The sequence below is a fragment of the Mya arenaria genome, chromosome 13 (genome assembly GCF_026914265.1).
Source record: "Mya arenaria isolate MELC-2E11 chromosome 13, ASM2691426v1".
NCBI lineage: Eukaryota > Metazoa > Mollusca > Bivalvia > Myida > Myidae > Mya > Mya arenaria.
The window spans coordinates 19,250,442-19,394,620 of record NC_069134.1 but is presented as its reverse complement, the minus strand read 5'-3'; the positions used below and the strand labels follow the sequence as shown (position 1 = coordinate 19,394,620).

Genomic DNA, 144,179 nt, shown 5'->3' with positions numbered 1-144,179 from the left:
AAATATCTAAGCTCTAGTCCAAGTAAGTTCAAAGGAGAAGATTTTTGAAGTTTTCACTATAAACATATAGAGAAAACCCATGACCCCCCTGGGGCGGGGCCAATTTTGACCCAAAGGCCATAATATGAACAATCTTGGTCGAGGACCATTTGGTGATCCTACCTACCATATATCAACGGCCTAAGCCTTGTGGTTTGGGAGAAGAAGATTTTTAAAGTTTTTCCTTTTGGTTGCCATGGCAACCAGAGTTCTGCATGGAATTGAATTCTTTGAACAACTTTGATAGAAGACCACCCAAGGAACATCCCTATGAAGTTTTATTAATATTGGCCCAGCTTTTAAGGAGGAGATGTCTTTTAAGTAAATTGTTGACGCACGACGGACGCCGGACAAAAGGCGATCACAAAAGCTCACCTTGTCACAATGTGACAGGTGAGCTAAAAAAAATAAAAAAAATATCTTTTTATTTTTGATTGGGATTTTTTCCTGAAGAAAAGAATTGGAAAAAATATCTTATATTTTGCTTTGGGAATGGGTCCAATAGTTGGACCCGTGGGTACTATAGAAAAAGCCCTGAGACCACAAACTAAACAAAAATGCGCCCAGGCCAGGAGTTAGTACACAATTGCTTCTTATAATTCCTTTCCATCTGATATAAACTTCAAATAATGTTTAAATGAAATAGCATAGGCTTAAAGGGACTATACACCAGATTTGCACCCAAAAAATTTTCTGTAAGGAATCTCAGGACAACTATTTCATCAAACGTTGTATAGCCCTTTTAAAGGCTACTGGTAATCAAAAGTAGGCATTACTCATGAAACAGTACTCACGATCGACAGTATGCCAGACGTAAAATGAAATGAGAGATATGATCCAACTGGGCCAAGTTGTCTCCATCCTCTTTTTGTGACTTATGACTCTGAAAATAGAATACAATCACTAAATTCTATAAATAAAATTTAGTTACATAATATTGATTTTACTTCATAACAATTGCAAAACAAGTTATTGCAATATTATATCAATCACCCCGATTCTCATTGGCACAATGTTTTTTGAGAGTAAGATGTGTAGGGGAAACATGAAGTACCTGAATAACAAGAGTGTCACAGAGACTATTTAGGTTAAGGATAGCAAAGTTTTGGAAAAACATGCATGGATCGCTGTAAAATTAAATTACATGCAAAACCTTATTAATAACCAGTCAAAAAAAAGCAAAATATTATTCTTCTAATAGTTCAGCTAAAAACTATTATTTATTTTGGTTATGAAATAAAATGCACTTGGGTTGGAAAATGTACCCAGTGTTTTACCTGGACAATAAAATAACACTACCTTAGTGAGACTTGCAAATCTAGTTGTTCTTAGTTGTTGCCACATAAACTTGTCATAATCTTCATGTGTCTTCAAATGTTTCTCGCCTGCAGTTTCTACAGCCTTTAAAACTGAAAACAAAGATAATATACTTTTTTATATAAATTCCAGAGATGTAATGAGTAATTAAGGCCGGTAGCACCATTGATAGGCCTCCTGACTTACAAGCAGGATCACCGAAGTCTGTGGATTTCCTACTAATTACTTTTCTAAGACAAGTTTTCAGAACATTTCAGTAACTTAAGTTCCATGAAAGGCTGATCAGCTAATGTCCATCAGGATGCTAATAGTTGACAGTCTGGAGGCAGAGAATAAAAGCAGCATTATGCAAACAGATGTCATGTTATTGAATCAATAGCGTAACTGGACAGGTATATTTGCTAAACTTTAGAAATTAACCAGGGCTTTCCCCATTCTTCAGCACAGGCTGAATATTGGCTACTTTCCAATTCAAAAAAGTAAACTTCTCTCCAATTTTTAGATTGGTTTACTTTAAGCTTAAAAAGATTTCTTATTTTATTCTAAATCATGGAATCGCTGTTTGAGCTGATGTTGTAGTTGTGTTCTTTAATTAAATTTTCCATTAGTTTAAAAACTGGAAAAACTTAAATGCAGAGAAATTCAACATTCAACATTTGTACAAAGAGAGGGTTTGGCAAATGAAAGTGATTACCCCGGCTATCCCCAGACCGGGGGGGGGGGGGGGGGGGGGGGGGGGGGGGGGGGATTAACATAACTGGGTTTTCCCATGCCGGTACAAATAAGAGGTGAATTTCGAGCTATTGAAATTCATGTAACAGTCCAATGACTCTATTGTTTCCAAAGTAACGTGTGTATATTACAACGCTTTAATTTTGTTTGTACCGGAGGATTAGGGTGGGAAAACCAGAATATCTGTAATTCCGGGCTTAAACTATTGACTGGTGCATTACACACATCCTTTTCATAGTGAAAGTATGCCTTACTTATTATGAATTCCCCAAATCATGAAATACATGACCAAGCAACAAACACGAGATATTTAACCCATGACCTTAATTATGACCTTGGCATTTAACCCTCGTACATGATGATGAGTGATGTCATGGTAAACATTGTGCCAAATAACTTAATAAAAATCCCTCAATTCTTACACTGTATAAGTTACAGCTCAGATCAAATTTTAACCAATTACGTATCTGAAAGTGTGATCTTGATCTTACACAAACTACAAATAATGGCTCTTGCAGGCAACACCTTGTCTCTTCATGGTAAACATTAATTAGTGCTAAAACATTTCAAAATCTTTTGCATGACTATGTAACAGCCTGGAAAATCCAATTTTAGACAAATTAACCTAGTATTGCATTGTCTAGACATGGTGAACAATTGTGCCAAGTTATTTTTAAATCCCCCAATGCATGCAGTTAGTCTGAACACGCATAAAAAACAATGATATATTGAAGTTTGACCTTGACCTTTGACATGGATTTTGTAACGCACAACTAATTCATGGAAAAAAAATGTGCCAAGTTGTTTAATCCCTCTATACATGGCAATGTTACAGCTCAAACAAAAAATTCAACACATTTTGCAAATGAACCTTAAGTGTGACCTTTGCTGTACAGACCTGGATCATGTACATGACACTATGTCTACAAAAATTGAGGTCATAAGACCATCATTGATAAAATGTATATACAGTAGTCCAAATAATTGTACATTGACAGATTTTTTTTTACCTATTTTTGATATGGCAAATCCTTCATTTAGTTAGGGATTGAAAAATCCTGTATAACACGTTATTATTTAAGACTAGTATACACAGCAGACGAAACAACCAGTGATTTATTAAGGATGTTATGTGGCAAAGATAGTTGTTTCCTATGCCAATTAATTTGGCATTAGTAACACTACATTGTTTGCAGAGTTAACATTTGTTTGTAGTGAATTTATCTGCTTTTAAGACATTTTTCGAGAGTTTGAAAGCATCTTCTGTAATAATTAGTTCGTAGTTAAAGTGAAATCATAGCCTTGCAGATACCCGCAAATCTTATGATATCCAGGTAAAAAGAAAGATGGCCATGGATCAGTGTTGGCGATTTTAGGCACTATGACGAAATGTCATGACTAGGTTCCCAAAAATTCTTGAATGCAAAATTAGCAATTGACTTATTAACAATTTAATGGATGAGGTATCACATTTTCAAATTTAAACGTATTTTCTTAAGCATACACGTTGGAGCAAAAACATGAACCTAAAATGCCTAGATATAGGCATGCAAGTTGACTGGAAATTGACAAACGAAATATCACATTCACTTTACTTTATGTGTCACCTTTTAATCTTTCAACAGCAAACTCTTCAAATTCGTATAAAGATATCGTGTCAGTGGGTGGTACTTTATATAGCTGTAGGCCAGCGCGGCATGTCTCTGTCAAACCGTTAACTCCAAGATTTCTTTGTCTTCTTTTGACATTTCGCTTGAAATCCATTTTCCCGCTATCTTTGTTTTGATTCTACCTACAACCGTCCTACACGATTTCCGCAATGTAGGAAACGGGAACCATTAAGCGGGAAAATAATTCAGCAAAAGAAATTTTAATGAAAAGAAAAAATCGTTGGGTTCATACATCACTCAGACGTATGATTCACTAAAAGAAGTAAAAGAAAGCGTCTGGAGAAGGATGATGAATAACTGTCAGATGATCAAAACAATAAACAAAAATAAATAGTCTTCTGTCACTTAAATAAACAATGTCAGTACATATTCCAAGCTCTGTTTTGGCTGCAGGATGGATCCCTTTTGTGGTTGTTATTGTGGTGAGTCAGAGTGGTATTGTTTGGTGTTTAGTTTTCGGTTGTCCAGTTGCAGTGAGCCCAGTGATATAAAACAGGGCTTTTTCTGCAAATTTAGGAAAACCTCCGTCTCCTTGGCCTAGCGATTAAGGCGTCGTACCGGTTCAACACAGGAAAGTTGTATCCTGCGTATCGGTATTTTACACCATGCACGTTAAAGAACCAAGAGGTCTCTTCGCAAAGAGCTAGGGTATCGCACCAGGCTCTCTTGTATCTCACTCTGTTTCTTCAAGTCTTCCAATGTCTGGATTTGACTGCGAATTGCTGTCACTTCTGTCATTTATGGCATTTGAAAACAATTTAAGTCGTGATGGTGTCACGGCGGGGTCAAGCTATAATGCAGCCAATGGGCGCAGGCAGACCTTGATAAACTCAAATAAAACAACACGGTTTGGGTGCATGTGAGATTGGTTTGTGGTCAATACACGCTGCTGGACCACATCATTTCTTACCGGTGCACCTGTTTCATCCACAGCATTAGACCACACTCTCATGTAACATTCACAGTGGCTCAAGTTTTGGAAATTAAATGTTATCATTGACAATGAACGTGTTTCGCCCATGCTTAAAGTCATTCATCATCTTTTATTCTTCAAAATAATCATTAATCATGGAATTCGAAACTGTGAAGAAACAAGCCATTTCAAGAGTAGTGTGAATATTGTAGATTGTTTGAACACTGAATGCGGCACAAAAAAATTAATGCACACAACATTGAGGTATTTACTTATCCTGAAATGATTTATAAATCTTCAACATTGCACAACAATTTTTAACTTCTTTTCATCTAATCCATCAGTATGCGAATAAATATGTTCACCATGCTGAGGAAAAATAGCACAGAAATGACTTCCATAACTCTTCAACTGTTTATTTATTTGTCACCCGATGGACCCACACATTCGCTGTTTTATTTATATGTGTATAAGTTGAATATTTAAACTGGAAAAGATAGTTTTGAAGTATAATTTGCCATTAAAATAACTTAGATATCTTTGTTAAGCAGAGCATACAAATATACTGTATACATGTAACATGTCATTTCACTTATGACTTACCTTTGTTTGTCTAATAACTATAAGTAGCAGTTGGAGGAATATCTGCATATATGTACTTGTATGCTAATAAATAATAGTTTTTCTTTTCTTAATTAAAAAATGAATTTACATTTTCCTGTACTTATCTGTGCATGTGCACTCCCTTGAAAAATCCAGCGGATGTAAAATATGATTTTGTAATAAAGTGATCACCTCTTGGTATTTAATGAAAATTATTTTTTACCTATTGGAAAGTGTTGGTACTTAAAGATATGTTTCATGCACATGATTGATAATAACAATGTGTTTGATATGTAACTTCTACAATTTGGCAAATCGTGATTGTCCAAGAACTACTCACCTACTGGTAACCTTAAAAATGAGATTATCTTCCTGAAACTAATGATGAATTATGAGGAAGAAAGACATAATAAGCAATTTATAAAACTAAGGCGAAGAAGAGTTGTACACTTGTCAAGGTTAAGCTATAATTATTGCTCTATGTTCCGTACTGCCATTGAAAACTTTTGGTTTTAGTTGCGCTGATGTATTTCAAACAGAAACATGCCTTGAATTACATGTTTGTACAACAGCTTCTATTTCTTACAGGCCATACTGGTGTTTTCCATTGTGTACATCCTATATTACACAAATCGTCGGGAACGTGAATGGTCGAGCGCCATCAGTGCCATTGTCTCCCTCAGCATCACGTTAATGACAATTGCTCTCATTCCTGTTGATGTGTTCCTTGTGTCATTCATGAAAAATGGAAATGGAACTTTCAAGGTGTGGCAGAATGTACAAATAAAGTATTTATGATTATTTTCATAATGATTTTCATTTCCATTTTTATGAAAGAGTTTGTGTCTTTTAAAATCAGTTTAAAGTCTGTGTTCCAAGTCTTTACATATTTGATTAATGGTAAAGATACAGAGGTAAAATTATTGAAAGCTATGAGTTTTAACTTCCAGGTTGTTTCAATTTTATGTTCATGTAAATGTTAATTTTAAGTTCTGATTTAAGTCATTACAAAATAATTATACTTGCAGGATTGGGCCCAGGACAATGACACCAGAATCTCCCTGGAAAATTCTGTGTTGTATGGGTACTACAGTAAGTAATTCAGTAAGAAGAAGCTTCCATTAAGTATAAGCTGGAATTTGCGAAAAGTTGAGAGGGTTTTGAGCTTTATCTTCGAAAATAACTTGAGGTATTGTCATAGCCTCGGTGTTGTTGTCGTCAATTTACACCTTTTTTAACCTTGGCCATTACTCAAAAACGATCAAGGTATTCATATAAAATTTGGTATGCATGTTGCCAGAGACAATATAACAAGGCCCATAACTCTGGATTTAATACTCTTGTCAAAGTTACGTCACTTGTTTGACAAAGGAGAAAAAAAGACGAGCATTTTTGTTTGATCTGCACTTCTGTTTCTGTATTTGTTTTAGTCTATGGCTTAGGAAATGAATTGACCTGCAGAGACAATGCTGTTATAGTAATGTACTTTAAGTTTATTTACTTTCATACAAAAGAAAATGTTCAATAAGTATCAATATGTCATGGTATTCTTGCAGCGATGTATGGGATGATCACATTCTGCATGTTCATCCTACTGCCCTTCATGTACTTCTTCTATGAGGAGAGAGAGGAGGAGGCCACATGCAAATCTGTAAGTTTAATCTTTGGTTTAATGGCAGGTACTTGTATGCTGGTCAGGAACTTGTATTTAGTTCAGGTACATGTTTGTAAGAAAAGCCATGTATGTGTAAGTCAGGTAGTTACTTTTATGTAAGCTATGTACATGTTTGTAATTAAAGTCCTTGTAAGTAAGGTGTTTGTATGTTAAAAAGGTCTTGTATGTAACCCAGGTACTTTTATATAAGCTAGGTACTTGTATATAAGCTAGATACTTGTATGTAAGCTAGATACTTGAAGGTAAGCTGGATACTTGTATATAAGCTAGATACTTGTATATAAGCTAGATACTTGTATGTAAGCTAGATACTGGTATGTAAGCTAAATACTTGTATGTAAGCTAGATACTTGTATGTAAGCTGGATACTTGAAGGTAAGCTGGATACTTAAATGTCAGCCAGGTTCTTGTGTGTAAGTCAGGTTCTTGTATGTAAGGTCAGTAGTTGTATATATATATATATGTAAGGTTTTTGTATGTCAGACAGGTACTTGTTTCTAATAAGGTTAAGTTATATAAGCTAGGTACTTGTATGTAAGCTGGGTACTTGTATATAAGCTAGATAATTGTATTTATGCTGGGTACTTGTATGTAAGCTAGATACTTGTATGAAAGACAAGTTCTTGTATGTAGTCAGATGGACACATAAAATGATAAATTTCTGACAAATTTGCAAAAAGATATGAAATTATTTTCTAATTAATTGGCCAAATAATATAGTGCTGATCCCTATTATTGTTTTTCAGAGATGTTGTGGAGCACTGAAATACTCCATTGTCTTTTTCATCCTCATGTTTGTCCTGCTGTTAGTTGGGTAAGTTTTTTTGTTTAGTATGATATATTCAAAATATTTAATCGGAATTTAAAAATACTGAAATGTCGACTCAAAACATGTTTGTTTCAGCTTAGAAGGCTGCCAAGTTTCAACATAATGTAAAAATGGTAAAATGTACAAAAAAATGGTATCATTAACCGTTATATATTTTCAGTGCACTGCTGCATACAAAGCAAGTGGACAATCCAGGCAATAAAACCCAATCAGATATTGACAGGCTCATGTCCCTCTTTGACATGGAAAGCAATTGTAAGTTAGTGCAAAAATTTAAACCCCTGTCTGCTTCAAGTTAAATGGATTGGTGATCTTACCACATCAAATTTGTTACAGCACTTTCATTTTTAAAAAATAGTGCACTCAAACTGTTTTCTTTTATTTTTATTCTCACATAAGCTTTCTTTAATATCAAAAACTCAAACTTTTCTAACATTTGGATTCAAGTGAGAACCATGTTCCTGTTACTTTCCTGTCATGGTTTTGTAAACACATGGGTTGAATTGAAATTAATAAGTTTGTTTTAAAAAACCCACATCCATTAGCTATGAAGTACAAAATTGCTGAATTTCACAATACGAGTATATTAAGATGTAGCTTGTATAAAAGGGTATTCCTATTATAGGGGTTGAGAGGAGTCTGTCCCTGGCATTAAGTGTGCTAAGCCTGATCGGAATGTTGGCTGTCATCTTTTATACGGTAACGCATTGTACATTCTTGTAATAACTGCCATATGATATTTTTAACTTGGTGCCCTTTTATTATTTCTGCAACAATGTTGTATACACAGTATCAAAAGTTTAAATATGTCCCTTTACTTCTTTAAGAATATTTTGGACTTTTCTTGTAATTCCTTATATTATTACTGTCTGATTCAGATTTTTATATCAAATTACTCACACATGGTCATTATATTTACCAGTTATTTTAAATGAATGACTTAAAGTTTAAAACTGCACTCTCACAGATATACCATTTTTACAATATTTTTATTTCTTGTCTTGGAAAGAGCTAATTTTTGCATAAATTGCTGCTAACCAATAATTTAAGATTGCTGACAAAAAATCAGATTGTAGATTTTCATATTTCCGTTCGCAAATTAATGTTTTTATGGCTTTAACCATTACTAACGGTTTAAGAAAAGTGCATAAAACATCATTTTTTGAACTTAAATATAAAAGTATACAATCTTATTTTTTGTCAGCAGTCTTATATAACTGGTTTCCATGGATTTTCACAAAATTGGCTCATTCCAAGACAAAAAATAAAAAAGTTCTCAAAACATTCAATCTGTGAGAGTGCAGCTTTAAAGCTGCAGAAATCATTTTGTTTTGTGTGATCAAATGATCTAGAAAAAAAAATCCATAAGAAGTTAAGGACTTATGAAAAATGTTAAAGAGGACAACTTATGAATGGCAATGTACCTTTCAAGATGGTCTAGTGGTATAGATGTCCCTCTCTTACTCAAGAGATGAGGGTTGGATCCCCACCAGGGGTACTTTCTCACGGCCTTTCGAAGTGGACACCAGAACTGGTTTCTACCCAGGAAACAGACTTGAGAGTATTTTCTATTAGCTATCAGCTTTTGTCCCAAACGAGCAAAATGGAATTAGTATAAACTAAGTACATTGTATGCCATAATCAATGTTGATCTTTCACATGTCTTTATTTCATGAACAGTCGTATGGGATGGCCTCTCTTCCCATTGGTCTGATCAAAGGCCATCGCAATGTAAGGAAAGAGAGACTGGGTGTGCAGGACAGAAGGGCCAACACACGAGACAGAATGCAGGCCATTAGGAATAAGGTGACTTGTCACTCAAATATTTGCAGTAAGAAGCATGTTAGCTTTCTCTTGATAGAAAGATAAAATGTAATCTGGCTAAAGCATTTGAAAAAACATAGGCTGCGTTGTTATCCTCTGCATCATTGACATACCTCGATAAAAAATTACTTGTGGAACAACTTGCTGTAGGGTCTTTTAACTTGCGAAACAGAGATTGAAGTGAATTCCCTTTTAATTCTTATCATTCTTACATTATTCCTTGTAAATCACAGTACCTCGGTGGCAAGCGTGTATCGCGTCGGGATGCTTCACGATTGGCAGAACTGGAGGAGTCTGAGGTCCTGATGGAGCGTCAGGACCGGCACCTGGAGGCTCGTGACACCTGTTGCCAGCGCTTGTTCCTTGTGCTTCGACCCTTCGCTGTAATGTTTGGCATTCTTCTCATACTTGTGGCTACAACGGTCTTCCTATCACTCCTCCTTACTAAGTGAGTTCAGACTATTCATTTTTAGTATAACAAAAGACAGTTCCTCATTTTTTAAGGAGTTTGTTTTACATGAAAAGAAGGGTCATTTCAAAGTCTCATAAATAAATGATTAGTCTTGATATTTTCCTTCCCTTAGTCTATTGTATAGATTTTTTTTTCAACTTGTATGAACTGCAAGAGGTTATTATGTCATTGTTATAATGTCATTATTGCACTCTGCTTGGATAGGGGCATCATTATTTAACCATATATAGTGGTTACGGTAAATAAAGTAGCAGAATTGACTCTTCTTTTTAAAAGACATATCTCACTTTTCTTAAATTTTCTTAGTAAAGATCATATGGTATAGAATACTTCACTGTATAAATACCGGAGGGATTGCTTGCAAATCTGTGAAATTGGCTTAATTCTTGCAAATTTTCAGCATCGACAAGACATTGGCTAATGGTCTAGGCCCCAAGAGTGGCTACGCCCTGAAGAAGCCCACACTGCCCAATGTTGTGGACATTGTTCTTGTGTTTTGTCAGCAGGTAGGTGTTCTTTCATTATGAATGATATTTTGGTTGAGCAGTAAAGTTTTTATTCCATGTAATAAAGTCAATTGTTTTTTATTGAATTGCTTTGAAACTTTTCAGAATACTCTTATTCATGTTGTCTTGAATAATTCTGAATATGGGTCACCTCTGGTAAAAAAAAATAGGTCACTTGGTCAAATCTTCAAAGTTCAACCATTTTATCCTATTTTTGACATTTGGTCAAAATATTTGAATCCAAGACAAAAATAATCTATAGTTCTGCTCTATACAGTACAATAAATGGTTGTAAAAGAAATGTTTGATTACTGTTATATATCCTATTGATAATACGCCATTGTCAAAATGAAAAATCTGACCATAATGCAGCATACGGCATTGCTTCTTGTATATACATTTTCGGGAAATGCTAAACCGTATGAAATTGGAAATATATAGATGTCATCTTTGCTATTATATTAAACGTTATGTTTTCTATGAATTTAAGTGTTTGCCATAATCCTTGCAAATATCTGTGCCAATTATCGCCAAATTTGAAATCATTGGTAAATAGATTGTGGTGTTGTTGTAATTTAAGGTGAACTTTTTGTATTCCCAGGTGTTCCCGCTGGACTACATTGTGTTTGGACTACTGGCCTTGTACCTAGTGTTCAGCTCCATGACAGGCATCAGGGATCTTGGCATCTGGTTCTTCTGTCTCAGGGTCAGTGTTTACACTCTGGGGCTGACTGTTACCCTAGTTAAGATAAGGGTACTGGGTATTCACTGCATATTTAACTGAATATTTCCCTAAAGTACATCTAAATGTCAAGACAACAATTGAATGGAAACATTGATTTTTTAATCTGACTTTATAAAAAGGGTAAGAGTGGTCTTGTTGTATAGGTCTCATCAATTCACCTAAGAGGTAGTTGGCTGGATCCCAACCAGGGGAACGTTCTCTTCACCTCTCAAGAAGGGAACCAGTACTTGTGTCTACACAGGAAATGGGCTCCAGAGTAATTTATATCAGCTTACATCTGTCTTCGCAATTGAGCGTAGATAAAAGAGAATTAACTGATCAGATTTTATCCAGATGTACAAGATGCGGCCCCGCAGGACCCCACCCCAAGGCATCCTGATGATGTGCTTCATTCTGATGCTCACCCTGCTGGGTATCAACATTCTCTTGTATGAACTCACACCCCAGTACACTTCCTTCGGCAACCAGCACTACTGGACAGTAAGTAGTTCATTTCTCTTACAAGCCACACTTTTGAGGAGGAAGTAGCTCATTTCTTTGCCAAGAAGCACTACTGGACAATAAGTATCTCATTTCCATGGCATCCAACACTATTTGACAGTAAACAGCCATTTCTTTGGCAACCAGCACTACTTGAAGGTTAATAGCTCATTTTGTTGGCAACCAGCGCTATGGGACAGAAAGTATCTTAATTCTACGGAAACCAGCACTGCATTATGGTAAGCAGATCATTCCTTTGACAACCAGCACTACTTGACAGTGTCTTATTTTTAGGCAACCAGTACCACTGACTATTATTTAGATAATTTCTTTGAAAACCAGCACAACTGAGCAGTAGACAACTTATTTTGCAACGAGCATTCCTGGATGGTATAAAGCTGATTATTTCTTTGGCAAGTAACACTACTGGATGGTAAATAGCTCATTTCTTTGGCAGTGAGCACTACTGGACAGTAACTTGAACAGTAAGAAGCTGATATCTTTGCCATTTACCATAACTTGACAGTAAATAGCTCATGATTTTCTCTAGGTGTTTTGGCAACCAGTACTTCTGAACAGTAGGGTTCTTATTGTTTTGGAAAAATGTTTATACATGTATGTTTTTTTCTGGAACAGTACTCCTGTCAAGCTTAAATTCTTACTTTCACAATTTTGTTTTCATGTTCATTAGCAAAATATCACTATTTATCCTATCACTTGCATACAAATCAATCCAATAACAACGTGCCGTTTAAACTTTGCTTTATTTTGCTAATAGATAACATGATGTTTATCTACAGTCACTTGGTCATGTGACCTTGAAAAGGATTTGTTTTCTATTTTGAAATGTCACAGACTTTTATCAATAGTCAGACAACAACCGATCTCAACAATCACTCGCCCAGTAGGGAAAATCAGTTTTCCGCCTTTTCTTTAAAGGAACTTGTCAATTCAAAGGTACTTCAATGTTTTTTTATAAACAAAGTAACATTTGATAAATAGAAAACTAGGTTTGTGCCGTGGATGGAGAAAATTTATCAGCCTTGGCCATGGAATTTATCATGTTCTCCTTTGGGTCACCCGATTAATTCCTCCGCCTTATCAGATAAACTTTACCCTAACCACGGCACTAACCTAATATTCTCTATTCCTTGTTTTCAGAGACATAAGCTAGTAATATAAACAATTTATTTCAGACTGCTGCTGGTACCAACACATCATCGCTGGTCAGATGCAGCTATGATAGTACAGACAACCGCATGAAAGGTCTGTTGCTACGTTAGTTTCGTTTGCAAGGATGGATTAGTTGGTAGGGTAGTTTATCCAGCTTCTTGCTTTATAGCAAAATGATATCTAAAAGTGTGTATGATTTTGATAATTTTTGCAATAATTAACAATTTAAAATAAAACAACTGCATAAATAGTTCCATTGTAGTGGTATTTTATATAGCTGTTCTGAATGTTATTCAGACGAGTGTGTGGCCACAAGGATGTCCATGTTACTGACTCGCATATTCTACAACATGTGGTTCTTCGGGGCTGCCTACTACTGGAGTACCTGGCTCTTCCTGTTGGTAAGTCCGGCCACACTAGTGTGCAAGCAGGAGTCTTGGTGAAGATTTATTTTGCAGGGACTCAGTACATACATATTTATCTCTTTTCCACAATAATTAAAACTATTCTCTTGTATAAAGAGAATGATGGGCACGATTTGTAAAGGTCATCACAGGTGCACTTTTATTCAATGGTATTTAGAAACAAAATCAGTAGTTTAAAATAATTTTGTACATTTGCAACTGTATAATGTTTTTTTCTTATGTTGTTAAAATGAATTGTTACATACTGCAACTATGAAACTATGAGTATTTTCAATACCTTGTTACAGTGTATCCTGATTGGTTTTCTTGTGGCCATCTGTCGGAAGTCTCGTTCTGCCATTGATGGCGAGGTAGATGCAGATGACATCGTTGACAGTGATGATGAAGAACTGTTATCTGGCTAAACATTACATGCCGGGGAGATAATGGCTTTTACACTATATCATGACAAGGGAAAGAACACTGCTCTATTATAAAGGCTTAATATATACTCATAGAGTGAATGATTACATTTTTGTTTTATCATTATAATGGTATTTGAACGTGAAAGACATAAAAGTTGTAAAAGATTATATGGACAGTTTGATGGTTTAAAGGGACTAGACACCAGATGATACAATTGCAAGAGAAAATGAAAATAGTCTAAAACAAGCATAAATTGATATCATTGTGTACCATTCATTGAATCTATTTATTGGTGTATCACATTGCTTATGACAGATGTATCACAGTTTTTGCGTATTTTTCTAATTTGAGATTTACTGGTTATGTCTATCACGTAAATCCCAGTAAATTAAAAAATAAAAGTCAAACACAACCAGTTTGTGAACAACATTGACTTACGTACAAGTGCAATAAAGCCTATTCATGCCAAGTGGCTCATGAAAGCAAACGATACTCTACAAAAAAAGTCATGCAAAACCAGAAATGATTAAATCATCTTTTGAAAAGTGCGGAATTTAAAATTTTGATCAATATTTTGCATATTGCATTTATAAAACATGTTTGTTTACATAATGTAAGTAATATAATTAGTTTCTTTATAGAATTTATTTGTATTTTGTAAACTTCTGATAGTGTGGATATATATGTTGGTCAACATATTCGTGAGTTTTGTCAATTCGCGAAATTCGCAAACATTTCCGTGTCATAAACTTAACCACTTATACAGTAGCGTCGGTATACTAACTTGAACTAATAACATGACTTTCACATGCTTAATATACACTATAAACTGGGAAACCATTATGCACTAATTTTAAACGGGTAAACTCAGCTAACCAAATTTTATTTTAATGCTGTAAAATGATGTATTTTTGTCATCATACTACCGTATTATATCATGTATAGGACGCTAGCATAGATAGGACGCAGGCAAAAAAATAGTTGAGAAAACGGGTAAAACCCCTTAATATATAAGATAGGACGCAGCGGAAAAATGTTAAAATCGGAGACGAAAAATTGAGGTTGGTAAAGTATTTATAACATATATTGAAGTAAAAAACAAACAAAAAATTGTATATTAGGCATATTTCGATAACTGTCTTGTGTATTTCGATAATTATCGTCGTATTTTGGTAATTTAGCGTACATAACAAAGATATATGTCTTGACATTTTGAGAACATTCACGCATATTATAAGACTTATACAAATGCCGTAATAGTCCCGACTGAGAGTCAACCGTTGCAACCGTTGCAATAGTCCCGACATGCCTTCTGAATGACAGTCAACCGTTGCAACCGTTGCAATCGCAACAAAACTGTATTGTCAAAACTGAGGATTGTTTTGATAAGGCTTGTCGCTGCGCGGATTAAAGCATGTATGCATAATTAATGCGTGTCGGTAATTAGTCTTGCCAGCGGAAGGCACGTCAGGTAAAGTGCGAACAAACAACCATTTTTCTAATGACAGACAGCGGGTGTTTTTCACACCTTCGCACATTTGAAAAGATTTGATATTGACAATAATGCTACTTTGCGTTATGCACATTCCTTCATTAATTTTTTAAAACAGTAACATACAACAAAATGTTTTGTAAAATATCGAAACATTAAAATCATGAACAACGATTAATTGATATTTACCTCCTTTCCCGATTTTCCGTTGCCGTTATAACTCAATCCAGTTAAAATGCTGACTCACATCGGGTTTTTGTGAGTAGCGTCCCTTTTATAAAAAAGTAAACACTCGTATTTTTTTTTCAATTTATTTCTCAATAAATCATTTTAAAGTAAACATTCAATATATTTCTGCGTGTGTTAACTTGCGTGATTTTACATATGTCAGTTGTTCTCTTCGGTGACGCAGTACAGATACTTACTATTACCGCGTTCTTCCCCGGTCCAATATTTTCGACCCGAAATGGACTTGGAAAAAACAGATGCAATTCTAATAGCATAGAAAGGACGCAGGCACTTTTTAAGACGAGAATTGGGGGTAAAAAAGTGCGTCCTATGCATGATATAATACGGTAGCTCAAATTGACAGTTCTAGGCTTGTTTGAAGGAAGTACTGTATTTGCTGATTTTGGGACCAGGTGTCTAGTCCCTTTAAAGTGAACAGGGTCTATCTGCTTCTTTATTAGACGTCACTTACAACCATTTCGCTCTTACCTCTCAAATTGAACATATTGTTGATTGTTTTGATTTTCATTCATTGATAGCTCACTTGATTTTACAACACGGTTAATAACTGTGTGGTCATTTTGCGCATTCATGTTGATGATGTACCTGTGCTAATTTGCAGAGTTTATAGAACAATGTTGGTTGGAATTTGAAGTCATGATTTAATTAATGTTACATGTATAATGTGTGAATTTACAGTTATATTATACAAACCTAGTTGTGAGATACGGGGCTGATTATTCTGAACTTTGTTAACATAAACATTGTTTACCTTCGAAACTTAACTACTATGGAAGTTTCGTGCACATCTGTGTAATATGCATTACTTTTTACAAATGTTGAGACAACTGTTTCATCTGTGCTTGTTTGTATTTTTAAATATATCTGCACATCAAGTAGGTCGCCTTGAAATATAACCAATGTTGCCATTAATAGTGTTGTATTTTTTGTTCTGAACAATCAGCTTGTTGTGTGTAATGCAAGGTTGGTCATTTTATCTTTTACATAGTTGTCAAGTAAAATGATTGTGCAATTATTGTATATTTTGTGATATGACTTTGCCTATGTTTTTGTACCTATGTTTAATATGAAATTTTGTGGTCTGAACCTAACAGTGATAGCTTTAAGCAAAAACAGATCAAAAGATGTTCTACTTTTAAGTTAAAGATTTAGTTAACAACCATAACATAGTTTTCTATAATTAAGTTGATAATTTTAATTCCTTGACATCTTATATGAGAAAAATTGTGACTTGGTATTAATGATAATGTAAAATATGACATGACGTGAAATATGACTTGTGAAATATGACTTGTAAAATATAACTTGTGAAATATGACATGTAAAGTATGACATGTGAAATATGACATGTAAAATATGACATGTGAAATATGACTTGTAAAATATGACTTGTAAAATATGACATGTAAAATATGACCTGTGAAATATGACTTGTGAAATATGACAATGTGACAATAACTCAGTTTAAGTACAATCTTGAAGAAAAAGACTCCCTCTTATTTTTGATTGCCAGAATACAGATTTAGATTGTGCTTCATGTTTTACTATGTTAATTTCTAATAAATTGTTTTTTGTTTTATTGGCTTGTTGTTATACTAAGATTAGAGGTGAATTGTAATGTATTTGATACATACATATAGGCCTCTGTCCCCAATTTCTAAAACAGTCCCTTTAATAAGGGTCAACATTGGTGCACTTATTTTGTATTTAGACATTTAATGAAAATTAGGTTTGACATAATCTCCATGAATTATTTTGTGTTTTGTAAAATCTAGTTATCATAATTATTATGTAAACTTCAGGGATGCCTGGTGTTCCCATATTATTTTGATATGATTTGAAAGGATTTCATGTGATGTAAAATAAAATGTAAAAGTTAATCCAAACAAAACAGAATCCATTAGATGTCATTATTGGGGTACTAACGGAGTTGGGCTGGTTAAAGTGTGTGGAGTCATTACTGATATTTACACAAACAGTTTATTATTTCTTTCCAGAATTGTTAGGCTAATACTTCATTTCATTTAAGAAAACCTTACAGTTGTTCTTTCTCACTCATTTTGTTAAAAGAACGACCCGACTTGAACCGGAAACATATGACGTCATAATAACGCTTGAGAAAATTAATGATTTCACAGTTGATACTCTAAACCACTGTTTAAATTAAAATTGACACAGTAATGACAACAATTATCATTTTGAAGTTGATGACAACTTTTACATTGAAACAAACAATAACAATATTATCAATTTTCCATTTATACGCGTTGATTCAAGATCCAAACATATTGGAAGATGTTGGAAAATATTGGCAATTGCCAAAATGTCGTTCATTTAAGGATTGGAAGTGGAGATGTAAATATTTTCACTTAAAATAAAGAACAAAAATACATACTACAATAACTTGAAAATGTGTGATTGGTCATTTTCTTTACATTATTATAGGAATTTGGGAGGCAATACCTTTTTAAAAATGTAATCAATAATCCAAATTTAACAGTATTGCCAATAAAGTAAAATAAAATGCCGTGCTTATTTCTCAGGGCTTCTAAAAACCGACAATTTGCCGGCCTGGACCGATTTTCACTTTTCCAGACCAAGTCAATAATATATGGTATTCAAATATGTCACACTCAAACTATTTAAAGAAATTGAGGAAGAATTTCAAGAAGAATCGGTCCTTTTCTTGGCCAATATAATTGTCATGATTTTTTTTAAGTCTAGGCATGATAGCAGATTTTCATATTTATGTTCAAAATTTATGGTCTATGCCGAAAAATTCACCTTTTTTAATGCATTTGTAATGCTTTTAGCCATAAAACATTAAATTAGAATGTAAATATGAAGTCTTTGTCAGCAGGCTTACATCACTGGTTTCCATACAAATATGCAAAAATTGGCTCATTCCAAGGTAAACAATAATAAAAAGTTGTCAAAACAGTCAACCTGTGAGAGTGCAGCTTTAAAACTGGTACTCCTATATTACATTTGGTTAAAGAAGAAAACCGAAAATCATCGGAAAAAAGGTCTAAAATCTGGAATTGATAAGAAACTGAACAGCAACATTATCCGACTCCCTTGGTTACCGTAAACTGTTGTTGTAACTAAGCTCATTTCATGTTTTGCAAGTGTATAATGACCTTAGAATATTTGATAAGCTTCTACCAGACAGATTTTCCATATAGAGATTTGTTTAAATAATTCAAATGACTTGTCTTGTTTTGTTCCTGTGCACCATATTTCTCCTTCGGGTTAAGCATACTCAGTTGTGACTTATTTATTCAGTAATCATTCAGAGGTTATTCTGTTCCATTAAAGGCTCCCTCTGGTGGTAGTGTCATCAGTTAGTATGGTTTTGGGATTATAAATAAACAATGATATCATTCTTTTCAAGCCTGCTTACAGTGAGCAAGACATAGTTGTCACAATGGCGATTCTGTGTATGTGTGCATGTGTCCAGACTGAACTTTGTCCGTGCTTTATCTTGACCACCATGCATAATATGATTTTCAAAAGAAATTGCCATGAAGGTTTACCATGATGAAGTCGCATGTCACACACAAGACCCAGGTCTGTATCTCAGAGATCGAGTTCATACTTAGAGGTCAAAGGTTGAAATGATCCTTGCCCGGTTCGTATCTTGACCATGTATTTTTGCATAGATTTTGAAAATCTTGCTATGGAGATTCACCATGCTGAGGAGTAGTTTTGCAGGTACCTATATTGTTCAACTCCATGTTATTCGGTGTTGCAATTGCATGGAAGAGCATTATGTCTGTGTCAAAGGCTCTTTCAACGGGGTCGACATATCGTCATTTGGCATCTAGTTATCACTGTAATCCTTGATATCATATTTATAATCATTGATTGTAAAATTAAAACACTTCTAAAGAGAATTAAATACACTATGAACTCTCTTTTGTAAAACTATTCGGGTAAGGCTACTCTGTTAACCATTATAATGGTTTTACACCTGAAAAATAAAGAATGAATTGCAATGAACATCAAACTGACAAAATGGCCCTTTAACATGTTGTAAGACATTTCTGGGTTATTGGTATGTTGTGTCCTTGTCAGGTTGTTTCCTTATTCTGCTGGTTACAGTTATTCTGTCTTACTTGCTACTGGGTAGGCAGTCCTTAAATAATAGTTGGTGTTTATACGATCACGTCTGCAGGCAGGGTTCAGAAGTTTGAATTTAGAAGACCAAACTAAATGCTATTTTTCTTAGTTTTGAACGTGAATCTTTCTGGCAATACCATTGGCACACGCATGAGCTAATAAAACATTTTGTTGTTGCTTTTGATAATTGTTTTTACACATTAGTGAGGAGCTCCAAAAGTATATGAATTTTGTACAGATAAAGAACTTTTAAAAAATACTTTGGTTCCTTTTTAACTGGAAACTTTGTTTATTATATGTTTTACTGTACACGCTTTTTTGTTTTGATCATTAAAGTGAAAAGAGTTAAACATAATAATGTTTTAATTTAATAAAAAATGTTTTTGCATCTATCAAGTGCAAACCAATGTTGTGCCCTTTTAATCATTAATAAATACTTTTTATCACAGCTTGTTTTGTATTTTATTGCATTAATGTGTATTTTTTTTTACTTACCTTGATATTAATTTTAAAAAAATTGACACTGAATTGGCTCAAACAATGTATTTGCCTTTTGGATTGTTATAGCTCAACTATTTAAGAAACATAACACACCACTAAGGGTAATGATTGGCCAGTCAGTCACTGAGGGTGTATATGGACAGAGGCGTAAGCCGACTGGCCGGTCCTTATAATGCCATATGGCCCAAAGTCGTGTGTTATATTCCTTGTATTACCTGTATATTGAACATTTTATATAACCATTCAATATTTCTAAAAAGCTTTTGATGCTTGTTTTTTAAACAAAGCAATTAATGTTTACTTGTGACAATTTTTTGCCGTTGTGAAAATTCCAAGTCATACTCACCATTTTTGTGTCGCCTGAAAAGACGACATATAGGGGTTACTTTTGTTGGCGGTGGCGGCGTCGGCGGCGACGGCGTCGGCGTCCCATTTTTCGCTTGTCTGGGGTATATCTTCTAAACTATTAGTGGTATCAACTTGAAATTTCATATGTAGATAGATCTAATTGAGGGCAAGTGCAGTGCACAAAAACCGTAACTCTTGCATCTATATGTTTAGAGTTATTGCCCTTTGTTAATTTTCATGCTTAAAGTTTTGTCTGGGGCATATCTTGTAGAATATAAGAGTTATCAACTTGAAACTTCATATGTAGATAGATCTCATGGAGGGCAAGTGCAGTGCACAATAACAGTAACTCTTGCTTTCTTAGTTTTAAAGTTATTCCCCTTTGTTAATTTTCATACTTAAAGTTTTGTCCGGGGCATATCTTGAAGAATATTAGAGGTATCAACTTGAAACTTCATAGCTAGATAGATCTCATTGAGGGCAAGTGCAGTGCATAATAACAGTAACTCTTTCTTTCTTAGTTTTAAAGTTATTGCCCTTTGTTAATTTTCTTGCTTACGTTTTGTCCGTGGCATATCTCGTAAACTATAGGAGGTATCAACCTGAAACTTATTCCGTAGGTATATCTGATTGAGGGAAAGTGCAGTGCACAATAACAGTAACTCTTGCATCTATATGTTTAGAGTTATTGGCCTTTGTTAATTTTCATGCTTAAAGTTTTGTCCGGGGCATATCTTGAAGAATATAAGAGGTATCAACTTGAAACTTCATAGCTAGATAGATCTCATTGAAGGCAAGTGCAGTGCACAAGAACCGTAACTCTTGCTGCCATATTTTTAGAGTTATTGCCCTTTGTTAATTTTCATGCTTAGGTTTTGTCCGTGGCATATCTCGTAAACTATAGAAGGTATCAACCTGAAACTTATTCCGTAGGTATATCTGATTGAGGGAAAGTGCAGTGCACAAAAACCGTAACTCTTGCATCTATATGTTTAGAGTTATTGCCCTTTGTTAATTTTCAAGCTTAAATTTTGTCCGGGGCATTTCTCGACTAAAAGAGTTATCAACTTGAAACTTTATAGATGGATAGATCTTATTGAAGGGGATCGCAGTTGACTTCAGTATTTATTGTGCTCATTTTTGCTTATAAAACCAATTGCTTGCTCCTGGCTTAACGTTGTTACCTTCACTTCAAATGCCACCTACACTTGAAAGTTAAATGGCAACATCATTGTCTATAAATGAATAAAAGGCCAATCTAACAGCTATAATGTAGACAGTAAATAATTCGTCAGGCGACACATCCGACTCGCGGAGTTCTAGTTAGGACATCAGCGGCCATTTAATATGACCAGCCAAAATATAAAATGGACCGCTGACCATAAAACTAATAATACACTAATAATACACTAATATACGGACCAATCAACTTTATATATACAAATAAGGGACACATTTGTGTAAGGTATCATTTTTCCATAGATAAGGCAAGGCCAAATTGAATTGGGTAGGTTTTTAACCAGAATGAGAAAAAACACTTACAAAAATCTTAATTAAGTAAAAAAATATGATTTTTCAGAGCTAAATAATTTGAACAACAATGAACCAAGACAATGACAGTGTATGGTGTACCTTTAAATGTATATGATGCTTTCTTTGTGAAATCTCCTATTATGGGAGTTTGTTATAGAAGTCATTAAGACTTGTGTTTCAATGGCCCTGTGTTTTATACTGCCAGGTAGGCAAGTCTTGAGATTGGAAAATGATGCTTAACATAGAATCAATATGGTTTGGCCTAATGTTAAACTAAAGTTGAGCAATGTTCAATCAGTGCTGAACGGTGTGTACTGCAGATATTAAGTGCAGAACTATAGTTGCAAGTACTGCAGGGTGCATCGTCTAGCCAATACTGTGTCAGTGGAGTGCAGCAGAGTGCATGGTAAGACCACAATCACAGACATCTGGGCCAGCCTGGTGCAGCATGACACAATTATAAGCCCCATTTCTAGATCATCTGACTTTATGTTGACAAGTTGATACAGATAAATGGCAGAATAATTGGAACAGTTTTCCTGCTTTTCAAGGGGCAAAATGGAGTGTGATTTAGTTAATGCTGTTTGCCTTTTTATACAATGCCATCAAAGAGTCCTTTTGCGCTCTATTTTCCATTGAAACCAAAGCTAAACTTTGATTACCTTTTTATTATGTTATAAGTAAGGAATTTATACTGATAAGTCTGGCCAATGTAAAAAAAACAATGTTGGATTTTCAAAAAGGAGGAATTTGGAATTCAGTTTGGTCGTTAAAAACAGTCTAAAGAAGACAAACATATTACGACCCAGTCTTAGGGTGGATCCATGGGCGTAATCTTATCACAAGTGTTGGCGAGGGGGGGGGGGGGCATTTGATGATTTCAATTTCAAGGGGTTGGGGGGGGGGGGGGCGAGGTGCCAGGTGCCCTGGATCCACTAGTGCAGACTGTGCTCATACTTCTTTAGATAAGTTTACACAAATTTTAACATAAGGTTAGTCTCTATGCATGTATGAAGAATTTTTTTTTTTGGTTTTATTGGAAATAATGAGAGTGGGAAGGGACTTTTAGACAGCAGTGTATGGTAAGTCACTTTATTCATTGACTTAATTCAGTTAACATGGAGTTTAAATATAAGCTAGTGCAAACTGAGTCATGCAGTGCAGCTGTTACTTGAGTTCACTGATTGTCTGGGTTCGAAAAAGCATTTTCATTGTGACCTTGTTTTCATTGTGGCCTTACTGTTGTTTAAAGGAATGAATTGTGGGATTGATGTCATTATCAGGTTATGAATGCATTTGGGCTAGTTAAAGTGTTCATTCTTTCTTTTGAGAACAGTTAACAAAATACTTCATTTCATTTAAGAAAACCTTACACTAATTCTTTCTCACCCATTCTGTAAATAGACCGACCCGACCCTAACCAGAAACTGCTTTTGTATTATGTCACAATAATGCAGGATACAAATTATTCCCTTCAAATCACTTTTAAACATAAAATTGTAAAGCTAATGACAACATTACATTTAACATATCATGAATTAATACTTTCAAACATGTTGATTTAAACTATTGCCTGCTGGCACAAAACAAATAATAATCAAAGTGCTGAAAGCACTGACGGACTAGGGCTTCATTCAGGGGAATGTTGACAACCATGTTCTAAGCATTGAAAAAATCAGCTCACATCACAAGGGGTCATTGTTTAATGGGCTAGCTTAAACTTTAGACTAAAACTGCTTGCAAGCTCCAAAGGAAATTTGAAAAATATAGTTAAGTGTGTGTAGAGTGAGGGGGTGGTGGTGGGGGGGGGGGGCTAAATACTTTGTATCGAAAAGAAAATATCACGGAAACATGCAAATTATGTCGAAAAAAAAGAACAGGGACCAACTTCGGAATACCAACATTGTATACAAAGGATAACAATACTTTTTTTTTAAAACCAACTTTCCTGGTTGTTTTCTACTTAGAACGCACGCTTTATTCGCTTTACGTATGAATTCACAAGACATTTCGAATGCGCGACGGGCACCGCGGTTAGCTGATACTGGTTTCTTTTCGGATAAAAGAGAAAGAGGGTACCAGTCTATCAATACAGAGCATTGAACAGAAAAAAATTGATGCGTACTTTTCCAATATGTTCATATTCTTATTGCATATAATCTGACCGTATGCAAGAACATTCATGTGGTTAACCCGATTAACTCACTCGCTACGTATGAATTTCTTGTGCTTCATTAAAAGAACATACAGTTAGCTTGAATTGTTAGGAGAACTATTTGCATTGGATGTTTTCATTGTAATCAGTTCTGGTACTACTTTGATTATTCAAATTCACTAACGGCAATCCAATCAAAATACAGCGTATGAATACATTACGTCAGTGAACCCCCAGATGCGGCTTGAGAATGCAGATAGCGCGGTTATGGCTATGAACTAGGCCACAAGTGCCCTAGTCCAAAAATATAAACACTTTTCAATTTCCAAAGGTGTTGTGTTCATCTGAAAATATTTGCAATTGCCAACAGGCAGATCATTTAAGGAAGTCGAGATTTTAATATGTGGCCTTGGTATCGTTGTTGCCTTGGTGTCATTGTGGCCTTGGTCTCATTGTTGCCTTGGTGTCATTGTGGCCTTGGTCTCATTGTCGCCTTGGTGTTGTTAGGGCCTTAGTACCATTGTGGCCTTGGGTGTTGTAATGGCCGTGATGTCATTGTGGCCTTGGTGCCATTGTGGCCTTGGTGTTGTAAGGGCCTTAGTACCGTTGTGGCCTTGGTGTTGTAATGGCCTTGATGTCATTGTGGCCTTGGTGTTGTAAGGGCCTTAGTACCGTTGTGGCCTTGGTGTTGTAATGGCCTTGGTGTTGTAATGGCCTTGATGTCATTGTGGCCTTGGTCTCATTGTTGCCTTGGTGTCATTGTGGCCTTGGTCTCATTGTCGCCTTGGTGTTGTTAGGGCCTTAGTACCATTGTGGCCTTGGGTGTTGTAATGGCCTTGATGTCATTGTGGCCTTGGTGCCATTGTGGCCTTGGTGTTGTAAGGGCCTTAGTACCGTTGTCGGCTTGGTGTTGTAATGGCCTTGATGTCATTGTGGCCTTGGTGTTGTAAGGGCCTTAGTACCGTTGTGGCCTTGGTGTTGTAATGGCCTTGGTGTTGTAATGGCCTTGATGTCATTGTGGCCTTGGTGTCATTGTGGCCTTGGTGTCATTATGGCCATGGTGTCATTGTGGCCTTGGTGTTGTAAGGGCCTTGGTGTCATTGTGGCCTTGGTGTTGTAAGGGCCTTAGTGTCTTTGTGGCCTTGGTGTTGTAAGGGCCTTAGTACCATTGTGGCCTTGGTGTCATTGTGGCCTCGGTGTTGTAATGGCCTTGGTGTCATTGTGGTCTTGGTGTTGTAAGGGCCTTGGTACCATTGTGGCCTAAGTGTTTTAATGACCTTAGTGTCCTTGTGGCCTTGATGTTGTACTAACCTTAGTGTCATTGTGGCCTTGGTTTTGTTATGGCTTAAGAGTCCTTGTGGCCTAGGAGTTGTAGTGGCATTAGTGCCATAGTGGCCTTGGAGTTGTAATTGCCTTGGAGTTGTAATGGCCTTGTTGGCATTGTTCCCTTGGTGTTGTAATGGCCTTGATGACATTGGTGTTGTTATGGCCTAAGTGTCATTGTGGCATTGGTGTCGTAATGTCTCTGCTGGCATTGCTGCCTTAATGTTGTAATGGCCTTCATGTCATTGGTGTTGAAATGGCCTTAGGGTCACTGTTGCCTTGGTGTCATAATGGCCTTGTTGCCTTGGTGTTGTAATGGCCTTCATGACATTGGTGTTGTTATGGCCTTAGTGCCATTGTGGCATGGGTGTCGTACTGGCCTTGTTGCCTTAGTGTTGTAATGGTCACAGTGCCATTGTGGCATTGGTGTCGTAATGGCCTTGTTGCCTTGGTGTTGTAATGGCCACAGTGCCATTGGTGTCGTAATTGCCTTGTTGCCTTGGTGTTGTAATGGCCACAGTGCCATTGTGGCATTGGTGTTGTAATGGCCTTGATGCCTTGGTGTTGTATTGGCCTTAGTGCCATTGTGGCATTGGTGTCATAATGGCCTTGTTGACTTGGTGTTGTTACGGCCTTAGTGCCATTGTGGCAGTGGTGTCATAATGGCCTTGTTGCCTTGGTGTTGTTATGGCCTTCATGACATTGGTGTTGTTATGGCCTTAGTGTCATTGGTTTGGTAATGTCTCTGTTGGCATTGCTGCCTTGATGTTGTAATGGCTTAAGAGCCATTGTGGCCTTGGCATTGTAATGGCCTTGTTCAATCGGTGTTGTAATGGCCTTGTTGCCTTGGTGTTGTTATGGCCTTGTTGCCTTGGTGTTGTAATGACTTTGTTGCCTTGGTGTTGTATTGGCCTTGTTACCTTGGTGTTGTAATGGCCTTGTTCAATTGGTGTTGTTATGGCATGTTCAATTAGTGTTGTAATGGCCTTGTTGCCTTGGTGCTGTTATGGCCTTGTTGCCATGGTGTTGTAATGGCCTTGTTCAATTGGTATTGTAATGGCCTTGTTGCCTTGGTGTTGTTATGGCCTTGTTGCCTTGGTGTTGTAATGGCCTTGTTGCCTTGGTGTTGTATATGCCTTGTTGCCTTGGTGTTGTAATGGCCTTGTTGCCTTGATGTTGTAATGGCCTTGTTGCCTTGGTGTTGTATTGGCCTTGTTACCTTGGTGTCGGTATGGCCTTAGTGTCTTTGGTGTCATAATTGCCTTGTTGCCTTGGTGTTGTTATGGCCTTAGTGTCATTGGTGTCATAATTGCCTTGTTGACTTGGTGTTGTTATGGCCTTAGTGTCATTGGTGTCATAATTGCCTTGTTGCCTTGGTGTTGTTATGGCCTTCATGGCATTGGTGTTGTTATGGCTTTAGTGCCATTGTGGCATTGGTGTTGTAATGTCCCTGCTGGCATTGCTGCCTTGATGTTGTAATGGCATAAGAGCCATTGTGGCCTTGGCATTGTAATGGCCTTAGTGTCATTGTGGCCTTGATGTTGTAATTGCCTTGTTGCCTTGGTGTTGTAATGGTCTTCATGTCATTGGTGTTGTAATGGCCTAAAGGTCATTGTGGCCATGGTGTTGTAATGGCCTTGTTGCCTTGGTGTTGTAATGCCCTTAGTGTCATTGTGGCCTTGGTGTTGTAATGGCCGTGGTGTGTTTGTGGTCTTGGCATTGTTATGGCCTTGTTGCCTTGGTGTTGTAATGGCCTTCATGTCTTTGGTGTTGAAATGGCCATGTTGTCATCGTGGACTCGGTGGTGTTATGCTTTGATGGATGTTGCCTTGGTGTTGTAATGGCCTTGATGTCATTTGTGTTGTAATGACCTTGGTGTTGTTATGGTCTTCATGTCATTATGGCCTTGGTGTCGTATTGGCCTTGATGGCATTGTTGCCTTGGTGTTGTAATGGCCTTTGTGTCGTTGTTACCTTGATGTTGTAATGACCTTGGTGTTGTTATGGCTTTCATGTCCTTGTGGCTTTGGTGTCATATTGGCCTTGATGGCATAATTGCCTTGGTGTTGTAATGGCCTTCTTGTGGTTGTTGCCTGATGTCCTAATGACCTTGGTGTTGTTATGGCCTTCATGTTGTTGTGGCCTTGGTGTCATATTGGCCTTGATGGCATTGGTGTTGTAATGGCCTTCATGTCATTGTGGCCTTGGTGTTGTATTGGCCTTGATGTCATTGGTGTCTTAATGGCCTTGGTGTTGTTATGGCCTTCATGTCGTCGCGGCCTTGGTGTTGTATTGGCCTTGATGGCATTGTTGCCTTGGTGTTGTAATGGCCTTGATGTCATTAATTGTCATTAATGTTGTAATGGCCTTTTTGTCATTGTTGCCTTGGTGTCGTAATTGCCTTCATGTCATTTTTGTGGTTATGGCATTAGAGTCCTTGTGGCTTTGGTGTTGAGTCACAGTTCAACTTGAAATAGTTTTGCTTAGTTTTAGGTACTTTTTAATTTTTCAACTAGGTGTTTAACTATTTAAAATACTTTATAGGCCCATTATGTTTAAGTGCTCTTATTTTTTTGTATGTACATCCAAAGCCTTCTCTTAACCCTTTTCACATTTTCTAACCCCTAAAATGATAAAATAAAAAATGCATTTATTGCAATTACAAAACCGAATATAATCTAAATTAATTGCACACAACATCATTACAAAATTAGCATATCATGTGACTTTCTTAACACGAAAAGTTCTATGTAGCTTTATATTCTAATGGTTTCCATTTTTTAACTAGGAAGTGTTGGGTTAAAAAAAAATAAACAAGATAATCATACTTTCATTGTTTTGTTTCATAAAATATTTTATTTGAAAGCTAAATTATACTTAACTGAAAAAAGGGAGGTAACAAAACAATTAGTATTGACACATTGAATCTGCAATTTTTCACTTAACAACATTGATAATTTTTCATTCGTAAATGCTTGCTTTACATTTATTTCAGAAACAGGATATTAATTATTTGCATGTGAAATTTCCTTTGAAATTTCTCCAGTCTAATCCGGCAACTACTCAGGTACTGTTTGCAAAGCACCATTCTCGGCCATCTTTTCTACCTAATTAGCAAATAGTGAGTCAGTGGAACTCATTGATTTTCCCATACATTTCTTTTTATATAGTTCTTATTATTTTTATAATAAAGCATGGTGTGGATCTCAGGATTTTATCAAACATTATCTGAGACTCTATAACAGTTATATACTCACTTATTTTTTATCTAATTATTTAATCCTAAGTGGCACTAGGCCTTTAAAATAAGTACTAGAAAAAGAGAATAAAACACTTTTCTATACTTTATTTTACCTCAAAAAAAGTTTTAACAAAAATTATAAATAAAATCTTGGCTTGTTGCAAACAAGTACATACTGTAAATGTTCTATTAGACGTGCGAAGCGCATGTCTTTTTAGGAATAATAACCAGGTTCCCAAATTTCCCCCATTCAGCAAACTTCTTAAAATATGTCAAATTGGATAATAGAAATATGTACAATAACAGGGTCTTATATATATAAACTACCAACTACGCTTGTCACAACTTCTCATCATGGTAGGCAGAGTTGGTGTGTAAATCAATAATATGTTCCACTGAACACATGATGCTCTGTTATTATTTGTTGTGTGTGACCTAAATTATACAATAGTGTATGTATTTATATGAACGACATCAGCAGTTTGAGCAGGTGCACAATTTATAATTTGGCTAATTTTATGCTTTTCATTGAACGAGTTGATTTTTTAGGTTTGAGGTTAGCTCAAATGGCATGTAAAGTCCTCCTGCTCGTCTACTAGGGCATGCATGTCAAAAAGGACATTTACAGTATGTTTCATCATAAAAGAACATATGAACTGACAATGGTACTACAAAGTTAAAATATCATACAGTCCTATAACATCACCAGTCTGTCATAGAAAATATTAGCTATGTGGTAAAAAGCATATTTCATTGTGTAAATATTACATGTAGTTTATAAATGAAAGACAAGTCGAAACCACCTTTATGATACACACTTTATGCTATAGAGGTGATCTCTAGTCAACTGCAATGTTTCAGCTACCATAATCTGCAAATCAATGAATTATTTAATCAGCAACAAGTCTCATAGGTCTAAGAGAAGTGAACTGTTAATTCAGAGTCATTAAACATACAATAAGAAGATTTTGTCAATAACACACAGATCAATAACAAGTTAAAACATTTGGTACATTTAAGTGACACAATTTCAGGAAATGTCCAATACATAATATAATAATGGTAGATTTTATCACTTCAAAATAAATAAACTCACATGACTTGGTGAAAGAATAACATGTATCTGTGTACATCCACTACATTTTAGCTCATTTATGTGATTGTCTTTATACATATGATGATATATGTATGCCATTTACTCTATACATTTATGTATGCCATTTACTCAATACATACACATATGCCATCGACTCTAAACATGCAGGTATGTCATCAACTCTATACATGTACGTATGCCATTTATATGCGAGTATGACATCAACTTTATACACGTACGTTCAGTGGTCGAAATTAGCACAAGCCCACAAGCCCTGCACTGGTAAAATGCTTTCCAGGCTTGCCCAGATTCTTGATTTTATATAGCAGGGCTTTTTCATGAATTTGATATTAAACATTAACATAAGTATTCGGGCTTGTTCATCCAATAGTCTCATTTCGATTATTGTACATTTGCCATATATATGCGAGTTTGTCATCAACTCTATACACGTACGTATGCCATATATATGCAATTATGTCATCAACTCTATACACGTACGTATGCCATATATATGCAATTATGTCATCAACTCTATACACGTACGTATGCCATATATATGGGAGTATGTCATCAACTCTACACACGTATGTATGCCATATATATGCGAGTATGTCATCAACTCTATACACGTATGTATGCCATATATATGCGAGTATGTCATCAACTCTATACATGTATGTATGCCATATACATGCAGGTATGTCATCAACTCTATACACATACGTATGCCATATACATGCAGGTATGTCATCAACTCTGTACATGTATGTATGCCATCAAGCCTAAACATGCCTGTTTGTCATATACTCTATGTATGTACACATGTCATTGCCTCTATGCATGTAACTATGCCTTAAACTCTATACATGTATTTATGCCATCAACTCTACATGCTGGCACATAATCTATGGCATTGCTGGCACACAAACAATGGCAAAGTCTTCATAGATTTTAACAGTAAAATATATTTATGAATTACCAATTCGTGTCAGACTTTGTTGAAACAGTTGATGAACATAGTAGCAGATCATAATGTTTATTTTAAATTGAAAAAAAATGATGTCGCTGTATTTACAACAGATTTGATGTAGTTCTTAACCAATAAAAGCAGTGTTAGGTATATGGGAAATGTGTCAAATACCTAAACATTCCACAATTTCCATGTAACTTCATGTATATATTAAAGTTTTATTTCAATATGTTGTTTGAATGATGTGATATGAAAACATTCGAAGACTATATTTTCATGGATCAACAACATATAAAATGAACTGGACACTGGGTGGTAAATTAATTTAAGTTAAATATATTTCTAGTGCTACAACACGAGTTTCGAGTTCTTACTCAATCTTGGCCTTCAGACTCACACATGATAGAAGTTGCAGTGTATTGATTCAGCACAGTTATATGTTTTAACTGGATGCAGTTAAACTTAGCCTGATTTATACACGATACTCGTATCAAATAAGCCCACATTTTGTGAGGATATCTTATTTCACAAATACTGAGTGGTTCAAAGATTATTGCACGTTCTCAACTGAGTTCGAAGCCAGCCCCAGACTCTATGGCGTAGAGAAGTTTGTCTCTGAGCGAGGCAAAGTCTTTGAACTCTGGAAGCTTGAGAAGATTCATACAGGTGCTTGCAGTGGGCAGTCGGCCAGGCTCGTTCCCACCATAGTGGATACACAGGGCAGGGTAAAGGTCCTGTAATACACAGAGAAGGTAATATGTCATGTATTACACAGAGCAGGGTGTAAGTTTTGTTATACACAGAGCAGTTTGTAGTTCCTGTAATACATAGAGCCTGTAATAGGTATTGTATTAGGTATCAAATATAAGTGTGTTTTTTTACATATAATATAGATTTTGATAAAAAAAAATACTTGCTTAAGTTAGAAAGTGTTTCTCAAATATCCTGAATAGCTTAAGTTTCCATGTTTACTAAAACCGCTATAGAACAATGGCTACTTATAGAAATAAATCACAAAGCAACTGAACTTTATTCTAGGACTGTCTTTACAATTACCCACATGCCTGCAGCCAGGGACAAGCAAAATTGATAATAATATAGGCAGAAGAAGCATTTTCAAAAATATGTTGACAATTTTGCATTTTTTAATTTCAATAATTATGTGATTCCTTGAATTTGCTTGGTACTGTAGATTGTTATAATTTCGCAAGGGCTTTCTGGGTCTCCTTCACTTAAAATAGGGTCTGATATTGAAAAAGATATTTTTGTATGAAATAAGACCAAAATGCACGTTGCGTATTCTAAACCCCCCAAAATAGGGAAAATACAAAAATATCAAGTAAAAGGGTCACAAAATAACAGCAATCTTCAGTTTGTATGCATACATCAACATTGAAAATAACCAATACAACTTTCTTTCCCTTTCAATTTACATGATAATAAATGAGACTTGACACTTTTCTAAATACCTTGAATCCCAGCAGGGGTGGTCTTGAACAACTGGTAACAAACTTGAGCAGCTGTCTTTTCTGCTCATCTGTGAAGTTTTCCACTATCTCCCAGAACATTTTAATCATTGGGTGGTCATCTGCATATCCCCCACTATAGTTTGTGTGCTGTCGGAGGTCGGCAATATTTATGGGGACCGCTGCCCCAGATATGAGCACCTGCAGTTCCTGTTGGTCAAACATTCGCAGCCACTCAAGGTTTATAAGGTCAGACAGACCGTTTCGAAATGCTGTACAGTGGTGGCGGATCTGCAATATACATTACAAAAAGGTCAATCTAAACACTTGAACACAATAAACTGAACGCCATTCATCAGATTTATCTAAAAACATCGTTGAAAAACAAATAATAACGTGGTAAGCAGCCTTAAAAACCTTTTTCCATAATTTAGAGGTGGAATCAAATTATCAATGTTAACTAAATAAAGCAATTTCTTGTCAGTTAGATATAATGGAATTATTCCAGTGTGCATGGAGAAACAATTCTCACACAACTCAAACCAGGGATAATCATTTAAAAACCTTTTCCTCCAAATTCTTCCCTGCCTTTGAACTTGCCTTTGAAAAAAAAAAAAGCCTTAATTTTCACATAATTGTCCTAATGCATGGGTACATGTACCCAAACAGATTTATTTTAATTAGCTTCTTGCACACGAATATATTTGCTTCAAAAAATAGTTGGACTGTTAAGACTATTGCACCAAATGTTAAGTCTTACCTGTTTGTTAAGTTTGTAGTCTGCCATAAGATGAATGTACTCTATTCTGTTACTGGCCGTCACAGGGATGTTCTTCCCACCTGGTTTCAACTCCTCTATCTGCAGAAAAGTACAAATGGCTGGAGGACATCGGATAATTTAACGGGGAAAATGATAATCATGACAATCTGATGAGAGGTAAAAATACATTTTGACACTCGTGTATAGTTTAAATTGATCTATTTTATAACGATTATGAAACAAGTTTATATTATTATTATAATATTTAAAAACGTTATATTAAATGAACTCAGTGTCACAATGTAATGCCTGAGTGTGATTTTGGTTTTGGTTAGAGTACCCACAGGAAACCCTTTTGTCTGGCTTGAGTGTCCACAAACTCAACTCACATGCACCCTGGCTGCAAATCGAACCTGGGACACCTTGGTCAGAAGCAAGTGGACTAACAGCTTTCAATTGTGTTCACTTAACAAATGATGAATCTTCAACTTGTTATCATATTATTTGACTTAGTTGCAATGATACACAAAAGTAAATGAAACTGAACAAAACAACAACACCAAATCTTGTTTATGAAATTTAGGCAGAAAAGCGTTATGAAGTGTAACAGGCACTAAAATATAAAACAGTTTACCTTAGTTTCCCCAAACTGGTTATCCACCACACTGAAATCAAGTCCGAGCTCCCCAACATCTCCATCATAATGTTTGAGGAAGAGCAGGTTCCTGTACATCTCCGGGTCGAGGGAGGCCAGGTGGTGAATATCAAGGTCACCGCTGTGTCGAGACAGGATCTTTGACAGGAAGAATGAGGCAAACGGCAGCTCTACCAACATGTTCTCATACAAAGCCTGGAATAAGAAAACGGTGAGAGTTGGGTTGAATACAGTTTATTCTTAACAATTTCCACTTACCTTTTTTTAATAATTTAGCAGAAAATATAAAATTTAATAATACACATTGCTTTCCTTCCGGCAAACAAAATTTCAAATAGCAACTTTATAACAACTAGCATATTTCTTATGTTAAATTCTAATGTTCATGTCTCCAAATAGTCATCAACTTTGTTGAAAGATTAATTTTCTAGATAATACAGAATTTTAATACTTCTCTTAACTATACCTGACAACAACAGTATCATATACAGTGTAAGCAGGGTCATTACCTTCCCCAACATTCTCCCAAGGAAATAGTAATGTTTGGTGAAGTCTTCCATTAGAAACTTGGACTGTGGGTTTGGGTAGAGCAGCCGGTCTGTTGTCTGACTGAAGAACCCCCTGTTAGGATCAAACCCTGTCTTGAGCAGAACATTCAGGAATTCCCGAAAAATTCCACCACCATCAATACCAGCCTCATCTAGGCCAGCAGCATTGACTAGCTGGACTCGCATTTTCAGCTTTAAGTTAGGCTCTACAATATTGCAGATATAATGTTATTGAAAAATAATTACCAAAGATTTTGTGAAATAAATGGATTGGTACAATTATTTGCATCACACTAAAATCATTATTTACAAATAACATTCACTTTGAAGTTTTCTAAATGTCTTCAAATATTGGAGCACCTTATCTAATCTATATCTATGCATGTACACTTACATTTACATCAATAAGTATACATGTATAGGAACAAATATAAAAGCCACACATATATATAGCCAATAATGTACAGTCAAGATTACCATTTTCTGGAGAGAGTTTGTCGAAGGCATCCTCGTAGATGTAGTTACGCCGGATGTTAACAGTGACACTGTTTGCCGACATGAAGTGGTCCATCTCCCCCTGGTAATCCGCCCTGTCTGCATTTATCAACTTCTGTAGGATCTAGAGGAGGAGAGTTTTGAGATGACTTATTTTCCTTTTTTCGGAAAATGGCGACTATTGCGGGCTACGACTTATTCAGATCACTTCAAATGTTTATTACAACTTGAGTCTTTAATAGGTTGAAAAGCAATCAAGTAATGAGTATATATGACTGTCTTCACTACTTACTCCTTTGCCAAATCTTTTCTTTCTATGACTGAAAATTAAATCAATCATCTATACTTTAACATAATCTTTCACTTCCATAACAAAACAGCTGGCTACAAAATCTCCACGTACCTTCACCCTCTCATGAAAGGACACAACAAAGGGAAGCTCAGTGAGAATGACCAGGTTTTTAACATCCTTGTTGGAGAGAGGGGGGCCTCCATCATCTTCATTAACCTGGGACAGGGACTGCATCGTGCGGAAAGGACGGTGCGTGAACACTGAAGCTTGTGATCTGTATAGCTGTGATGACTGGAAAAGGGATTGCACATGATTGAAACAAAATAATCATATAATAAACTAAAGGGTGAATAGTCACCTTTTGCATTGCAAAGTAACTAACTATAAAAAAATTAAATAGTAAAGTCATATTGCTTTCGGCAAAAAATCTGGTTTGAATGAGGAAGTAAGAAAGAACAGAAATGCTCCGTACCCCATCAGCATGTATCTTGACTCTGTCTGACAGCCAGAGGTCCTTGGGGCAGAAAGAACGTCGGGCATCTCTTGTGTAAACTTGCCGAACCAGACCTGCAGTTACCTGTAACAGCGGGTAAAAGTCTTTATGCAACTGTTTATACAACTCATTTTAAATCATAAATATACTTCTGTTCAATTTAAAAAAAAAAACGATTTTGAAATTGATAAAAGTTTAATTGGTACTACAGTTTTTTGTTGATATTTGAATCGGTTATATTTTAAGACATTATTATAGCATAATAATATCAATTACCTTAAACAGGTAGCCCCACTGTTTCGTCAGTTTACTGATTTCTTTCGCATTGCTTTTTCTCATGGGCACCCCGACCCGGTTGAGTGCGACCCTGTAGTCGTCATTTATGGTTGGCTTTGCGTCGGGATGGGCCAGCTCAATGATGCCCAGACACACATCACGAAGGGCAATCACCATCTGTATCAACTCCAGAAGGTTGAATGGCATACTGGAGGCATTTCCTGAAAATTATTAGGAATTCAGTGTATGAAGTAAAAAACTTTTTAAGCCCAGTTAAGGCCCTTCCATAACAGTTTTGTTTTACTAAAAAAGGTGACAAAACTTACAGAAATAAACAAGATATGGAAAATTCAAATGTAATTAAATAACTGTTCCTTTGTTATTGATGATTAACCATTTTGTCCAAGTTCTACAGATACTGATTTGATTCATAATACTTTTAATAAACCAGAAAATTCTGTACCTGTATCATCCCCATAAAAGTCAGCATCATGTAGCGTGTGTAGGGAGTGACTGAACATGGAACAGAAAGTGGACAACAGTGGCACAATCCGACCCATCTCTCGCTCTGACATTGTCAACCCTCGACTCAACATCATAATCAGGGATGTTTCTGTTCTGAAATGGGATAAAACCAGAATGGTTGAAACCTTAATGCTTAGGTCACAAGTAAAATTATCTACAAAATCATGTATTTTTAGCAGGACAAATTCTATATATTTTTGCAAGAAACAACTTTGATAAATAGCTTAACTCTTGACTCTTGCTATATTCAAATATTGGTTCTGTCAAATCAGACATTTTTCGACATTGAATGAGTATATAGAATGGCAATCTACAGTTTTACCAAAGCTGAATAAGCATAATAAACTTCTTTGTCTTCAAAAGTTTATTCACTAAAAAATAACAAATATTAATCCCGATATCAATGTAAGTTTACAACACTGACCTTGTAGCAGTAACCATGGTTTGGCCGACACAGCACTGCCAGAGATTCTTGATAAACTGTGGGTTGTAGGCCAGGCTGTACAGTAACCTATTGAACAATATAAACCAATGGTTAAATCAGAATTAGAAACAGAATGAACTCTATAGACTGCTTCTACAATAAATATAAAATTCACTTTGAGGAATAAGACAAGAATGCTTAGAAACTTGGAAGTAATAACTAAATTTTCCTCGTTTCTGACTTTTTATTTGATACAATCATCTAGCAAAAATTTGCAGCCATTATGTAAATTTGATTCCATAAAAGAAATAAAACTCCCTGTAAAAAAATATACCTTCGTCTGTGTATAGAGTATCTGTGATGTGCCATGAGAGTGTGACAAATGACCGCAACTGCATACAGCAGCTGGGCGTCCCCACGACCCACCAGCCCGACAATGTGGGTCACATGACTTGGAGAGTCAAGTGCTGAGAGACAGTCCTCACGTAGCTCAGCTAGGCCGCCTGCCCCGGAGGCCTGAAACAAATGGACACAATTTTAAATCAATTCCTTATACAAGTATTTCTATGTATTTTTCGACAAAAATCTCACGACATATTTGTATATGAAGGAAATTCAAGTATATCTAAAAAGATATATATGTATGCACATGTGCAGTAAATATGATATAAAATGGAAAGTCTGTAAAATAGTGCTCTCAACTTACTCTTCCAACGAAATCAAGACATGCAAACACTATACTGTTTTTCTTTTTAATTGATCAACAGACATAATCAGCATGCATCTTATCTGGTGTCAACAGACTTTAGTACTATATATCAGGGTAGAGAACTCTTGTCCATTGCCAACAACACCATCAAGGCTTTGACATACATAGTGTGAAACAGCTTCTTTTACTTTAAAAAACCCCAGACAAGACTTTTGATTGATAATCTGCTGCTTACATAATCCTCGACTTCCATATCCTCCTCGGAGTCAGAGTCCCCATCATCATCTGGGTCATTAGCAGAAGGCAGGGAAGGCAGGAGGTACTGCAGAACCTCCACATACTCTGACACCTTTGCCTGGGATAATGACTCTGTGAGAGAAACAGCATTGATTGGTTTCAGTTGACTCCGGAGCCATTCAGAAGTTATTAGTATACATGTACATTGAACTTGTAAACAGAAAGGGCTCATCACAAGTTAGTTTTGAACTTAAAAATTGTTAAAAATTGAATTACAACTGTCTTTCACTAAGCCATTGAATATATGGTATATTTTTTTCACATTATCCAGGTAGCTGTTTTAAACAATCTTAACATATAAACGCACTTAACCAACATTGTTTTTCAGTCCAAAAGAAAGTCTTATGGCAGCAAGTATAAGAAAAGTCATTTACCTATTTGTTTTGCCCCCAGAGTAACAAATGCTCCAAGCAACCATGGTGTCAGATCCACCCTTATCGTTCTCCTATCCAATGTTCGTCCATATCCCTTGTTTTTACCTTCACCGATCCCACTCTCCCGACACTGTACGACCAAGGTGGTAATAAGATCAACAAACGGGAATGGGTATTTCCCATAGGCCATTGCGGGAATCAGGAACTGGGAAATCTGCTCTGAGTATGCGGGACAGAGCAAGGACTTGCAAACACTCCCCAACACCTGGTTGCTAAAAAGTGATAAATTTCACAGTATAGTTTAATATAGTATATTTAAACATGTCCTACGATTGGCAAATAATGATTCAACTAGATCAGTGCAAAAATATCTATATTTATTAAAGGTAAGATTGTCCATAAAGATTATATAATAAAAAAATATGCTTTTGAATACAGTCACAATATATATAACCTAGAAATGTAAAAGCACAAAAAAATATTAACTATCCAATTGTCTGTGGTCGTTTAATATGGACCACTCTTGTGGACACAAAGAATTGAACAATGTTTTGCTAACAAGGCTCAGCAAATCTGATCAAGTATAAACTCACACACACAGGCATTGGGGGTAGTGTGGCTTCTCATCCAGTTAATATCATGGTTTTGAAAACCTTATGATATAAACTAACCTGAATAAAGTATCTTTACAAGCCTCTGCAAATCTGATAGGAGTCAGGATAAGCTCAAAGATGCTGGCCGCCACAGGGGTGGGGGGAGTGTGGCTCTTCTCCAGGCTAGCAGGAACCTTCCGCTCTAACAGACACCGCATACACTCAAAGTAGTCTGAAATAAGAAACCTTCAACATCAGCTTGGCACTTAAAATTATATCTGCCCATGCAGAAGAATTGCTCTTACATGTCCTTCTTACAATAATAATTGTATATACTATTTGTTAACCGATTCAAATATTCAAACCACTTTGTATAGTATCTGCAAACTTCAGTAAAGAGACATGTAATCAGTAACCTATTATTACTACTTAATTTTACTTGAAGTACAATACCATTTCTACTATTTTAAACCAGCCAGGCTACAAAGCACCTACCATTTTCGATGAGCCATCTCCATACAGACTTGAGGTAGTTAGTATCAGCGATGGATGTGGAGGAGGTGAACACTTCCAGCATTCTCATCGGAATCGCTATCGGCTCCCCGCTAGACGATATTGCCCGCAGGTGTCTGAATGGGGCAGATAGGCACAATGATTGCAGATCTTTTGATGATCTTGGCATATTTTCGATAATAAGGCTGATAAAAATTAAGACAATATTTTTATGCGTTAGCGGGCTGCTGGTTTGTGAAGCACAATAACATAACATACCAAAACATATCTCTACGACTGACCAGACATTGTCTACAGTACATTGGATAAATTTTGCAAGGGATTAATATTTGCTTTTGAAGAATAGATCAGATCGCAAATTCAAAACCTTGCATATTATTAATTTCTCTATTTGCTATTGATTAAATCTTTTGCAAATATCGAACGACATGAAGTTGGCTAAACAAAAAAAGCAAGAGACGGGACCTTAACACTTTAAAACAATCTACAGTATGTTTAATAGACACACACCATTTCAGAAAACATCTTGTTACCTGAGACAGAGGAGAAGGATGTTTTTCACTTGTTGTTGGCCATTCCTGGGGTCGGCCTGCAGAAACTTGAGGTAAGTATCCTTGTGTTTCACCAGCTGCTGGCTTAACCATACCTGTGATACAAAATCAAAGTTCATACAGCATTTTGCTTTGTGTAAATGAAATGACAAATAAGGATAATTTTAAAAATGTTTGGGAAAACCCTCAAGTATAGTTTAAAATCAGGTATATTCTCCTTGAGCAACTCTTAGACTTGTTTTATTTACCAGATTACCTATAACTTTAACAGGCGTTACCGTAATCAGATAAATATTTACAGAGAAACTTATAAACTGATATTGTGTTTCGTTTTCAGTACAATTTCAACATGAAACTTTACTTAGGACAGCACTAACTCCAAAAAAACTATCTCATCATTTGACACCTTTTAAGAAAACCACAGAAATTATGATAGGGAGATTTCATTAAAGATTTGCATAAATATTTCTTGAGTAGAAATTTCAATAAGCTAGATTTAATAAGATATTTAGAAAGAACCCATTATTACCTCTGGTTTTGTTTTAATATATCATTTATGTATTTAAATAACATCTAATGATCTGACATATATATTGAAACAAATATGTTCAAACTAATCAGATATTGGTTCATTAAGTATGGCTCATGGTGAACCAAGTACATACCAGCCTTTCACCATCTTGGTTATCCGAGTAGAACTGGCAGATGGTGGAGACAAGTAACTGCAGGTTATCTACGGTGAACGGGCCTTTCTGCAGCATCAACTGCAGGCGGTCAAACTGCACTCGCATTGCTTCTTTCTGAAAAATTGAAGATGATACTAAATTTAACCAGTATATTTTGTATTATTTGACGTGACTTTATTTCTTTGGTATATGTCTATATACACTTGTATCATTTTGTTTTCATTTGATACAGCAAAATATACTTTTTTAAATGACTTTTACTTCATAAAAGGTCATTTATGAAATATTCTAGTAAACATCAAATTTAATATCTTACCTGCTGTTTCCTCACTCGATAGCCACGATAAAACTTTTGGATCTTGACTGCATTTTCTTGTTTTAGTCTTTGATTCTGAAAATAAAAAGTGCATCAATTGATGTAAGTAATATTCTGTTCTACAGCTTATTTATCTTCTACTTTAATGCAATATTGTAACATTGTATATCATTGTTAAATGATGTTGTGCTAATCGAATCGGAATGCAATATTGAAATAATCAATGATGACAGATGTCATAACTCCTTTAATACATGTTATAAAACTTAATGCCAAATTTTATCTATACAAAAGACTAGGTGAAAGCTAATATAAATAATCAAACTTTGAAGACTTTCAAAATTCCACTTCAGGAATTTACTATATAAATGGGTGTACATGTTCATCAATTCTTAAAATACTCCATTCAAAGCATACTTCTCTCTTTTCTCTCTCTTCTTGTGCCCTCTTCAAAAGGCTTGACCTTTCTTCCTGGAAGCACATTTAAAATAATATAATTATACAAAATGTCACATTTGTTTTTTCTGAAACAATCATATACATTTATAAATAGGAAGTAAATCAATCAAGTACAGATTAAATAAATAATAGGCTACATGCAGTTGTAATGATTTGCTTCAAAGAGTGAGCTGCAAGCAAAATTCTTTACTTTGAGAAGGGAAGTTTGTCAATGTCCATTGGGTCAGGTGCATATTCAAGGCACAAATATATACTGGATAGGAAAAAGTTTTTACACTCATTCAGTCCCAGGTCAAAACACAAAACATCCCCATTTTGGTCAAAACGTTCCCAGTAGCTAGTCAAAAGTAATATAGTATAGTAATATAAGTATTAAAAAAATATAATAATACTAAATAACTTTAATGATAATAAAATTGAAAACAATAATGATTATGATAGTATAATGCACCAGTCAATTGTCAATTGTAGCCCGCAGGCCAGGAATTTAAGCCGGGGTTGGCTGGACCGAAAGTTAAAGTCCCCACTATTCCCCGGACCGGGGGGGCGGGGGGGCGCGGTGGGGCGCGGCGGGGCCGTGGTTACAATTGACTAACGCATAATACTATAATGGCAATAATGTTGAAAACACTCTAATGCTAATGATACCATAATGATAAGTTTTTGAAACAATAATGCTAATGATATATTAGCATTGTTCACTGGTGCTAGACTCAACAGGGAGGGTAATCATACAAATCAAATATTTGTTCAATATCAGAATTCATATCTACATTGATATTGATCATAATCCGAATACTGTTTTTAATCACCACCGCTATTTTTAATAAATAATATAATAAATTCAGTTACCCTGAAACTGTACAAATTTAAATCCTTAAAAGCAAAGGCTGAGCTTTACGTGTATTAAATCGGCATAGAGATTAAAATCGAAAATACAAATTCCACTAAAATTACCCCACCCTTGGAAAATCCCTTCAAAATCTACTTTTGTTTTCCCCAAATATACCTTTTTACTTGCTCCTCTTAAGGACTGGACAGGTTTCCTCCGAAAATCACCTTCAAAACTGAACATTATTGTTTTTCTTCTGAATATAGAGGCATACAACTTGAAGATTTTCAGGAAAAAGGGCTTTGTTGTGACAAAATAGTCTAATCACGCTTAGCTGTCAAAATGAATTCGTTGATTTTGCAATTTGAATTTTGATTGGTGAAAACAAAAATATCTATCCAATCAAAATAAGTGTAAGGAATCTTTTTAGACAATGACGTCACATCCGTTCTACTTTTTCACACGTGGTTTCCAGAACACAAACAACTTCTGTGAATTGTTTTAAATTTTTGACATTTGTCCAGTTCAAGAAAATTGTCATGTTTTATCTTGTTGGTCTAGGCCTTGGTGATTCTAAAGACATCACTGTCAAAGGCCTTGAAGTCGTCCGGAAAGCCAAGAGAGTGTATTTAGAGGCATACACTTCAATTTTAACTGTTGGCAAAGAAGCTCTAGTAATGCAGATTTTGTTTACTTTCTCTTTCATAACTGGGGGCAAAATTTAAAAACATGGAATCAGGCTTAAAAAAATAAAAATTCCCGTCCCATGACTGACCTCAAAAAAATCATACGTTCTCAAATAATTGATTGCTAATTTTGAGGTGATACCGCAGCCGTATTATATGTATTTTTTTACTTGTGTTTTCTCACGCTGTTGAAATCTGTGTCTCTGTTCTTTCTAATGAACAATTTCAGCTTTCATGAACTTAATTAATTGCTAATTTATCGATGAATGTACTCTAACACTGTCAAGTATCCTTTGTTAGGCTGGTGGCAATGGCTCTGGAGGGGACATTTCCCTTCTCGCCTGCATGTACATTGTATAGAATAAAACTCATCTGACCTATAATGCTTATGTTTGATACACTCGTCTGAGTGAAAAATGCACCACTCAAAACAATGGAAATAATCTGAATGAACCACAAACAAAATTGAAACAGAATTTATGACAGTCAATCATGATGTATAAAAACTTATAAATTTCATTATATTTTCACTAAAAGTCAAACCATAACACAGTTTACCTGCACTGTGTTTTCGACCTATGTCATCATTCGATTTTTGCCTTTTCTGTTTTTGCTTCTTCCAATGTTATCCTCATAGAAAAAACAGTTTTAATTTATTATGCATAAATCTATTGGGTAATATGCCAGTGAATTTATTTCATAAAATACTAACAATTCAAGAAAATTTAATAATTTTTGAAACAAAACAGTGGCTTGCACCAGTCACCTTGACCTGGTTATAAATTTTGAATGTTCTTAAATGAGATCATATACATCACATGTTTCAACTCAAAAATGCTTGACATGTGTTTCATTATGTAATAAATTGAATATTTGAAAAGTTTCAGTATAATATGAATTAAGGAAATTGAGATATAGCATTTGAAACGCTTGTATGACTGGGGAAATGGATATTTGTGCAACAAGTTGCGTTTTGGACGGTATTTGAAAATCACAGCACTATTCAGCCAGCGCGGCTGGGGATTGAACCCGGGTCACTGGATTGCTGGGCCAGAATGCTAACCTCTACACCATAACAATGGTGTCATTTCAATGCTAAACATTAAATAACTTACATTAACACTATATCATGATGTACAAACTGTGCTCATTTATTTATATTTTTGCAGGAAGAGTTCTATGGGAGAGAAATTACTCTAGCAGACAGAGATATGGTTGAAACTGAGTCAGGTAATACATATGAGGGGTGCCATTTTTGGTCAGGAAAATTGTTTTTATAAAATTATTTTATACATAATAAGAATTTTTCATAACAATAATATCTGGAACTATTTCATGCTCGACTTTTTTTAAGCTAAGAAATTGAAATTCATCCGCGCACACCAGCACTTTCCTTGACTAAATTGGATCCAAAAACACAATCGCAAAAACAGTGTTTAGAATTAACACGAAAATGGTCATTGAGACTTAATTATTAATAGCTCATAATGAGCAAGAAGAGCTCAAATTTAGCTGTTGTGTACGGACTGTTCATTGCCATCAGTCTTCTGTTGTCTGTGTCAACATTTTCGTTCAAACAATGCTCTCCTTAAACCACAAGGCCAATTGCCACCAAATTTCACTGGAATGTGCTTTGGATAGTCCTCTTCCAGATTCCTTAAAATAATTTGGTCCCATGTAGATATCTTGTTGCCGTGGCTATCAAAAGGGTGAAAATCTTCTCCTCAGAAACTGTTGGCTACAATTTCAAAATAATTGAACAGAAATGTTCCTAAGGAGGTCCTTCCAATTCCTTCAGGCTATGTTGTTTCTTAAAAAAACTTTGCCGACAATGGGTTACATAAGGGCTAGTTTTCACAATATGACTCTACGAACAACTTTGAAAATCTACTCCTCACAAACTGCTTTCATAATAATTTCACGGAAATGTTCCTAATATTGCCCTTAATCCAATTCCTTTAAGTCATGTGGGAACTGTGCTGACAGTGGTCGAGGCTAGTTCTATATGAAAATCGTTCAAAATCTAACATGTTAAAACTTTAAAAATCTTCTTGTCTAAAACCATCAAGCTTTATAAGGCCCAGATTCTTGATATTTGGTATGCAGCCTCATGTAGTGTTCCTTTACCAAAATTGTTCTTATAATGTCCCTAGGGTTGAAGCTGGCCCAGGAGGCCAGGGTTTTCTATACTTAAAAAATAAAATCTTTGAAATGTTTTGCTCTGAAACTGCATATCCCAGATATTTGGTATGTAGCCTTTTGTAGTGGTTCTCACCAAAAATGTTCAAATAATGCAATTGTGGATCTCAGGATTTCTATTGGCTTTTATAGTACAATCTTTGAATATCACGGCGGGGAATCCACGTGACCAAATGGTAGGTTTCAGTGCAAGATGGCGTCACCAAAACGCTCGACTCGAGCCGAAAATCAAGGCAATACATATAATTATAAAACTTTCTTTATTTTTTAACATAGCTTATCATATGCCCACCTACCTAGTGTGTATTAGCATATCCATGTTTTCCTTGAAACTTTAACCGTTCTCGAGAACACTTCTGCAATGATTCCAAAATGTACGAAATCCGACTGGTAGGTTACAGTTCCATTTATCATTTTGGCTCGGATTTAGCAGAAAATGAGGTTGTAATTTGGGAAAATCGCATAAAACACTTAAGTTTTGTTTAAACATAACAGGCATATGCATTTGGCAACGAATATTTTAATGATTTTAAAAGATATGAGCACGAAAAGAAAATGATAGGTTGCAGCTCCGATTTTTGAAGAGATAGGTTGCAGTTCCATATAAAGGTTGTCGTCTGGACTGCAAATTATGTAATGTGATTGTATCACTGATATTGTATACAAGCATGGAGGAATTGAAATGTGACAAACTGTTTTTATTTTTATGAATTAAAGATATATATATATATATATGATTATTGAATAATATCACGTTTAATATATAAATGAATGTTAAACATCCTGATATTATATACACGTCGTGTATATAATATCAGGATGTTTAACATTTTTATTTATTTACTGCCGATATATTATTATGTGAAGTATTATGGATACAACTTTTCTACCACCTCAGATAAGTACATCCAATAATTTAACCATGCTAGATATTCTCATCTTGCCCACGGGCAAAGATAAAATGCCCGTATGGAACTCCTTTTTAATGGTCACCACATTGTAATTACCTCCCTTGTTGAAGACTGTCGTCTGTAGCATCATGGAAACCTTGTCTTGTGGCAATATTTAAAATGCTAGTTAATTATTTCTCGCTTCGAATGTCACCATAAAACAGTTTTCACGCACCATTCAAGAAGTAATGGTTCACTCTCCTTAGAACTATTTAAAGACCGATTTTACTATTGATTTAATCTGAATCACTGCGCGCATATCCATGGCAACCACGAATTATCTCATATTCATACGCAATTATTTTCACTATGCACAAAAGAGTTCCAGCAAAAAAACTCATTTTTACTTAATTATTTTTAACTGAGGTGGGAGAAAAAGCATCTACCATAGCCACTCGCGAATGAAAGGGTAAACCTCGTTTCCACAAAACACCCTACGCTCGGGTCGGAATGAACCTATCTTACACTCTCGGCCATGGAAGAAACTTATAATCTTTATCCTGATCAAGTGTTAAAGATTTCTTTAGTTGAAGTTACCTTTAGGTTAACACAAGGTTTAATAAATAAAAAATACCAATCACTTGGTTGGTATTTGTTCATTTAAACAAAGGTGGTCTCAATTGGTCCGAAGTTGTTCAACACGGCGCATTAATCGAAAGCTAACTCTTCAATATCTTACATCATATTTTTTCTAGTACTGATATTAAGTCAGGTAATGCATGTTCATGACACGGAAGGATTATAACAGCGACGAATGTAGTTTTATAATTAAACAATGGAGGAATAAGCTAGGTTTGAACCACATCATCCTGCGATTAAACAATATTTTTACATATAAAATGCATGTTGCCATTGAAAACCAGTCGAGTTTAATTCGTTGATCTTGTTCAAACGCAAGCAACAAAGTTAAACGTTATACTTAACTAAAATGGCAAACGTTGCCTTTCATGAGTTCTGCTTACATGAACTGGTGACCAAATATGTAATATGTAAGGAGCGATTTAAAAGTTCAAACGTAAATGGGTAATAAATATATATAGCTTTATTTCCCCCATTTTCTGGAGATGTACATGGTATATGGTAATGCATACATAAGCATGAATATTTACAAACACAATACAAATTTGATAGTACATAGTAATGAAAGAAAGTCACAGTAACATAAATTGCGACAAGTTTGTTTTATACGCATTAAGTTGGTCTCGTTTATAATTTATAATCTGCATACAAGTCTGATTTTACAAACGATTAAGAACAATGATAATGCATCGGCTAAAATCAATAGACTGTTTCCTATTAATTTAAGCAATATTTCTTCGAAAGCGAAATAGAAATAGCTGTTTAAGGATTAGCTCATTTTGTCGAGTGGCATTGTCATTGGTGAAGTGCTCTCATCTAAATGCGTCTTAGTTTAACACATCATTGTATAATTTACCACAGTTCATAAGGAAGTCCGGGTATAATTGTACATCGAGTAACTTTATCAAATGTTCGTCGATTTGGCCAAGTGTGTATATAATGAAGGACTGTCTCGATATCGTACTTAGTAAGTCATACATCGGTCCACTCAAACTTTTAATCGCCACCAGGAATAAAAGTCGCGAATAGCTATTGTTATTTGAGCAACACTCGAACATCAAGTGCTCGAGCTCATGGCTGCATTGTCGATGGCATAAACGGCAATCGGCTGGTCTGGGGGACGCTGGCAGCAAAGACATGCTAGCAGCTTCATGAGGGAGCAGTTCTCGGGACGAGCTCTCGCAACGGACCACACACTTGATAGGCACAGATGCGGATGGATCTGTTTAAACAGATCAAAGTCAGAGTTTGTGTCCATTCTCGCTTTCCATGCATTCACTTCGTGGTTGTAGACAGCTGTTTTGCAGACACCTTTCCAGATGTACTTGTTTGTGAATGACACTTTGACTAGGTTCAATATATAATATTATAACACACACACACACATATATATATATATTAAAGCTAAAATATCAAATGTAAGAACGGCATCAGCATAACATGAACTTTTTATTATGATATTTACAGTGAAAATGGATATATTTGTCGTGTTTTTTTTTTGTTATGAGAATGGCACATGAGTCTTTTCCGATGATCTTTGTTGGAAGCTGTTTCGACAAATTTCATCTAGCCTTTCCCAACGTACACCTAAAGTTTCCCTTTGTATTGCATTTCTGTCTGTGGGTGCTGTCGCTTTCTTTCTGCGTGAGGCCAGTCTTGACCTCACCTTGTGATCAAACGAATGCTCACTGAACACTTCTTTTGTTTTGTTGTATCGCTGCCATTTTTTTGGTTGGCTGTTTAGATATCCTGCATTAATTTCGTTTAGGTTGATCAAGGAAAAGACTCTCTTATTCGTGTCATTGGTCTAAAAGATAAAAATGCATTCCATATGATATATCGAAAATTGCAAAACATCGATTGACATGTCATACAATAAAAGTATACTGGTGTGCAGATTTTATCACAGATAATGGTTTAACAATTCAACTCTAAACGTGTAATATATCAATTTGTCACAGAAAACAAATCATTAATGATGGTAACCTTATAAATTTGTAGGCAGAAAAATCAAAAGTATAAAAACAGCAGTCTCGATGTGATCTTCAATGATTTTATAATTTTAGATGATGTTATAACTATGTAAAAAGAACATGGTATAGAAAAATATTAGTTGAGTTTTATGGGAACCTATATGTTTGGCTTGAACACTAAAACTAAGTCAAAGAATCTGCAGTCCAGACGGCAACCTAAATATGGAACTGCAACCTATCTCTTCAAAAATCGGAGCTGCAACCTATCATTTTCTTTTCGTTCTCATATCTTTTAAAATCATTAAAATATTCGTTCCCAAATGCATGTGCCTGTTATGTTTAAACAAAACTTAAGTGTTTTATGCGATTTTTCCAAATTATAACCTCATTTTCTGCTAAATCCGAGCCAAAATGATAAATGGAACTGTAACCTACCAGTCGGATTTCGTACATTTTGGAATCATTGCAGAAGTGTTCTCGAGAACGGTTAAAGTTTCAAGGAAAACATAGATATGCTAATATAAACTAGGTAGGTGGGCATATGATAGGCTATGTTAAAAATTAAAGAAACTATCATAATTATATGTATTACCTTGATTTTCGGCTCGAGTCGAGCGTTTTGGTGACGCCATCTTGCACTGAAACCTACCATTTGGTCATGTGGATTCCCCGCCGTGAATATCCTTTCCTCTGAAACTGCCAGGCGAAGACCTTTGTTATTTGGTATGTATCCTGGTGTACTGGTCCTTAAGTAAGACTGTTCAAAGTATGACCCTGGGGTCAAAAGTGGTCCCAATACAGAAATCTCAGGTTTTTTTTATATTTATATAGTAATATCTTTAAATATTTTCTATGAAATCCTATATTCCAGACCTTTGATATTTAGTTTGTAGTCTCATGTAATATCCTTTTACCAAGATAGTTCAAAGTCGATGGGGTCCAAGGTTTTCTATATAATTATATAGTAAAATCTTTGAACATCTCTGAAAGTGCAACTTCTTTAGCATCCATTGCAACCACTTATCTTCTTTACCAACATTCATTCATAGCAATCAATGACTACCTTAGGAAGTAATGACTTTCAATGACTTCCGTATCAACCACTTAATTTGAAGCAACATGTACTTACATTCATAGCAACAAATGATCTCCTTAGCAATTTATGACTTCCTTTGCAACCAGTGACTTTCTTAGCAACCACTTACCCATAAGCAATCAAGGGCTTTCTTGTAACCAATGAATTCCGTACAGACTACTTTCATTAATTGCAACTAATGACCTCCTTATGAACTAATGAATTAACAAGCAACCAATGATATTAGAAGCTACCTTCATCAATAGCAACCAATGACTTCTTTTTCAACCAATGACTTCCTTCACAACAACTACCTTAGCCACCAATGACTTTCTTAGCAACTACCTACATCCAATATTAATCCTAGCAACAGTCTGCTTCCATTGCCATCACATCCATTGGCCATGGGAACAAGCAGCTGAATGGGAAACAACCAGCTGACAAGAATCGGCTGTCCTAAAAATGCTTCCTTATCAACCATCAAATTACTCAACAACCACTTACTTCCTTGCCAGCAGAAACATCCTTTATAACTGTCCACTTGTTGGTCATTTTAATAGGGCCATCTTGTGTTATGGTTATATCATTTATTTACCATGCCTGACCATTACTACCACCTATAGATAAAAAGTGTCAGTTCCATAGATTTTTGGAAAAATTATATTTCAGAAGTCTTGCATGTATTTATAATACTTTCAGAATATAAGAATTTAAATGTTATTTGAACTGTTTTCTGATATGATAAGCTGATGTCAATTTTAACTTTGATCCTTGATGGGTTTGTGTATTTGATTTCAGACACTTTACTAGAGAACTCGGAGAAGGAGGATATTGTATTTCTGGTAGTTGGAGATCCATTTGGGTAACCCTCATAGATTTTAAACTATTGGTAAACAATATAAGTATGTAAATGAGTTTGTCCATAGCATAAGTCAACAATAATCATGAAAATTAATGTTTCTTTCAATATGTATCTCCATGTATTAGTACTGGTATTTCATACGCATACAGGCCATGTATGTATCACATGCAATAGTTTAAATAGCTTCTGAATTTAGCATACTTATAAATGATAATGTTAACATGAAGTTAGAAAGAAGAACTCTGTCAGTTAGCATGTTTTATTTTCCAACTGTTTTTAAATATTATCTTCACTGTTGCTTTATCAAAATAAGATAATGGCAAAAAGGATCTCGCAAAATGAAAGCAATGTACATTATTTCAAGGGTTGAAGTTTTAAAGTCTCTAGTTTCTGGTTCCTTATTAATTCTCAATTCACTTTGAACGTTTTTGCTTCAACCTTTAATATGCAAATGGCACCTTTGTGCTTTATATACTTCATAGTAACATTAACTTGCTTCCTGAGCAGAGCAACAACCCACACAGACCTTGTGCTTCGAGCCAAACAGAAGGGAGTGAAATACAAGGTCATACACAATGCTTCTATCATGAATGCTATTGGATGTTGTGGGCTACAGGTAATACACTTAATCTGTTGGACATTGCCTTCTATGAATTTCAGATTGTCTGTATGACATTCGCATTATAAATTTAAGATTATCTGTAGGACATCACTACAAAACATTTCAGATACTATTGACGAGACTGTGCTCATTTTTAGCTATACTAAGGCCAGATGAGCTTTTACAATGGTGCAGTGTTCATCGTGATTGCGATAAACTTCAGTTTTGATTGTATCTTAATCAAACTTATACAGTAGCTAGATATCCATGAGAGCTCGGTTTCTTTCCCAAACCAGTATATTGACTTAATCACTGTTCCTTTCCAAAACCAGCCAGATCCACCCTAGCATGACTTGATTATGACCCTTGAAATGTCAAAATTGCTGTATGGCCTGTGAACAAAAAAGAGCCTCCTTTTCTTATCCAATCTTCACCAAACTTGGACAGTAGTTAAATATTGATGAGAACCTCTAATCCTTTTCCAAAACCAGCCAGATCCGCCACTGCATGACTGGATTAACGTCCTTGAAATTGTTAACATTTCTCATATCAATAGAGCATCAATATTCACATTGCATGTTATATGTTAAAAGACTGTAATGGCGGTGCCCTTGAACTTAAACGAAATATTGGAAGTTAAATATCAGTATGTTTACTACTACCCATACGTACATGCTCTGGATAGAAAAGGACCAAACAACCCATGCCAGTAGATCATGGGCCTCATTGTTTACTTTCTTGGACAGAATTTCAATAATGGTTATTAAGCAATGAAATCTTCTTGTATATTGGCATTGATGTCCTATCTGTCACAAATTTAGTTCAAGTTAAAAGGTAATATGTTTCAGAAATATGTTGATATGTAAAGGATGTTTATTGCCTTGTGACAATTCTTAAAGTATCAATTGCATTAAACTGTCGATAGGTTTTAAAGATAAGATAAATGATGAAGAGAAACCAAGGGGAGAGCATAAATCACCGTCCATACATGCCATATCCCCCGGAGGGGGATAAAATCCCCTGGAATTTCGACCCATCCCCCGGTCTCCCGGAGGGGGATGAAAATCCCCCGGAATTAAAGTGTTTAAAATTACGCAAATTTATCACAGGGTTTAATTATATATGCCTGTTTACAGTTATAATGCCCTTCCTGTCTTGAAGCTTAATTGGATTATCAACTGATGGTGTGTTTTAACAACACCTATTGGGTGACACTTAATAAATCAGCAGGGCACATTTCATGTATTGTTTTGATTGAAACTGACAGAATTTGCATAAGAAATGTCAATTAGACTGGTCAGATAAAAGGACGATTTTCATTGGTTAAAACTATAAATTTTATCCAATCAGAGAGGATGTAACAAATTAAAGCGTTCTTCATAACATGTGTCATTGTCATCAAAAGGATTGATAATTAAAATGTGACAGTAAATTATTCATTAAAGAAAAGGATTAAAATAACTAATAGACAATGCTGTTCTTTGTTATGCCTCACTAATATGTTTACATACATGACATTGACCTTCATCGCAAATATCGGAAAATAACAGAACTTCCAGAAGAGAAACTGAAAGTAGACAATTCGGATGAAATGACTTTTATTTATTTATTATGGTGGTGATGTTTTTATACATATGTTTATGAACTTAAACAATAAATTATGCATTTGCTTTTTATCAGAAGCAAACAAATCTGACTATTTGGGAATTGAAATGAAAAATATTGATAATTCATTTCATTCTCTCTATTAGTCTGAAAGTCATCATTTATGATCATAGATTTTGTATCCAATTTTAGAGGAAGGTAAGCCCATTAAATTGTCTCTGAAACATATTTTTCTGTGAAGTATTCTATTTTGCAAGTGAGTGATTTTATTATGCAATATGGTTGTGTCTCATAAAAATATAGATGAAGTGCTGGAAAAAGGGGTAAACAAGGTGAATTGGCATGTGTGTCATGCCCGTAATGCTACATGGCGATGATGAAAATCCCCTGGTATGTGACCAAAATCCCCTTAAATTCTGGACATAATCCCCTCAGGAGCCTTTCAAAATTATGGCAATTTGTTTTTTTTTCGTACTTGCGTCTTAAAATACTTTGAAATTTTGCTGAATTAGATCTGCTAAAAAATCCCCCTGAATACTACCAAAATCCCCCTGAATTTTCAGACTTTTGAACAAATCCCCCTGAATGGTCTCCAGAAAATATGGCATGTATGTTCACCGTATTTTATTATGGAGAAAAGTAATTCTTCTCTGTATTATTTCAGCTGTACAACTATGGAGAGACAGTGTCGATCGTGTTCTGGGATGACACATGGAAGCCAGAGAGTTTCTACGACAAGATCTGTGTCAACCTGGAGAGGGGCATGCACACTCTCTGTCTGCTTGGTAGGTGTTTTGAGGGGCTTGGACATTCTCTTTCTCCTTTGTAGGTGTGTTTTGAGGGGCTTGGACATTCTTTTTCTCCTTTGTAGGTGTGTTTTGAGGGGCTTGGACATTCTCTTTCTCCTTTGTATGTGTGTTTTGAGAGGCTTGGACATTCATTTTCTCTTTTGTAGGTGTGTTTTAAGGGGCTTTGACATTTTTTTTCTCTTTTGTATGTGTGTTTTGAGGGGCTTGGGCATTCTTTTTCTCTTTTGTAGGTGTGTTTTGAGCGACTTGGACATTCATTTTCTCTTTTGTAGGTGTGTTTTGAGGGGCTTGGACATTCTTTTTCTCTTTTGTAGGTGTGTTTTAAGGGGCTCAGACATTCTTTTTCTCTTTTGTAGGTGTGTTTTGAGGGGCTTGGACATTCTTTTTCACTTTTGTAGGTGTGTTTTGAGGGGCTTGGACATTCTGTTTCACTTTTGTAGGTGTGTTTTGAGGGGCTTGGACATTCTTTTTAACTTTTGTAGGTGAGTTTTGATGGACTTGGACATTCTCTTTCTCCTTTGTAGGTGTGTTTTGAGGGGATTGGACATTCTCTATCTCCTTTGTATGTGTGTTTTGAGGGGATTGGACATTCTCTTTCTCCTTTGTTGGTGTGTTTTGAGGGGATTGGACATTCTCTTTCTCCATTGTAGGTGTGTTTTGAGGGGATTGGACATTCTCTTTCTCATTTGTATGTGTGCTTTGAGGGGCTTGGACATTCTCTTTCTCCTTTGTAGGTGTGTTTTGAGGGGCTTGGACATTCTCTTTCTCCTAGTGTAGGTGGGTTTTGAGGGGCTTGGACATTCTCTTTCTCCTTTGTAGGTGTGTTTTGAGGGGCTTGGACATTCTCTTTCTCCTTTGTTTGTGTGTTTTGAGGGACTTGGACATTCTCTTTCTCCTTTGTAGGTGTGTTTTGAGGGGCTTGGACATTCCCTTTCTCCTTTGTAGGTGTGTTTTGAGGGGCTTGGACATTCCCTTTCTCCTTTGTAGGTGTGTTTTGAGGGGCTTGGACACAATGTGTCTCCTTTTATACCCAATCTTTATGCAACCTGTTCAGAATGCTTGTCTTGTCGTTATGTTATCTAGATCAAGTTTGACTTAGGGTCATGTGTTGTACAAAAATAGGTCAAATGTATTCAACAAAAACCAGATTTTTACAATGGTTAAAGAAAAGTCATCCTGAATGCTTAAAGTAGACTCTGCCTCCGATAGACTGTGCTGGAAACTTAACCACTTGACTGAGAGCTTTAGTGCAGAATGCTTGATCCTTATAATGTGGTGCCATTGCAGTATAGATGATTTACGATACAATATAAATTGATTGCAAGCTCTTCAATAATTATTAGGTTTAATATGGTAGAACATTTGTACCTCTTCAGTGGAAATTGGACATTAATTGGGAAAAATGTCAAAAATATTCGTAAAAAAAGTTTATGAGAATGAGACAACATATCGTTTGTTTTTGGTGTTTTCAAAATGTATTTCATTTCAACATAATAGATGTTATTCAAAAATACTTGTTACTAACTTTTACTCATAAGAGTCATTTTTGTGATAAAACATTTATTTTATTTTACAGATATCAAAGTGAAAGAGCAGAGTATTGAGAATCTCATGAAGTAAGTCTTATTAATATCTTGTCAATTGTCTTTAAAGGGCTAGACACCAGATAGTCCCAAAATCGGCAAATACAGTATTTCCTTAAAACAAGCCTAGAATTGTCAATGCGAGCTAGTAAGGGTTCGATAATACATCATTTTACATTATTAAAGTAATAAAGGCAACAAATTTTGTCTCTGTCTCATCTGTGTGTCCCTGTTTTAAAATAGCGCATAATGGTTTCCCAGTTTAAATCATGTTTATGTTTATGAGTACAGATAAGCATAACGAGGTTATTTTTAAACTTACTGGGATGAACATGGTAGACAACCTCAGTAAATTTTGAATTGGAAAAACGCAAAAAGGATCTATATCCTGTCAGATTGTAAATTGCCAGTTTTTTCCATTTTAAAGGTTTTCCACAATTTCTACACACTTATATAGCTACGGTATTTCATTGAAATTTAGTTGGAAGATATGTATCATTATGATGATTTTTGCAAATAAAATGTGTGTACCAAGAATTTTCAAAGAATTAACATATTGTTTTTAATTGTTTAGATTAATTTTTATCTTCACTTGCTAAGAATCTTATCTAACTACTATTCATCCTTTACATTGATCAATGCATGTCACATCCTTGATAATTTCCTTTTTTGTTTAACAAAAGAGATATTATAGGCTATCCTTAATTTAATCAAAGTCCATGTGCATTTGAAGTAAATCTCGCCATTTGTTCAACAGTTGTGTATGTTATTTTTTCAGGGAAGTTAAGGGTCATGTCCATTTCCTGAAATTGAAAGTAACATTATTTTACCTTCCTGATTCACCATAATTATTTGTATTATGAAGATGAATGATCTGAAACTATCAATGTCATTTTAGAGGACGCAAGATATATGAGCCACCTCGATACATGACAGTGAGTCGGGCCGCTGAGCAGCTGCTGGAAATCGTGGAGAACAGACGATCCAAGGGACAAAATGATTTACGTAGGTGCTACAAATGTTGACCATCATAGAATTTTATTTACATGTATACTTTCCAGTGTGCAAACTTGGATCAGTTAAATTTTATTCATTTATTATATGCTTTCTGATGGTTTATAGGATGACATACAGTGACTTTTTAGTTAAATATAAGTGATATTAGTGGAAATAACAATTAGGCCCGCTCTTACATTTAAATCATCGTGCACATAACTGGGACACAATTTAAGAAATGACATTTGCATACAAATATGCTTGCTTCTCTGAAATAGTACAATTAATGAGATATAAATATTGTTGCTAACTGCAAAATTTATTGAGAGCTTGCAACTTTACATTGAAACAATTATCCTCTTTATTTCACTGATTTAAAAACAGTGAAATAACATTCTGATATCACTTAGTTTTGAAACTGTTACCAATTCTTTTGTCTAAATCTAACACAAGGGCGCATATGGCTTGGATGTTTTGAAATATTTTCTTGATCTATCTGTTTTTTTCTTTTCTTCTGTATGAGAACGGTAAAATGTTAGAGTACCACCAATAATTGTTTATTAATTTACTTAAAGGTCTGCATGAGGAAAGTATTTGTGTAGGAGTGGCAAGGGTGGGAGCTGATGACCAGACTGTATGCACCTCCACACTGAAGAGTATTCAGTCATGTGACCTTGGAGGTCCTCTTCATTCATTGGTTGTTCCTGGACACATGCATCCTCTTGAATTGGACATGCTCAAGTTGTTCACAAACGATCAGACAGTGGTTGAAAAATTAAATGAACTGTATACATAATGGAAATTTTGTTTCATGTATTTGCAGACATAAGTGCAATAATACCTTTTGTTTTGTTTTCATGATATACATACACATAAAATAAATAAGATACAGTAAAAGTAATCATAGATGATTAGAGATGATATATGAAATGTACCTGAACACAAAAGTCAAAGAATCGCTTATAAACAGGATGTATTATTGGGGCAGGGGAGTGTCCAGTATGTTGTCTGCAATGACTATAGAAGCCTGAGTCCAATCATCACCAAATTTGTCCAGGCTGTGAATTGGCATAATATCTATGACATGTTCAATAACCAGCCATATTCATATGCTAGATGCACTCGAAAGTTGTTCCCTTTCATTATAGAAATTACCTAAAATTGATCTTGTTCGATCAATAACTTTTAAAGCCTTTGTCCAATCATCACCAAATGTGGTCAGAACGTGTATGGACATAATATCTGGGAAAAGAATTGAGAACCAGCCATATCGCTAGAGTCACTCAAGAGTATCAGTATTGTCCAATCAATAATTTAAGAAGCCATTGTACAATGATCACAAAATTGGGTCAGAATGAGTATGGGCAAAATATTTCGAACAAGCTCTATAACCAGCCTTATTGCCCGAGTCTCTCCACAGAGTTATCACCCTTAAATTGTAGAAATTACCTAAAATTCGTCTTGTTGGATCAATTACTTGAGAATTCTTTTTCCAATCATCACTAATTATGGAAAGAATGTGTATGGGCAGAATGTCTTGGTCAGGTTCAACAAACAGCCATGTCGCCTCTGCGTCCAGAGTTATGACCCTTGAATTGGCACAAACTGTATTTACAAAAAAAATGCCTGCCTTAATTTGGTACAATCACAGATTGAATCACTTATCATCAAACTTGTCCCAAACTTAGGAAAGGCGTATTTTGTGACATTTGATGCTCTTGTTAAACTTGCATACATGTGATAAAATTTATGAAGATGTGTTGATCCTATATTCATGTTAATGAAGGCCTTTAACTCTAGCTTTAAGAATAGTTGAATAACACCCCTTTATTGACTGGAAAAAAGGATGAGAGTTGGCATCCAATTGATCAAAAAACATTATTTTGCTATACATGAATTTACTTTGTAAAAAATGGTTTTCCAAAAGAAGTCATGTCACAAACACACCAGTTTGGTTCTCATGGTTATTATTATAGGTCAGGGTCAGCTGATCTGAACTTGGTGGTCTTACTCTGCTGAAGAAGCACTGCTTCATGTCAGTCATAGCTTTGTTTGATAGTATGTTTGACTAGTGATACTTACTATTGAATACTTTTGTATTACCATGTACCGTCCATACATATGATGTAGGAAAACAGTTATTGTATTCAAACTTCACTATGCCTCTGACAAAAGTAAAGCTCAGATTGTAATTCACGTCCTAATTCGGAGCATGCATCGTAAAACAATTTATGTATAGATGTATTTATTACTACAGTGTATTAATTTAATCAATGTTAATACAAACATAAAAAAACAATATATTTTTTTTATATTTTTTTTTAAATTCATATTCTACATGTGTAAGAAGCACTCCACACTGAAGCTATAAATAAGAACTATTTGTTCATGGACAAGCTCATCAATGATCTAGTTCAGTATTGGTTAACCAGGTTCTATACAGTATACTGTATTATGCTTGGTTAAACAATACTGGTTTTACTTGCATATATAGCACATGTAATTAAACTGCTGAAAGTGTTCACTTTTTTAAACTGTAACAAAAGGGCCAGTATTTTGAAAAAGAATATTCTTGATGACTACGAGCCGATGCCATTATGGTCTTGATCCGAATCACAGTATAATTCTTATATAAACATAATTATGCATTATCCCATTTCAAATTGCACATAGCGCGGATATTGATGAGGAAGAAATGTTTATGTTAGTATGTGTATAAATGATTAATAACAGTTAAGCTGTTTCTGTCAAACACTGCATGCACAGGCATTCCTTAGACGTTGATCTTTCTTCTTTTGTTTCATAAACCACAAGTTCATTGTACCTTAACTTTCAAAAAACAGTTTAATATTTATGCAAAAAGCTACAGAAACATGCTCAGTATAAAAAAGTTTAAACATAAACCCGGTTTAGTGGCAATGGGCAAACGCCAAAGCTTTCTAGCACATCTTGTGTCTCATTCATGACCCTGCTTTCCATGCACAATGGAGACAAGCGGAAACGCATGACAATCAGACAAACTTTTAAGCCATTGGCTGGCTGTCATGTTTTTTTCTAAGTTTATGCATGTACACATGGTGTCCCACCAAGCCCTTGAAACACACCCTTCGCTGTCTTCGTGTGTTATTAACTTTTTGCAGGGTTTCAGATTCTCAAGCACTTCAATTAAACTTCCTCGAATGCCTTTGCTTTGCATGACTCCACGAATGGCCTCCAGTCGGTTTGTTTCGCCAACTGTTTCTTCGAGTTCTGATGAACATTCGTCATCTGTCGATACACTTTCGTCTATCGCAATAATGCCTTTCTTTGCTTCAAACTTCTCACCTGTCCACATTTCCCACATGACCATTCCAACACTGTACATGTCGTCTCGGGATGTGTAGCAAACGCCGTCACAGTCGTGTCCTGAACCATCCCTGCCAATTCTACTGTTATTCATTTTTACACTTTTAATGAAGTTCACACTTCCCCCTAGCATCTCTATTTTCAATAATCTTGGCGACAAATGAACATAGTCAACAATTTTGACTTTACCCTTCTTTGGAAGTGGGATACTAACTGGTCTTTCAAGGCATATATTGGTCAACTTCACTTCGCCAGTCATGTCCACCTGAAAAGATAATGACATAGATTAACGGATAGTACTGGATTGGAAATAACATAGTCTAACAGACCACACACATAACTGAGGTGCATGTTAGGACTCTGTTTTACCCAAAACAATTACTATAGGTACACATCAGCGTGACGCATTCTAGTACACTTACCCCAATAGTGTCCAGGGACAAGTCGAAATGAACCCATTTTCTTGATTCATCGTGCATATACTCGAGGCCAACAACAATACTTCTCATCATCTTGAGGTAGCTATTGTATCTATTGTTCATGAAATCGGGATCCCCGGTCTTCAAGTCAAGGTACATTCTAAGGCTGCACTGAAGCGGTTCGAAGACCTGACATAATCTGTCTTCCGAACCACCAGATGTCCAGAAGCACAGGCACTTCTGAAAGTTAACCTTGCCAGTGTCTCTGGAAAAATAAAGAATCGTATTACAAGTAGGGAAATGGTACTTTTTATTTATGATTTGATGCTGCCGTAAAGCATTTGTCCAATCTGATAATTAGATTTTCAATAAAATGTTTTTATTTAATGTAGACTACAATGGTATTCGTATTTTCCTTACCCATATGCCTTCAATATTTGCTTGTATCTGTCCACATCTGCGAACTCCACCTTGTGTTTTTGCCTTCGAATACAGACATCCGTTGATCTATTAGCAAATGGCAAACTATATCTTCGGGCAGTTTTTATTTCTGCCATGATGCCCGAGCAAATGACTGTGTCACCTATTTCAATGTTTTTCGCTTGTGCAACAGTTAAGTTTGGAATCGATGTCGGGAAATGCATCACCATGAAATGATTTAGCTGAAAAGACAGGATCTTAAATTTGGCATTCAATGGCTCATAGACCTTTTCGATATCAGCATCCTGTCTCATTTCAGCCTTTAGTTTTTGCAAAAGGTCAAGGTCCAATCGTATTTGCCTTTTCATTTTGTTTTCTTGACCATCAAGAAGGTCGAAAAGCATTTGCATATCTTCTTTAATCACTTCTTTGAGACTGATTCGATCAGTTATTGAGTTAAATACTTTTTCTGCATACTTCTTGCAAACAGCTACCATCTTTTCGGTACTACCTTTTGCAGCAAGGAATTCTTTGGTCATAATGTTCACTGATATAAGCCGTTCTAGCTGCTTAAAACCAACATACGGTAGTCGACCTACCATCCCTATCAAAAGAAGCGGTAGAAGAGGAGCGAGAAGTATTTTCTTTGCCGCAGGCATTCCAGCTATGTTCTGCATGAAGTTTGGAATAACGCTTGTGTCCTCCTCAGTAATAGTTAGTGCCTTTTTGGCGTCTACTTCTGGTCGACCAGCTAACTCATTTTCTACATTTGTTAGCTCTGATTCCAGTGACGGAAACTCCTTTAGAATGGCATCCTGAAGTCTTACAGTGATTGTTTTGTCCAAATGTTCTGACTCCCAAATACGAATGTGTGATCTTATTCGCTCGTAGACTTTCAAACGAACTTGTATAGCTGCCTTTTCCCATTCAGGCTCAGTTGGTAACTCACTTTCAGAGAAACTGAAAGAAATACAAAGTTGCATTTGTCTATTTGTCTATTAAGTTTGGTGCATATTCATATTTACAATACGAAATCAAAGATATTCATATCGCTTTACTCCCTGTATAAATTAAAAAAAAACTCAGTTAGAATCCAACTACACTATTAAAAGAAAATTACACGGACCTGCACACTGACGCCTTTGTTTTTTCCTTTGAAAGATATTCTCTGAGATTATTGGTCGTTTTGTTTACGTCATCTGATAACAGTGCTCTTTGGTCTTGGAAAAACGCCTCGACTTTATTTTGAATCTCGCGCAACCGTCCTTTTGTTTTTGTTCTCATTTCAAGCTTCTTGTCGCCGTCCAATTTGATGTACTTCAGCCTTGTTTCAAAAATGGTTCTACTTCGGTCCAAATACGTCTTCAATACACTGAAAGATTAAAAACAAATATAGAAGGACTCGGAGTCAGTTTCAAAACAGTGAAGCATGACTACTTGAAATCAGGTATGATAAATAGCTATAGTGTCCACCCAGATATGTTTTCTCGGAAAACTTTTCTAAATGACCTTAGTGACATAACAACATTTATGGCATTTTAATACATGCCCGTTTTTTATTTGTTTGTTTTCCTTCAATCCATACTAGTTCGACTTTCCTGTGCGTATGGAACAATACATAAATGGTTATAGGTTGACAATTATATGTTCTATAGAAACACAACAATCAAAAGAGGAAGCGAGTTTCCATTTATGTATGTTTCCTAAATAGTGTAATCTGCATCGTTTTGACACAGAAAACGAGTATTAACATAAAACTTAAAACATTGGCATTTGACAGAATATTGGAACCTACCTGCATCCTTTTAATATCACCATATCCTGTGCTTCAGGCATCAGTCGCTTCAGTTTGCCAAGAAGGAGTGAAAACTTTGGCGCTACTCCTTTTTGGCTTTGGATATACTGGGCTTCCACTGTTGAAAATGGTATGATCTGATCATCTTCGCACCCTGGCCACAGTTTCTTTATCTTTTTCCGTGTGTCTTGCAGTACATCTTCTCGATCGTCAAGCTCAACCTGCAGATTGTCACTGTGTAAATTTGCAATTGTCATTAATGTTTACTAATCTCGATTGCGAAAACCGCATAAACCCATTCTGATTAAAACATATGAAGGTCTCAGGTGTGTTAACCGAAACAGTTGGCCATATTAAGAGGCTACGAGACTGTGCCTATTTGATGGGATCATGAGACCACTTGGACGAAAAGCGGACAATTTTTTTTCTATCACCGTTTTTCGTTTGTCGTTCTGTTTTGAATGTCATTTCTTCATTAGATATCGCAGATATGTACGCTTATTAGGGGGTTCGTTACCTCATCCCATTTATTGCAGATAAATATTGCTATTTCTGGGCGCATCAGCGTTTCGTCAGTCAGTGCTCTTCTGCAAACATTCTGCAAAAGTCGCTCAACCTGTATAGAAGAAAGCAATGTGATATCTGGAAATAACTTCTTTTATCTTAAAATTCTATATGCAAAACAAGAAGTTTAAAGAGCTAACTGCTGTTTGTTTTTCTTATTTGATGTACATGTACTTGCCTTCGTGGTTACGATATATAGAGATTTAATTGATATCTATAATCTATCTTGACTGTTTACACTTACTCTTTCCTGAACACCACCGGCGTTTGTTATATCGATAACGTAGATGAATGCTGCAGCGTTGACAACATAGTCTAGAACTAAATTTTCCATCTCCGCCGTTTCACCTACACCAGGACTGTCCACTATTGTGAGACCGCCCTGAAATAACAGGCATGAAAAAAAACATACTCTTGTAAATCGTGTCGTGTTCATAGACATTTAGAGATTCTTCTCTTACGACTTGATAATGTTCCTTCATACCCTTCAAAACGTTATATTCGTAATTTGTATGATACTGGAAATATCCGATATGCTCTTAATAATTGAGTTTTCAGTTGTAATGTACAGTCGATCTAAAACATTCCCAATACTATTTTGGTGTTTACTTAGTTTCCAGTTTCAATCGATAGTCCAAAATGATAATAATTATCTTAAATGGCATACAGCGTATATTCTACCTTAAGAATGTTGTAAGGTAGGTATATTTCTGCTCGTTTGTAGACTGGTGTGCCGTCTTTGATTGCTTGGACCATTTCTGCAATTTTCGCTTTAAACCTACTCTCGTTGTCGGTAATCTCGATATCTGGTTCCCGGTCATCAACAGGGTAACATATTGCTTTATAGGTCTGGTTGTCGCTGTACCTGATTTTGCAGATGACGTGCGTGTTGCTTAAAAGTGAACTCGGCAAAATTTCTGCTCCAAGAAGTAGATTGATGAATGTGGACTTGCCGGAGCCAGTTTCACCTGCAAGTTATACATAGATGTGTGCAACAAAGATGGAAGGGGTTCATTAAGTTAATAAGGCACTTCTGACTCGGGATATTAAGTATTAACTGAATGCTTTTATAGTGTGGTCTATTTTCTGTTTTCTTAGCGCCTTGAAATATATCGGATTAGGGGTATTTTCTAAATTATGTTATGATATGATCTGTTTTATTTGCTTTATACGTAAACATATTTAACTAGATTAATTTTACCAATAACTAATAATTGATCACACTTAAAAGAAAATACCTAGAACTAGAATCGGGGCGACCTGGTGTTTCACTTTCATGCATTCACTTTCCAACTGAGCTATGATATTAGGGAAAGCTTTCACCAGTTCTTCGACAGCTGTTTCTTCGGCGCTTTGGATCACTCTTGTATACTCTATCGTTTGTTCGAACACGTCGCACATTGCATCTTTTCTGGGCTGTTCATCATTAGTATGCTCTTGGAAGAAGTCTTCGAACTGAAATACATGTATCAATGATAAGAGACCCTCCAATGTATGTAAGGATCGTATTTACAATGTGTGGCCTGATTTACATATGAATTGGCGTTATTTGGCTAAGTATGTCACTTATAAGTACATGTACTATTCAAGATAAAACCACAGCAGTAATTGTTTATCACTGATGAACTAATACAGTTTAAGCAGCTTTGTATACATGTATTTTCGCGTCCAAAATATTAGAACAAGGAATACTATCAATAACTTATTTGTTCCAAAACAAATAAATGTAGGAATTAAAGTTATATTTTATAGCTTGATATTAGTATTAGATTTCAAAACGAAAGTAGTACGTACTTGCTCTCTTGAACTCCCTTTACTCAACCGGTGAAGTTTTATTTCCTGTCTTAACTTATGCAGCTGTTTTATCTGGGAGAACTCAATTTTATGTTTCCTGCACATCATTATGGCCTCTTTCATGTTCAGTTTGTCTATTTTCTCGTCCTCCTGTAGGAGATTGTCGTCTGCCACAATGTATTGTGCCGCCATGTTTAGGATCGATTGTCATGTGGTTTGGCGAGTTATTATCGCTGTTTGTACGAAAATGTACGATAAAATGTTGTCTTATTTGTAGTTCACATTTATAAGTATCATTTCAATGAGTTGTTTAAGCTGCTTGCGCATCTGAAGGCATTTCTCTAAATACTCGGTATTTTTAGGATAAATAATTAAATTTAAAACTTCAAGTGAACGAGGCTTATATATAAGTGTTTAAATACTGACATTTTAACGAGATATAATTAAGTCTGTTTTCAATGGTCTTTACTATTTCCATTATCTTCAGCTCGCTTATTTTTTTTACTCACCACGTTCACCAAATATCACATCCAATAGCGATATACTGGACGGGTATAATATTTTAGTTTATTCCATAATAAAAACCGTCATATAGTATGTTGTTCCCTGAAAATTTTACTATATTATTCAAGCGTTTCCATTACTAGACTTGTGATTCGTGTACAGACATGAGGCTGTCACGGTAAACAAAGAAGGAAATATTTGTAGTAGACCATAATGATACCCACGTTCATTTACTTCCTCTTTCGAACTCAGTAATAGTATAGTATGGCTTAATCCCACAGTGCAAACGTGGGTGGGGAAGGCCAAAAATTAAAGTGTTTCCATGCATTTATGAGTTTTGAGGAACAATCTTTTTAAGGAGTAATACATACATCCTCGTGTCATTATTTTTTTTTTTTTTTTGGGGGGGGGGGGCTAATAAGGAGTTGACCAAATTTTACGAAAGAAGATTTTATCAGAGTCTGGACCAAAAATCATTTGCATTATTTCGGAAAAGTCTGTCGAAAATAACCATGTTTTTGTGTCAAAATACCCCAGCATACCTTATCAACAATGTCTTGTGAGTTATTGATAATATCTTTTCAAATAAGGAAGAAATTCAACAAAACAATGAAAACTAGTGGATTAAATTCATTTCCTGATTACAAGAATGCCAATATCTTTCTAAAAATAGCCGAAATCACCACAAAGCCTCAAGACATTTCTGAATGGGAGTAGTACTTAATATTTTGGCACAAAAACTTATCCATTTTGTATCAAGACAATCCCAAAAAAAAATGCTTTTGCTTAGAAATCTGATCAAACTTCCTTTAAATTTTACGAATTACCACTTTTGTAACAGTCGCTTTCGGATAGAAATACACCTTCCATTTCAGTCCCAAAACACAACTATGATAATATTCTGTAAATGTTTAGCAGTGTTCAAAGAAATATTTGTAGAGCTCTATTAAATTTGTAGGATTGCTGTTTTATTATTTGATGTATGCTGATTATTTATCTTAATATCATGAATTAAGTGCTTTATTATCTCGAACGCAATGAAATTGAATTACGTTTGGACGCATGCTGAAGTAAGAACACACCCAGACGCTTTTCAAAAACGGTAACATAATATAATATTTAAGGCAAAATGTGATATAGGTGTATACCAGATGATCATATACCTTAGTGTGTACAAGGCGAATAGTAAATAGTGTCTACCTTAGCAATAGGTTCATGCTTCAAATCACCTGTGTACTGTATACATTACCTGCGCAAATATTAGACGGCCTATGAAAATATGTCTGCGTGGGATTAAATATTTTGTATGTAAGGTTTTTATGGTATTGAAAGGAATTCAAACATCGAGACGGGTATATGAATAGTTGAAACAGTTAAATAAGAAACACAGACTGCCTGAAAATTAGGAAGAAATCACACAATACGGTAATAAGTGTGGGTGTGAATGTGCATTGTATATATCTAGATGAGGATAAAGTGGTAACGTTATATAGTGCAAGTGTTGGATTTTAACTGTTTAAGTTGCAGATAACAAGCAAATGCAATAAAGGAGTACCGCACCATACCACGCCCAGCGTATCTGCATATAGGTCCTGAAGGTTTATGTTGTAAGTGACATTCACAAGGCTGACTATGGAAGTGCAAGTGGAGGCCCAGATCCCCCCGCAGCCCCAGCAGACGCGCGTCCCGGGGGTCATGAACTGGGAGGAGAGCATCAACTACTTCGTCGGCAAGGGTCGGGTCGCCAGGGCCGCCATATACGACAACGGTGTAAAGCTATTGGCGGGAACGGCTGACATGCAGCTCAACGACCATGATGTGCACGCGATTATGCACTGCTTGGGAGTTCCGGTCAACGTTTTCCACAAATTTCGCTTCGGACTGTTTATTGGTCAAGAGAAGTACGTTTGTTTCAAGGTGGACAATAAAACAATGATTGGTGTATCACGAGATGACCTGTACGTAGCCCACATGTGCGATAATGTGATGATCCTCGCGTTCCTGCCCCTGGGGTTGACGGACTCGAACGTGAGCTGCTTGGGAGAGGTGTGGACATTTGCCCAGGAACTCAAGTCGCATATGGATGTGTCACAACTCGTGCAGTAGGGAGGCTGAGTCGGGACGTATTCATACCGCAACATGTTACATTGATTAGAAATAATTATAAACACCGTATGTACGTACCAAATTAAATAGTGATAGCCAAACCTTGGCATTGAACACATTTTTGTTAAATCAAGGTGCTATATAATATCGTAATGAATCTATGATAATGAATTATACTGCAACTAATAGCAAACAAGGCGGGTGTGTCATTCACTTGGTCCAGCGGTAAAATGACAATTAGCATGTGTCGGGCCGGACAGGGTCTATTTACCTGTTATTATTGTTATCATGGTGTATCCTATCTGATAAAATCTAAAACGGGCATGCTTGCGTAAATACGTATACTATATTACCCGATTTTGTTATACTAGTATTACATTATAACGTGTATTCATCATGATTCATGTATAATAAATGTTGTCTTACTTTTATAATGACCTCATTCTGTAGTGCAGTAATTGTTGGATTTCTGATAATTTCAAAACATTTCAACACACAAATTAGTATTACCCACCATGATAATCCTTAAGATACTAGTATTGCATTTGTTTCGTAACATTCGGCTGATTGAAAATCAAGGACCGTGTTCGTCAGACTTCATTTCTTAACCGTGAATTCGATTGCCTTAAAAGTCGTATTTAAAGCAAAGGGTTGTTTGTAATATAAAAGTTTCTTTATTCAATAAAAACAATGAATGTGAAGTATTTTACAATGTGTAAAGTTAATATAATATGACCAATGATATACTAAGTTTTAGAAAATGACTTAATAAGATCGTTGGTTAAATTGCCCATAGCTGCATTTGAACAAGATTGGTTCACGGCAGAATAGCCTGGTTGGTGTATAGCTGCATGCCTACAATGGAACAAGTAAGTGTATGTTATTATGTATGCCTACAATCACCATGAATAAAAAATGTAATAAGTGTATGGTTATTCTTTATGTGTGTAATGATACATATGTATAATTATTATGTATGCCTACAATGATACATGCACTAAGTGTAGGTCTATTATGTATGCCTACAAATTATACATGCACTAAGTGTAGGTCTATTATGTATGCCTACAAATTATACATGCACTATGTGTAGGTCTAGTATGTATGCCTACAAATTATACATGCACTAAGTGTAGGTCTATTATGTATGCCTACAAATGATTGCACTAAGTGTAGGTCTATTATGTATGCAAACAAATTATACATGCACTAAGTGTAGGTCTATTATGTATGCCTACAAATGAAACATGTACTATGTGATGGTCTATTATGTATGCCTACAAATTATACATGCACTAAGTGTAGGTCTATTATGTATGCCTACAAATTATACATGCACTAAGTATAGGTCTATTTTGTATGCCTACAAATGATACATGCACTAAGTGTAGGTCTATTATGTATGCCTACAAATGATACATGTACTAAGTGTAGGTCTATTATGTATGCCTACAAATGATACATGTACTAAGTGTAGGTCTATTATGTATGCCTACAAATTATACATGCACTAAGTGTAGGTCTATTATTTATGCCTACAAATGAAACATGAACTATGTGTAGGTCTATTATGTATGCCTACAAATTATACATGCACTAAGTGTAGGTCTATTATGTATGCCTACAAATGATACATGCACTAAGTGTAGGTCTATTATGTATGCCTACAAATGATAAATGCACTAAGTGTAGGTCTATTATGTATGCCTACAAATGAAACATGCACTAAGTGTAGGTCTATTATGTATGCCTACAAATGAAACATGCACTAAGTGTAGGTCTATTATGTATGCCTACAAAATATACATGCACTAAGTGTAGGTCTATTATGTATTCCTACAAATGATACATGCACTAAGTGTAGGTCTATTATGTATGCCTACAAATGATACATGCACTATGTGTAGGTCTATTCTGTACGCCTACAAATTATACATGCACTAAGTGTAGGTCTATTATGTATGCCTACAAATGAAACATGCACTAAGTGTAGGTCTATTATGTATGCCTACAATGATACATGCACTAAGTGTAGGTCTATTATGTATGCCTACAAATGAAACATGCACTAAGTGTAGGTCTATTATGTATGCCTACAAATGATACATGCACTAAGTGTAGGACTATTATGTATGCCTACAAATGATACATGCACTATGTGTAGGTCTATTCTGTATGCCTACAAATGATACATGCACTATGTGTAGGTCTATTCTGTATGCCTACAAATGATACATGCACTATGTGTAGGTCTATTCTGTACGCCTTCAAATTATACATGCACTAAGTGTAGGTCTATTCTGGATGCCTACAAATGATACATGCACTAAGTGTAGGTCTATTCTGTATGCCTACAAATGATACATGCATTAAGTGTATGATTATTCTGTATGCCTACAATGATACATGCACTATGTGTATGGTTATTCTGTATGCTTACAATGATACATGCACTAAGTGTAGGTCTATACTGCATGCCTACAAATTATACATGCGCTAAGTGTATGATTATTCTGTATGCCTACAATGATACATGCACTAAGTGTATGATTATTCTGTATGCCTACAATGATACATGCACTAAGTGTATGATTATTATGTATGCCTAGACAATGATACATGTACTATGTGTAGGTCTATTATGTATGCCTACAAATAACACATGTTCTATGTGTAGGTCTATTCTGTATGCCTATAACTATACATGTAGGTTAAGATTATTCTATCAATGCATATTCTTTGTTAGTGTTATACCTTTATATTTAACTTGTATGTACGGTTTTCCTTTGTTATACTTCCCAACAATGTATTTAAAGTATTATACATATGAGTTGTGCGTAGTCATTTAAAATTTTCCAATATGTTATTATAATTATAATAAAATAAGAAAAAACAAGACATGCTTTACATTGGCTCTGACTCATGGCTTAAAAAATTTCAAATGTTTTTATAATTATAATAAAGAAAGAAAAAACAAGACACACTTTACATTGGCTCTGACACATGTCTTTAAAGCTGCACTCTCACAGCTATACCATTTTTACAACTTTTTTATTTTTTGTCTTGGAAATACCAAATGTTTGCATAAATTTCTGCAAACCAACGGTTTAAGAAAAATGCATAAAACATCATTTTTTAACTTAAATATAAAAATTTGCAATCTAGTTTTTGTCAGCAGTCTTATATAACTGGTATCTATGGATTTTAGCTAAAATCGGCTCGTTCAAAGACAAAAAATAAAAATGTTGTCAAACGTTCAATCTGTGAGAGTGCAGCTTTAAAAATATATACCGGTACTGAAGGGGCGACCATAACAGTTTAATAATAAAGTTGTCTAACCCATTACATAGCAATTGGTACATAACTATATTGAAAAAAATATGTTGCTGAAAGAGCAACTACAGCTTTAAGAGTCGTGATGAATACTTCCAGATGCTGCTTGGTCAGAGGAATGGTTGAATGTCTAGTTTGGGTATTAAAGAGTAAAATATGAATAAAATAACAGGTGCACAACAGCCTATACCAATCAACAGTCTCATGAAGTTTCATGTGTATAGGTGCAATTCTTTTAATCTAAAACTTATTTTTTTCACACAAGAGCATGGTATGATTTAACATATTGTATGTTAATTATTACTCTTTCTAAAAGGGTTTTTCTCTGATAGAACATGTTGATAAAAGTGCTTTGTAAATATTCGTAAGAAAAAAAAATCTACATGCAAAAAATGTGACAATTTTGAGTAATACCTCTTAAGCAATGAGTTGTTCTCAGTCCCATTGTGTGCTGTAGAATACGTTTTCTTCAAAATATAGTCTCACACTGACCTTAAATCAACATATTCTACACAATGAACCCTTAATTTAAGATTTTGACTCACTATTGCAGTTTGGTGGTCAAATGAGTTTAGACTGAAATTGAGATTTGACTCAAGTATTTTTGTGATATTGAGGCTGGGGATTAATATCTAATGTTACTCCCAGAAGAGAGGACACGACATGACATAAAGTTCTATAAATATCAGTTTATTCCTCGCATCCTTTCACTCCCTTATTCTTTAGTCTTTTTATTATCCTCTGTTTGCTCATAACAGTTCTTCATAGCAACTCCATATGTTGATTGTGTAAATTTAAGAAAAAATGATTAAAAATGCCATCTAAACAAAAATACCATTACATTATAATAAAAATTATGTTTATGGTAAAATATGAATAATTGTAATTGTTTCATCATCGCATTGATGTGGCTATAAGCACTACTTGAGACAATTGAAACGGAAGATTTATTTCTGCAGCTTTTATTTCAGTTAATGCTACATGTACATAAGTGTTAAAATTCCTACATAGAAGAAGTACTGCACATAGTCCAACAACAACAAACATAACAATAACAGATATACACATGATATACACATATAACAACAAGAGATATACACATGATATACACATATAACAGCAAGAGATATACACATGATATACACATATAACAGCAAGAGATATACACATGATATACACATATAACAGCAAGAGATATACAAATGATGTCCCACATATATCAAAACAAGAAATAAACACTTGATATACATGTACATATAAATAAGGAAAAGAGATAAACACATGATTTACACATAATCATATAGAACAAAAACATATATACACATCAAACACAAATATACAACAACAAATAAAATATTATAATAAAAACTCCATCTTCACTTTTAAGAGTGGGTATACAACCAGATGTTCCAAAAGTACACATCATTAAGCAATAGATATTTTGAGCACCTGAAAATTGCTTGAAATACAGGTATCATGTTTGTAACACAAAGAGCTTTGTATAAATAGATATATAGTCTGAGTGATGGATAGATAAATAATAAGCTTACATTATTTGTTTCCTGACTTTTTAACTGAAAAAGGATAATGTCCCTGAAAATACAGCATGTTTATTTCACAGAATATTTAATTGAAATACAATTTATGCATAGTCTAGAATTATGCATAGTCTACAAAACATACAAAATATCACAGACATTGGTTTTAACATTGAATTACGAATTCAATTGTGAACCATAATGTAAAACAATGCATCCCCTCTGAGGCTGTCATAACTATGAGGTGTAAATCACTATAAAGCATATCACAGTTTTGAATTCTAACACATACCATTGTACATCTACATACTAGTAGTAAAATTAAATAAATAAACAATCTACAAGAAATCACACAACAGTTTCATTTTGACTTCTGCATTTCCACAATAAATTCATGTAAGCCAGTTTAAAGATTGAATTTTGGAGAAGTTCACATGGAATAATATATTCTCATACAATTACTGGATGAAAGAACTATTTTGTTTATATTTTGACATATTTAAGTTTGAAATAATTGTAAGATTCTGTGTCAGTAAAAAACACAGATTTAAATAACGATAAAACTCCTCACTGTAGAAATCAAGCACTAATATCCCATACTTCTTTTCTTACATACATGTATTGTACATATATTCAAACAAATGTGCTTGAAATACAAAGAGTTTGCAGTACTACCAGCTATGGGAATGACAGAGGTTATTAAACATAGAATACTACAATGTTTTATTTAATGCTATAACATTATAAAAAATGGACAAAATCCATGCAACAATCAACAAATTTACAACCTCAAAAATGTTTCATTGGTTTAAAAACAATATATTTGAGCTTGTGACAATACAGATCAAGGGAAAACAGTTAATACATCAAGTCATGTATTTGAAAATACTCGTTGTTATGGTTGAACAAACTGCAAATATCATTATATACAGTCATCTAATACATTTTATTGACAATGGTATGTTTTAATACATATCACCATGTTTGTTGACATACTATACTGTTTAATGGTTCAAAAAAGTAAAGACTAAACAGCTTAATCATCTATCATGTATATTTAGAAAATGTTGGAAGATCATTTGTGTTACTAGTATTCACATGGTTTAAACATTCTAAAACTTGTTCAATTTTCCTATTATGTCTAAAGAACTGTTAAAATTTGGTTAAACACAAATATCAAGTAATTTCCACCCTTTGGATATACAAATACATGTATGATAATGTATGCATGGACCACAATGAGAAGACAGTTTGCAACTTGGACTGACATGAAAGTTGACAGGCAAAACCTGTGTCAGTTTTATCAGTTTTTCCCAGCAGTTTTCTCAAGAATATTATCTCGAACAAATTCTATGACCTTCTTTGTTTGTTTTTCCCAGACATTAAGGTCACCAACAAATTCCTGCAAGCTGATTGGCTCCTCATCCAGGGTTGCCATGGTGATGCTGGTTTCCAGCTTGGGATTCTCCCTCAGCCAATGAGACAACTGTATCTGAACGGCATCAACCTGCACAAGGTACCAACAAATTATGCATGCTGTTGCACAATGATAGAAACAATGATTAAGTTTAAATGAAGGGATGGGAACACACTCAGGGCCCCACCCATCAAGGTGTCCTGTTCTGAAGAAGAAATATAACCAAAATATCATCATTCAATTAAAGAAGAAGTAAACAGAGCTTATAATAGCTGATAATTGTCAACCCTGGAAAATAGCTGGGGGTCTGTTTGGGTAAGCAGAGCAGTGTATAGGTGCACGTTTTCCAGGATACAACCTGGACTTGAAACCCACCTAGTCAGGAAGACTTTGATTTCAGAAACTATTCTGACAAACAAGGGTGCTGCAGAGCAGATACCAATACTTGTCTGTTTTTTTTGTTCAACAAAGGGAATAACACAGAAATTATAAAAGCCAGAGTTATGGGCCTTAAAATACATGCATATATTGTCTCTGGCAACATGTGTTCAAGTTTCATATTACAAATCTTTTTAATTAATCCAAAACTAAAAAGTTTTTGCACCACAACAATGTCATTAATGACATCAAAGCTATCACAATACCACAACTTTTTTTTTCATAAAAACTGATTAGCTAAAAAGTTTTAAGCATGTTAATTAGTCAAGAGGCCTGTCCTGGCATATGCCAGTATGCATCTTGACTTTGGGACTGCCAATATGCATGCCTACATCATTGCGAGCATGACAAATACTTTACAACACAACAGGACAGTACCTCTGGATCTTCTTCAAAAGTAAGTGTACCTGTTTGTTCATGTTGAGGGACTGCAATGTGTGGATAAGATTCTCAAAACATGTGTGCACCCACTTCATGTACATCTTCGGCGAGTCTGGTATTGAAAATAAATGGCATTTGAAACAAAAGAAAACAATAGGGCATTATGTGCAAAAAAAGACTGAACATATTAATTCCGTTAATTATTTTAAGTCACCTTAGTTGAAGAACTTTCACTTCCTGAGTGGAAAGCATCTAGTTTAATTCCCAGTCTGACAGCGTCATGAATACAATTATTTTTTAATGAAATGGTACACCCATGGCCTGTTTCACAATTGGTAATAGAAATGGGATACATGGAATACACAGTTTTTGGGTCAATTCAGGAAAGTTACAAGTCTTCCGCACATCAGTTTTGCACATCAGACTCTTTAAAGAACCATGGTGCAGCTCTTATCATATGCTAATGTATCTCACTCAGCTAGTCAAAAGTCCTTCATCAGAAATAAGTGCAAACATGATCTGTTAAAAGATTACTAGATATCCAAACAAAATACATACAAGAAAAGGTAGATACAGAAAGTTAATTTTACTTTTTTACTTTTTTAAAATTATTACCAACATGACATTTATCATAGTCAATTAACATTCATTAGCTTGAACATCAGTTAACGTAAGATACCACTTGTGTGAAAAATGAATTGAATATAGGATTCTACACGAAACAATAATGTCAAGAAACAAGGTCTAGAGAATCTAAGCAAGAACTATGAAAGAATTGAAGCTTTGAATCATCAAATTGATGATGAATAATAAACAGGAGATAGACAACAGGAGGTAGACAATTGATGTCGAAACTAGCAACACAGACTACAATAGACAAAGGCCAATGTCTAAGGAACAGAAATACTGCATGGTACTTTTAAAGTGCATCTAACTACATGTATACTGAAAAGAAACAAAGATTTCAAGAACAGAGATAGTTTTTGTGCTGAATCTACTTTGAACTGGCGGTATATTACCTGGTGTATAATTCATGTTAGCTATATAAGAGAAAGGTACATGTATAATAGACAGGCTTATTCAAATGTTGAATCTATACCATTGAATATAATATTCTATTCTCAGTTTCCAAAAATCAATCAATAAAGGCATAATTAAAAACATGTCGACATCTTTTTCAAAATATCAAGTATAATTTAGTTAAGTTCATAAAAACAGGTCTGATCACTCAGTGATAAATTAAGAAAATCGTTGTAATATTGGAAGAAATTCATGGTCTATTAACGAACCATTATCGATAACTAAAATGGTAAGTACATGATAAAATAGCAGCCTTTCATTATCACTGTCTCCTAACTAATGAGTTACTGACCTATATGATCCACAACATGCTGCAGGATCATAATGCACTCCTTTGGTTTCTCTGTAATCTTGTAGAACGTGCCAAGCGTCGCAGCTGCAAGTAGCCGGAAGTAGCTCGTTGATGGCTGACACAGCTTCATCAGAGCAACACTCGTCTGCATCATGTCTTCCGCTAGCTGAAGTCTGGAATTCGTGACAAATGACAAATGACTTGATTCAATTTTCGACTTCAGCTTATGCTATTACATAACCTATTTTCTTAATTGGAATTTTTTCATATAATTTGATATCCCCAGTTTATGATTATGCTCTGTGGAACAATTGACTGGCAAAGCATCCATATCTGAAACACTAAGAAGCACAGTGGGCATAGTGCCTGACACCAGACTGCATTAAACATTGCATCGTATGTTTTAGTCTCACCAAAACTTTTCCCAAATTTCTCTAAAAGGTAATTAAATATATCGATCAATTATCCCACAGGACTTGAAAAATTCTTAACCAAAAGAGGCAATGAAGGGAGATAAATAGTAATATTTCAGTTATTTAGTTCATATAAAACATTTTAAGCTTGATTGTAAAGACATCTATAGGCTATCATTTCAATGACGAAAAATGATAAAGATTGCCAAAATATCTAGTAAAAATGAAGTTACATATAGTATAATTTTAATATTATAACTTACAAAGTACACATGACCCTAATGTTACAGATTAGGTCATGTGTAAATTAATATATTTTATGAGTTTACTACTACTTTAAAACTTTTCAATGAATACAAGTTAGACAAATGCTTATAAATGAAAATCAAAATGAAGGGAGATAAATACTGTTAGTAACATTTGCATTATTTATTTCATTTGCATTATTTATTTTAAATAGTTTATACCAACTTTAATTTTAGTTTGATTGTAAAGACAGCTTTTACTTGATACAAATCACTCCGTTCTTGTTTAGAAGCCAGTAATGGTGTCCATTTTGAGAGGTAAAGAAGTTTTTTAAACACTATTAATGCTTCACTCTAGTCGGTTACTATGCCAAACTTCATTACTGTCATATTCTGATAAATCCAAGAAAGAAACTTTTATTCCTGCAAACAAGACCAGAAGACAGGACAATAGGGATTTCAGAAAAGAGAAGGAATAGCTCTGAAAAACTCATTTCGTTTAAGGGTATGTCTAAGAGAAATCTCCTTAAACAACACAAAACATTTCTTGAGATGACAGTATGCAATCAAAAAAGTACACTTGCAAAGGGAAACACACTGGCATTATCCTGCAAATGGGAACTAAAGTAACCATGAAACTTAAATATCAAACAAGAGATGTTTGTCAACCATTATGCCCCCCCCCCCCCCCCGAGCGCCATGTTGTCAGGATTATTTGGACAATTGAATGGAATATGCATGGACCTCCAAGTCAAGTTTTAAAGCCATGGGTGCAGGCAGTGTCAAGTTATCACACAGACAAACTTTTTGCATTCAAGGTCACTGTGAACCTTGAACTTTAACTCGATGACCCCTTAAATTAAAAGGGTTCATCTACAGTTCAGGCTCAACCCCCTAGTCAAGTTTGATGATCATAAGTCCAGGCTTTGTTGAGATATCACTGGAAGAAGCTTTGTTAATTTTTTTGTGTTAAAGGTCAATGTGACCTTGACCTATGGCCTGATGAACCCCAAAATCAATAGGGGTCATCTACTGGTCCGGCCCAACCTTCATGTCAAGTTTCATAACCATATGTCCAGTAATTGTCAAGTTTGCCATCAAGGTATCTGTGACCTTGACCTTTGACCTGATGACCTGCAAAATAAATAGGGGTCTTCAACTGGTCAGGCCCAACCCACAAGTCAATTTTGAGGGCCCTGGGTGCAGACATTGTCGAGTCACAACTCGGACAACCTTTTATCCTTCAAGGCCAATGTCTTGACCTTTGGCCGGATGACACCCAAAATCAGAAGGGGTCATCTACTGGTCAGGCCGAACCTCCAAGTCAAGTTTGAGGGCCATGGGTGAAGGCATTGTCGAGTTATCACTTGGACAACTTTTTATCTTCAAGGTCAATGTGACTTGACCTTTGGCCCGATGAACCCCAAAATCAATAGGGGTCATCTACTGGTCAGACCCAACCTCCAAGTCAAGATTGAGGGCCATGGGTGCAGGCATTGTCAAATTACCAATTGGACAACATTTTATCATTCAAGGTCACTGTGACCTTGACCTTTGACCCGATGACCCCTAAAATCAATAGGGGTCATCTACTGGTCAGGCCCAGCCTCCATGTTTGATGACCATAGGTCTAGGCATTGTTGATTAAGCACTCGGACAAGCTTTAAAATCCTTTACCATTTAAGGTCAGTGACCTTGACCCTTGACCAAATGACCCTTAAAATCAAGGGGTCATCTACTGATAAGGCCCTATCTTCACGTCAAGTTTGATGACCATACATCAAGGATTTGTTGAGTGTTCACTCGGACAGATTTGGTCTAGCGACAGACCGACGGACGGATGGACTGACGGACCAATTGACCGACCGACAGACATGTGCAAAGCGATATACCCCTCTTCTTCGAAGGGGGGCATAATAAATATTTAATCCTTGCTTGTATGCGTAACACATTTTTTCAAGAACTTCAATGTTTCAAAGCATACTAGCACTATATATTCATACTGCAGTCTGGGAGTATGACAATGAAAAAGGTCAGAACACTCAAAGGTCATGGGATATGGTGGGGAAAAGGGTATGAAGGGTATAATGGGACACAGTAAACACTTACGGGTGTTTTGTACTATCTGGCTTAGTGTCTCTGGAATACACGTAAACAAAGTATGGGAATAAAGAGGAAAAAACATTGAAAAAGGGATTTTTAACTATAAAAAGAAGATTTATTCTTCAACCCTTAAACAATAATAAAACTGAATAATTATAATACACTACAGGCTGTTTTTGCCACTACTGTTTACTATCTGGTGGTTCAATAAGAGCAACAAATCCACCCATACTATTACTGTAGGAAATTTAAATTGTGCGAGGAATAAATAATCATAATATTTCCATCTGGTGTGATATTAATTTATTATTGATGTTTTTTAAAAAATAATGCCATCACGAATATTAAACCTCACAACGTTTGACAAAAAGAAAAAATTCCAAAAAATGGAATCTCGCGAATCAAAATAAAACAATCTACAGGAGTTAAGACTTACACAGTTTATCTATCACATACCTGTCCATCTTGGAGTAGACCTGTCCGAGGAGGGAGTACACCTGTGCTGTACGTAGACTGACCTCCCCGTAGTGCGTGAGGACCAGTTCTAGTGCCTTACGAGCCTCTGCCTCTGCCAGCTGTAGGGTAGTGTCCTGGGTCTCCTTGTTGGCGTGGAATGCCTTCCACTGCAGGGCGGAGGCTGAAAGATGGGAATATCTCTTTATAATACTTCTACAACGGTACCACCATTCCCTTTTTATTTATTTTTTTATTTGATGTTAAATCATAAGAAAAATTTATAAGTTAGGGGTATATTTTTCAACATGCCTTGTATCATGTCATTGTTTCATGTTTTACAGACAACTGCATTCCTCCATCCTAAACATCATACTACATTTTTTTTTTTCTGTCATTTTAAACAATGATAAATAAATTATATTTGACATAGCTGCATGTTGTGGGGACATAAATATATCTGTGAGCCAATAATTACCAGATGTATGAAGGAATAAGTACAACATGGGGTGATCTTCAGTTAGGATCCTCTTGGCGATGCGCAGACCCTCATATGCATGATAAAAGTACTTTTCTGTGTCAAACTTCTGAACAACCATGAGTGCCTTGCTAGTGGCTCGGTGAGCAAGTGCTAGCTCGATGGTATCACAGCAGTATATCTTTTTGGCAGTGGACAATGTGTACTGAAACATACATTATATCAATACTTTACAGTGATTAACCGTTGGACAATTCTTTATTTTCTTAATCACTATCATTCATTTCAGTTTTACATAAACTTATTATGAATGAAACAAGCCTATAAGGCAGTTAACAGTCATCACAGTATGCCTGCAAGCCAGCTGTTCAATTGAATCAAGTTTGGTACCCAAAATAAATCTTATAATAAAAATTAATACTTAATATTATAGTTCATTTTCAACACTGATCTACATTGATTACCATGGCAAGGCTTAGGCCAGCCTCATCCTGTCTGAACTCTGTGGAGTAGTGGCAGAGATGAAGCAGGGCCTTCAGGTACAGGGGGTTCCTCTTACCAAACCGCTTCCTAAAAAATAATATAAGGACTGTGTGTGGCAGAAATAGGGACACTAGGGTTGCAGCAGTACCGTATTGCTGCTAGGCCGATTTTGTAAATACCTATACTGCAACATCTGAAAACAGGGCTTGATATAATGCACCAATCATGTTTGCTTAATGGTTGAGGCCGTGTGGGAGGTCACAGCATGGAGATTTTTTTATCTAAATACCATCCCTGGAGCAGGGAAATCCTGTCATCCAAAACTTCAGTCAACAACCTTCTTGTGAAGAATAACCAATGTCTAAAAACCCAAAATCGACAGAAGATTGGTAAGTGAATAATATGTTTTTTGAATTGCCAGTGATAAACTAATCAAATCAAGTAGTGCATTTCACCTACTGACAATATTTTACCAAAGTATCACTTTTTTTAAATTATAATACAGATATACCAGTATCAATATTGTCCTATAAATGAGCAGCTCATTTATCTCGTAAACATAAGTACACATGTTCTCCATTAAATTAATACAGCACTAAAACTTACTTTGCAAACTGTACTGCATATACAGCAAGTTTCTCCGCCTTCTTCACCTGCCAGCGTGCGCAGTGTGACATGACAGCATTACACAGCGTGTTTACCACGACACGACTCTCATCCTCATTAACAGTCTGCAAATATAATATTTTGTTAGCTGAGAAAACATTTCTGAGGATGTATTCGGTAGTCAAAACTCTTTAGTTTGTAAAAAAAATATGTCCAAATGAACTGTTGAATTATTAATGTCAATGTAAGCAGTCACCAAAGCTTAAATGGGAGGGTAAGTAAAGTCGTTAAAGTGTCCGGCTCTGGCCAGTGTCACTGCAGGTTGGAATCCCATCAGAGATATATTATAATGACCTTTAATACAGGTATCTACCCTGGAAACAGACTAGAGTGTAGTTGAGAAATCAGCTTATACATGACTCTATAGTCTAGCTGAAACATGAAGTAAATAAGGTGCTCATTTGACACAACCTTAGTTTACGAGTACAACAAATGAAAAATAGCCTCCAAAAGTTGTATTCTGGTTTTTGGCCTAACATACCTTGAGTGCAGTCAGTGACCAGCTGTATGCAGGGTTGATGGATCCTAGCTCCAGCAGCATGTGGCTTAGCTCATTCTGAATCTCCCCCTCATTCAGAATATCCTGTCCGAACGACATCAACTTGATCTGCCACGTCATCTCAACAGCGTACTGGTGAGCCTGGCTCGCGGACAGGAAATTGTAGTTGCGATTACGGAGATGCATCAGTTTCACGTTGCCCTGGTATTTTGTCATCCAGATGTCTAGATGGTGTGACTCACTTAGGAATTGCATTAACACTGACATCACTTTTTCTGCATCTGTGTAATAGCCATACTCAGTCATAAAGTCTACGAGAGAGAATGCGAGGGATGTGAAGTGTTTAACACTGTCGGAGTTCCTAGCTTGTTTGCTATTGCTTTTCAAAACTGAGTAAAATGAAGTTACAATGTCTTGCAAGAGATTCACATCATTTGCCTCCAAAGATTTCAGATATTTGAAATACAGGTGGTAATATTGCGGCTCCCTGAATATTTCCTGAACAATATCACACATGCACAGTTCAAAGCCAGTGGGCAGCATTTTCCTTCTCGCCAATACAGTAACAATTTCAAGCTTCTTGATGAGTTTCAGTGCCTTGGTTTCCTGTTCCATCTGTTCCCGATCCGCTGGGTCTTCGGACTTTCCCAGATTGTGTAAGTGCTCTTCAGGAATCTGACAGAAGAAATAAATGTTCAAAGAAAATTACTGGTATTCAATCGACCTCAATAAACATTTTAGAGCATATGAAATTGGTGTAAAAACATTTAAGCACATAACTGTTAACTTGCAAGAAAAATGTTATTGTTATCTGATCCTTGTCTTACAGAATAATGTAATGAATAAATGAGTAAAACGACATGAAATCATATATATTCGTCCGAACGTGATTTTGTGGTTTTCTGATAATATTATTTTTTTGGGGCTCTTAAATTCATGAATTTTGCTTTATGCAGTATATTATGTCATACGATTTTGACATTGGTAAGAGAATACATCTACACATACTCGTACATCATGTTTAATTTAAGGATCAAAAATGTTGTTAGTATCTTTAATCTATGATTTATCCTACTCTCGAATTCAACAATAATTATTGTACCGAGGGCCACGAATAAAATAAGTTCGAAGTATATAATCATTTATCTGTGGTTGAGATAGCTTATATGTTTTGTTTGTCAACATTTAACTTCTTTAACCCTTTGCATGCTGGGTAAATTGTCGTCTGCTGAAAAATGTCGTCTTGTTTATTCTAAATTTCTTTCAATTTACTTGAAACTTTGGGGATATATTGACTAAGTGGCAAACAGCTTGGAACCTGACCCGACGCCGAGTTACTCGGCGTCTGGACTGGTTCCAAGCTGTTTGCAAAGCCTTTAAAATCGCCATCAGCAGCCTAAGGGTTAAACATCTAATATGAAACACTACACCTACCACAAGGAGTGATCGGAAGTTATCTGGAGTGGGTATCCACTGCTGGAAGTATCCCTTGACTAATGTGACAGAGTCATTGGTCTTCTCAAACTGACCACTCCACACTGGGAATCTCACCTCCTTTTCCTCCACCTCCCTACAATAGTCAGTGTTTTATGTGGGTGACCTAACTAGTATCCTAAAGTAACTTCTAACCTTTGAGGTATCAATGGTGTCACGAAAACCTTAAATTATACCGATAATTAATATTTCTTTATTTTAAGATTTGAAAAAATCATTTTTTAAAGTGCATTTAATGACATATTTATGAGGTACACTACAAAAATTAAGACATCTTTTTAACCTTAAAATATTGTCCTCTTTATCTTCTTGTTTTCCTCCATCATCCAAAATCAGCACATTCTGTGCTTGACTCTCTGCACTGATTGAAGGAAGAGGCTGAAATCTGGGAAACTTTACCGAGCCCTTCATGTTTCCCAGCTGCTCTGAAAACTTTGTCTGCTGTGAGGTTGGTCGGTGAATGACAGTGTTGTCCAGGAAATCAACTAGCAGCTTGTATCTCTTCCTGATCTCCTGATTTGCTTCAGGGTTTTGTAATGCATCTCTGAATGCTCTGTACCAGTCTATACGCTGACCTTTACCTGTGAAAAAAAACGTAAGCAAATTAAGACTTAATAAACCTTAGGAAATAAACAGGCCCTAAAGAATTCTAAAAAATAGTTTAGCATTAGCACATACAAATACTATGTTGCAAAGGTTGATATTTTTAATATTTGTGCGCCTTTCACTGGAAGTCACAAAAACAATCCGCACTCTATAAGTGCTTATAGAATTTCTGAAAACCATAAAAAATGCATTTCTTAACAGTTATAACATGATTTAAAATAATCACCGGGAAGAAGGTCCACCAATATTCTAGCCTTGTCCGGTGGAGTGGAACCAGCATTGATTTTCCTCACATCATCTTCAGAGAGCACCATCATTTGAATAAGATGACCCATCACATGTTCCACCCTCAGCTCTTGGACCAGAGCTATTCGGTTGATTCTTAGGCGCATCACATTTTGCTTGTCTAAGCCAGACTCCCTTGCAGGTTCTGGGCTAATAAAGACACACAGATAAAGTGCCAGTGTAAGAATGCATTACACTTTTTTACACAAAGAAAGCATTGATTTAACTTTAAATTGTTGATATATATGCGCTTAGGCACATGTGCCTTTATTTTGTGCTCATGAGTTTGGTTTGTGGTCATCAAACCGGACAAGTGGGTTTCCTACGGGTACTCGAGTTTTCCCAACAACACAAGTCCTCTCTGGTGCATAAAATCAGGCCAAGATTGATTAATATAATGTTGTAATAACTTGTTTCACAATCTTTGTAAAAGAAGAAAGTTTAGAACTAAGATACTGAGAACAGGAGCTGGTTCAAGGATTGTCATTGATCATTCAGTGTAAAAACTACCAACAGAAGTTATCAGAAGTCCAGAGTATAGAATTAGAAATAGTTTTTGTGTAGATTTTCATACTTAATACTTGACCCAGGAATAACATACATCGCATCTTTATAGCTTATTGTATTGAATCATTTACAAACATTGTAATTGCTATATGTGTACCTATAAATCATATCAATTGTACCCAGCCAACAATACCATACCAGATAGATATCTGACCATTTTATTTCATGTATTGAATTGAAAGCGTTAATGATATCTATCCCTGATCAGCTTGCTCATCAGATACAAGGCTGACCAATATCTTCGGCCAATAAAACTTAAGTCATATGTCTGTCATTGGCCCGTTATTGGTTCAGCATTCTTTAAGATATGCCGTGACTTCAAATAAGTGTTGTTATTTTTTTTTCAACACAGTGGACTTGACACACTTAAAACTTGCTTTGTAATCATTAAAATTAATTTAATACATGGAAATTTTATAAAAGCAACTCAAATACAGTTTTGATATAATTTTGATATAGTTTGTCATAAATTACTATATTTGATGATATTTGAGATATTTAAAATGGAAGTTAACAAAAAATTAGTGTTAAATCAAGTAATTTAAAATAAAGGGAGGTAATAACAAGAAGAAAGATCTACACCATATTGATTCAATATCAGAAGAATATCTATGTGCTATTTAAAAAGATAATATATTGGACCGATATATTTTCAAATCGGGTAAAGCATTCAATAAATATTTCACTTATTCAAATATATAATTTCCAATTTAGATACAGTGTACCAATATGAATAAGGGGATAATAACATAAATATCGGACTGTTATCGAGCCCTCATTTGGCTGATCTACCAACATTCCGGCCAGATGCCCATATCTATCCGATATGGCCATGCTCACTGGGAAATAGATTCTATGACAAGTGCAGTTGTGCAATCATGAAATAAATGCAATAAGACACATTTGAAACTGAATTGATAATCAAAATGAAATATTAATTGATGATATATTTCAATTTATTTCAAGGGAAACTTCATTTAAATGCGCTTGGCTTCCCTAGCAACTGTGGATATTGACTTCAAAATTGGATAATAATTGACAGGTGCGTTTACCATTATTAATTCATGCAAAACGTCAGCATTTTTAAAGATGCTTCATTATAACTTACTCTGAAAGAACAAATGTTCCTTTTCTGGCAACGGCAGCTGTCATGCTTGCGAACAGTGTGTAAATAACCTGATTATTCTTACAACAGTATGTAAACGTCGCTAGACAGCCATTTTCTCACTCGGAATACTTCGGATTACAAAAGTGCCGCGTATTCGGACGCACATTTCGGCTGTCAAATTATATTATAGACAAATGAAACGATGATTTCTGGTGTAATGAGAGCAATACATAAGGTAATCCATTATGTATAACTAAGAAAATTACCCTATTGTTTTATTAGATAAAACATAAATAAGCGTTTTGTTCAGGATTTATTATATCTGACATTGTAATATATTTTCGCGCCCCCTGGCTTTTAATTCCGCAAAGGTTTTTAAGTAAACTACAATGTAGTGCGTAAACCTTAAAGGCACTGGGAGTATTATATTTAAGAAAGAAAGAATTATCACTGTTACCTGAAGGAATACAAAGTGAAACCTATTTAACTGAATAGTACCCGAAAAACTTTTTATATAACCATCTACATCTATCTACATGTATACATATTCATCCATTAATGTCAAACACACATTGGGGACCAAGACATTTGAGCCTTAAGCTTCATGAATGTTAGTAAAGGTTGTAAAAGAATTGGCAGAGCTGATAAGAGCACAGTTATAAATATGAGGTACATGTACATATTAGGTTAAAAGAAAAATAAGTTTGATAACTCCCTATAGAAATGGCGAGACATATTCAGTCCAGCAGCCTGATTGAACTGCTGCAGGGTATGGTAGGCCACTATGTTGGGTTGGTGGTTGTTTCAATGGAAGAAGGCTCTTTGGAAGAAGGATAATTTTTAATAATCTGTTAGAGGAGTTGTGATAATGTTGAGATGGTCTTGTCAGTGGTTTAAGGTGGCAAGAGATGGTGATGGCTAAGTGTTATTTTGTACGTAAGACAGAGCCTGTTATATCTTCTTCTATGATCAAGCCTACCCCACTGTAGAGACTGCATCATGTCCGTGCCACTTAATGTTTGTTCAAAGTCATGTTTGACCAATCTGATAGCACTAATTGTAACGTTGGACAGATTCAAGTTGGTATATGTGGGTTATCAGTGAAAGAACACCAAACTGTCGAGCAATTTTCAAGCTGAGGACAGACAAGGACTTTGTAGTCTGAAGATTTCAGTGGTTCAGAGTATACCTTAAATGTTTATCATCAAAGCCTGATCATGTGTTATTTGCCTTCTTGAAGATGTGATTTAATCATTTATGTATGTCTCACAATAGATCAGAGGACAGGTGTACACCAAGATATTCTGCTGAAGATACGGGTTCTAGTAATCATCCTTGATTAGTGTACTGCGTTGGAATTGGGATTTTCTTCTTTGTTATTTAAACGACTTGCTATTTAGATGGGTTAAATTCCATGTCCCATTCATGACTGCAATGGTCAAGTAAATCAAAGTCTTTCTTGAGAATTTCTGATTTGGTAAATGTTGTGAGAGTTAATTAAATGACAGTGTCGTCAGCAAATAGTCTGACTTTGGATTGTAAATTCTGAGGAAAGTCATTAATGTAGACTAGAAAGAGTAGTACGGATCCCGGGAGGAATCCACATGGAAAGGTATGGGTTGTGATGAGACACAAGATCTACAGGTTGAAATAGAGAGGTATAGTAGGTAGGTAGTAAGGCTGTAAAACAGCTTGGTAGTTAAAAGAAAGGCAAAAAGGAAAAGATTTCCACTGCTGCGTTTTTTTAAAGACATTAAACAGCTAACAGTTGATTGCTGAAAGGTGGTTGAAATTATCTTGACAGTATTGTGAATTAGAAGGCTGTAATTTAACCTATAGAAGAAAAACCAGCATATTCCATCAGGCATTATATCCTGTAACTGGCCCTGCACAGCATTCTGGAAGGAGCATGTCATTAGTCAGATTGTAATCGTTTCAAACTACATGTTCAAACAAATAATGTATACTAGTATATAACCTACACAGCAAAGGGGAAGATTAAGGATTATGGCAAAATTCCGATAAAACAACAAGCATTTTCAAGATTAAGACTTATTTCAAGGGTGCCCAAATGATAAGTTCATCTAATTAGATACTTCTGCCTGATATGTATTAAATAATTTCTTTTGTCATTTAGGTTGCAGTTTGTGAGCGACTGATATCGCGCAGCCTTCACACAACACGGAGGAAGCAGCTTTACCATGTTCCTATGGTTATAGAGAACACAGGCTCAGGAGAACGAGGCTTCGACATCTACTCACGCCTCCTGAATGAACGGATTGTCCTCTTGATGGGAGAAGTAAACTATTTTGACAAATTTCTTATTTCCTGCTATCGAGAGCAACTTGCATAAACTATCTGCTCTGTGGCATTATATAGTGGAGGGCTAGATGTAATGGTTTGTTAAAACAGAGCACTTGAAAACTGTTAAGAGGCCAAATTCAAGATACCAAATCCAGAACCCTTACTTATGCAATTCTCAATATGGGTCCCATAGAAAAAATAAGGTATCATTTTTCATTCCAAGGGCAAATCTACCCATTCATTTTCACTTTATTCAGCAATAAATTTATAGTAATGTAATGGATCGTGCATAGGTGTCTGACGATGATGATTGGTAAGTGATATGTGGTTGCTATTTCTAATGAATAGTCATGAATACATGCATAAATGTAAGTGACACATTAACCATTAAATAATAAGCAATTTATCCATCACAAGTTGCTTATTTGAGGCAATTTTGTATGTAATGTTTAATAGTGAGGGCGTGACTTTGTAAAATAAATATTACTTACCAGCTTTACATGAAAAATGTTTTAGAATCTGCGCTCTGATTTCAGGTCAATGACCACGTAGCCAGTACAGTGGTGGCCCAGCTCCTGTTTCTACAGTCGGAGAATGCCAAGAAGCCAATCAATCTTTACATCATGTCACCTGGTCAGAGCTATGTTTTAGTATTATTATGTTACCTGGTCAGAGCTATGTTCTAGTAGTATCATGTTACCTGGTCAGAGCTTTGTTCTAGTAGTATCATGTTACCTGGTCAGAGCTATGTTCTAGTAGTATCAGGTCACCTGGTCAGAGCTATGTTCTAGTAGTACGGTATCATGTCACCTGGTCAGAGCTGAATTCTGGTAGTATCAGTTTGAAATTAATTAATGCTTTAGCAGTCAATAAAACACACAATTTAAATTTTATGTAGGGTAATGGGTCAGTGACATGTATAATTTTGTCAAACATTTTCAACTACTTATTTTTGAATAATTTTAATTTTCCTTTATGAAATCTACATCATATTTTGAAAGATGTACATGTAGTACAATGACAATGTAAATATATGTATACATATGATATATATGTGTAAACATTAATCATAAATTTAAAGGGACTGTACTCGGTATGATGAAATAGCGAAAAATTGTCTAAAACCGACATAAACTTGGTATCGATGTGTTCAATGCATTGAAACTAACTAACTGAAGTACCACATAGTTTACAATTAATTCATTTTTCGCAGTTTTCTCGTATTTTTACATTAAAAAATATTACTAGTATGTCTACCTAGTAGAATTCATTCCTTACACGTGATAGGCTAGTCGATTTTATAACGTGTTATTTCCGAGTTAGGTATATAGCTTAAATATTCCTACCGTTTAGGGTCAGCCTTTGTAGCACACTGGATACAACACATGTCTGCAATTTTGGCGACACCGGTTCGAACCCGGTCTCCGACTCGATTTTTTGTTTACATTTTGTTGTTTTTTTTACAATTATGATATCAAAGAGTGAAACATTTTATTAAATAATTGTCCTGAGATTCGTTACAGAAAAAACTTTTTTTGGTGCCAATCTGGTGTACAGTCCCGTTAAATAAAAGCTCTCAAAAATACCTATGAAGTTTTTTTATCCTCTCCTGAGATAATTTTTTTAAATTATTTTTCGTTATGGATTTAATGGGTTTTGAAATAAAACAAAACTACATACCAACCCTCAAAATGTGGCGCAGGTAGCGCCAAACAAACATTTTTGATTGTGGCCTTATTTGCTATGTTTGATAAATACATGTAAATAAAAATAAAGTTTCACAAATAATTTATAAAAACATATCTTCCAGGTGGCAGTGTTACAGCAGGCCTAGCAATATATGACACCATGCAGCTTGTGACCGCACCAATGTGTACATGGTGTGTGGGTCAGGCAGGAAGTATGGGTTCACTCCTCCTGGCCGCAGGCACCCAAGGGCGGAGACATGCCCTCCCTAATTCACAAATCATGGTGCATCAGCCTCTAGGTGGAGCTTCGGTAAACTGATTTAATAAAAAAATTTTTTTAGTTTTTATGCAAATTTAGGAAGTTAGTTTAAACAGTCTCATTTTAAGAGCTAACTTATGTTTTCCATTATTTAAGAAATGTGTATAGTAATTATTTTTGATTGCAATCTCTAAATAAAAGACATACATATGTACATTCTCTCAAACAGAGCAAGATGGAATTGCATTCAGGGAATAAGCAGTGATTCAAGTTCCTTGTTATTGATAATCCTGTAATGGACCGTAGTATTTACAGAATCAACTGAATTTGTCTAGTGTTTTATTTTTCAAATATGGATTGAATTAAAGTTCATTGTAAAGGGCTCTCATAAGTTGTTTATCTTCTTCCAGCCAAATCCTTATTTTGATTATTTTGTATACTATTGCATATGAATGTTTTCTGAATAAGAAATTTGTTTAAACCAATTTAAGTTCTTAATTGCCTGGTAAAAACTACACCAATGATCATGGCAAAGTAATGCAAAGTGTGATAACTTCTGTAACTCTATCAAAATTCCAAGCATCCTCGGCACCCCAGTGTATCATTACCTATATCATATAGGTTATGATACGCTGGGGTGCTTAGGATGACATACAAGTACACTTTACTACATTCTATATTCAGGGTCAAGCCACAGATGTGAAAATCCGTGTGGAACAATTACTTCGAGTGAAGGAACAGCTCAATAAGATCTACGTCAAACATACCAACCAGTCATACGAGGCAGTAGGTCTGTACAACAATGGTCCATTACTATTTAGTTTTAGAGTTTAGACAATGTATCAGTTTTTTTCTACACCTTTTTATTACATGTATGTTAACTTTGTAGGACAGGAAGTTTGCTCTTGCACACAAAGTTGATCAAATGTGGAACTTTTCATGAACAAGAGATGCCCACGTGGTCAACATGTTCAATGCCATGTCCATCCGTGAACCATTTCTCAGCAATAAATGGGTTCTTAAGCATACAATTTATCATTTTTGGGTTTCAGAAAAAAAATTGAGAGACAAAAATTAAAGAAAAGATAAAAGATTTTCCTTTCTCCCACCTCAGATAAGTAGAACCAATAATTTAAACATGCTAGAAATTCTTATCTTGCCCACGGGCGGAGATAAAATGTCCGTATGGAACTCCTTTTTAATGGTCACCACATTGTAATTACCTCCCTTGTTGAAGACTGTCGTCTGTAGCATCATGAAAACCTTGTCTTTTGGCAATATTTAGGAGGCTAATTAGTTATTTCTCGCTTTAAAACAGTTTTTACGCACCTATCAAGAAATAATGCTTCACTCTCCCTAGAACTATTTAAAGACCGATACGACTATTAACATAATCTGAATCAGTGTGCGCATATCTGTGACAACCACGAATTATCGCATATCCATACGCAATTAATTTCACTAAGCACAAAAGAGTTCCAGCAAAAAAATATTTTTTAGTTAATTTTGTTTAACTGAGGTGGGAAAAAAAGCATCTACCATAGTTGCTCGTGTAAGATAGGTTCATTCCGACCCTCGCGCAGGGTGTTTTGCGGAAACTCGGTAAACCTCGTTTCCGGAAAACACCCTACGCTCAGGTCGGAATGAACTATCTTACACTCTCGGCCATGGAAGATACTTATAATCTACCTGACTGATTTTTGGCGGAAATGAAACCTAAAACAAATTATTTTTTTAACCTTTTAATTTGTATTTGTTATAGCAATATTCCTCTGAATGCTGAGTACATGCATTCTTGTTCACACATCAAGTTCCCAATAAATGGTGTAAAAACATGGTCAGGGATGTGATTTGTCCATGAATTAGCAAATTTCTGTAGATGCAAGGATTGCAGGAACTAACAAAAGTAATTTAAGACAATTTTTTTTTAACAGTAAAGGGGTTACTTTTGGGTATTTCTTTATTTGATGTTAGTATTGTTACATCTCAGTTTGCTTCCAATTTAAAGCCAGGAAAGCCCCAAAAGGGCTTCTGAAGCGGCCCCCAAACCCCTTGCTGAAATGGTTTCAGCCCTACAGCTGCCAGGTCATTCAAATCCCTGATGGAATATTTTGTTTCTGTTTCAGTAAATTGATTGCAAATGATATTAAATCTTTCAATTTTGGTTGGTCAACTTTGATAATGATATGTTTGGAAAGCATCCATTGGTTCTGCTGCTTGTTTTTGTTGCATATCATAAAATATGTGGTATTCTAAAACCTGCAAAAAATGCAAATTTCCTGATCCTTGACACTGGCTTCGTTTTAGGGCTTTAGTTTTCACACTTGTGTGTCTGAATGGCTATCAAAAACTGATATGTTTGATAAGAAAATTTAAGAATAACATTTTTCAAACATGAATGTCAATTTTTGTAGATTGAAAAATGCACACAATCATGTAAAATTGTGCAGGAATGAATTCCATTGTGTTTTTTTGCCTGCTTTGCTTAGCAGACATATAATAGGGATCATGTTGTCTGGCATTTTTGTAGTGTCTTACGGTACTCAGGTACTTCAAAATGTATCTTGGATTCCATTTCCAAATTTGACCAAAATTTAATGTTTTCACTTTATCCACGCTCTTTCTTAAGCTTAACTTCTCATCCATTCTTTTCAAACTTGTTGGACTTATTTGTGACCAAGTTTGACTATCATCTATAAAGATAGATCCTAAATTATTCATAACACAGTTATGACCCTTTATTTTTTTTTAAATCAATGGAATTCCAATTGTAAACACAAACTATTCAGGGCATAATATCTTACCAAAGGTTAGTTAACAGCCAGATGGCATATTTTATATAATTGTTATAATCATGGTTTTAGTATTTCCCATTAAAATGAAGGGCGCTCCAAGCAGGTGACATATTCAAAATGTGGAATTCTGGTAATGAGGTGACTGTTCAAAATGTTATTGAAAATTTAATATTTACCATTGATGATGAGATGGCATTGTGTGCAAATAGGTGTATATTTATGGTTTTACTGTTCCAACTGTACTCCCATCACATTGACTTTGTCCTGTTATTCTGTTCCTAATTTTTCAGAGGCTGCATTGGACAGGGACAATTTCATGACTCCAGAAGGAGCCAAGGAGTTTGGCATCATTGACCATATAGTTGGAAAATCTGCAGTGCCATCAGACAAGAAATGATATGTGCTATGATTTTGCTGATATTAAGTTGTTTTTAATATTGATTCTTGATATATATTGTTTAGAAGATAATGGATATTAGTGTTCTTATTTTTCCTCCATATGCATCATTCAGAATGTAAATAGTTACTGCCCTATTTGTGTAATTCATACTATAAGTGTGTACTAAGTGTATCATAATTGATTTTAGCTTGATAATGACAACAGCTATATTAATTGTCGAACACCCCTGGTACCCTACTGCCTTATGCTTCGTTGGCGATTTAGCTTGAAAAATCCCATAACCATGAATAATTAATGAAACATCTCATTGGTTCCGCAAAGATACCCTTCCGGAAATATTCACAGACACTCATACTAATGTTACTATAAGGAAAAAAATTCTGGCAAGAGCTAAAATGGGACTCTGTCCGCCTTATTTCAATTTTTAAACCAGTCTTAGGTCACTCGCATGCAGAGACAAATTACAGTCCAGGGTTATTGAAGAGTATATTAACATCAATTTCATTGGAAGTAAAGTCGTCTCCCCTGCCTCATGCATATTCATATTATCAAGATTTTGTCAGTCAATTATCCCACGGTATATATGAAATGTAACAGAAAGAAGTACTGTGGTTGCTGACGATGCTATATATGATATGAATTTTGATCTTCACAAAAAAGGCCTTCAGCTTTGTGGTGTACTAATCTGTTGTGTATGACACATTTTAAACCTAGATAATATCTGGATCATAAAACCCCTGATACAGACACTGTGATAATTGGATTAAGAGAAGGATTTGACTGACTATTATGGCATACCCAGAGTTCAGGCCCAATAATAGCTGATGGCAGACAGATAACGCACATGACACATCCATAAAGTCACCTTATCAGGGTTTATTTGCATAAAGCTGTTTCGTCCTCTTTTGGTGCTCACAGACAAGAAGTGGTCAGCTAGTCACAGATAGAGTATGTTTAAATTCCAACCAGAAGTCTTGCTATGCAAGGGTATAAATAAAACAACTAGCTGCAGCCTAGATTATAAGATATCATTTTACCTTAACAGACCATGGTACATTACATAATTTAAGTATACCTTTGGTGAGCATGTGCAAGTATGTAGTTCAAAGAACACTGCTATGCCTATGCTGTTATAACTATAGCCCCCAAATTTTATAAAATATATGTGAGACATCATCTTCTTTGTCAAGCATTTGTGGAGTCATATTAGTGGTTCATCCATGTTCAAATTACATAGCTGGTATGAAATGGTTTCTATATGAAACTATTTCTACCATGGTGAAATAACAGATGTAACATTGTTAGAACCATAACTCTTTGTACAGTAGGCTTATGGATTAAAGTTTGTGACCTTGGACCAACAGAATTTCTGGGTGCAAGAATGCGTGACATCACCTCTTTCTTTGCAAATAAAATCAAAACTTGTTGAACCTTGCATATGAATATTACCTTGACTATAATGTATTATTTTGTGCAACATATTTAATTTTGGTTCATCGCTTGAAGTTAGGGAGAAAAGACAGTCATGGAACAAGTAGCAAGTCATTCTAGGCCAATGCAACTGCATTAGTCAGGGTTAGACACTAACATTTTTCACAAGGTAGTCCCTCGGACAATTGAATCTGAAAGCCAGCAAAATTTATGGTAGTCCAAATTAATTGACCAGAGTCCCTTGACCTACAAGTCCAGTGATGTTCTTCCTGTGTATTTGTTTCAAATAAATTACCTCTTTTAAAGTAGCAGAGCAGACAAAACAATGAAAAAGAATATGCCCTAGTGACCAAACTGTATGCGTTGGAACAAGATGGCCAACATCAAGAGGGCCATACTGGCACTTTCAACCAGGTACACTGCCACTAAAGCTTGTAATGCACAAAGGCTTATCATCAGACCTAGCGATATTTCTCTTTCATCCCAATGACCAATATTAGATATTACCCAAGATTTCATCAACACAATCCTTTTGAATTTGACCATTCGACATTACTCAAGAATTTTCATTTTTAAAAACCAGAGCGAACATGATAATGTTTATAGACCTAGTCATCATGCTAACACAAGTAATAGTAGATACATTGATCCATCAATCTGAACTTCATAATAAGTGTCCAAGTTGAAGAGAATCTCCAATTTTTTACCAAGAAATGCTTTTTCACCTCTTCCAGCATAAACAATGACAATCGTCTGCTTGTTTTCTTTTACATAAAGGTCCATCTAAAAGACCCATTTCGTACTACTAGTAATCATAATAATGACTCTCAAGTTCACTGGAAAATATAACTAAATGCTTTGACATGGTAACTGACCAGATCTTTATAGATGAAAATTTAGGATTTAAATAACATCTTCACATTTACAAAAGTTTATTTGTAATAAAAAACATGTTGCTTGAAATCATCAACAGTTAATTGCGTACAGCTCAACACAATTTAATACAAAAATAGTATAACAAATTCAAAATAGTCATCTTATTGCCACATAAAAAATTGCCATGGTTACAACTTACATATTATTTTATTTTCACTTGTCTTGTGAGAAAAATTAATGAGAAAATAGAAATGTTACAAACATGAATTAATAGTTGAAAATAAAACCAAAATCATTATTATGCCAAATAGTGTACATCCATCAGCAGGCATTATCAATAAAGCTACTTAATGTCTTAAAACCTTATCATAACACATGACTGATAAAAATGTGATGCCTACAGCAACAATTAAAATCAACTGTCAAAATTCTCACAGTTTAGGCAAACTAAAATTTGTAGTGTTACATGGCATACGAGTGACCATATAAATTTCAATCTTTCATTCAAACTTGACAATTTAACTGTAAACATTTATGATTTTAGAAAATCAGCTTTAAATGCATGAAATGAATTGTACAGAAAATAAGTACATTTAATGTTTTTTCATGAATCAGCAAAACCAACATTATTTTATTTTGTCCATGGTTCAGCACATGAATGATATTGTACCAAAATAAAGCTAATCTAAATATAAAAATATACAAAGTCATATTAAATTCTGATGATCAGTCAATTTGAACACAATGCTGGTTGTATTTCCAGAGATTCCACCATGGTCAACAAAAGATTCAAATGTCAAAAACAAATACAGTTGTAAACATGATCAATGGTTCATGGCAGCGTCAATACTGTCTGAAATTACAAAGACTGCTTCTTGAATGAACATATCACATGGAATGGCTCTGCATAGCTGTCTTGCAAGGTTTTTACTCTAACAAATTTCAATCACTTTCTTTCTGTTTCTCAAGTTCGTTCATAGCTGCATCAACAAGCATGAAAAATGGACGGAATCTTTCTTCTTCAACTGGACGGACAATGACATTTGCTTGTGGGGGTGATGGTGGAGGGGTATGATCATTAGAGCTTTGGCCATCTGACTGGTTCTGTGAATCAGTATCGTGATGAAAGAACAGAAGACTGGAAGGATTCAGCATAGTTGGTTTGTGGAAAGGCACATGAAGAGCATCGGTTGTCTCGTTTTCTGAGAAGTTGTCACTTGATGAAGATGCTTCATAGTCAGACATGTATCCATCAATTTCTGTTGTTCTAACAGTCTCATGGGAGGCAATGTCATTGTGATCATAGCGTCTCATTTTCATTGCAGGATGGTAACTATGATCTATGTCTGCACTATTATTTATAGCCAACACTTTTTCATCATACACATCCAACAAGGAGATTTTGTGCTTTTTCATAGCTCCTTCAGATTTACTTAGCATTGTTTCATCAAAGCGGTCCAATAGAGACTGCTTGTGTTTGCGCGTAATCATGTACTGCTGGGGATCATGTCCATCTTCTTTGATCATTTCCGGTAATATTCTTCGCCTGGCATTAATGAACCAGTTACACACCTGCAGAACAGTTAGATTTGCAGCATTTGACAAGTACACTTTTTCCTGGTCTGTGGGATAGGCATTGTATCTATGGTCATAGAGCCATTGTTTCAAAATCCTCACACTTTCCTTGGACAGATTTCTACGCCGTGATGATGTCAGGTCTGAATCATCACTCTTCTGTTCACCAGAATCGTAAACTGTCCATGGTTTGTCCATCTCACGAGCTGAAATTATTTTTTAAAGAGTTAAGAACATATTTCAAACGTCAAACACACTATATGTAATCTATAAATAGCAGGTAGCGTTGCGCGGGAAATGCATTCTTTACAAAGCCCTGTCAACTTATTAAATTAGGTCAAGTGCATCTATTGTCATCAACGACATTTTATATAAACAATAACACACAATGACAACTGTAATATTTTTTCAAAAAATGAATTGTATGTTTGATTATCCATTAACTTAAACCCGATTGAATATATGATGGTTTCGTTTTTTGACATCACGGCCATATTTGTCAACAAAGAAAAATGGAGGCGCGTAAAACTGTCAAAATATTCTGAACAAATCTACAGTCGCAGTGGATCGTGTCGAGCCTCAGTTTTTGAACGAAATGATAAACCAGATAGACATTTATCATGACAACACCGCCAAATGTTGACTACATTGTCAATTTACACAAAATACAACGTAAATCTTAGTAGACCACGTGCTCTTCCATGGAAATCAACAAGTGTCAAAAATACAATGGCAATTGTAAAGTAAAACGTCTCATTGCTTACCTCTTTTCGTTCGCATCATATTCGTGGCTTATTCTAGAATGATTATTTCGCTAAATTTAAACGTTTCCGCCGAAATGGACAATAGTTTACTTTAAAATACTCCGAACAGCAAAGTTTACACCACGAGGGATTCAAGATGTCGCACCGCCTCGCTTGTTTGACAGGCGCGCTACACCACGTGAATGCATCACGTGACAAAATACCGTAATCTCATTGGTGGGTTTGTGACATTTCCCGCTACGTCAAGGTTCACTGCAGGTCAAAACACACGCTTTCGCTCCAAATGTCACCGGCATGTGAAATACACAAAGAGTCTCGGTTTCTACGTAATTTACGCGGCTTTTTCAAAAAAATATGTACATGCATATTTGTTTTTTTCTATTTTAAAAGATGATCTAAATGATAAAGAAACCGTAGTAAACATTTTATCCAACATTCGTTGAAAACAACCGCCGAAAACAACAATAGGTTACATTACACCAATTGCAGATGATGTTCGCTATTCATTTCGCAATGAAGCCAATAAGAAACGTTACAATTATCAACATAAAAGAAGGACTTAAATAGGACAGTACATTTACGTAATAACAGTACAAGTGAACCAAATTGGCACTAAGTTTTATGATGGCTTGATTCAGAAAACACCAACTTCATTGGACGTATAAAATAGTTTGTTTCATTAGGGAGGAGGACTTTCAAGACACACATGCCAATATTTATTTCACTGGGCGGTCGGTGTGGATTTAGTTCATACCAAATGACTCCATATAAGATCTACCGCTGTAAATTTCGTCGTAAGATAAAATTTTAACAAATAGTTTTGAATACTTTCCGGAAGAAATACATGTAGTTCTATGTTACCTGGCCAATTTGTGCAATCTGAGAGTGCTATGCGCTAAATTGAGAATATGCGTATGCCCCCCCCCCCACCCCATCCCCAAGCAAATGTTGAATGTCATAGCATGTATTGATAATACTGTTCATGAATGTGTGGTCATAGTTTAATTACTAATTTTAATGCATAGTCTCAGTGTAAAATACTGTTACTTAATTATACGGTAACTAAATATTTTTTATGTACAAACCATAGTATGATGTATATTCGTGTAAAATAACATCTATATAAACACTTATTGGGCTTTATGAATATAATTTAATATATGATGACACATGGACATGATTTGCAATGTATTCTACTTTAAGATAACAAATTGTTTTTAGTTTTTCAGAAATCATATCCTGTTCCAAGATAAATAAAAATATGTATATGGAATTCATGTTGAAATAGATAATGTTGCAATAATTTGACACTGTCAACAATTACAGCTTATGTTTTTTTTATAACACGAAGAAGAACTTAATATATCACATGAAATGCAATTGATACAAACTATATTATGCCGTCACTGTGATAAAAAATGTATAGTCTTCTAAAGCGATTCAGCAATATATTTAACATAAATTGAGTTGATCTGCAAGGGAATATATGTGCATGCTTTGTAAATGTCCCTTATAAATGCGTAAATGAACTGCATAAAACAATGATATGTCCATACAAACTATACTAAAAAAAACGTAATCGACACTGGTCCTTGTCATGTATGACATCTGATCATTACAGTGCTAAATGAGGGAAAATATTTAGAAACTGAACCATACAACAATATATATGTTCAATTAGTGCAGGTGTGTGCGGGCCAGGCTAACTTTCCTGTCCGCGCTCCATAGCGTAAATGTCACTTTCCGATCCTGTCCACCTGAGGAATTCCGGAAGCTGTGGGAGCGATTCCCGCCACGTCTCCCGTTCATAGTAACCACGCTGTTTTTTCTTCTGTCCCAGAACAAGCATTGTCAGGATTGCACAAAATCCAAAGCAGCCAATCAAAATAAGAATGTCCTGTGTACGCAAGTAGGCAAAAATTGGCAATTTTTTAACATCCTGAGTTTCTGTTGTGGAGTTTTGAGTTCCATTAAAACTCATAGCAACCGTTTTATTCGCCATCAAAGCCAAAAGACACACACAACTTAATTTCGTTTTAATCATGAATCCCAACTTGTTGTTATTTCCTTGTCGTGATTCCATAAATACACATTCTAGTAGAAAGAGTATGCACCTCAAAAATGATTTATGACATGTATGCTTTTCCATGAGCTTTGTGGTGTCATTATTTAGACTTCACTAAACTTGCACTTGTCTCAACTCCATATTTAAGTGTCATCATATCTTGTTTGCCTTGGAAATAGCGACACTGGCGATGCTGAACGCAATCCAAGAGGTAATCGAAATTCCAGCAGTAATACCCATGGTAAAACGTTATATTGGAAAATGTTGCGGCGATGGAAGATTCATATTGTTTGTGAATTTATATCTTCATTCTCAGTGTCAGAGTTACTGGTATTTACTGAAAATCCAGTGTTTAAGATACCAGAAATACCTGATATAATTGGTATACATTTATGAATGGCATTGGTTAGATATGCATTACTGCTTTGATTGCCTGAGAGTTTGCTAAAAAATGCAGTTAAAAGTATGAGTAAAAGTTTTCCATTAAAATTAAAATTGGTTTACAGAATGTATTCGGTGTGCTGTTCCACAAATTATCCATCTTGTATTTGAAAATTAGAGGGGTTCAATAAATTCTTTAAATAGCACCTTAAAGGTTAGAGGAATGAAGGCATTTTGTTGACATAATAAATCACGCTTAACATTTCTAACAAGTGTGTTTTTACCTAACAAAAGCAATTATTAAGTTACAACTGCGCAAATTGTTAGATTGAAAGAACATATTGAGAAAGATGTAATGCTACCGTGCCACACACGCTATGAACTTAGCATTATACGCAAGTTATTTATCGTAATAATCATCAGGCGCGTAGCTGATTGTACGCACGTACGCGATTGCGTAATAAAATTTCAGTGACAGGTGGAACTCCCGAATTTCAAATGAAAACCTATCGAAGGGAGGGGGGGGGGGGGGGGGGGGGGGGGGGGGGGGGGGGGGTCGGGGTGAAGGCCAGGTCTGCGTAGTTCCAAATTGGCACTAGCTATACGCGCCTGATCATGTTATGAATCGTATATGGATTATCACATCTCTTGTATATATATATATATATATATATATATATATATATATATATATATATATATATATATATATATATACAATAAACATTCGTGAGCAGTAAAATATTAAAAGGATATCCCAAACTAATTTTGCTTTGACCTTTAGCATAATCAGTGGCTGTAAAAAAACAAACACCGCTATGGTCACGACAAAATAGGATAACTGAAAAAGTTATGCACCAGTTACCACGCCCCTCCCCCCCCCCCCTCCCCCAACAGGTCCGGGGAAGAGCGGGGATTTTGACTTTCGGTCAAGACAATCCCGGCTAAAATCCCCGACAAATACCCCCGCATCCCGGGATATCTAGGTAAGGCCCATTCACCGTTATTTTCAAAGCGAAAACAAAATCACCGCATTAGTCTGCACTCGGGGCAACTTGAAAGGTAAAAACACAGTCCATATCCCCCGCTTTCCCCGGTATACCACCGGACCTGGGGGCCTGGTTACAATTGACTGGAGCATTATTTCTAAAATACCGTTTGATATTTGCTACGCGGTTTTCATTTAAGCATGTGGACATCCACGCTTGTCAATGCAAGTGCAGGTTCATGCATTACTGCTTTGGTTTGATTTCTTTAACATTTCACATTTAATTGGGCAAAGAGTGAAAACGGTGTTCTCAGTGGAAATCGACTTAGTCAAGTCTTATGTTACAACGCAAGATTATGATATTTATATGGGTTATATCTACTAAATCCTTACCTCTTACCGTTGCTCCCACCTAAAGGTTTACTTTTTATTTAAAATGGTAAAATGTCTGGAAAATGCAACAATTTGAGATTGATTGGATCGTACTTATGTATCACGATCGTCGACCAATGCTTAAAAGCATGTATACATAATCTCAAAAGTAAACTCTATCTAATTATTTGAAAAATATAAAGCAAAAGTTTTACATTGGAATATTTATATTGTAAAATGTCCAGTAGTCGGTCAATTTTGCTAGTATATCATTCTTGGAAGGGCCACACACAAGGGCTCACTAGAAGCATGCAAAGCCATAATCTCATCACATTCGTAACCAACCGAGTAAATAAATAGTAGAATGTAACCTTGAACAAATACGAAAATGTTTGTTTGATTTTTTTGGCGACAACATCGAAAATAAGGCCTTAGAAATTACAGTCATCACATATGAATTTATAACAATTTTAGTTTACATATGACCATTATTAAAACTATCTAAATAATTTCCCCGTACAGTGTTGTATACATTCGTATAGGTGGGTTTGAAAGTTTCTAATGACGCTTTGCGAACTTTGAACGAACACCTGCCAGGTATTTATTACTAACCACTCATAAAACATGGATTTTTATCAGTAAATTTAGTCATGTCATCGTGGGTTCTATGTTAGAACTGGTTTAAGTTGTTTCAAAGAAGATCTGAAGATTTCGTCTCTATTTGATTAAAATACGATTTTTCAAAACTTTACACTATAGCAATAATTTATTAAAAGTGTCATTTTAAAATATTGAAAACAAAAATGATATTCTATACATCTTTGGAAACGTCCTTCAAATTCATTAACAATAGCACTCATATCATCAATATTGCCCCAGAAATAAGTAATTAAAGGCGGAAAAGACATCGCAATGCCAAAATGATTTGCAGATTTATTAAAGACATATCTAAAATAAAAGACATTCAATACAGGTTTTTTCTTACCCCTAAGGAAGGAATTATCATATAAAAAAGGTTAAAAAACTCATCCATGTACAAGTATTTTGACAAATTCATGGCGCAAAGAAAAGCATGGTAGAAATAGCAATTGCATATTATGCCCCCCCCCCCCCCTTGCATCCCACTATAATTTTTTTATTAGATGGCAATACCAGTTTTGATAATATTGCTAGAATATTAAAGAAAAAAAACATTTATCTAATCAGTACTAAATACATAACTTCAATAGCAAAACAACAGCTATTGTATTTACTTCCATATTCCAGTCATTAAAATTAGACTTTCGGATGAACAAGCCCGAAGTCTTATACTTTTGCTTGGCATCAAATTCTTTAACAAGCCCTGCTATATAAACTTCAGAATTTGAGCAAGCCCGAAAAATATTTTATCAGGGCTTGTGGGCTTGTTAATTTCGACCACTGATATTCTTAAAATGAAGTTGGGCAATGATTAACCTCAAATTACGAAAAAAAAAACAACAGTTAATTCAATTTACTGTTGCTTTCATTGCCCTGCAAAATTGACCAATTAAAAAATAAATAAAAGAAATTTGTGAAATTGAAGCAATCTACAATATTTACTTGGATTCATTGTTTTTTTGAGTGAACTCTATAGCCTATATCATGAAAAAACGCAATTCCATATTATGCAAAATATTGAAATAAACTGTTTTATCAGTTTATAGAGTTGGAATCTAGGAACTTGTGTAATTTTGGTTAAAGGTTCTAAGGCCTCTATTACCAAGTAAGGAATTGGATATGAGCTGTAAAATAAACTTTTGTTAGTGAGACACTACTAAATCATTTCTATTTTTCATGATTGATAACTTAATTCATATTATATACCGGTAACTGAGGTCCATTTGAAAAAAAAATATCATCAAATAATACAGCCGTTAATGCTGTTTAGCATTTTCATCAAGGTCATCTCTTTCTAAAGTGAATTGCAATATTTACCTGAAATATTGCAATATATTGCTGTCATTCTCTTTTCCCATCATTTACACAGCTCTACACATGGCAAGCTCTTAAACATTAGACCGGTAATGGACATGGAAAATGGGTAGAAACATGAAAATTTTCAATTTTCTCATTTATCTGACATGATTTTTTCAAAGTCTTATTTCTTGTGGAATAAATATCCCCAAAATCATTGTGTAAATACCCATTTATCACTGACCAAGCTCAATGTTTTTAATGCAGTGCCATTGTACAAAATGAAGGTTTGCCAGTTCAATGACAAAGTCACATTGCAAGCTAAGGCCTAAAGAAATAAATCTTGTGTTTCAGGTTCAATTTTGTGAATGTTGTGGTGCCAATGAATAGATTTTGGTGGTAATAAACTTGTTTTAATAACAGCTTACCACAAAGTAATTCCTTTAATTAGGAAAGAAACTAATTTAATAATTAAATAAATTATGGCAGAAAGGAACTATAACATCTGAGCACGCTCAAAGTCAGCTAATGTGATCACCCTATGTCCGGTGTCCAGAGTCTGTCATCAACAATTTATAACTTTGCAAATCTGCTTGTCTTCCTGTGGTATTAATTATGTTGCATCATGAAGTGGACCTTTACAAACATTGTTCAAGTTATGACCTATGGTAAAATTTGACCCTGCCCCAGTCACAAATTTTCTATATGCTTGTATAGTGGAAAAGTTTAGAAATCTTCTCTGAAACTGCAAGGTCCAGACTCTTGATATTTGGTGTGCAGCCTCAAGTAGTGGTCCTTTACCAAGATTGTTCAAATTATGTCCCTGGGGTTGGGCTTATCGACCACTTACATTGTACTTAATAAGAATCCACTGATAACTGTATATCATGATCTGATGGTCACAAGTTACAATTATAATTCATAAAACCAACATCAGTGATAGCATTGATCTGGTAATACTAGGTTATTATGCAAAATGGTAAATGGTTACCTACATGGCTTTTCAACTCACATTGACATAAACAAACCCTTAATATGTATCATCATATGTTAAACACTCAATGCATTCAAATAGCTATCATAATGCATTGCATCAAAAATCAAATGCCACATTCTAAGGTGAGCAAATAAGGGAATGGCCCTGTTGTTTCTATTGGGAATGATCCAAATTCTGGCACCTGCTAAAGAATGTGAGTAAAGCCTTGTGACATGTCATACTATTGTGTTATAGATTCCCATTAAGGCTTTCCTTTTTCAAAATTGTTTTTGGCTCAACTACTAAAAAAATATGAGAGCTATACTACTCACCCTGGCGTTGGCTATACACCTTGGTTAAGGTTTTGCATGTAAGCACATCTAAGTCATTGTCTCAGCAAAGACACCATATATATCTTTGAAACATTACACATATGTTCCCACTAATCCAACCAACTTTATGAAGTAAGATAACTCTATCTTGCATGTAATGCAAAAAATGGCCCTTATCTATTCGGCTTTGAAATCCTGGTTTAGGTTTGGCATGTCAGCACACATAAGTCAATGATTATATCTGAGCAATTTTTGATATATTATAATGAAACTTTATGCAATTGTTCTCAACCATCCAACTTAATTATTCATGTTTGATAACTCTATTTTGCACCTAAAGCAAATTTATTACCTTTAATTATTCAATTTTAAAATTTTGATTTGCATGTAAGCTCATTTAAGTCAATATGTTGCAAAGAAACATTAAACAAGTGTTCCTATCCATCAAAGCTCCTTAATTAATCAAGCAAGATAACTCTATTTCACAGTGTATAAAGGAGACTGAATGCATCCAGATATTGAGAGGTGATTTCTATGGCCAATACATTTACACTTTACACGACTTTCGAAAAAGGTATTACTGTTTATCTTTTCATACCAATAAGATGGTACTCATTCAGTAGATAATATTCAACAGTAAATGAAGCGTGTTGTGTAAGTTATTTTGCATTGTAAACGTTAAACAAAGTAATAAATAAGCCATTTCTCACCGAAGAGAGGGCACATTTTGAGACCTCATTTTAAAACTTGCAAAGAAATGTTGTTAAAATCATTTTTGGTTACTTTTTATGCGCTTAACATTAGGTTATGAATTTGCACTTTCACACAGTCTAAGTTTTTTTGTCATGAATTAGTTTTGCAACATGAAAATTCATTCTAAATTACACACAAATGACTATCGTACTGTATCATATAATGCTAGAACACAACAAATCATGTGTATGATTATAGTGAACTTTATGTACCCTTTAGGCCACACCAAATTGATATTTCGTTCCACGGATTTACCGCTCCTATTTTTTTGAAAATGTAAAAAAAATATTTTATTTTTTTTGTACGCCCGCACCTCCATTTTGATTGCCAAGCAGATTTTTTTCAGGTAATAATTTATTAAAAGGCTAAAAATAATCAAGTATAATTTTTCTACGCTAGTTTTAGTGTTTTTGTAAAGGGAAGTTACCGATGCGTAGTGTTTTTATACTGTATATCGATCGGTTTAGCATGGGTTTCAATAAATTCAATCAAAATGGCGGCTTCCGGTATAAACAATGTGGCTCGAAGTTTGGAAATTAAATCTTATTTTTGACAATAAATATGTTTTGAGCATGCTTGAAGTCATTGTTGATCATCTCATGCACTAAAGATTCTTTATTCAAAGCAATCATTATGCAATAAAGCATGTGTATCTGAGACTGGTATACAAACGATTATATTGTGTAATTAGTGACTCGTTTTGAATGGAAATCGGAATGATCAACTTAGTACTATGTTATTCAAGTCATAATACAAGGGACCAAAATTTTACCTCGTTACGACGATGCTGAAGATGACAGGTCAACTTAACTGGAACATGAGTCATTGTTTGGTCCAAATTGATGTATCAAGCTCATTTTTTATCAAATTCTGATAAAACAACAGTTTTGAACAAATATCTTTTCACAAATAGCGATATAAACACTGGTCTGTATATACCTCAACATAAGTAAGCCTAAGTTTATCACCTTATTTTTTGTTTTTATTTGCAGCATAATCCGGGATTGTAATGCACTTGTCAATTGTAACCACTGCCCCGCCCACCCCTCGCCCTTGTTCCAGGGGTATTCCGGGGACAGCAGAGGCAATGGGCTGTGTTTTTACATTTCAGGTGGCCCCACAGTGCCTAGTGAATGTGGTTTTGTCTTCATATTGAAAATAGTCGGGAATGGGCCTCACATAGGTATTCGGGGTTGCGGGGCCATTTAGCAGGGATTTTACCAGCAGTGTGTCCCTGCAGGTCGGGTATTTTACCGGGGTTTTGAGAGGCTGGTGCATAAAAACATCTAATTATTAAAAAAAGTACTCTGAAAAATACCCTTGTTCTTTTTGTTTTAATAAGCACATGTCATTGCATTTCCTGTGATAATGAAAACAAAATTTAGTCTATGTTATATGGAGTCTGATGTTTGATGATGCCTGTGTAAGTGATCATTTTTTACAAATCCAAAATCAATACTAAGTTATGTCTAAATACAGTTGCATATGATGTTAAACTGATTCAGGTAGATTTATATAAGTCGTTTCAAACTTTTAACTAAAAGCAAGGTTATTTATTATTATGATTTATCCATATAATGTTTGTACTAAACATGTATGAATAAATAGTATGTATTCCGACATTTTCCCAATGTCCATTAGAGGTTCAGTTCAAGATGGCATTAAAATGGGTTTAAGGGCAATTATTTTGAACAATCTTTCTTATTTATATTGAATATAAGGAAAAATATATTTTTCGCTCTACGCTGCCTACAATTTTTTTATTTATTTTCGCTCGCTCGCTCCAATTTTTTTGGCAAAAATCCGAGGAACTTAACATTAATTTGGTGTGGCCTTATTGCAATTTTTTCTGCATGATTTCGAATATTAAAACGATCAGGTTGCGTTCTCAATTGGTTTTATATCAGCTAAACTGAATAATAATGACCTGTGTAAGTGTTTTCTAAAAATAGATCAGTCTTGTGCGGATCGTACTGTGTCAATGTCAGTGTTGTTGTGTACATTGTTGGTGGTCCTTCATTACCCCATAAATCAACATCGCCATACTGTTTGCTTTGTCTTTCTATGTTATTCTTCTTACCATCTACACACAATTTAAATGTCTTCAATTGGTCAGTATCATCTTCATGGATTAACTTTATCATATGTTCAAACACACCGGGACGACTCTCTTTTATTTATTTTTATCAAGATATGATTCTTCAAGACACTGTCTGGATGGCACTGCAAAGTTAAAGTTAGAATCTTCAGGTTTTCCATCCAGACATGAACCTGAGAAATTTCCTCTTAAAAAAGTCTAAGCGCTATCCACCAAAATCGCTTCACATCATCAGAATAACGCATATCTCAAGTGCTTTCTACCATTCAACAACATCAACAAACAGTTAATATGCAAATTTTATTAAACAATGGCAACTTTCTCTCCGCTAAAAGGGTTGTGAATTTGACATACATTTCAATTTGATTTTCTGATTTAAGATAAACTCACACAGATGGAATGTTCTGGATTATATCTTGAATTGTTTCAATGTCCGTTTTCTCAAAGGTATTGGCCTTAATCACGAAACATGGTTCTATTTGAACTGCAGTTGATGTTTCCAACAGGGACATGTCTTCAAAGTTCAGCCTCAAACCATCGTCGATTTCGATTTCACTGATTTTTTCAATTGCCCTATGTACATCCTTAAGAGGGGTTGTTGCTTTGGTGATCTTCTTTTAATGGAGAAAGGTGTTCAAATTTTTAAATTTTTATAGTTTTTGTCTCATTATTTATAATTTGAATATTTGCATATTTTAATCTTCAGATTTCTGTCATTGTGTTGTGACTTATAGTGAGTTATGATTTGGCCGAACTCCGTGAATTGAAAATCGCAAATGGTTATTGAGGGTAAGTGTAAGCATACACAAGTCAATAGATCAGCAACTGATGTTTTGCATTGACACTTTAAACAAGAGCTCCCAACCATCCAACCTTCTTAACTAATCAAGTCAGATAGTTATCTTGCATGTAATGCATTAATAATTTTTAGCTCGACTATTCAAAGAATAGGTGGGCTATACTACTCGCCCCAGCGTCGGCGTCCAGTTAAAGTTTTATGGCAAGTTGGGATTTTCACTTATAAGTCCAATACCTTTCATTCAATTGAGTTAATACTTCACACAGTTGTTCAGGGCCATCACATGATAAGGTTAGATAACTCCATATTATTCTTTACACAGATTATGGCCCCTGATTGACTATGAAACTTAGGTTAAAGTTTTAGGGCAGGTTGGGATATTTATAAATAACTTCTATACCCTTTGTTCAATTGACTTGATACTTCACACAGTAGTTCAGGACCATCACACAATGAGGTTACATAACTCCATATTATCCTTTATACAAGTTATGGCCCCTGATTGACTTAGGTTAAAGTTTAAGGGCAGGTTAAAGTTTTAGGGCAAGTTGGGATTTTCACTTAAAACTCCAATACCATTCATTCAATTGACTTAATACTTCACACAGCTGTTCAGAGCCATCACATAATGAGGTTAGATAACTCCATATTATCTTTTACACAAATTATGGCCCCTGATTGACTATGGAACTTAGGTTAAAGTTTTAGGGCAGGTTGGGATATTTATTTATAACTTCTATACCCTTCATTCAATTGACTTAATACTTCACACAATTGTTCAGGACCATCACCCAATGAGGTTACATAACTCCATATCCTTAATACAAGTTATGCCCCCTGATTGACTTAGGTTAAAGTTTTAGGCAAGTAAAAGTTAAGGGCAAGTTGGGATTTTAATAAAAATACTTCTATACCTTTCATTCAATGCATTTAATAAAATTCAAAAATTATTTACGACCATCTTACAACAAGAAACATAGCTCCATTTTAACCCTAAATACAAATTATGTCCCTTGAATATATATATATTTTAATTTCTTTTGACAGGCACCTTTTTACATTGAATCTTAACCAGTTTTTTACCAAGGGAAAACAAGGAGGGCTATACTATATATATATGGCCCTTGAATTTTTTTTTTTTTATTTCATTTGAAAGGCATATTTGTATAATCTTTACCACATTTTCATAATGGGAAATCAAGTTATTTGAATGACTTGCGTCATTTTTCGGGTGGTGGGAGGGCAGCATCAAAGTTCAATAATTTTAGTTATGTTTGACATAAACAGACCAAACTTGGTAATATTACATTGTTATTGTATTCACTTCTAAGTCAAAGCGGCGAAGTCGAGCGCGCTGTCTTACGACAGCTCTTGTTATAATTCAACTTTCAAAATTCTTGTTAAAAGTGGTAAACTACACTTAGTGGTACAACTACTACAGCATGCTGTTGCTGTGTCAGCTCTTGTTATATATATTTAAACAATTTTTTATGTACATGTAGTGAACGAATCATTGAGAAAAGTCTGAATAGGATTTGAACCAATGACATGCAGAAAATAATGAAGGAAATGATGAAGAATTGGGAAACTAGCACAATGGCACCGCAATTGCAAGGATACTAAAGGTGTGTGATTTTTAGGGAATTCATTCTGTTTTATTCAGGGTTTTGTTTATGAACTTGGATAGTGCCCCTGTGAGACTTTTGTTAGGAAATAAAATATCTGGAGTTGTCACTGGGTCTGTCATGGTCGATGTCCCCCAGACAACAAGAGCTTGTTATTGTGACGTCAAACCAGTACTGGTGGAAACAAGCTTGCGAGACATCTTAAAGATGCACTCTTACTCCCAAATAAGATTTACCACAAACAATTTATTGTTTTAATATATCAAAAAGGATTAATAAATGTCGAAAACAATGGTTCTTATGAAGGAAACTGAGTTGAATTTAAAAGAAAGGTGCAGAAAACACGGTTTTTCTACCTTATGAGACAATAGTTGATAGCCTTAAATCTTTTAGCACTCACCAATCATTTAATATTTTTTTGCGTTTTAAGCTTTAAAATACACGGTTACAATTCTGTTATCAGTAATTAATATTTTCTATAAATGCATTATTTAGTAAATATAGTAAAAGCTTTGTCACCAAAAATTTGTGTTTCTAATAGATGTGTAGACATGTATTGATTTTAAATTATGAGTGTCACTTTTATAGGTACATTCCCATCAGACCATAAGATGATAATAAATAAGATTGATACTAATGGCAGTATGGAAAATTGCATGTTTTGCAAGTTTAATGATGCTTAAACTCTTCTATGAAAGAAAAAAAATTAAATTTACTGAATTTGTTTAATAATGTCTGAAGTTTTTTCATCAGCATATACATAAACAGACCTGTAACACGGTACCCTCATTAACCAGGGCGTACCATGATCAATCTAAAAGAATGTTCTTTTAAAATACTGAACTGCTGCTCATTATCATTGTACTTATCATTGTACTGGTGGGACATCGGTGACACGGGACAAATCGTTACAAATCAATACCACCTGGGAACAACTCAACAGCTTGTCACTAATCAACAGATCGACCATTACTAAAGATGTTTTACAAAAATAAAGTGATATGATCGGGAGTTGTGTGAAGTTCATGAATATTTCATCATAAATCATTATTGATACATACTGCAGTTCTTTGACAGACTATAACATTTGTGGATTTGATTATGGTAATTTGTTTGGCTTACTTAATGTTGGATTTGTTTCTGTTTTAATAATAACAACCATAATTTTTAAATTACATGATTTTGAGTAACAACTTTAACTTTATTATTTCATGATACTGTTGTTCTTATATACTGCATGTTAAAATCTTTATGACATGGCTTCAAAACTTTCTTATTGCTCAATGGTGGTCAGGTAGCAATTTTCGTGACTGATTTTAAATCCTAAGGCAATTGAAGGATTTTAGAAATTCTTGGTAAAGTTGTTTACCACATGAAGTGGAGTGAGGCAGGGCACAAATTTAATTAACATACCATCAAGGTTAAGGTCACACTTATGGGTGAAGGACATTTTTAGGGATATTTTACATGTCATAAAAAAGAAAAGTATTTCTATGATCAGCATAATTGGTTTGGTTATATCTAAATCATAAAATGGTAATCATTGCATGTAGCCTACTTTAATATATAGAAGTATAAGAACAAAATAATTTATAGTGATATTTTCACATCTTTTCTTGAAACCAGTATACAGGGCATGTATTGGTAACCTGTGGGCAGGGTAGGTTTTGGCAGGTATACGGGTACAAATTTAGTACCGGGTACCTGACCAATGAAGCAACACCATCTAATGTTTGTTGCTTTTTATGTGTTTTTACATGTGCCTGTTGCTGGTAGAAATGAATGAAAGGCTATGCTTTTTCATACTTAACTTTTGTGTGGGAGTTCAGGATTTGACAAAAAGCTTCCAAACTGTATTTGTTTTTATGGTAGAAGAAATAGTAACATTTGCCGTGCTTTAAATAAGGGAAGAAAACATGTTGTATGCATTCTGCGGCGTGAAAAATACATACGGGTACCAACAGGAAAATTGAGTAGCCGGGTCCAAAATTTCTACCTGTCAATGCTGTACAAGTATAGTATATACAAAATGAATAATTTTAATCTGTGGACTATCAGCAATAATATAAGTAGATACAAACATCAAAGAGCTTGATAATCTTCATTTTCTTTCAAATTCAATTTCAAATGAGGCATTAGCTGGATGTATATGAAGTTTTATGTCAATATAAAGTAAACTTAGGTCAGACATTATTGTAAATCATTGTAACAAGTTATCACCACTGCAAATATTGACAATATCATATTCTGTGTTTATTTTATAGACAATAAAGAAATACCATGTTTAAAAATGTGAAAGTTTTAAGGTCAATTACAGTAATGCTAATGCCACTTATAAAATCAGAAGCGTTAATGAAAGGCAACTTTCTTCTCAACAATGCAGTCCTTATAACTCCTTTTGTTGCAAAATAATTTTTCTTACTGTAATTTAGTATTGTTTAAAATCTTAGTCAATCCATCTTAATTATAGTTCACATGATATTATTGTTCTATTCTCTAGTTGACTCGAAGGTTGAGGCTCCATGTTCATTTGGTTTTGTTTGTGTTTGCTTTCTGTGGAAAATTGAAGAAATAATTGGTTTACAATTCCCATTTGTTCATGCAAGTTAGTTGGTTAATTATTTATTTGCAACAGTTATGTAAGGGTCGAAGCAGAAATATAAGAGGAATGGTATTTGACAATGTCTCACAGCCTTTAAAGGACTTAATTCTATGAACTGTTAACCATTGCACTCAAATAAATGTATGTCAAAAGCACTCAGATGCACTGCTTTTTGTCTAAGATATTGTATGACGTATGGGATATTCTGCTATACACTTACCGGTAATGTAAGATGGGAACAATTGTGAGTTATATTCCTTGACACATTTAGTATTTCGAACATTTTTAGTCATTATCTGGGGCAGATAACACACTGTATCTGGGGTAAATAACATGTTTCATGTGGGGCTGATACCATGCTTCAACTTGGGCAGATAACATGCTTCATCTTGGGCAGATAACATGCTTCATCCGGGGCAGATAACATGCTTCATTTCGGGCAGATAGCATGCTTCATCTTGGGCAGATAACATGCTTCATCTTGGGCAGATAACATGCTTCATCCGGGGCAGATAACATGCTTCATTTCGGGCAGATAGCATGTTTCATCTTGGGCAGATAACATGCTTTATCTTGAGCAGATAACATGCTTCATCTTGGGCAGATAACATGCTTCATGTGGGGCAGATAACATGCTTTATCTCTGGTAGATAACATGCTTTATCTGGGGGAAATAACATGCTTCATGTGGGGCAGATAACATGCTTTATCTCTGGTAGATAACATGCTTTATCTGGGGTATATACCACACTTTATCTGGGGCAGATAACATGCTTTATCTGGGGCAGATAACACGCTTTATCAGGGGCAGATCAAATGCTTTATCTTGAGTAGATAACATGCTTCATATGGGGAAGATTATAATAACACCCTATCTAGGGCAGATTACATGCTTTATCTGGGGTAGATAAGATGCTTTATCTGGGGTAGATAACATGCTTTATTAGGGGTAGATAACATACTTTATCAGGGGCTGATCACATGCTTCATATGGGGAAGATAACATCCTATCTAGGGTAGATAACATGCTTCATATGAAGTTGATAAAACCCTATCTAGGGCAGATAACATGCTTCATATGAGGCTTCATCTGGGGCAGATAACATGCTTCATCTGGGGCCGATAACATGCTTCATCTGGGGCCGATAACATGCTTCATCTTGGGCAGATCACATGCTCCATATGAGGCTTCATCTTGGGCAGATCACATGTTTTATCTGGGGGCAGATCACATGTTTTCATCTGGGGCAGATAACATTGTTTATTTGGGGCTCTGACTGGAATGGAAAGTAGATGTTGATTAAAATACCGAATTACTTTCCTCACTATTGTGAAGGTAATGGGTTCTGTACATCTGCTTACAGGATGGTGGACTGGGGCCTGCCCGGGACGACAGACTTCCTGTCCTCATTTGGTCACTATGGCAACCGTGAGGCTGCCTTTTCACACAGTCTACATAAGATGAATGGCTACACAGAGGACGAGAGTATAACTGTTCTCAACCAGGTGGGTGTCACTTATGTGTAGCTTTGTTATATCATATATTAAAACAAGTCATTAGAACCCATAACTTGTCATGTGCAAAATGTTCAATCTGTAAGAATGCTTTCTTACGCTGTGGTAGAAAGAAGCGTTCCTTTGTCCAGATTAGTTAAACCATCTTGTGACCAACTAAACTCAGCTGGCCTCAGGATGAATGTTTATGAAAAAAGGTGTGACAATGTTTCAAAAGATCACCATTTTTCAACAACTTGGTAATTGTAGCTTGATATATTTACTGGACCCATTTTAGCCATACCTAGAATTTATCCAGAGAGTACAGCATTTTTATGGCCATCAGTTTGACATATGAAGTACCATATTGGAAAGTGTTGTCTTTGTTTTTGTCAGCGCAATAATTCCAATAAAAACCGTTACAAGTTGGTGGAGTTATTGCAATTATTGCAATTATTAGCATACAGATAATTTTCTACCCTGTTATATTTGTTGAATGTTGTCCTTGAAATCTAAAGAAAACAGTTACTTTGAGCTTGTGTATAATTTCAATTACTCGGTAGCAGATGCAGTGCTTATTAAAGAAAATCTAAATTGCTTTATCTAAAATGGTACTAAAAAGTAAAAAAAATGGTATTTTAGTCCCAATTTGAAGCACAATGAAAATTCATTTATCTGTGGAATAGTTCATAATCTCAGACTAGAAATACTTGTTCCAACACACCCTTACCAAAAACAAGCAACTCCTTTTGTGCTGACGAGACAAGCTTATTTTGGCAGCCGCATATACATGAGGGTGACAACAAACATTCATGCAAACACAATATTAACTCCATACATTGAATATAATGCCTTTCCAACATGCACATTTATCCCCCAACTGAGCATGTCACAATCTTATCAGAAAAACACCTTTATCTGAATACCGGTATTCATGAGAATGACATGGATTTGTTTAAAAATTAGATAGAATATTAACCTGTGGGATATGGCCATCCAGGGTAAAACCTCATATTTCCTTTTTTGAATTGACAAAAAACCTGTATTTGTTATGTGCAGAAAACATGTTTTTAGTGTTTCTCAACTACCTTTCAAAATATGAGAAAACAATCCATTTAAATGTTTCCTTTGAAAAGTACAATATCCCTTAGGAATTACACTTCATTATGTGACCAAACCAGTTTTGGTAAGGCAATTTTAGACAACTATTCTCCGCCCTTATAAAGTTTTGATTTCTAAAAGATGTGAGGTAATGAGCCCGCCTTTTCAGTAGCTAGTTCCACATACTTCATAAAAACATAAAGACATGACGCTGCTGGATAAAACTATACTGACCAAGTAAGCTACATAACTTTACTGACCCATTATTTTGAGGAAAAAACTATGCTGACCAAGTAAGCTACATAACTTTACTGACCCAATATTTAAGAATAAATAAGCTGACCCAGCAATGGACATGTCTCCGCTTACCTAGTCCAGTAATGGACATTACTACTAAGCCAGTGACTGTAAGGAACATAACTCTACTAAACCAGTATTTTAAGGACATTACTTTTCTGACCAGTTATCAACATTACTCTTCTAACTCAATAAGGGACATAATTATAGACCTAGTAAAACATAAATGTGGATCCAGAAAGGGACACAACTGCTATAGAAGTAGTATATAACCTAGCCAAACAGTAGAATATAACCATGCCAACCAGTAAGGGGCAAACCTGCTTACTCCGTGACTGACAGGATATTACTTTTGGTTTGGTTTCCAGGAGCTCACGGGGCTAGGTTTGGAGCCGGTGTCCAGGGATGAAGTGACCGCCTCCCTTATTGACCGGCTTGAGGAGGTAGTCAGGCTCTACCAAAGGTCAAACAGGATCAAAGAAGATTTGGAGAACAGGTGAGCAGTAGAATAGTAATCAGGGGGACCAGTGATAGAATAAAATATCATCAATAGATTATCATCTGAGCACATGATAGCAATACACAATGCACTTTTGATATCTGCTTTTGTGTGAGATTCTTGGAAGTTAAATTGCCTAGAACAGTAACTTGCCATTGTTTTTTCTGCCTTTAAATGCAGGATTAGTGAGCCATTTATTGAGATGAGCATTAGTAGATTTTTTTTGGCTCTCAAATATATCTTAAGACCTACTAAGGCCGATGAACCTCCAGATGAGACCAAAAAGGTCATTGAAACTTGTGTTCTAGTATTAAAATGAATTTTCCATTCTATCGCAGTCATCAATTTATTCTGTGCAGACGTTTCTTAACAAATTGGCACAACATGCAGCCATTATTGAGGATAATTTCGATGAAAAAATGACAAAAAAAATAAATATTAAGTGCCTCGGCACGCAGGTATATTATGCAGGTCTTGAATAGTAATTCAGACATAGGTTTTACTAGACTGAAAACCCATTTTCATATGTAAATTTAGGAAGTTTTTTTTAATAAACCCACACAAACTTTACCTTAATTTACTGGTAAGTAAGATGGGTCAAGCAAACTCTGCAATATGATAAGCTATAGAAAATATTATAACTGGACATTTTTTAATATTTTGTTCTGTGTGTAAATTTATATCCATTGCATTGTTGAGACTGATTTATTCAACATTTTAAAGCACTGAAGCAGGGAAACTGCATTTAGCTTTTACATTATTTCCGTGATTTTCCACTCGGGAAATGACTTCATTACCGTAAATGACTGGGTATAAGACGATAGGGGGTATTAGATGCAGACAAAAAAATCCGTGCAAAAACTGAGAAAAAAACGTTTAATCTATGTTTTGGGTTAAAGGACGCATAGAAAATATGTCAAAAAACGTCTGTCAATTTCGGCCACCATGATTGTTGGCAGTGACGAAAAATATTTTTTTCGTGAAAATGGCGATGGTTATTTTTAAAACCATACAATGATAATGCAAAATGTGTTTCATTTTAATTCGTTTCATGTTAGGAAAGGCACTTAAAAGAACTGTTTGTGACCATTTGTTTCTGAATAGCACTGAAAGGTGCCTTTTATGAAAATATGTAAGATTTCTTTTGGACAGTATATCATAAACCTTATATTGAACAGGTTTGTTCTCAAAATGTCAACACCTAAAGAAAAGAATAAAGTTCAAAATAATATTGAATAACTTTAATAAAAAAACATTTTTGTTTAAAATTTTTAACGTCTTACGATATACTGTATCCCGATCTTCAACTGCCGTTTTAACCCGTATATACTCGATCAATATGATGCGAGTAACATCCCTTTCTACATAAAACTAAACAAACTCTCGGCTTGAAATCAACCTCAGAAAAAAAGTTCAAAAAATTGTTACTGGGTATTATACGCAGGCATTTTTTAAAATCAAATTCTGAGGGAAAATAGTGCGTCTAATACCCAGTCATTTACGGTAATCGCATTTATGATTATATTCTTTTGGAATTGGTTCTTTTAAGTGATTCAGTGGTGTGTTGTTTTTTTCAAAACTTCTTCAACTTAACTTGTCATTGAATTCAATAAAAGTTTAGATAAATTGCCACCAAGAAAAGGTAGCACTCTACACACACACTAGCATAATACGGGATAAGGAAAGGACATAAGCCTGATGCAGATTTTTTAGTGCAGCTGGCTGTATTTTTGCTATTGAATATAAAAGGAAATTGATAGGTATGTGATATATATATATATATATACATATAAAACACAGCACACCTTCACCATTTGAGATAAATATATATATATATATATATATTTTTATATACATATATATATTGGTCAAAGGTGAAGGTTTGCTGTTTCCAGAAAATTATATAAAATAAAATAAACAGCATTACACAGATTTATCCTTTTTATTTGCCATCCAGTTTAGCTTCATGTTCATCAAAGATATATATTGAATTTCTTCACACTATTAAGGCATCCTGTAATGTAATAGTTAGTTGGTATTCATTTTTGGTACTCTTAATGAAGTCATCAGATAGCTGGCTTAATTTGTTTAGCAAATGCTAACTTTCTAAGTGTTGAGAGCATAATGCATCTTTAGTAGACAAATGAATGCGCATGCATGAGCTTCTTATTAACCGACTTAATGAACCGATTGTCATTTGAAATCTGCTTAATGGGTTTTTTGGTTGTCAGAGCTCTTCTAAATGATTAACTGTGAATCTGTCTGCCAATCCCATCAGCAGAGGAATGAGTCTGAACACTCAATAAGGAATGATAAGGTTTCCAAAAAATGTTCTAACTTTACTGTATCTTCATCAACCTTGGTGAAATTTAATTTGATTTCTTCCTATGCTGTCTCAGCCTGTCGGAAACATGAAGATGAAACTTTATTTTTAAGGCTTCCGTAATGACAAATCAGTTAACTTCGTTTTCTGCAAATAATTCATTGGAGGTATGAAAGTTCAGGTATGAATGAAATAAACAATATATGAACTAGTTGTTTGATAAATATTAACTAAGGTTGAAAAGGGATATTTGTGAATTACAAACCTTACGGAATGTGATATGAAATATTATATATTTCACCTCAATCCTAAGTGATATGTGGTTGTCCGAGCTGAAACTCTTTTTTAGCTGGATTTTCATAAAAAAATAATGGGTTAAAGATTGGCGAAAATTGGGCGGGATATTTGGCAGCATGATATTGAAGACCAATGTGAATATATGGGTAAAAAAACTAGGCATGTCAAGAAAACGCTTGGGTGCATGAGAGTTTGGTTAGTGGTCACCAAGCTTGACAAGTGGGTTTTCTTCGGGTTCTTCAGTTTCCCCCACAACACAAGACCACACTCTCACGCAACATCGTGTCAACGAGAGTGACTTAGTATAAGCTATCATAGCTTTCTTCACAATCATTGTAAAATATATAATGTTTAAACCATTTGCATCATAAATTCAACAGTGTTTGACAGTGTTCATGAGACAGGGCTGAACATTTGTCAATATGATATTTAAGACCAGTGTGAATATGGCAAACTTTTGTCTTAAAATTTATCATTGCTTCCATGAATTAAACTGTTTTCACTAATATTGAAGAAACTCGAGGCAGAATATTTCTTTAATTGAGCGTGATAGGACCAGTGTGAAGATGGGTCATCTTGGTCAGCATCCTGCAAAATTACATTTGTCATAATAAAAAATCCAGCGTAAGTGCAGTTTCTGCATTTATCCAATGTCATTAATTTTCCATGTCACATTCTGCTATTTCTTCCGGAAAGATGCTATCATATTTCAAGTTTATAAATGCAGGAAAGAGTAGTGGATAAAATAAATGTTGACATCTTGTTGTTACAGTGATAGGAAAATTGTAGACAAAGCTGGATGGGCATTATCCTGTCTACCCAGGAAAAGAAAACATATTGAAAAACATTAGAACCAAATTTTTTAGCTTGTCTGATTTCCGAAGAATACAATCAAGGTATTGCTGTAGCCTTTGTATCGTTTGTTGTCAAAAAACTTAACCGTGGCCATTATTCAAGAATGGTTCATGATATTGAAATGAATTTAGTATGTAGTAAGACCAGTGACTGGGTTTATTTAATAATTTTTCAGGCATGCGCCATTTAAACTAAAAACAACAAAAAGCCATGCAATGACATCCGCTTGCGGTGCTTTTGTAATATGTTATAGTCAGATGATATTATGTAACCTTTTTATGATTAAGAATAGGCTGAGTGATTATAGTGGATGAGCCCTTCTTAATCATTAAAATATTATGCAGGTCATCTAACAGTCTCAAAATTCTACCTCAATGGCTGACACATCATGCAAAATCTGACGCAGGGACTAGGAATCGGATGAGTAGTAGTAGGCGGATGTTAAAACACCTGCAAATATGAAATTTGTTATGATTAGGCCTAGTACTTAATGATTACCATTCTGCAATTTCATTGGCTGAACATGAAGGTTGTTTTCTGAAGTTTCATATGGTGCCATTCTCATTACAGTTGAGAGTCGTCGAAAGAAATCTGATTAATTAAAATCATAACCTCAGACAAATGCTATGAATGTCTTGTACTTGAGTCAGACTTAATGTCGAGACAACCAGTATTGTGTATGTTTCAAGATGATAAATAACATTCCTACAGACAGAAACAGTGTTGAATGCTCAAACATGATCATTGCTGCTGAACTCTCAAACCTTAATGGATGCACTCTTATGAGTGCATGGCTGCACTTTTATGTTATTGTGAGAATTGACCAGAATTGCAGTGCACCTTAAGATTTGTATCACCATGATTACTAAAGAAATCTGTAAAATGTGTATTTCCACCTTGAAGACTGCATTGGTCAATCTTTGTGTATAATACTGTTATGTTACAAAAAGATTAATTTAAATTTTAAGGGGATTTCAGGATTTTTTTTACTCTATTTGCATATTTTTCTGATGTTAAATTAAAGCTTTAAAAAGTTGAAAAATTTAATGCTGTTCCCAAATACACAAAATATACTCAGATAGCAACATTTTCTATGAGCTCATTTTCACACTTTGACAAAAGGCGGTCTCCAAATAACAATCAATTGACTTATATTTTTGCAATTCATTAGTGGCAATTGAGAAGAGAGTGATGATGAATCAATTATGATAATGTTATAGATAGTAACTAGCATGTCTTTAAATCCTACCTTTACAATTGACCCTTGGAATCTCTGTAAATGTTTATGGTATATGATAGCCTTTAAACATGTGAGCAATTTCCATGATGCAACAAAATAAATGGTGTGATACATACATGTTAAATTCGATAATCGTAAACAGATAATAAATTAAAACAGGAAATTGTACCACCACACTGACACTTTATCATAATTTTAAACATGTAATTTTAAATCTTTTTTCAAACCTTCCCAGACTGCACCAGTCAAGCTGTGATGTGACGGAGCAACAGACCTGTATTCGGCGTCTCCGTAGCGACAAGGAGCGCCTGGAGAAGGAACTTGCCCAGGAGGCTGAGAAATCCCGGCAGGCCAAAAACAAGACTCGCTCGCTCACTGCCATGCTCAAGACTGAGAAGGATGAGGTCAGTCTCAACTCCTTCGGATAAGAATTGTTAAAAGACCAATAGATTTTGCTGTTTTTGACTTATTGAAGGCTGAGTTTGTCCTTATGGACCAAAGCATAAAGTTTGTGTTGTAATTTATTACCAAATATGTTGTGGCTTATATTTTACAGTCGGAGGTTTGTATCCAATTCTAATACCAGTTTCATCCATGAATAGGAGCTTTGTCATTACAATGGAATTAGAAAGCTTGAAGACAGGGACAACCTCTGATTTGAACAATTGTTCTATTTTATTATTTATTTTTTACTCAAATATTCTGGCTGACCTTATAATCATATTGTTTCTGTTTCAGTTGCGTCGTCTCCAGTCAGTGATCAAGGATCGTGACGGGCAGTTCAAGCATGAGCTGAAGAAGAAGCAGAGGGAGGTTAACAAGCTAATGGAACGGCTCCACCAGCTTCTTATGGACAAAAACCCTGATAGAAGAATTGGTAGGAATCAAGGGGTTGCTTGTTTGGTCTGAAGGCGGCCATTGGGAATTGTTCCCAATGGCATTTCATTTTGTTGCGAAAGTTTGTAGGAGCATTTATATGAAAAAATCACACATTTTTAGCTTGCTTATTAAACAAAAACGATGAGGTATTATCAGTGTTGTCAGTTCCATTGTCAAAACATTGCTGATGGCCTTAACTTATAAACTGTGTAAGATATTTACATGAAACTTTGTACACATGTTCACAATCTCAAGACAGAGACATGCAGCAAGTTCCATGACTCTGGCAGAAATTTATGTCAGGTTACACCCCTTGATCATCCGAGAAAAACAGATAAGCATTGTTTTGCTCTTGTTTCTTAAAAAAGTATTCAGGCCTGACATTCTTCATAAACTCTGGATAGGTAGTAATTCTACCAAACGTAAAGTATGAGCTTTTGTGGTCATGACCAAATATGCAAGCAAATCCTTGCAGTATTTAAGGCTTTTATAGGTGGTACTATATAGATTTTTTCATACATTTCTTGTAAAAGAAATAGGTCTTTTTGAAAGAAGACATGATTTGACTTTCCATGAAAGGATTCTTAGTAACAGTTGGTGTTTATTCTTTCTTTTCTAATCTATTAGGTTGGCAAAAGCATAAAAAAATATGAACTACCGGTACCTGAGTGTTGACCCATTGTCTATTGACTAGCATGCAAAAACAAATATAAATTAATAAAGTCAGCTAAATGAAACACGTAAGGCTGGTGGTTGTTTACGTCAGATGATACCTAAATAATTAAATCAGAATTGGTTCAGGAATCCCATTGGTAGTAACATGAGTGCAAGCACTAGATTACTTCTCCAGTTTCTAGACTAAAGTTGTCTTTGAATATAAGAACAAGGTCAGTAATTTGTGTCTCAGTTACATCTTGCTGATGCAATTAACTTATATTTCAGTGTTCAATGTGTAACCAATAAATCTTGAAAATATATGATAATTTGATGAAAAAGACTGCAAATTCTTAATAATTAAATTTTAAGTTCCATTTTATGAATCTTGCCATATAATATGGTTGTTTTCCCAAGACTGGAGCGGGTATTAATTCCACATAACATTTAAGTTGAATGTGCACATCGGTTTGGAATCAGAGAATGGAATGGATTAAAAAGTTGTTATGAAAAAAAATCCCTGTTTATTGTTCTTAGTATATACATGTAGGAGACTGTTTTTACCACTAGGTAAATGCTGTGTTGTTCAGTTAAGAGACTGGATGTACCCATTACCCACTGAACTCTTTCAGACCCTAAGTCTAGAGTAGTCAAGAGGGAGAGTGGTCAAGTTATATGGTGTGAGATCAAGGATAATGGTGAGTGGTCAAATTGTATGGAGTGTGTTCAAGGGGTGTGGAGTGGTCAAAATATATGGAGAGTGGTCAAAGGGTGTGGAGAGTGGTCAAATTGTATGGAAAGTGGTCAAAGGGTGTGGAGAGTGGTCAAATTGTATGAAGAGTGGTCAAAGAGTGTTGAGAGTGGTCAAAGGGTGTGGAGAGTGGTCAAATTGTATGGAGAGTGGTCAAAGGGTATGGAGAGTGGTCAAATTGTATGGAGAGTGGTCAAAGGGTGTGGAGAGTGGTCAAATCATATGGAGAGTGGCCAAAGAGTGTTGAGAGTGGTCAAAGGGTGTGGAGAGTGGTCAAATTGTATGGAGAGTGGTCAAATGGTGTGGAGAGTGGTCAAATTGTATGGAGAGCTGTTAAGGGGTATGGAGAATGGTCGAGGGGTATGGAGAGTGCCAAGGGGTATGGTCAAGGTGTATGGAGATTGGTCAGATTGTATGGAGAGTAACCAAGGGGTATGGAGAATGGTCAAGGGGTATGGAGAGTGCCAAGGAGTATGGTCAAGGGGTATGGAGAGTGGTCAAAAATATTGAGTTCAAGCACAACAATGGGCATTTGCTAGGTTGATCAAAAAGGACGTTTCTACCAAAAAAAAGACTCAAAAGTGATTTGTATCAGCTTATAGTTGTCATCACTATCAAGGTAAAATAGATTCATATAACCTATGAACTAAAGCCCTTTGATTAACCACTTATGACTGTTTGCAGGTATAGACATGGTGGGGAATCTACACAGGGGAGATAACAAGCGCAGCACCTGGAAACACAAGGCCAACTCCAACAAGTATGTTTATCACATGGGCAGGGTTTTAGATCACAAGATAAACAAGGTTCTATGAAAGACATACTGTTGTCCCAGTTATCATAAGTGTTGTGGTTCTATTGTTGTGTGTGAAGCAGTTTCCATCGCCCTGACCAAAAAAATAATGGAGTTATGGCCCTTGATCAATTATTGAGGAAAGCTAAGATGAGCATTGTCACCACGTAGCAAGCAAACCGTTGTGCATTGTGTCATTGCCTTATATTTGAACACACGCTGCATTTAGTAATGAGTTCTTAACTTTGTATTACGTACATTAACGAAATTAAAAAACATGGGTTTTTGCTCAGAAACTTTGATTTACCTTTAGAATTGTAAAGAAACCATAATGGAAATTCTCTAGACTTACAAATATCGCCAATACTCTATACTCAGCAGATAATGGATCATTAAATGGCTGTGTGATTTATACATTAGTGATAGTATCCTTGGTGATTTCAATTCCGTCATGTCTTGATTTTAGTTCAATTAATCTAGTTGTTGACAGCCTCCATGCAACATGTGTTTCTGCATATGAATGAAAAACACTTCAAACATATTTTCCCTGTGAAACTTTAAAAAAAGTCCACTGGGATGATTGATGAATACAACAAAACGCTGCTGTAAAGCCGGTTCCGTTACGCTCAATAAGGTATGCAGTAATGGCAGGGGACAAATATAGATTATTAGCCAGTTATTTGTCTGATTTTGTTCACTCAAAAATAGAGGTACTGATATCAGAATTGCTGGAACATTTTATCACATTTCCCACAAGGCACTCCTTGCCTTCTCAAAAACATGAACGTTGAGTGGGTTTGTTTATGACCACAGTGAAGTGCAGATATGGTATCATATTCTTGTTGGTAATCACAACATTTGATGATTTCCTTAACTTGAAAAAAGGAGCTTTGTAATAGTGTTTAGAGACAGGGTGGAAATAATCATGACTTTAATGCCTTCTTTTAACTACGCAGCAGCTCATCAATATCAAATAATATTCTAGTTTTTATATGGCCCAAGGGTACAAGGAAATAAGCCAAGATGAGAACTATTTACGCAGTGCAGAAATGTTATTGAGGTTCAGTTACAGTGGGTTAAAAATGATTTACGTTAAAATTCTGTATTTCTGAATAACACTTATTTTACATGAAACGTAGAGGACAAATTTGTTGAATGTATGTGTAAAAGAGAGAAATTGATTTCATAGCTAGTGGTGAAAAAAAGAAAATAACAAGCGCAATTAAAAAAATATTATCTAACACTGAAATTCAAGTACCGGTAATTTTCTGTTTCTTTTATGCTATCATGACTGTGTTCTCTCTTGGTACACATCAAACAAAATTTTGTTCTATTCTGTTTCATTTGATGCTACATTTTAGGTAAAATGTCAATGAAATTGCTTGAAATACTTAATATAAAACCATGAACTTATCATTGTGATGTCATTTATAAAAAAAAAATCAACCTGGCAAAATAGAAACAATTGTTTACAGGACCTGTGAAATTTCAAATTAAATTTTCACTGCAGTGTATAAAAAGGTAAAATTAACGTAATATTTTACCAAAAAACATTTAATTAACAAAGAAGGGTTTTTCCTCAGGCATTATAATTATTTCCTTGTTTTATGGAGACTAGAGAGTACTGTTTTATGTCATGGTCTTGACAGATGCTCCAAAACATTCTTACATTTATTTTCGAAGTAACTAGGTGTATTAAATCTGGTGGAGACAGTAGTTCATTTCTACAATAATTTTCCTATAATTTATTCTGGTGTGAAACAATCAAATGTTTATGTTTACTTCTATTTGTCTTCTAGTAACCCATCTAAAGTTTCCCTTAAAGTGTCTTGCAGTGCAGTAAATTATTATTATTTCTGTGACAGACATGAGGAGATGTATGCCAGCCTGATCTCCCACTATGAGGAAAAACACCAGGATCTGCGTGTTGAGAACAGTGACCTACGTGACTGCCTGCTAGACATGCAGAGAGAGTTGTCTACCCTGGCTGAGCATTCGAGTGTGACGGGTCAGAACGGTCTGGCAGGGAGCACAGCTAGCAGTGATGAGGATCTCTCCACTGGCTCCTCACAGCTTGACATTCATGATGGTATAATCACTGTTGTAATATTTTGTTCGTTTCGAACTTTGTATGTGCTTGAGATGCTAGCAATTACCAATGCTTTTTCTTCCTCTCTCTCATTTCGATTCCATTCCATACTGGCTTCTCTTCCTCTCTCTCATTTCGATTCCATTCCATACTGGCTTTGACTGTGCAGTACTGCTACAGTATTTTCCTCAGGTTTCCAAACATATTCTATACTAAAATTACTGTACATTCTTTTCTTAGGGGTTGAGATTAGGAATTTCTTTCTTATGATGCAGAAAAAAAAATCAGAAAAGAAACAAAAAGTTTTAATTGGAGTTGTAACTGGTAAAAATAAATTCTCCACAATGCTGTTGCATTAATATCTGTTAAAAGAAATCTGTTTGGCTACCCTTTTTTACCAAACTGAAGTCTGTGATCTGAAAATGAAAGGGTCTGCAAGCCATGTGCTGAATTCAATTTACTAACATGCATGCTATTAGCAATTGAAGCCCAAAGTGACAAGTGATTATCAATCTGGATCAGACCCACCTCCTCGCTGTAAGTATCCGCAGTCAACACCTCAGTGGCGTCAATGACCCTTCCTACTTTTTAATTAGCAGATGCCTTTTTGCTCACTACTACTACCTTGAAAACAGCAATACTAAAATCTTAGAACATTTTTTTTTATTGCTTTTGTAAAACTATCTTTATATATCAGTGAGAGTAAAGATAAAATGTAAATATTTAATGTGTTACAAAATAAACATTTTAAAAGCACGTTTTTTAAAATGTGCTAGAAACATGTGCACATTGCTTACTTCCTGTCAATTTGATGAAAGTGAAAGTATAAGTATATTGTTGGAGCAGTTGCTGTCAATTTACTGTAAGAATTTAGACTTTTTGCCATTTATTTTTTAGTAAAATGCAGCAGTTTCTTCATGAAAAAAGGAAATATTCCTGTAATTCAAGATACCAAAATTCTAATGTAAAAGTGAAAGTAGAACATAAAAGAACAAAGACAATTGTTGTACTTTCATGTCATTGCACAATGACCGGTTGTATATTGAAGCATGCATTTACAGAACAATAGTGTGTGGAGAATTTTTGGGTAACTCATATGTTTTTTTCAATGTTACCATGTTCACCAGACTCAGAAGGGATCATTGAGAAGTCTTTTTTCTTAGTTTTGATTCTGGTAATTTTTCTAACTCCTTAGTTGGCAACCATAAGAACAAGAGCTGTCATAGGACAGCTCGCTCAACTATAAGCAACTTTGTCTTGGAAATGAATGTTACATGTGCCTGTCAAAAGCAAAAAAAAAAGTCAAATCAAAACATAAACAAGAAACGCCAGTTTTCAATGATTGACTGAAGAACTTAGGCCTTTGTTGAGATATTCAGTTTCAGCTGTTTTTCTTTCTTTTTGTAGTTACAGTGACCTTGACCTTAGAAGCATCAAACACAATTCCATAAAAGTCCTCCATAAACTCTTCCTACATACCAAGTTTGGTCACAATATGTCCACTCTAACTTAAGTTATTCAGTATCAACCATTTTTCTATTTTTAGTAAAAGTAACCTTGACCTTGATCCTTGAGGCCCAAAATGCAACCCATGAAAGGTCTCCATAAACTTATCTATATACCAAGTTTGGTCACTATATGTCAAACCTAACTAAATTTACTTGATACCATAGGTGAGGGTGACACCGGCCTCCCGCAAGCCCATCTTAATAACAATACATGCCATTGTAATAACCAGATTTCCCTTTGTGTGAACCTGGTTAAAAATATCAAAATTTGCCTGTGAAAATCAGCAAGAAAAAGTAAAAATGTAAAAAAAGTCAATTAAGGGCAGTATTATGGTTAATATGGAGTTATGTTACCTAATGTTAGATGGTCAATAATGTTGTGAGTTATTAAGTAAATTGAATAAAGGTTATCTAGAGAAGTTATTGATAAAAGTCCTCAACTTGCCCCAAAACTTAAACTTGCCTAAAACTTTAACGTAAGCTAATCAGGGGCCATAATTTGTATTTAGGATAATATAGAGTCACATAACCTCATTGTATGATGGTCCTTAAAAACCGTGTGAAGCATTTAGTGAATTAAATGAAGGGTATTGGAGAAATAAGACAAACTGCCATCTAGCATTTTGCATCCCTAAAACTTGAACCGGATGCCGCAGCTGGGACGAGTAGTAAAGTCTCATCAGTCTTCGAAAATGAATTTGTCAGGCACTTGTTTCCATATTGCAGTATTTAGCAGTTGTTTACCTTTTAAAACAGTCATTGCGTATTGATTGTTAATGCAATATGCATATTGATATGTATTTAATCTTAATTTGCAATCCTACTTTGTGAGATTGGTTTTATGCAATTGTGCTGTAATCAGAAAAAGAATATTATCTACATATTATAGAGTTGGGATATTTCAGGAAACTAGTATAATTAAAACCCCAGGGGACAATGTCTTTAACAATATTAAGCCTGTTATATTGAAAATAACATGATTATGTAAGTTCCAGTCTTGCATTGTTTTGAAATTTACACCTCCCTCGTCTCATTATTAATGGTATTGCACATTTTTCCACCTGCCTTAATTAAGGCGAAGGGGATATAGAAATGGTAGGCATGCGTTGTGTTTGCGTCAAAGAACTTTTTTGTCTGGATCATAACTTTACAAGTCTTTGAGGTATTGACTTCAAATAGCACATACAGATAAATATTACTGAGGAGTGCTTAGAAACCATAACTGTAGTTTTAAGTCTCTAGTGTTTTTAGAGATATTGCCATTAGTTTAGTTTATGTCCCCCAAGTGAGAGTTTATTGCTTTTCACATGTTGTCACGGTCAGTAGACCAAACCTTGTATGAGGGTCTTTGGTCCTCAAACTAAGGTTGGGAAGTTTGTCATGACCAGCAAATGACCGTAGTGATTTTAAGGTCAGTAGGTCAAAGGTTATGGTCATGGGGACCTTGAACACAAAAAGCTTGTTAGATTGAGTACACAAATAGATAATGCTTGGGCAGTCCTCAAACATGGTGGTGGGGGAGGTTGGAGGATTGGTCACATCATGCAGATGCCTATTGATTTTTAGATGAACCGATAAAAGGTCAAGGACTCTTAAGATTCTTCTGTACTTATTCCAGAGGAGGGGAAATGGCAATCTGAGACTGCTTCTTGTTGAAGTCAAGATAAATTTGATAAAAGGTATCAATGTGAAATATCAGACTTTCATAGGTTGTTCCTCTTAATAAGGAGTTCAATACATCAGATTTGTTTTGAAAAATGAGCAACAGCTCCAAAGTATATTCTTTATTTGATGAAATTATACCATCATCCTTTGCAAAACAAAAAGGAAATATATGGCTTCAAAATATGGCACATTTTGCAGTGCAGCTTTCATGATATTGTACCAACAAATTCCATAGACAGTCTGTTACGTACAGATTGCCTGAAGGTTTCATTTTGCCTGTTATAATTAAACTGGAAGCATGAGAACATTTACAGATTTTAAAGAATTATTCTAGAAATATGAAAACAATGCTGAATTGATATGAGGAATGGTTTTGATTTTGTCTGAATAGTGCCACAATTGATATAAAATGACACTGCATTTAAACAATGTTTATTTTGTGAAAAATGGGACAATTTTAAGAAGTGTCTTTGTGCAATGTTTTCAATGAAAATAAATGATATGACAGCACAAAAGGAATTTCTATTATCAACAGGTCAATGTTCTCCTGAGATAATTGTGCACAAAATATCCTCAGAAATTGCACCAATTTAATGTTTGTGTTGTAATTTGTCATTTTCCCTGCCAAAGATACCAGGTTTAATTACTACGTAATCATGGACAATGGCCTAAAATAGATTCTCCCATGAAAGAAAATAAGGAGTTCCTTTGTCGAAAACAGTTTTTAATTTCAACACATTGTAAATATGCTGACCTTAGTGAAAAGTTTCATGTGTTCAAACTATTTTTTAAAGCAGGAATCTGTTGATTAGTAAAAATACAAACTGTCTATTGAAACTTATTATTATATATTGTGCCTTTGAAAGATTATTAGTTTGCATGTTTTATGGTTCCATTTTTCAGACTGTTTTCAAATGCCATATGATGTCCTCCGTGAAAACCTTCAGAAGAGTTTTCAAGAGACATGCAAGCGACTCAAAACAACCATCAACAAGTGCTCAAGTCTCAACTCCTGTGAGTTAACTTAATATATTGATTGACTTTTTTAAGAGAATGAGTTCTTCACTTATGTAGGCTTATTGGCAATTATAGCACATTAAAACTGCCAAGTCTTCATTAATCATTATTTCAAGTTTACATTTTCCCGTAAAGGAACTTACTCATGTTTTTGTGCTTAAATAAGTTTTCCCAATTTTGCATATAAAAACACTTATTTTATCATTATTTTACTCTATTAGAACGTATAAAATAGTATTTTGGTTTTAGTGGGGTGCGAACCTATGCCAGTAGTCAAGATAAAATTAGAAAATGGACGCCATAACCACTAGGCCACCAGTACTTAAACAAAGTTCTGGATATTTTGCAATTTAATGATACATTGTTAACATCATGTGATTATGTCAACCAATCAACCAATCAAGTAACAGGGAAATCACTGAAACCCTTAAGTAATGGTATAGAAAATTGTGATCTTCAAAGAGAGTCTTAAAGGAATGTTTAAACTAAAACACCAAAAGCTAGTACCCTTCAGCAATTATTTGGTATTTTGGTACCACTTTTTGGTATTTTAGTTTAATCACTCTTATGATTTGCCACACTTTATTTCGTAAAATAAAAAAAAAAATGCATTTTACAATCCATGAGCTAGTCCCTTTAAATTGGTAATTTTGTTGTACTTTTATGGTGTACTTTTAACTGCTAAAAGTGTGATTTGAAAATATATTGATGGGCATTTAGTTTGATTGTATCTGGAAACCGAAGCTTGTTCAAACAAGATTTCAATACTTTGTTGTTAATAGAAGTCTGGGTGTTGCTTGAATGGTGTCTGCTTTTTACATTTTACAATTTCAGCTTGTCTGTATTTCAGTGCAAAGCATTCAAGATATTGTCATGGCGTTGGAGTCTCTTGTAAAGCAAAGACTTAAACCCTAGCAATTACTCAACAACTTCTTATGAAACTTGGTTCACCCTGACATCACATACATGAAAACAAGGCCAATAATTCTGGTTAAAATATTTGTCAAGTTGTGTTCTTGAATGAGAAATTCAGATGGGAGAACGAATGTATTACATTTCATTATGATATTTTTAACTAGTCTGCCTTTCAAGAAAGAACAGAGGTATTGTAGCCATCACATATTGTTGGCATCAAGTAGTTGGTGTTTAAAACCTATAACCGTGGCAATAACTAAAAAAAACTTTCAAAGATAATCAAACTAATCTTGGTGCCAGAGACAATGAATACATGAATGCATGATATTGTAAATAATAAATAATGGCCTTTATTTTCTGGCAGCTTGCGCATCCACACTGCGTTCCAGCCCTTTGAAAGGTGGTGGGGTAAGTGGGAGTGTGCAGGATGGGGAGCTGGACAAACTGAAGCAGCAGATCAACAAGTACAAGGACATTGTCAAACAACAGGAACAACTCATACAGGTGATCTAATGAGGATAGTGGACATACGAATGGATGGAAGTAAAAATGATCCTATTTAATAAAGACAAAGATACAACCTTTTTCACCTTCACTCCTCAATATAAAACTTTTAACAGATAAGATGATGTTATGAAATGAGAAAGGAAATTTAGGATAAATTCCATCAGTCAAAACTAGTGTTTAAGTAATGTTTTCTTTATGAAAGTGGTCTAACCCACAGTAAAAACAGTGCATTTATTTGCATGGATTCATAGCGATATAAAACATACAGGATGTATAGAAATTCCAGTGGATGCACAAGTACTGTAAGCAAGGCAAGCATGGCCTACATGTTGAGATCGGCTTTTCTTTTCTTCTTCGGAATCTGGTTTCATTTTAGCACTTTTATGTGCAGACTGTTATTATGACTTGGCAGAAAACTTCTCTGTATTAAGACAATATGTCACATGCAAGATTGAGTTCTCTGTAGCTAAATGATTACAAGTTCTTCATTTGAATTACATTGTAGGTACAACTTCTGTGTCTGGCCTGCAATTCTGCCCTGCTTTAGGGGAATAATAAAATTAAAGGGGCATTGTCAGTTGCCTTTTTTCATGCAGTCAAATATAAATCTTTGTAAATTCATAGATATATTACACAAAAGAAAATTAGAAAAAAGAACGGATGTTTTATCGGCATCAAGGATCAAACCTGTGTTTTCAAAGTCTTCAGTCTGGCATCAAGGATTGAACCTGTGTTCTCAAAGTCTTCAGTCTGGCATCAGGGATCGATCCTGTTTTTTCTACCACTAGTCTGGCAGCAGGGATCAAACCTGTGTTCTCTTAGTCTGCAGTCTGGCATCAGGGATCAAACCTGTGTTCTCTTAGTGTGCATTCTGGCATCAGGGATCAAACCTGTGTTCTCTAAGTCTGGTCTAGCATCAGGGATTGAACCTGCGTTCTCTAAGGCTGGTCTGGTATTTGGGATCGAACCTGTGTACTCTAAGTCTCGTCTGGCATTTGGGATCAAACCTGTGTTCTCTATGGCTGGTCTGGCATTTGGGATCGAACCTGTGTTCCCTTTGGCTGGTCTGGTATTTGGTATCAAACCTATGTACTCTTAGTCTGGTCTAGCATCAGGGTTCTAACTTGTGTTTTCTTAGTCTGGTCTAGCATCAGGGATTAAACCTGTGTACTCTAAGTCTGGTCTGGCATTTGGGATCGAACCTGTGTTCTCTAAGGCTGGTCTGGTATTTGGGATCAAACCTGTGTTCTCTAAGGCTGGTCTGTTATTTTGGATCAAACCTGTGTTCTCTAAGGCTGGTCTGGCATCAGGGATCGAACATGTGTTCTCTAAGTCTGCAGTCTGGCCTCTTATCCATAAGACCATGGTGGATGATATGAGTTTTTGCACTATATTTAAAATCATAAACATTAACAAGAGTTGTCAGTATTTGAATGTTTATTGTTTATTTTTTGAATCTTGTAGAAAGATGATTAAAACAAAGTGTTCATGTTTGTCGGCAATTTTTGCTAGAAGGTAAAGTTGGTTACTTTGCAACTTTCAAGAGGCCAAGTTCTACCTATTTATCTTTATATTCCTGAACAAATGAGCTTGCCAAAGGTCATTTAATTGTTCTTATTAAACACAATCCATATATTTTTAGCTCAAGTAACAATCAAAGGTCATTACAATCCTGCATAATTACGTCATGTACAATGACAAATGCAGGCAACATGTATGCTATTTAATTATCTTCCCTTTTAAAGCTGAATTCCTTAAAGAAACTTATGAATATGACACGTCACCTTTGTGCAAGAACTCAATATCTGCTTCTATGTCTATATGCAGTTATTGAGTTCTTGCACTAAGGTGACAATATGTTTTACTAAGATATAGAGTACATTGAAGAACTTCTCCTAATGCCATATAAGAATAAAAATGTTTTTTTCTAAATTTCATCATCAATAACATGAAGTATATATTCTCTTAAGCATTAATTTGAAAGTATTTAAAAAAAGGCATTTACTTTGGAAATAAATAGGCATTTTGAATTCATTAACCATGAGTAGAGCAAATCTAAGAGTTACGATATATCAGATCTAACCAAGGCCCTGAGTGATTCAACAAGTTTGATGTAAAATCCATTTCAATTCTTACCGTATATGTTTATGAATGAAAGAGGGGATTTTGTTATATACTATATACACAGCATATAGATTGCCTTTACTTAGTGAGCAAATTGTCATACAATGCTTCTGTACATTGTTAGGCAATATTGCATTCTAAATGCACTGTATGATTGACAACAATTTACCATTGTAGAAAAGTAAATGATCATGTAACTTCTTCAACTGACGCTGATCTTTTTCTTGTTTGAAGCAATCCTTGTGTACCCAGTCCAAGTCAATGGAGAACACATTCCTACAGGAGTCCCAGATCCTTCAGGAACGAGAGACAATGTCAGAGCAGCGGAGAAAGTTCTACCAGGAGAAGGCAAACTTTGAGGAGGAGAGGAAATCTGTAACAGAGTGTGCCAGGAAACTGCAGCAAGAGGTTTGTAGGCGGGAGGCTAGAGAGGAAGGGGTGGGGGTTGGTATCTCAGATCTTTTTGGAGCAAGGGACACTGTCAGAGCAGTGGAAAACGTTCTAGTAGAAGGAAATCTTCCAGGAAATCTGTAACAGAGTCTGCCAGGAAACTCCAGCAAGAAGGGCAGGGGGTTGGTATCTCAGATCCTTCAGGAGTGAGAGACTCTGGCTGTGAAGTGGAGAATGGTATACCAGAATGCAAACTTTAAGGAGGAGAGGAAGTCTGTAACAAAGTCTGCAAGGATACTCCAGAAAGAGAAGAGGAGAAAGAACAATTGGAAGAAGAGAGGAAGGCTGTTAATGATGCTGCATTTAAACTACAGCATCAGCTTAGGCACGGGAATCAGTTTTATTTATCGATAAGAAATGCACAAAGAATCAGATATGGGATTGGTTTCTGTGATATCAAACAAATTGTATGACTTCATCACAAATAAATCTCGTATTTTTATTTTTCTCCATCAAACCCCACCCAATGTTTATTTGAATAGTTCATAGAACTCTCTTAGGCAATTTATATTCTTGAAATCATGAGAAGCCCTTGAATGCCTATCATGATTACTTTCAAGTCAACATTTCTCATCCTTAGCCAAAAGGTCTTATATTATGCTCTATATAATGATTTGGGCTAGTAATATTAGAACAATGTATGATTAAACAGGAAGATTAAATAGAAGGTTTGCTCCTGTGATCTGAACATTGTCAGATATTCAGTCCTATAGTTGTTTTAATAACTGAGTACTAAATAAAGTACCACTCCTGATTGGTCCTATATGGCACGTTCATAACTACTTTACATACGTAGCAGAGAACCTCTGTGATGGCATATCATTTACGACATCTAAAGTCTGTTTACTATGTGGCTAATAATAATATATCATATTTTTAGATCTATTTTACAAAAATAACTGATTGTAGTAACTCCGAAGTTTATTTTTTGTTTTAGTGTTTTTTACTTAACTCTTCAGCGACATCAGTTTGAGGAAGAAAAGGCGTGTATGCTGCAGTCTCATCTGTTCCAGGTTACCACAGGCAACAAGCAGTCTCCGTCCCATAGACCAAAAGGTAACCATCATTGGTATCCATGGTAATATTACAGTTACTAAGGTTCACAATACTTTCTACCATCTTTTGATATTACAGATATAAACAAAAAATATCATCAAACATTTTTTTTCACCTCAATATAATCACTTATATTTATATCTATTTTTTATTGATTTAGATTCAGATCTTCTGAACATTTTTTTTGTGCAACTGTACTCTTTTTATCATAGAATTGGCTATGCTGTATACTATTATATATAAACATTGCACCTTCTTGTGTCACTGTTCACCCTGTGGCATGTTATTTGGTAGCTGACAAATCCCGCCTGCTGCCATCTACACCTGTTTTCTCGCCCGCCCCGGGAAAACCTGCATCCCCTGCCTCGTCTGATCTCATACGCTACTTATCCTCACCAAAGAAGAAAAGTCCGCTGTAAGTATTGTGTTGCCGTATAAGGAGCTCTGTTTAAACTTCTTGCTACCTACTTGTGGCTACTTAATGCCCTTATTCTGAAGAAAAGCAATATCATATAGGCATGTTTGAATAGCCCTTTTGAACACTGTTCTACCAACCACATTGAAGAATAATAGAATATTAGTATGCTTGTATAAACTTTATACAATTCATATAAATGTCACTTAACTTCACTAATGGAACTAGAATAATGAATTTTCTCTTGAGGTTTCATTAAAAAGCTTTAAATATGGAAGTTGACTTTCATTTTGCACTAAAAAGCCCAGCAAGCCAAATATTCTGTCTTTTTTTTATAACAATACTTTTAAGGAAGGCATATACTATTAAACAGCCTGATTAAAAACATATTCATTCTTTATCAACATGTTCACAGGCTCATTATAAGAATAGAGCACAATAAATTCAGGCTTGAGGGGAAATATTTGTTGTTTTTCAAATGTAACTAATTAAAATATCTACCATAATCCATTTATTGTACATGTACTCTCCTTTTATTATGTACACCTGTAAAGAGGGAGTCAATTTAAAAAAACAAAACAACAACATTGCTTTAATTGAGTACATCTGCCAGCCATACTTAAAAAAGTTAAATATGGAAATAAAAGAAATCTTACAAGTCAATAGTCAGCATCTGGCAACATCAATTTAGAATTTTGGACACAATTCTGCATATAAAGCCATAGAAATGCTAGACTTGCATCTGTAAGTGGAAGACAAACATTATTACGTTATTGCACGAATGAAAATCTCAATCTATGTGTCCTCTATTTCATTGATCACTGTAAATTAATGCAGATTGGCTACAATTGATCATTGTACTTTGATACAATTTGGCCACAGTTGGTCGGGGAACTTTTATAGAAATTGGTTATGAAAATAAAGATTACAAACTTAAAAAAATATTGTGGAATCTAATGTTAATATATTCATGAGTATTTACATTAGATACAGAAATATCTTATAAAACAGATATAAAAGAAAATATAAAATGAGAAAAAACAAGCCCACAATAATTAAGGTAATGATCTCTGGGTTGGCTGGCTGGCCCCAATTTCTCAAAACCTCTCAAAGCATTTACAGGATTATCATTACGCTTCTTATTTCATTTAGACAAATAACTTTCTTATTCTCTATTTTACAAAACAAAAAAATGGTTTATCATGGTTATCTTTTAAAGGGACTTGTTCATGGTTTTGATATTACCAATGTCTTGGATAAAGGTTAAAATATCCATGAAATGTTGTATCAGTCCTAGTGGCCGAGTGGTTAAGGCTTCAGTTTACCAATTTTTGCATGAGTTTTCCGTTGGTTGCTCCCCCCTCAAACCAGAATAAAAATTTTTATACTTGAAATGTATTTTTTCTGCAATTTCTGTATGAAACGGTAAAATATTTATAAAATGCCTGTTTTCAGAGGAATTTCAGGCATACTGTTTTTTGATCCAGAAACATGAGCATGTCCCTTTACAAAACTTCCTGTTATAGTCTCAAAACTGTTCAAAAAGTAGAAATTAAAATAAATTGTACCGAAACATAGATATTGAGCTTAGCTTAATCCTGTAATGAGGGACTTCAGGGGTTTCATGAAATTGGGGCCTGGTGATTTAACCCATGGGAAATAACAAATAACAGACATTATATGTATATAACATATATGTTTTATATTTACATCCAGGGTAATATTATCAAGTTTTTATTTTTTTAATCCATAAATATTGCAGGTTAAGTTGATATGTTTTCACTTGTGTGTTCTTCATTATAGTAACAAGAAAATCAACACCCAAGGATACATTTTAAACATTGCATTATGGAGTGCTTAAAAATACTGCTGTCAAATTATTGAATATGTTCAGTGCAAAACACTTGAATTGTTAAATGTGGTTTCCAAAGGTTATCTCATTCCATAATCTGCTGTAAAATAATGTCTTTCTCATTCCCAAATGGCATTGAACTGTAATAGATCTATCATGACATTTAATCTGCTTCATTCAGATTCAATGATATTAACAGGTATATTGATGGAGTTTTTGTCTGCTTGGATTCATATGGCATTACCTTGCATGAAAATATTTACATCTCATACATTTCATCAGGTTAATGCCAGAAGGTACCAAAAAAAAAAAAAATATAGTAGATTTTGGCTCCTTTTGGTATTATCTCAACAAATTATGTACCATTTAATTACCGTCCTACGGTATGTCTTTTCAGGAAGCCAGGATTGTCCCTTGATCAGCAGTCCATGTCTAGCTGTGATTCTGCCCATGGCAGCAGCCGAATATCCACACCTTCTGCACCCGGGGAACTCAGGCAGACCTCATATGTCTCCTCCAAAGGCTCATCCTTTGAAAATACTGACTCATTTTCATCAAGGTCACCTACACACTCACCTTATGAAAATGCTGAGTCACTAAGGTCTGGGTCGGCTAAACGCTTGCCTTTTGAAAATGCTGAGTCATTAAGATCAGGGTCAGCCAAGTGCTCATTGTTTAAAGATAAAAGTTCTGACAAGCTGACCTTGGAAGAGCTAGAGGAGATCAAAAGGTCACTTCTAGCAGGAGGTCATCAACGGAACCGGTCAGCCAGTACAGGAAGTGCCTCGAGCCTTGATGGACATTAGTCTTCATGAAACTTGTCATACGAATGGGTTAGAAGTTAAACATTTTCCTAGCTCATAATCTAAAGCACTGCCTACTATATCACTAGGTTATATCAATAGGATTATTATGTTGAAATTATCAAAGTAGTTTTTGGCCCCAACTTTTTGAAAATGTATTTAATTTTGATTGGCCAAATAAATTTCTGAAAGCTCATTTATAAAATAGAAAAAGATAATCATGAAGATAATTTCCTTTAAAAGTCACAGAACTCTTCAAATCAGAATATTACATGAATACACCAAACCAAAAATAGTGTGCTTAATTGAAGGGAATTGTCGTAATTTAGGCCAGATACTTCAAAGTTCAATACATTATTCTATTGACCATGCTAATAATTATTATCATGATTCAAAAGTGTGTTCATAATTTTAATTCTTTGGAATTTGCATATTGTTTATAAAAAAAAAAAAAAAAATGTACACCAACATTAAAAGACATTTTGATTAATGTATATTAGAGGTGATTTTCTGGAATTTGTTTAAAAAAAACCTGCAGCTTAAGATGCAGTTTGAGCTTTGTGACTTTAGTTAGAGTGAATTGTAGTCCACTCACATCTGTCCACTTTATTTGAGAACAAAAGTTGTTAGATGTTATTTCATGTGTTCATTTGTGATTGTATTTTGCTGTTGTTTATTTTATGCCCACAGTTTTGTTCCTTTCGATGGATGATATTATTTTTTCACTTTTTTATCCAATTGCTCTTCACGTTATATTTACTGCTGTTATGGTATGCATTTTCACAAATCTATGCATCATTATGTGTATATAAGTTTATGATATTTATTTCATGATTTAATTTCAATATCCTTGTTTTCTTGTACTAAGTGTTTATCATCAGTCATATCATATTAATATATTTTAAAGCTTTATAAAGGGACTTTCTTTAATACATATTTCATGTTGCGAAAATATTTTTAAAACATGTTCAAATTTACTTTTTTCATTTTTTTTTATGAATAAACACCAAAAAGTAACTGACAGATACTTACTTGATCAGACATTTATAAATTTAAGCCAAAATTCACCCAATTTTCAATAGCATGACAGTAATTATCTTTTTTTGAAAACGAAGTACAGTCGATCCCTGTTGGCTGGAACTCTCTTGGCTCAAATTCCTCGTTGGCTCGAAGTAGATGTTTGTTTATCCTAAAGGTGAAAACCCCGTTTGGCTCAATATTTTTGAGGCTCGACGTATTTTCGCTGGTTCCTGGGAGTTTGAGGCAACAGGGTTTGTCTGTACTTTCTGTCATACATTGTATTTTCAAATATCTATGAACAGAAGAACTCTTGTATGAACTGCTAATGACAGCATACTGTTTAACAAGCAGTTTGTTCATATTTTAAAAACAACAACATTTTTTTGAATAGTAGGTAGTACTAGTTACCTATCCATATCTGTATGATAATTTATAGGGCTCTTTGTTAATTATCAACACAATGAGTTGAGTTTTTTGACACTTTACCATGTATTTTGTGAGAAACAAAATACATAATGTTGTCTTTATTATTTGATCAAATTGAATCAAAGACTGGAAAAGAAATTAGATAGGTTCCAAATCACTACCGGTACTTGTATGTGTAAGTGTGGACTACTTTAATGTGTAAGTGTGGACTACTTTTATGTGTAAGTGTTGACTACTATTTAAGTGCTACATCATCAAGGTGCATGTATATGTAATTTATAAGTTTAAAGCATCCAGCTGATATCGAGGAAATATGTAAAATTTATTCATGATTCCCATCAGGACCATGGAGAGTATGTTTACACATGGCCACACCTCAAGATGTGTGAAAGGGAAACTTTTCTATATGCTACTTTATTTTCTGTCACTTTAGAATTTCCTCTATATGTAAGGGCAGCTCACTAGGAGCATGTTTTTGTGAGAGTGTTGGGAAGTTCTACATGATTAAGGAAAGATTTGCAAACATGAGCAAGGACATTGCAGCTTTGTACGGTAGCTACACATACATGAACAAGGACATTGTTATCATGTCATAACTCATTGGACATTGGAAAAGAAAGCACATAGGTTATGCTGCATTTTGATGGTATTAAAAAAATGATTATGCATTTCAAAATCAGGAAATTTTCATGAAAAATATCATCATGGAAATAATATTGTTTTCCATATGATGTTCTCTTTTTCAGCACTTGATGCATGAAGTTAAAGGATATTTAAAATTAATGCTGTGATACATGGGGAATAACTGCTGAAGTCTCTTGGAGAAAGATCTTCCATTCTTTAAGATCATTATTGTCAACTTACATAATAAGTTTTCATGATCAGATGTATGCAATTAATGTGATATTGCCATGCCAACATGCCTTATTTATTTACAAGTTTATTGTACAATTAATTTCCCTGTAATGAAATGAACATATTGTTTAATCTTTATGTCTTGTTGCGGTACCTTGACACTTGCATACCGTAAACCAGCTAATTGGTGATATCTCTATGCATATATTTTTTGTCTCCATGGAGTAATTTTCTTAAGAATAATCACTTTTATGGTGCAAATAAAATGTGACATCATTAAGACTAGGAATATCAAACTAATGAGACAAAAAGCATAATGATTTTTGTTGTTGTACCTACTCAAAATGTAAGTCCAATTCTTGATGCAAATAGCTAGAATATATTTTAACATTGCTTGTTTATAAATGAAAAGTTAGCAAGTAGTGAATTTGTTGTATCATATTTGTCTAAAACATTCCATACTTATTGCCAGAGATTCTGCCTTATCCAGATCCTCTGTTACAGACCACGGTATTTTTGTACACTGGATTATACATATATATTGTATACAGTTTTTGTGATCATAAACATATCAGAAATATTAATGCAGTTGTATATAGTTTACTAGAATGCATGTTACTGGGTGATGTTCACTCAAATGATTGAAGTTAGGTGTAAAAATAAATGTTGAATTCAGTAAAAAATGTTTTGTTATAAAAACCCAAAATATTCATGCACAGAGTTCAAAGTCACAGTTGCAATATGCAGACTACACACATGCATACAATGAGTTTGTCACCCCCTCGTACTCCCATCCCCGACCCCATTATGGAAACCGCAAAACTGCAAAATTTGGTACCGGAATCTGGAATACCACACAGTACACTCGATATGGTGGAGTTTCCTGAAAATTAATTTTAAGCATTACAGAGTGTTGTTGTTTTAAGCTCGACTATTCGAAGAATAAAGAGAGAGCATCGGCGTAACCACTTATGTTAAAGTTTGCATACCACCTCAAATATTTTCAAAGTCCATTGACATATGGCTTTGAAACTTTGCACCTTTGTTCATCATCATACCCCCAAACTGTACGCAGGAGGAGGTAACTCTATCAAGCATTTTGACAAAATTATGCCCCTTTTTATCCCCTGCCCTGAAAAGGCGAGGGGATATAGTAATGGTAGGCGTGATTCCGTGTGTGTGTGTGTGTGCGTGCGTGCGTGCGTGTGTGCGTCCGTCCGTCACACATTCATTTCTTTGCATCTCCTCTTACACTTCTCATGCGATTTCTACCAAACTTTCACAGATTGATGATCAGCACAAGTGAAGCAGCGCATATAGTCGGGCTTTCGCGATTCGACCATTTTTGAAAGAGTTATTGCCCTTTGCTTATTTTACATTTAAATTGGTTTCTTCGCAACTCCTCTTACGGTTTTCATACGATTTCTACCAAACTTTCACAGATTGATGATCATAAAGTGAAGCAGCGCATATTGTCGGGATTTCCTGACTTGACCATTTTTGAAAGAGTTATTGCCCTTTCTTTATTTTACATTTAAAATTGGTTTCTTCGCAACTCCTTACATTTATGACTATATAGTGACACAGCGCATATTGTCAGGCTTTTGCAAATTGACCTTTTTTGAAAGAGTTATTGCCCTTTCTTAATTTTACGCATTTCTTATGTTCCTGAGAATCTACCCTTATCATTGATTGGCTTTCGTTACAAAAAATGCCCCCATGAGGCTGTCTGTGACCGCTCTTGTTCTACTTAGAATTTATGTTACAGTTTGTGTACCACCTCAAATATTTTCAAAGTCCATTGACATCTGGCTTTGAAACTTTGCTGGCTTGTTCACCATCATGCCCCCCCCCCCCACCTGTACACAGGAGGAGGAACCCCTATCAAGCATTTTGACAAAATTATGCCCCTTTTTCGACTTAAAATTTACGTTAAAGTTTGCGTATCACCTCAAATATTTTCAAATTCATTTAATGTAAATATCTCAGCACATCATGTATTTCATTGAAATCTAATCTAACAGTGATCCATGCATATTTTGCCAAAACTTTTCAATCCTTACACAGAAAAGCGGCGGAATAATCAAGCACGCCGTCTCTGTGAAAGCTCTTGTTTATTTATTAAAAAGGTAGTGTTATATTCCTGTTCCTTGTATGCCTACTTGGCCTATATTGCTACAATCTTCGATTTAAATAGAAATGCAACCAACTGAAAGTTTGTGCAAATTACCCCTTCAATTTAATGTGCTTTTATGCACTTCAGGTTTCCATATCCAACAAGGCTACATAAAGCTTCACCCAGGGGCAGATATAGATTTTGAGTTATATTTGCTATTCCAATTAATAGTATTGGATGAATTTGAAAATATAGGTGATCAGCGGTGGTTCCTAGTTTTGTTGTTCGGTGTCAAAGGGTCTAAGAGCACTCCCCGGGGAATAAGATATGCATGTTTTCCTCCTAAATGTAGCTGTATGATGGTTAATTTGTAAATGAATTTTGCTATAATACAATCATTTATATTTGCTTGTTTTCTGATGGAAACCCAAATCCATCTTGCTTGATAAGTGTAATCCAGCATACCAAAGAGGTGTAGGTTGACAGCCTCGTCTTCTTGTCCAGGTCTACTGGGGCCTTATGTAACACATTGGCACAATATTTGGACATCATAGTACCTGGCACCAGTACTCAAGAGTAAAATATGGACACCACCAGGCACCTCTATTATAGAATTGAGTTCCACTAGGCACCTGTGCTGAAGGGTAAAACTTGGGCTCTACTAGGGACTAAAACCCTAGAGTAAAACTTGGGCACCACTTGGCACTATCACTCTGAAGTACGACAATGTAAGCACCTATACTCTTAGAGTAAAACTTGGGCACCACTAGACACCCGTGTTATAGAGTAAAACTTGGGATCCACTAGGCACTTGTATTATAGAATAAAACTTTGATTCCACAAGGAGCTAGTGCTCTTGAGTAAAACTTGGGCACCACTAGGCACCCGTATTATAGGGTAAAACTGGGGCACCGCTAGGAATCTGTATTATAGCGTGAAACTTGGGCACCATTCGGCTCCCATTATAGAGTAAAACTGAGGCACCACTAGGAATCCGTATTAAAGAGTGAAACTTGGGATGCACTAGGCACTAAATGTCTTGTATTATAGAGTAAAACTTTGTCACCACTAGACACCCGTAATATAGAGTAAAACTTGGACACCACTAGACACCCGTATTATAGAGTAAAACTTGGACACGACTAGACAACCGTATTATAGAGTAAAACTTGGGCTCCATTAGGAATCCGTCTTATAGAGTAAAACTTGGGCTCCACTAGGCATCCGTATTATAGATTAAAACTTGGGTTCCACGGGCTCCTGTTCCATAGCGCAAAGCTTAAGCACCGTTAGTATATAATAAAACTTCAACTTAAATAGGCACCAATAATATAGAGCAAAACTAGGGCTCCATTAGGTACCTATACTCTAGAGTAAAACATGGGCATCACTTGGCATCCACATTATATATAACCTTAGGCTCCACTAGGCACATGTATTATTGAGTCAAACTCGGGATTCACTATGCACCAGTACTCTAGAGGAAAAATTGGGCACCTCAAGGCACCTGTATTATAGAGAAAAACTTGGAAATCACTAGGCTCCCATACTCTAAAGTAAAACTTGGGGTCCACTGGGCATCTAAACTATAAAGTTAAACTTTGACTCCACTACACAAGGCACCCGTATTGTAAAGTAAAACTGTGGCACCATTAGGCACTGGTACTGTAAAGTAAAATGTGGGCTCCACTAGGCAGCTTTTTTTTAGAATAAAACATGGGCACCACTAGGCACCCGTATTAAAGAGTAGGCACCTATAGTAAAACTAGGGCACCACTAGGCATCAGTACTCTAAAGTAAAACTAGGGCACCACAAGGCACCAGTACTCTAAAGTAAAACTAGGGCACCACAAGGCACCAGTACTCTAAAGTAAAACTAGGGCACCACTAGGCCTCAGTACTCTAGAGTAAAACTTGGGCACCACTAGGCACCAGAACTCTAGAGTAAAACTAGGGCACCACAAGGCACCAGTACTCTAGAGTAAAACTAGGGCACCACAAGGCCCCAGTACTCTAGAGTTAAACTAGGGCACCACTATGCACCAGTACTCTAAAGTAAAACTAGGGCACCACTAGGCCTCAGTACTCTAGAGTTAAACTAGGGCACCACTAGGCCTCAGTACTCTAGAGTAAAACTTGGGCACCACTAGGCACCAGAACTCTAGAGTAAAACTAGGGCACCACAAGGCACCAGTACTCTAGAGTAAAACTAGGGCACCACAAGGCACCAGTACTCTAGGGTAAAACTAGGGCATCACTAGGCCTCAGTACTCTAGAGTTAAACTAGGGCACCACTAGGCCTCAGTACTCTA

At 35.2% G+C, this 144,179-nt stretch overlaps 9 protein-coding genes across 15 annotated transcripts in view; 4 read left to right on the top strand and 5 right to left on the bottom strand.

Annotated features, from left to right (window-relative positions):
• Positions 1-3,899, bottom strand: part of LOC128214446 (DNA primase large subunit-like) — an 11,989-nt gene extending 8,090 nt beyond the window's left edge. The window contains exons 1-3 of the mRNA XM_052920921.1: positions 3,696-3,899; positions 1,339-1,448; positions 834-922 (exon numbers count right to left, since the gene is read on the bottom strand). Coding sequence (XP_052776881.1) covers positions 834-922; positions 1,339-1,448; positions 3,696-3,852 — 356 coding nt within the window. The 5' untranslated portion in view covers positions 3,853-3,899. The remainder of the gene's footprint in view (positions 1-833; positions 923-1,338; positions 1,449-3,695) is intronic.
• A 123-nt stretch (positions 3,900-4,022) lies between these two features.
• On the top strand, positions 4,023-17,128 carry LOC128214589 (probable lysosomal cobalamin transporter). Its single transcript, XM_052921145.1, has 15 exons — positions 4,023-4,180; positions 5,863-6,039; positions 6,303-6,366; positions 6,831-6,925; positions 7,696-7,763; positions 7,939-8,033; positions 8,404-8,477; positions 9,459-9,584; positions 9,836-10,050; positions 10,475-10,580; positions 11,182-11,286; positions 11,659-11,805; positions 13,002-13,071; positions 13,276-13,379; positions 13,691-17,128. The coding sequence occupies exons 1-15, from the start codon at positions 4,115-4,117 to the stop codon at positions 13,805-13,807; spliced, it is 1,629 nt and encodes a 542-aa protein (XP_052777105.1). The 5' UTR covers positions 4,023-4,114; the 3' UTR covers positions 13,808-17,128.
• Positions 17,129-28,861: 11,733 nt separating this feature from the next.
• Positions 28,862-42,466, bottom strand: LOC128213937 (ubiquitin-protein ligase E3C-like). Of its 2 annotated transcripts, none has more exons than XM_052920050.1 (21): positions 42,282-42,466; positions 41,231-41,284; positions 40,814-40,888; positions 40,477-40,611; positions 39,794-39,906; positions 39,243-39,376; positions 38,826-38,979; positions 38,155-38,426; positions 37,719-37,852; positions 37,109-37,290; positions 36,775-36,861; positions 36,289-36,443; positions 35,826-36,046; positions 35,529-35,633; positions 35,168-35,347; positions 34,747-34,888; positions 34,231-34,475; positions 33,701-33,916; positions 33,067-33,165; positions 32,310-32,597; positions 28,862-31,574 (listed from the first exon to the last, which is right to left on the bottom strand). In XM_052920050.1, the coding sequence occupies exons 1-21, from the start codon at positions 42,345-42,347 to the stop codon at positions 31,404-31,406; spliced, it is 3,228 nt and encodes a 1,075-aa protein (XP_052776010.1). In that variant the 5' UTR covers positions 42,348-42,466; the 3' UTR covers positions 28,862-31,403. The 2 variants fall into 2 exon arrangements, with proteins under 2 accessions (XP_052776010.1, XP_052776011.1); XM_052920051.1 differs by lacking the exon at positions 42,282-42,466 and adding an exon at positions 42,125-42,229.
• Positions 42,467-42,553: 87 nt separating this feature from the next.
• LOC128213939 (diphthine methyl ester synthase-like) lies at positions 42,554-58,219 on the top strand. Its single transcript, XM_052920056.1, has 8 exons — positions 42,554-42,778; positions 43,960-44,020; positions 50,365-50,428; positions 50,936-51,044; positions 53,299-53,419; positions 55,020-55,059; positions 55,925-56,031; positions 56,598-58,219. The coding sequence occupies exons 1-8, from the start codon at positions 42,644-42,646 to the stop codon at positions 56,816-56,818; spliced, it is 858 nt and encodes a 285-aa protein (XP_052776016.1). The 5' UTR covers positions 42,554-42,643; the 3' UTR covers positions 56,819-58,219.
• A 149-nt stretch (positions 58,220-58,368) lies between these two features.
• On the bottom strand, positions 58,369-65,078 carry LOC128213935 (uncharacterized). Its single transcript, XM_052920049.1, has 11 exons — positions 64,869-65,078; positions 64,360-64,592; positions 63,804-64,020; positions 63,247-63,533; positions 62,810-62,947; positions 62,519-62,617; positions 62,002-62,222; positions 61,333-61,578; positions 60,207-61,166; positions 59,790-60,051; positions 58,369-59,632 (listed from the first exon to the last, which is right to left on the bottom strand). The coding sequence occupies exons 2-11, from the start codon at positions 64,549-64,551 to the stop codon at positions 58,979-58,981; spliced, it is 3,276 nt and encodes a 1,091-aa protein (XP_052776009.1). The 5' UTR covers positions 64,552-64,592; positions 64,869-65,078; the 3' UTR covers positions 58,369-58,978.
• A 6,170-nt stretch (positions 65,079-71,248) lies between these two features.
• On the bottom strand, positions 71,249-85,116 carry LOC128213938 (amyloid protein-binding protein 2-like). 4 transcript variants are annotated; one of them, XM_052920052.1, is made up of 14 exons: positions 84,849-85,115; positions 83,115-83,323; positions 82,566-82,863; positions 82,223-82,358; positions 80,771-81,463; positions 80,230-80,354; positions 79,605-79,710; positions 79,141-79,345; positions 78,666-78,846; positions 78,216-78,245; positions 75,449-75,621; positions 75,096-75,116; positions 74,103-74,188; positions 71,249-73,347 (listed from the first exon to the last, which is right to left on the bottom strand). In XM_052920052.1, the coding sequence occupies exons 1-14, from the start codon at positions 84,890-84,892 to the stop codon at positions 73,144-73,146; spliced, it is 2,511 nt and encodes an 836-aa protein (XP_052776012.1). In that variant the 5' UTR covers positions 84,893-85,115; the 3' UTR covers positions 71,249-73,143. The 4 variants fall into 4 exon arrangements, with proteins under 4 accessions (XP_052776012.1, XP_052776013.1, XP_052776014.1 ...); XM_052920053.1 differs by lacking the exon at positions 75,096-75,116 and having other exon boundaries at positions 84,849-85,116; XM_052920054.1 differs by lacking the exon at positions 78,216-78,245 and having other exon boundaries at positions 84,849-85,096.
• On the top strand, positions 84,953-92,367 carry LOC128213940 (ATP-dependent Clp protease proteolytic subunit-like). The gene is made up of 6 exons (XM_052920057.1): positions 84,953-85,083; positions 86,986-87,147; positions 87,689-87,785; positions 88,963-89,150; positions 89,784-89,889; positions 92,185-92,367. Exons 1-6 carry the CDS (start codon positions 85,051-85,053, stop codon positions 92,289-92,291), a joined length of 693 nt encoding a protein of 230 aa, XP_052776017.1. The 5' UTR covers positions 84,953-85,050; the 3' UTR covers positions 92,292-92,367.
• A 2,273-nt stretch (positions 92,368-94,640) lies between these two features.
• LOC128213042 (homeobox protein AKR-like) lies at positions 94,641-97,114 on the bottom strand. The gene is made up of 2 exons (XM_052918524.1): positions 96,941-97,114; positions 94,641-96,382 (listed from the first exon to the last, which is right to left on the bottom strand). Exons 1-2 carry the CDS (start codon positions 96,957-96,959, stop codon positions 95,544-95,546), a joined length of 858 nt encoding a protein of 285 aa, XP_052774484.1. The 5' UTR covers positions 96,960-97,114; the 3' UTR covers positions 94,641-95,543.
• A 4,094-nt stretch (positions 97,115-101,208) lies between these two features.
• LOC128212780 (afadin- and alpha-actinin-binding protein B-like) lies at positions 101,209-140,237 on the top strand. Of its 3 annotated transcripts, none has more exons than XM_052918087.1 (13): positions 101,209-101,343; positions 113,231-113,372; positions 115,127-115,254; positions 120,208-120,376; positions 120,711-120,849; positions 122,941-123,016; positions 124,915-125,138; positions 129,215-129,325; positions 130,608-130,747; positions 133,109-133,282; positions 134,284-134,380; positions 134,675-134,795; positions 137,045-140,237. In XM_052918087.1, the coding sequence occupies exons 2-13, from the start codon at positions 113,232-113,234 to the stop codon at positions 137,451-137,453; spliced, it is 1,929 nt and encodes a 642-aa protein (XP_052774047.1). In that variant the 5' UTR covers positions 101,209-101,343; position 113,231; the 3' UTR covers positions 137,454-140,237. The 3 variants fall into 3 exon arrangements, with proteins under 3 accessions (XP_052774047.1, XP_052774050.1, XP_052774049.1); XM_052918089.1 differs by lacking the exon at positions 101,209-101,343 and adding an exon at positions 110,238-110,368; XM_052918090.1 differs by lacking the exon at positions 134,675-134,795 and having other exon boundaries at positions 137,045-137,388.
• Positions 140,238-144,179: the final 3,942 nt, after the last annotated feature.

Bases quoted from the DNA above. Each gene is read 5' to 3' on its own strand.
- LOC128214589 (XM_052921145.1), top strand. From the start codon at position 4,115: ATGTCAGTACATATTCCAAGCTCTGTTTTGGCTGCAGGATGGATCCCT. The intron at 6,926-7,695 runs GTAAGTTTAATC...ATTGTTTTTCAG, and splicing joins AGGAGGCCACATGCAAATCT to AGATGTTGTGGAGCACTGAA. The intron at 10,051-10,474 runs GTGAGTTCAGAC...GCAAATTTTCAG, and splicing joins CTATCACTCCTCCTTACTAA to CATCGACAAGACATTGGCTA.
- LOC128213937 (XM_052920050.1), bottom strand. From the start codon at position 42,347: ATGTTCAGTTTTGAAGGTGATTTTCGGAGGAAACCTGTCCAGTCCTTA. The intron at 41,285-42,281 runs GTATATTTGGGG...ATGTGCTTCCAG, and splicing joins TAAGAGGAGCAAGTAAAAAG to GAAGAAAGGTCAAGCCTTTT. The intron at 35,634-35,825 runs GTAATTGATATT...CCGCTGTTACAG, and splicing joins AGTGGGGCTACCTGTTTAAG to GTAACTGCAGGTCTGGTTCG.
- LOC128213939 (XM_052920056.1), top strand. From the start codon at position 42,644: ATGTTTTATCTTGTTGGTCTAGGCCTTGGTGATTCTAAAGACATCACT. The intron at 53,420-55,019 runs GTAGGTGTTTTG...TTTATTTTACAG, and splicing joins GCACACTCTCTGTCTGCTTG to ATATCAAAGTGAAAGAGCAG. The intron at 56,032-56,597 runs GTAGGTGCTACA...ATTTACTTAAAG, and splicing joins CAAGGGACAAAATGATTTAC to GTCTGCATGAGGAAAGTATT.
- LOC128213935 (XM_052920049.1), bottom strand. From the start codon at position 64,551: ATGGCGGCACAATACATTGTGGCAGACGACAATCTCCTACAGGAGGAC. The intron at 61,579-62,001 runs GTAGGTTCCAAT...TTAATCTTTCAG, and splicing joins GTGATATTAAAAGGATGCAG to TGTATTGAAGACGTATTTGG. The intron at 60,052-60,206 runs GTAAGGAAAATA...TTATTTTTCCAG, and splicing joins CAAATATTGAAGGCATATGG to AGACACTGGCAAGGTTAACT.
- LOC128213938 (XM_052920052.1), bottom strand. From the start codon at position 84,892: ATGACAGCTGCCGTTGCCAGAAAAGGAACATTTGTTCTTTCAGA. The intron at 75,622-78,215 runs GTAAGTGTTTAC...CACGAATTCCAG, and splicing joins CCAGATAGTACAAAACACCC to ACTTCAGCTAGCGGAAGACA. The intron at 74,189-75,095 runs GTAATATACCGC...TTTCAATACCAG, and splicing joins TAACATGAATTATACACCAG to ACTCGCCGAAGATGTACATG.
- LOC128213940 (XM_052920057.1), top strand. From the start codon at position 85,051: ATGATTTCTGGTGTAATGAGAGCAATACATAAG. The intron at 87,148-87,688 runs GTAAACTATTTT...CTCTGATTTCAG, and splicing joins TTGTCCTCTTGATGGGAGAA to GTCAATGACCACGTAGCCAG. The intron at 87,786-88,962 runs GTCAGAGCTATG...CATATCTTCCAG, and splicing joins TCTTTACATCATGTCACCTG to GTGGCAGTGTTACAGCAGGC.
- LOC128212780 (XM_052918087.1), top strand. From the start codon at position 113,232: ATGGTGGACTGGGGCCTGCCCGGGACGACAGACTTCCTGTCCTCATTT. The intron at 129,326-130,607 runs GTGAGTTAACTT...ATTTTCTGGCAG, and splicing joins GTGCTCAAGTCTCAACTCCT to CTTGCGCATCCACACTGCGT. The intron at 133,283-134,283 runs GTTTGTAGGCGG...TTAACTCTTCAG, and splicing joins CCAGGAAACTGCAGCAAGAG to CGACATCAGTTTGAGGAAGA.